The sequence below is a fragment of the Symphalangus syndactylus genome, chromosome 17, assembly GCF_028878055.3.
Source record: "Symphalangus syndactylus isolate Jambi chromosome 17, NHGRI_mSymSyn1-v2.1_pri, whole genome shotgun sequence".
NCBI classification, from domain to species: Eukaryota; Metazoa; Chordata; class Mammalia; order Primates; family Hylobatidae; genus Symphalangus; species Symphalangus syndactylus.
Window position 1 is genome coordinate 88861719 of NC_072439.2, and position 144179 is coordinate 89005897.

The 144179-nt window shown below is 44.0% G+C and overlaps 2 protein-coding genes and 1 long non-coding RNA gene across 5 annotated transcripts; 1 reads left to right on the top strand and 2 right to left on the bottom strand.

Moving 5' to 3' along the window:
• Positions 1-24264: 24264 nt before the first annotated feature.
• LOC134733338 (uncharacterized) lies at positions 24265-34759 on the bottom strand. Its single transcript, XR_010116799.1, has 5 exons — positions 34420-34759; positions 30652-30977; positions 26410-27295; positions 25703-25876; positions 24265-25206 (listed from the first exon to the last, which is right to left on the bottom strand). It is a non-coding gene; the product is annotated as an uncharacterized lncRNA (long non-coding RNA).
• RTP1 (receptor transporter protein 1) lies at positions 24662-29618 on the top strand. Its single transcript, XM_063622324.1, has 2 exons — positions 24662-24963; positions 26733-29618. The coding sequence occupies exons 1-2, from the start codon at positions 24692-24694 to the stop codon at positions 27250-27252; spliced, it is 792 nt and encodes a 263-aa protein (XP_063478394.1). The 5' UTR covers positions 24662-24691; the 3' UTR covers positions 27253-29618.
• Positions 34760-44428: 9669 nt separating the features above from the next.
• On the bottom strand, positions 44429-118705 carry MASP1 (MBL associated serine protease 1). 3 transcript variants are annotated; one of them, XM_063620501.1, is made up of 16 exons: positions 118390-118499; positions 112568-112799; positions 89338-89515; positions 87534-87665; positions 83470-83666; positions 79965-80112; positions 78450-78568; positions 77067-77145; positions 70290-70427; positions 68297-68371; positions 56596-56733; positions 53246-53359; positions 52162-52347; positions 50275-50342; positions 48179-48278; positions 44429-47418 (listed from the first exon to the last, which is right to left on the bottom strand). In XM_063620501.1, the coding sequence occupies exons 1-16, from the start codon at positions 118392-118394 to the stop codon at positions 47228-47230; spliced, it is 2100 nt and encodes a 699-aa protein (XP_063476571.1). In that variant the 5' UTR covers positions 118395-118499; the 3' UTR covers positions 44429-47227. The 3 variants fall into 3 exon arrangements, with proteins under 3 accessions (XP_063476571.1, XP_063476572.1, XP_063476570.1); XM_063620502.1 differs by lacking the exons at positions 44429-47418; positions 48179-48278; positions 50275-50342; ... (1 more) ...; positions 53246-53359; positions 56596-56733 and adding an exon at positions 60891-63374 and having other exon boundaries at positions 118390-118705; XM_063620500.1 differs by lacking the exons at positions 44429-47418; positions 48179-48278; positions 50275-50342; ... (2 more) ...; positions 56596-56733; positions 68297-68371 and adding an exon at positions 60891-63374 and having other exon boundaries at positions 118390-118472.
• Positions 118706-144179: the final 25474 nt, after the last annotated feature.

Consider the following 144179-nt stretch of genomic DNA (forward strand, 5'->3'; position numbering starts at 1 on the left):
TACCACATAGAGACTGATCTATATGGACTGTGACTTCCGCAGGGCATCAAGTCTTCATAATGAAAACACCTGAGAGTTTACAGATAATACAATACTGAGATTTAAGTTGGCTGTCGGTGTGAAATAAGTTATATATGAATTAATATAAATGCTGTAGCCTGTGTACTAACTGAAGCCCACCCATATCCCTACAATGTAGGTATGCCTCTTTCTAATTATAAGCAGACCTATAATGCAAGACTGAGTAACACCAGATGTCCACTTACATCTTAATGCTTGAGTCCAAGTCTTCTGGCATAAAATTATATAGATCACTGGCAAAATATCTAAAAAAGAAGAAAAAAACCCATAGCAACAGAAAGTAAAATCTGATTCTTAGCAAAGCCAATGCATTAGCTAAACAGAATAGTCCGGGGCATCAAAATGTTAGCAAGCATGGCTGCCCTCTAAGGAGAAACTGAGGTCAGGTTGCCCCAGATCAAAGCCTGAGGAGAAGCCAGATCCTGCCATGCACAGAATTCATTCACTGGAAAGGAGCCTTCTGGGCCGAGTCCCTGATGGCATTGAGGGCTGACTGGAAATGCATTCCCTCAGAGAAGGGTTTTGTAATCCTTGATTTAGTTTATTTCAGTCTATGGAAAACCTAGGAGCTGAATTCAGGATTCTTTCTTCCAGAGAAGATTTGGGCTTGTGTTTGCAACAGACTTGGACAGCTACAGACCTGCAATTCCTTGAGCCCCTTTCCTTGTGTCAGGCATAATCTGGGAACCTGAGTCGATTCTGCTCTCCCTCTGCTCAAAGTCCAGCTCTGGATTTTTGTGTTGATATTGGCATTTGCCCTGAGGGCAGCTCCCTCTTTTCCTGCTCACTGCTGTGGTTTCACCTCAAGGTTTTAAGAGTAAATGTAAAATTTCCATATATTTATCTCCTTTATCTTCATAAGAACCCTGTGAGATAGCAATAATTACCTGCCTGCTTCCATCAGCCAAAAGAGGGAATAAGGCGTTAGAGGGTACAAACTCTTTGAAAGTTACAGGCCCAGTTAAGTGGTGGACTCAGCTTTGTCTGCCTCACTCCAAAGTGAATTTTTTTTTTTTTTTTTTGACAGAGTCTTGCTCTGTTGCCTTGGCTGGAGTGCAGTGGCGCGATCTCGGCTCACTGCAACTTCCACCTCCCGGGTTCAAGCCATTCTCCTGCCTCAGCTATGACCTTCAAAAAGCCACTCTGCTCTTTCTCCTCATTTCAGTCCAGACTTCGGGTTTCCAACCAACCGTCTCTTTTTAAAACATGGGAATATACCATCATTCTAACCATCCTTGATATTCCATCTCTACTTGCAACCGAAATGCGTAAAAGCACATTTTTTTTTTTTTTTTTTTAAGAGATGGAGTCTCGCTCTGTCACCCAGGCTGGAGTGCAGTGGCCTGATCTCAACTAACTGCAACCTCCACCTCCCATGTTCTAGCAATTCTTCTGCCTCAGCCTCCTGAGTAGCTGGGATCACAGGTGCATGCCACCATGCCTGGCTAACTTTTTGTATTTTAGTAGAGACGGGGTTTCAGCATGTTGCCCAGGATGGTCTTGAACTCCTGAGCTTAGGCAATCCACCTGCCTCGGCCTCCCAGAGTGCTAGGATTACAGGCATGAGCCACCACACCAGGCCATAAAAACACATTTAGCCACAGCATTGAGAATTAAAGATGGCAACAGACCGCTTGCCAATGTCTGGAAAAATTCTCACTAGGTGAGACATGGAGGAGATTCGAATGACAAACTTTCGGTGGATAACACTCACTTTGACCTGTGAAACAAAATGGCAAGGCTGGTCATGAGGACATCAAATAGCAGATTTAACACTCCCCTCCCCCTATTCCTCTCTCTAGGCCATGCCATGCCCGGTTTCTAACTCGCCACATCCACTGAACACAGCAGTTGTCTGGGGTGGGAGGAAAACAGCAGTAGGGTCTGTGAGAGTTTCCTCCCAGCATGAGATGTAAAAACAGCCTAGGCATTGCTACGTGTGGTGGCTCATGCCTGTAATACCAGTACTTTGGGAGGCCAAGGTGGGTGGATCACCTGAGGTCAGGAGTTCAAAACCAGCCTGACCAACATGGCGAAACCCTGTCTCTACTAATACAAAAATCAGCCAAGCATGGTGGCGCATGCTACTCAGGAGGCTGAGGCAGGAGAATTGCTTGAACCCGGGAGGCGGAGGTTGCAGTGAGCTGAGATTGCGCCATTGCGCTCCATCCTGGGTGACAGAATGAGATTCCATCTCAAACAAAACAAAACAAAATGAAAACAGCCTAGGCAGAGAGTTAAAGCCTGGTGGCAGTGTGGTCAGGGAGCTGGTTTCTTGAGACAGCGCTGCTCTGCTCAATAATGCAGATAATGTAGTTAGGGCTATGATGGTTGGTCTACACTGAATATGTACAGACCTTTTGTCTTGTCATTCTCTAAACAATGCAGTATAACACAATGTACCTAGCATTTACACTGCGTTAGGTATTATGAGTAATCTAGAGATGAGTTAACGTGTGCAGGAGGATGTGTGTGGGTGATATGCAAGTACTATGCCATTTTATATCAGGGACTTGAGCATTCTGAATTTTGGTATCCATTGAGGATCCTGGAACCAACCCCTGCATGGATACTGAGTGATGACAGTACCCTAAGTCTGTGCAGGCCTCCAAGCTGCAAATCATAGTGAAGAAATAAGTCCTGATTCCTTAAAATAAATATTCCTTAAAGACCTGGAGTAAAGCCTAGAATGAGTAGGATAGAGTGGAAGGAAGCCCAAGAGGCCTTGCCCTGGAGGTGCTTCCATGTGTTCATACCTGGAAGGTGGCTGGAAGCTGCAGGTATGGAGGCATTCCCTGTGAGGACTAAACTCTGATTTGTTTATCTTGCCTGAATTCCTGTCTAAGAAGTCTGGGGAGTCATGCCCTACAAATCATAAATTCTCAACAGATGGGTTTTATTGAACCCTATATATCATGATTTGCTTTCCAACCTGACTCTGGCATAACATTATGAGACAAGAAAATCAAAATATTTTACCCCAAAACACTTTTCTTTGCCATATTTTGAAAGAGCCATGCAAAGCTGTTCTTTGTGGGGGGAAATTTGCATCTGTAAAGAATCTCTACTAACATAGCTAGATGTTTTTCTTCCAGACCCTCCCAATCCTAAACAGATTAACTAAGATCTGAATAGGAAACCTATGTCACCTGTTGTCTCTAAGGGCAGCCACTGTAAGACTTTAAAGGAACTTTGGTCTCCACAATCTTTATCTTAACCTGAACATTCTCTTTCTATGAATCCCAGGTCTTTAGACAAGCTCAACCAATTGTTGCCTCGAAAATGTTTAAATTCACCTATGGCCTGGAAGCAAGCACCTGCTTTGAGTTGTTCTGCCTTTCTGCACCAAACCAATGTATTTCTTAAATGTATTTGATTGACGTCTCATGCCTCTCTAAAATGTGTAAAACCAAGCTGCGCCCCCCTCCCACCAACCTTGGGCACATGTTCTCATGTTCTCAGGACCTCCTGAGGGCTGTGTCATGGGCCATGGTCATTCATATTTGGCTCAGAATAAATCTCCTCAAATATTTCACAGAGTTCCACTCTTTTCGTCGACACCTGGAAACCTCTCTTTCATGCCTGTCCGTGTGAAGAGACCACCAAACAGGCTTTGTGTGAGCAACATGGCTGTTTATTTCACCTGGGTGCAGGCGGGCTGGGTCCGAAAAGAGAGTCAGCAAAGGGTGGTGGATTATCATTAGTTCTTATAGGTTTTGGGATAGGCGGTGAAGTTAAGAGCAATGTTTTGCGGGCAGGGGTGGATCTCACAAAGTACATTCTCAAGGGTGGGGAGAATTACGAAGAAACTTCTTAAGGGTGGGGGAGATTACAAAGTACATTGATCAGTTAGAGTGGGGCAGGAACAAATCACAATGGTGAAATGTCATCGGTTAAGGCTATTTTTACTTCTTTTGTGGATCTTCAGTTACTTCAGGCCATCTGGATGTACACGTGCAAGTCACAGGGGATGTAATGGCTTGGCTTGGGCTCAGAGGCCTGACATTCCTGCCTTCTTATATTAATAAGAAAAATAAAACAAAATAGTATTGAAGTCTTGGGGCGGTGAAAATTTTTGGGGGGTGGTATGGAGAGAGAATGGGCGATGTTTCTCAGGGCTGCTTCAAGAATTGGGAGGACCTAGGACATCTGATTAGAGAGTGCTAAAGGAGATTCAGCATAGTCCTGCCAGTAAAGATTATTTGTTTACTTCAAGAGTTTAGAGTGGCAGTTTGGGGATAGCACCAGGAGATATCAGCTGTGATGGCTTGGAGAAACAGTGTAAACCAGCAGTGTAAACAAGAGCAAGGCATGTATGAGTAGTTGAGAACGGTGAATAGGAGTATGACTAGACAGAAGATAGTAGGGATGACAAGTTTTTTGGGGCACAGTCTAAGTTGGTCTGGTGTCTGGAATGAGACTGGGGCCTAATAAAAAGGAGCATCTATACAGGAGCTTAAATGGGCTGTACCTTGTAACATTCTGAGGACAGGTCTGACTTCTGAGAAGAGAAAGTGGTAAAAGTATTGTCCTGTCCTTTTTAAGTTGGTGGCTGAGCTTGGTGAAGTGTGTTTTTAAAAGACCTTTAGTCCGTTCTACTTTTCTTGAAGACAGAGGACTGTAAGGGATATGAAGGTTTCACTGAATACTAAGAGCCTGAAAAACTGTTTGGCTGATTTGACTAATAAAGGCTGATCTGTTATCAGACTGTATAGAGGTGGGAAGGCTAAACTGAGGAATTATGTCTGACAGAAGGGAAGAAATGACTGCAGTGGCCTTCTCAGACCCTGTAGGAAAGGCCTCTACCTATCCAGTGAAAGTGTCTACCTAGACTAAGAGGTGTTTTAGTTATCTGACTCGGGGCATGTTGAATAAAGCTAATTTGCCAGTCCTGGGTGGGGGCAAATCCTCGAGCTTGATGTGTAGGGAAGGGAGGGGGCCTGAATAATCCCTGAGGAGTAGTAGAATAGCAGATGGAACACTGAGAAGTTATTTCCTTGAGGATAGATTTCCACGATGGAAAGGAAATGAGAGGTTCTAAGAGGCGGGCTAGTGGCTTGTACTATAGCATAGTCTGCCTTTGCTGGTGTGTAGCGATTAGGCCTGGTGGAACTGCCATCAATAAATCAAGTGTGATCAGGGTGAGGAACAAGAAAGAAGGAAATGTGGGGAAATGGGATGAACGTCAGGTGGATCAGAGAGATGCAGTCATAAGGGTCAGGTGTGGTATCCGGAATAATGTGGGAGGCAGGATTGAAGTCCAGGCCAGGAACAATGGTAATTGTGGGAGACTTAACAAAGAGTGAGTACAGCTGAAGGAGCTGGGGAGCAGAAAGTATATGTGTCAGGTGTGAGGAAGAAAATAGATTTCGGAAATTATGAGAGCTGTAGAGAGTGAGTTGAGCATAGTTTGTGATTTTGAGGGCCTCTAAAAGTATTAGGGCGGAAGCAGCTGCTGCACGGAGACATGATGGCTAGGCTAAAACAGTAAGGTCAAGTTGTTTGGGCAGAAAGGCTACAGGGTGTGGTCCTGGCTCTTATGTAAGAATTCTGACCACACTAACCATGCCTAGGAAGGAAAGGAGTTGTTTTGTAAAAGGGGTTCATGTTTAGGAGATTAGCTGGACACGATCAGCAGGGAGAGCACGTGTGTTTTTATGAGAATTATGCTGAGATAGGTAACAGATGAGGAAGAAATTTGGGCTTGACTGAAGTAATGGCAGCTGTCTGTGAAGACTTGCAGCAGTACAGCCCAGGTAATTTGCTGAGCCTGATGGGTGTTAGGGTCAGTCCAAATGAAAGCGAAGAGAGGCTGGGGTGAAGAGTGCAAAGGAATAGTAAAGAAAGCATGTTTGAGATCTAGAACAGAATAATGGATTGTGGAGGGAGGTATTGAGGATAGGAGAGTATATGGATTTGGCACCACGGGATGGATAGGCAAAACAATTTGGTTGGTAAGGCGCAGATCTTGAACTAACCTGTAAGCCTTGTCTGGTTTTAGGACAGGTGAAATGGGGAAATTGTAAGGGGAGTTTATAGGTTTTAGAAGCCCATGCTGTAGCAGGCAAGTGATAACAGGCTTTAATCCTTTTAAAGCGTGCTGTGGGATGGGATATTGGGGTTGAGTGGGGTAAGGGTGATTAGGTTTTAATGAGATGGTAAGGGGTGCATGATCGGTCGCCAAGGAGGGAGTAGAGGTATTTTATACTTGTGGGTTAAGGTGGGGGAATACAAGAGAAGGACGCAAAGGAGGCTTTTGATTGGGAAGAAGGGCAGCAATGAGATGTAGCTGTAATCCAGGAATAGTCAGGGAAGCAGATAATTTAGTTAAAGTGTCTCAGCCTAATAAGGGAACTGGGCAGGTGGGGATAACTAAAAAGGAGTGCTTAAAAGAGTATTGTCTAAGTTGGCACCAGAGTTGGGGAGTTTTAAGCGATTTAGAAGCCTGGCCATCAATACCTACAACAGTTACAGAGGCAAGGGAAACAGGCCCTTGGAAAGAAGGTAATGTGGAGTGGGTAGCCTCCATATTGATTAAGAAGGGGACGGACTTACCTTCCACTGTGAGTTACCTGAAGCTCGGCGTCCGTGATGATCTAGGGGGCTTCCAAGGCAATCGGGCAGTGTCAGTCTTCAGCTGCTAAGCCGAGAAGATCTGGGAAGGAGTCAGTCAGAGAGCCTTGCGCCAGAGTTCCAGGGACTCTGGGAGTGGCTGCCCGGTGAGTTGAACAGTCTGATTTTCAGTGGGGTCCCACACAGATGGGACGCAGCTTAGGAGGAATCCCGGGCTGTGGGCATTCCTTGGCCCAGTGGCCAGATTTCCAGCATGTGTAGCAAGCTCCTGGGGGAGGAGGTTCTGGACGAACACCTGGCTGCTGCGGTTCAGGCGTTTGGAAGTTCTTGTGTGCTGGAGATGTGGCTGGGATTTGTCTCACAGTGGAGGTAAGGAATTGCAACTTTTTTCTATTATTGTACACCTTGAAGGTGAGGTTAATTAAGTCCTGTTGTGGGGTTTGAGGGCCAGATTCTAATTTTTGGAGTTTTATTTAATGTTGGGAGCAGATTGTGTAATAAAATGTATATTGAGAATAAGATGTCCTTTTGACCTTTTAGGGTCTACAGCTGTAAAGCATCTCAGGGTTGCTGCCAAACAAGCCATGAACTGGGCTGGATTTTTATATTTGATGAAAAAGAGCCTAAATGCTATCCAATTTGGGGTAAAGAAAAAGGAGCATTAACCTTGACCATGCCTTTAGCTCCACCCACCTTTTTAAGAATAAATTGCTGGGCAGGTGGGGGAGGGCTAGTCATGGAATGAAACTGTAAGCTGGACCGGATGTGAGAAGTGGAGGTGATAAAAGGATTATAGGGTGGAGGAGCAGAGGCTGAGGAAGAATTGGGACCTAGCTTGGCCTGGGGAGGAGGGGAGAGGTCAGATGGGTCTGTAGAAAAGGAAGATTAGAAAGACTCAGCGATGCTTGGGGTTGGGACTGAGGGGACAGGCGGGAGGGAAAGAAGGAAGATTTGGGATGAGTTGCATTGGGCACAGAGACTAGGAAGGGACTGATGTGTAAAAGAATGCCTGGACGTCAGGCACCTCAGACCATTTGCCCATTTTATGACAAGAATTATTTAGATCTTGTAGGATGGAAAAATTGAAAGTGCCATTTTCCAGCCATTTGGAAGAAAATAAGATGCTTAGATTTTAGGTCAGGTGAGAGTTGAAGAGGTTTTAAGTTCTTTTTTTTTTTATTGTTATACTTTAGGTTTTAGGGTACATGAGCACGATGTGCAGGTTTGTTACATATGTATCCATGTGCCATGTTGATTTCCTGCACCCACTAACTCGTCATTTAGCATTAGGTATATCTCCTAATGCTGTCCCTCCCCCCTCCCCCAACCCCACAACAGTCCCCGGAGTGTGATGTTCCCCTTCCTGTGTCCATGAGTTCTCATTGTTCAATTCCCACCTATGAGTGAGAACATACGGTGTTTGGTTTTTTGTCCTTGCGATAGTTTACTGAGAATGATGTTTTCCAGTTTCATCCATGTCCCTACAAAGGACATGAACTCATCATTTTTTATGGCTGCATAGTATTCTATGGTGTATATGTGCCACATTTTCTTAATCCAGTCTATCATTGTTGGACATTTGGGTTGGTTCCAACTCTTTGCTATTGTGAATAGTGCCGCAATAAACATACGTGTGCATGTGTCTTTATAGCAGCATGATTTATAGTCCTTTGGGTATATACCCAGTAATGGGATGGCTGGGTCAAATGGTATTTCTAGTTCTAGATCCCTGAGGAATCGCCACACTGACTTCCACAATGGTTGAACTAGTTTATAGTCCCACCAACAGTGTAAAAGTGTTCCTATTTCTCCACATCCTCTCCAGCACCTGTTGTTTCCTGATTTTTCAATGATGGCCATTCTAACTGGTGTGAGATGGTATCTCACTGTGGTTTTGATTTGCATTTCTCTGATGGCCAGTGATGAGGAGCATTTCTGCATGTGATTTTGGCTGCATAAATGTCTTCTTTTGAGAAGTGTCTGTTCATGTCCTTTGCCCACTTTTTGATGGGGTTGTTTGTTTTTTTCTTGTAAATTTGTTTGAGTTCATTGTAGATTCTGGATATTAGCCCTTTGTCAGATGAGTAGGTTGCAAAAATTTTCTCCCATTCTGTAGGTTGCCTGTTCACTCTGATGGTAGTTTCTTTTGCTGTGCAGAAGCTCTTTAGTTTAATTAGATCCCATTTGTCAATTTGGGCTTTTGTTGCCATTGCTTTTGGTGTTTTAGACATGAAGTCCTTGCCCACACCTATGTCCTGAATGGTATTGCCTAGGTTTTCTTGTAGGATTTTAATGGTTTTAGGTCTAACATTTAAGTCTTTAATCCATCTTGAATTAATTTTTGTATAAAGTGTAAGGAAGGGATTCAGTTTCAGCTTTCTACATATGGCTAGCCAGTTTTCCCAGCACCATTTATTACATAGGGAATCCTTTCCCCATTTCTTGCTTTTGTCAGGTTTGTCAAAGATCAGATAGTTGTAGATATGCGGCATCATTTCTGAGGGCTCTGTTCTGTTCCATTGATCTATGTCTCTGTTGTGGTACCAGTACCATGCTGTTTTGGTTACTGCAGCCTTGTAGTATAGTTTGAAGTCAGGTTGTGTGATGCCTCCAGCTTTGTTCTTTTGGCTTAGGATTGACTTGGCGATGCGGGCTCTTTTTTGGTTCCATATGAACTTTAAAGTAGTTTTTTCCAATTCTGTGAAGAAAGTCATTGGTAGCTTGATGGGAATGGCATTGAATCTATAAATTACCTTGGGCAGTATGGCCATTTTCACAATATTGATTCTTCCAACCGGTTTTAAGTTCTTAAGAACACAGGCTAAGGGGGAAGAAGGAGGAATGGAAGGTGAAAGCTTGCCCATAGTGAAGGAGGCAAGCCCAGAGAAAAGAGTAGAGACATGGAGACGGGGTGGGGGGTTCTTGCTCTCCAGAAGAGCAGAGAAGGGGTTGGGGCATGGAAATAAGGGATTGGGGCACAGAGATAAGAGGTTGGGGTGTGGAAATAAGCGATTGGGGGTTCTTGCCCCCTAGAAAAGTGAGACTTGCCACTAAGGGTGAAGGAGAAGGGGTTGAGGGGTACTTGCCCCTGCCCCAGGAAAGCGGGACTTGCTGCTGATGGTGAAGGAGAAGGGGTTGAGGGGTACTTGCCCCTGCCCCAGGAAAGCAGAGAAGGGGTAGAGACAGGGAGAGAAGGGGTTGGGGTACTTGCCCCTCCCCCAGAAAAGTGGGACTTGCCGCTAAGGGTGAAGGACCAAGGCAGGCATCCCTGCGTGGTCTGGCTCCTTTGAAACATGGGTGAATAATCAGAGAGGGGTCCCTGCAATGATTAAACACCAAGGGAAGACTGCCTTCCCAGTCCGTGACCAGCACCGGAGTTTTGGGTCCAAGGATAAGATGTGTCTTCTTTGTCTCTACCAGAAAATGAAAGGAACTGAAATTAAGAGAAGGGAGAGATTGAAGTGTGGCACCAAGATTGAAAGGAGAAAGTGGTTGAGGGATAGAGAGGGAAGTTGGAGAAGAGAGTAAAAAGAGGCCACTTACCGGATTTGAAATTGGTGAGATGTTTCTCCGACTGGTCGGTCTGAGGACCTGAGGTCGTAGGTGGATCTTTCTCAGGGAGCAAAGAGCAGGAGGACGGGGGATTGATCTCCCAAGGGAGGTCCCTTGATCTGAGTCACGGCACCAAATTTCATGCGCGTCCGTGTAAAGAGACCACCAAACAGGCTTTTTGTGAGCAACATGGCTGTTTATTTCACCTGGGTGCAGGTTGGCTGAGTCTGAAAAGAGAGTCAGCGAAGGGAGATGGATTATCATTAGTTCTTATAGGTTTTGGGATAGGTGGTGAAGTTAACAGCAATGTTTTGCAGGCAGGGGTGGATCTCACAAAGTACATTCTCAAGGATGGGGAGAATTACAAAGAACTTTCTTAAGGGTGGGGGAGATTACAAAGTACATTGATCAGTTAGAGTGGGGCAGGAACAAATCACAATGGTGAAATGTCATCAGTTAAGGCTATTTTTACTTCTTTTGTGGATCTTCAGTTACTTCAGGCCATCTGGATGTATACGTGCAAGTCACAGGGGATGTAATGGCTTGGCTTGGGCTCAGAGGCCTGACACTCTCTACTTTCCCCCCGACTTTAGTATCCTGTATGTAATGGAAGTTAGTCACGAGCCATTTTCTGAGGCTTGTGTTTTGAGATGAGGGCTGGGAAAGCTCTAAAGATCATAATAGCTGTGGCCTTTAAATATCTGAAGTGTGCCATGAAGTTGTGGGAAGGATAGCATGTAGTCAATGTGAGTCCAAAAAGCAAACCTAAGGTCACTATATGGATGGAACAGGAAAACAGGTGGCTGGCTCGTTTTTATTTTAAACTCTCAAAGAGTTTAACAAAAGGCAGTGCTCTGTCAAAATCCAGCAGGTTATGAAGTAGTGAGTAAGTGTAGTTGGAGGTATGCAAGCAGAGGTTTGAAATGCAGACAAGGTCTAAGAGGATTCTTTCATTGGGATGAGCAGTTGACCTAGATGATCGTCAAAGCTCATTCTAGCTCAGAAATAATACAATAATGACTAACATTTATTCAATATTTACTATATTAGTTAAATACAATTCTGAGACAGCCAAATGCCTAGGCAGATAAAAAGTGATACCCAGGGAATCTCTGACCCGTCCCACAAGTGTTTACAGCAGATGCTTTTGTGCAGATGAAGGAATCTGCCCAGGGCTTGTGTGGGCATGCCCACAGCTGACTGGAGCCCGACACGCACGCTGAGGAAGTGGGTGGATTATGGCGAATTTGCAACTTAAGCAAAGGAGGAGCCTGCTCTCTTCAGTTCCTGTGTGTGGCCTGGGATTAAATCTGTGAGGTCAGGGGCCTGTTAGCAGGACTCCATCTCACTTTGCTGAGTTTGCTTTCTTTTATTCCTTTTTCGCCCAATAAAACCCTGCTCTACTCACCCTTCAATGTGTCTGCGTGCCTAAATTTTTCTAGTCATGTGAGAAGAATCCAGGCTTTAGCTGAACTAAGGAGCAAAATTCTGCGACATTTCTATGAATAATAAATACTATTCTAAGAACTCTTAACATATGACACCATTTAACTCTCACAAATTTGTAAGATGGATACCATTATTTTGTTCATTTTAAAGATAGGATATTAAGACCCAGGGAAATCAAGTCACTTGGTCAATTGTCACACAGCCAGTAAGTGGTGAAGCCAGGATTTGAGCACAGACAGGCTGATGGTAGAATTTATAATCTTCATCTCTTGGAAGATCAGTGTCTGAACCTGAGGTATTATTGCACAACAGTGTGACACTAAGACACACGTTAGAAAGAGCCAAGGAACAACAGGGATGGACCCTTATGTGTTAGCAATTCTGCATCCTGTTAGTGAGTTACTTAGCTAGGTAATCTGACATTTGAAATGTCTACAAATACTATTACCCAAGAGACATATCACTGCCTGTTGCCTCAGAGAATAAGATAATCATGCCCTTGACAGATAGTCTCTAAGCAGTGGTGACTCAGCATGTGTAAATTTGCAGATGTGTTTCTTTGCTCCTTTTGTGAAGTTAGAGGGGCATTATGAATGCATGATCCAATCTGATCACAGGGTGCCTGAGGGCAGGAAGTGTAGCTGTGTTTCTTTAAGTGCAACAAATTCCTCCTCTTCCTCTACAAGTCACCTTGGGTTCACAAACAAGTACGCTAAGCCCATGTAGTTCTGGCAGACACAGCACCCAATCTTAAGGAGTTGTGAGTTATTAAGAACTGTTGTCACCTTACAACTGACTCATAATGAAAATACATGGGAAATGTAATAGAAGTACCAGAAAGAGTTTTTAGTGGTCAGAGAAGAAAGAGCATATTTCCCAGTGGGAGCAGTCGGGGGAATCTTTTCCCAGTGCAGGCAGGATTTAATTCATTCATTCAACTCCAACTTTCTTCGGTGCTCTACTTGATGCTGGGGTTCATCAGCGAGTAAGCCAGGTGTGGAGCCTCTGAGAGCTAACCTTTTTGTTGGAGAAGAAAAATAATTAATCCTGCCATCACAATGCCCAGTGATTAAGAGAGTGGGTGCTGCCACCAGGCTGCCCAGTTCAAATCTCTCCTTTAATCCCTTGCTGGCCAAACGACCCAGGGCAAGTTATTAAATTATTTCAAGGCTTATTTGAATCACCCATGAAAGGTGGAAAAACAAGCACCTATCATAGGGTTGATATCAGAAGAAAATGTAAATCTTTAGCAGGGTGCCTGCTTGGTGTATAGTAAGTGCTCATTAAGTACTAGCAATCCTTATAAATGCTGTGGTATGGAAAATGTGGGCTGCTAAAGAGAGTGTAGAAACTTGCCTCCTCCTTGGCCCAAGTATAGGAGAGAAGCACACCAGGCTGGATAAAAGAGTGCTCCATGAAAAAGGGAACGAGACATTTTAGGTAGAAGAAAGAGCAAGAACAAAGAAATGGAGGTGGGATTATGCATCCTTTTGTGGGAAAGGAAAAGCATCTGCTATGTCTGTTGAGAAACAGGTGGTAGGAGCTGTGCTTTGCAGGTTAAATGAGACCAGATCATGGGTTGGAACTTGAGTGCCTCGCTAAGCAGTTCACCCAGTGGGGCAGCCATATAGTGTGAGAGCAGGGCTTGATTTCCATGGTTACGTGCCTTTTTTTTTCTTTTTTTGTGTAGGTCCTGCTAAGTTTACTTGGAATCAGAAAATATTGGAGGACATATAGATTCGGGTAAAGGTATAGCCAAGAACTGTCTAGATCAGAGAGTGGTTATAACTTTGGACATTAAAAAATTGGGGGAGGCTTCTAGATAGCCATCATTTCATATTTATTCTGAAAATATTTAATAAGGAAAATTTATGAGCACAGCAATACTCCTTCATGGGGAAAATAGAAAGTACCTCCTTATATATGTTTCTGAGTATCTAAGAGGTTTGGGAGAGGATCATTTTGCCTTTACCAAAGCTATAGGTGTTTCATGTAATTGTGACCCACAAATTGCTAGAGCGGGAAGGAAACTTTGAGATCAGGTGATTTTAAGTACACAGAAATGTAGAAGCAGAGAGGCCACGTTCTTTGGTCACATGGCAAGTCTCTTAGCAGTGACAGAATGCGGACCTGTCATTTCTCCCTTTCATGTTCTTTCCACACAGGTCTTGCTAATACTATCTCTTTCCTGTAGTTTCTGAGAGTTATCAACGTAGAATGTATTAACCGAGTTTCATATTTATGCCTGAGACAGACCTGCATAGATATGCAGGGGTATAAGACACCATTTTATCACACCAGATGTCAGTTGCTTTCAGAAGCATGGGTCCAAGATGCCTGAAATACCAGTCAGTCAAACAACAGCAAGAAGTTAAAATAGTAAAGGTAGTGCTAAACCAAAAGGCTACGGATGCCAAAGCCCTTAGCCTAGCCAGCCTTGTTAGCTGCCATATAAGGCAACACCAGGGTCAGTATGACTCATGAGTTTATTCTGGTGCAGACTTGGCCAGTTCTGGGCTGGAGTGTTTATTTGATTGGGCCTTCTGAATCTGTTCCCCATGGGTTTACAGATAAGGAGCTTTAGGCCCCTTGGCCTCCTACTTGGTATGAAAGCCATCTCTCTTCCTGAGCAGGGCTTGGCTCCTGGAAGCTGAGAGAGGTTCACCTCCTGGAGCTGCTGCCTCAGACAGCCTGCAATAAGACTGACCTCACACCTGCCCTGCTGGCCAGCCTCTCAGTCCTGGGACATTGCCCATTCTAGTCTCAGGGCTCACCTTTCCTACTTCTCTTTCAGGCTGTGTCTGGCACTAACCATCCTGCCACCCCTAACCACAAGGTGAGGCGTGGCCTATACCCAGCTCAAGGGAAGGGCCTCCCTCCAGGATATGTAGATCAGGGCTCTTTCTCACTGGAACTTCTCTCTGCGATTCACACAGGAGTTAATCTAGGTCAAGAATTAGGTCCCAGGAAAGTAAATATCTGCTCTGGGACACCAAAGAGAGAATCTGCAGTTTGAGGATTCTTTGTTCCTTAGTGGCTAACAAGTGAGGACTCCCTTAGCCTTCTTCTCCTGAATGAGGTCTACAAAGGAATTAACTTAGATCCTTGAGAGACCAACATTGGCTTTCAAGAGAAAGTGAGAACAGTTTTTAATAAAGTAATGGACTTCACAACTGATGTGACTGGTAGTGAAGGATGCACCTGGTTGTTTCACTGTCTTTTGTCCTGTTTGCCTGACGTACATGACTTTCCAATTTCATTCACCTATGTCAAATTATTGCAACCCCCAAATTCCGTGTAAACTTATAAATTAACCTCCAAAGCAAAGCCAATCAAAAGTTGAGGCCTTAGAAAAATGACAATTTTTTTGCCCTGAGAAGCCAGGCTTCTGGATAATAGACCTACTTACTGTGCTAATTACCTACTCTTATGTGTGCCTTGAGTATTTCAAATATAGACATTCATTGGTAAGTATATGTGAGGATGTAAGAGGAACATTTTTGAACTGTTTTACATATGTAAGTTTATCATTACAATGATAGGAACAGTATGGAAAAATTCAGACCACAGAAGATTAAACTAGAAGTCCACAGCTACAAGGAACAAGAACACGAGTTGACTATTTTGAAAGCAAAAATTTAGGAGAGAACAATGATGGTTAATTTTATGTGTCACTTTGACAGGTCCATGGGGTGCAGATATTTGGTTAAACATTATTTCTGGTGTGTCTCTGTGAAGTGTTTCCAAATGAGATTAGCATTTGAATTTGTAGACTGAGGAAAGTAGATTGCCCTCCTCAGTGTAGGTGGGGCATCATCCAATCTGTTGAGGGACAGAATGGAACAAAATGGCAGAGGAAGGGAGAATTCACTCTTTTGCCTGACTACCTGAACTGGGACATCTCTTGAACTGTAACCTACACCATTGGTCCTCTGGGTTCTCAAGCTTTTGGACTTGAACTGTAGCTATACCACCAGCTTTCCTAGGTCTTCAGCTCACAGAGTGGAGATCATGGGCTTTTCAGTCCTTATAATTATGTGAGCCAATCCCTTATACTCTCTCTCTTTCTTTCTCTCTTTTTCCTATTGGTTCTGTTTCTCTGGAGAATTCTGACTAATGCAGTAAGCAAAATAAAAATGCTTACTTATTTATTTACTTTCTATTATGGAAAGTTTCAAGATACAAAAAATACATAGAATAGTATAATGAATGTCCATGTATCTACTACTCAGCCTCAACATTACCAACTCATGGTCAATCATATTTCATCTACACCCCTACCCGTATTATTTGAAGGAAATCTCAGATATTGGGTTAAAGAAAATGTTTTAGAAGACATATAACTGATGGTTACTGAAGCTGGGTGATGGGCACATGGAGTTTCATTGTCTGTTTCACTTGTCTATGTGCTTGAAAGTTTCCGTAATATTCAGATTAACAAATAGAGATTGTTTTGCCATTATGGAAAATCATGTCAAAGAGTAGAATAAATAGTGTTCCGTCTTTCTCCTAAAGTTGCATTTCAGCTCATTACAAGGTATTCTTTTAAAAAGCTTTCATGTTTAAAGACTAAAACAAGCCAGTGGTGTTCTGGCAATGCAGAATTTTACAACTTATAAACATAGGCTTTAATAGTGGTAACAATGAGACTACAACACCCCTTTCACTTCCCGAATGTAGTCAATATTAACTGCCTGCTTACTGTGGGCTGGCACGTTGTTAAGTGCTTTCTATTGCAAGGCACAGAGAGTCAAGGTTTTAGAAAGTGAGATGGTGGCACTCAGTAAAGAAGAGCTTCTTAATAGCCAGGGGTTAGAGAGTGCTGCTACCGCTGGATAATGAGCTCCACGTCACTGGAAGTGTTCACATTCAGGCTGGGTAACTGCTTGGCTCTCAATAGGCATTGGTTATTACTTCGATTTCAGAGGCAACCCTAGTCCCAGATCACTGGGTCTGTCTAAAGATAGACAGTGAAGTCTCCTCATTCTATATGAAGAACTACCTTCTCACTAAATTAAAATCTGATTATTTTATGTCTATTTATGTCTTCATATGAAATGTCTCAGAGTCACTGGCACATCTGATCAGGATTAGACTAGATAATTTCCAAGATCCCTTTTGCTCCATAATTCTGTTCTATACATCTTTGTATTTTCAGGTCATGTGGTAGAGACTCAGCCAAAGTGACTGAATGCAAATGTGATTCAGGTTTATTCTGTGGCCACTGTGAAATACACATCTGCTGTCCAGAGCAATTTCCTCTCAATTCCAAAAGAGAGGACCAAGTTTTCTTGTTTTATTGCTTTTCTTGGAAAGGTCATGCTCAGAGGGAGGGCAAGTGTGTATCGGAATGGATTTTTTTTCTCTTCCTTTCTCTACTTTCTTTCTTCCTTTTTACCCTAGTGGGTAGAGGTCTTTGATATAATAGAATGAAGCGGCATAAACTTTGTTAGCATAGTAAGAAATAACAGCTATGCAACGGAATGTGGTCAGTATTAGTGGGAGAAAGGTTATTAGCTTATAGATACTCTACACTGAAGGTTGAAGCAAGGTCCTGAAGAGAAAGTAGAAGAGCACAAGAGATTAAAGAGAAGACCTAGAAAGGACACCAGAAAAATAAGGGGAAGTTCTGGACATGCATTCTAGGTGGACTCTCAGTGGACCTATTGGAGACTTGATGGAAGAGTAAAGGACAGTTGTGTCCTGTCCTCTGAACTCCACGAGTATGCCATTCAACCACAGTAAGACGGTCTGATAACGTACGGTGACTTCATTTCCTACTAGACCTTCCATGAAATGTTATTAGGGTTGAACAGTTGCATATCTTTCCAAAACTGCTTCAGGAAGAATCTCTTGGGGGTACAATCTGAAGATACATTCCCATAGTAGTGGCTGCTTGGCAACAGGAACATGCTTAAAGCTCAGTCTTCATGTCCTAAGCCAAAGGCTCTGGGTTAGTGTGGGTCACCTGGCTATTGACGTTCACTGGACATGAAATGAGTGAGATTAATTTATCTCTATATCCCATGTGTCCAGTACAGAGCCTGGTACATAGTAGCTGATAATTCAGAGTGTTTTAAAAAACAAATAAATGAATAACGTTGCTGCTTCCCCGCATGTAATGTTGCCTTGCCCCTTCTTCAGAATAAGGGGAGGGAAGCTGTCTTTTATTCTAGATCAAATATCCTGAAAATAGGGAAATTAGCTTTTGAGGACTTGATAATTTCTCTCAAGTACGCCCTTCTTCACTTCCTGGACCATGGCACTCTTCCCTTGGTAATATCCATAGACAATTGTCTGATGAATGCTCTTCTCAAAGACAAGATCTTGCACTTGAAAAAAAAAAAAAAGCACAGAGACTGGGCAGTGATGCAAGCCTGTAGTCTTAGAACTTTGGGAGGCTGAGGTGGGAAGATCACGTGAGCCCAGGAGTTTGAGACCAGCTGAGGCAACATAGTGAGACCCTACCTCTACAAAAAAAAAAAAAATTAAAAAATCAGCTGATTATGATGGTGCATGCCTGTAGTTCCAGTTATTTGGGAGGCTGACGTGGGAGGATCACTTGAGCCCAGGAGATCAAGGCTGCAGTGAACCATGATTGAACCACTGCACTCCAGTCTGAGTGACAGAGTGAGACCCTGTCTCAAAAAACAAACATAGAAAAAACAAAACACATAGACTGGGCACAGTGGTGTGTGCCTGTAATTCCAGCCACTCAGGAGGCTGAAAAGGAGGATTTCTAGAGCCTAAGAGTTCAAGAGTAACCTGGGCAACATAGAGAGACCCCATCTCTGAAAAAAAAAGCACAGAGTTTTATGGGGATAAAACTTCAAGAGAATGAAGACTGGGGGACTTTGGATTTTGGGCTGTATATCTCTGTAGGGCCCTCGCTGATGGTAGGCACATATGCCTCACAAAATTGAGCAAGAGTTTGGAAAAGAAGTTCAATGGTTGCTGTCGGGATGGAGGGGAAGCAGAGGAAGAGATTCTTATAAATCATGACTGGGCATGCAGAGGCAGGTGGTACTGGCAGGCTGGGTACCTGTAATGCTTTCCTTTGCTTTGATCCAAAGGGAGCAGCCCTACTGTTCCTATCTGGCTATGTTTTGGGATTGGACTTGCTGGATTAGTTTACTCTTTGGCTACTTTGCCTTTTTGATCCTTAGTTTGCTTTTTTTTTTTTTTTTTTTTTTTTTTTGCAAAATAATGTCAACCTCTACCTACATCATAGAATTTGACATAGCATTCTCAAGGCACTAAGCTCTTTGAAGGATGAAGAAAAATAATCAGGTACTGTGGTAGAAAGTCTCCAAAGATGGCTGCCACCAATTCCTTCCCTTCGTATAGGCACAGGCAATTTCCCCATCAAGAGTTGAAGTTTATTTCCCATTCGCTTATATCAGGCTGGCCCTGTGATTGCTTTCATCAACAGAATATGACAGGAGTGATGTTCTGGGGCTTCTGACTCTAGCCTTAAGGAGGACTGGAAACTTCCATTTATTCTTCCTAGAATGAATCTTCTTGGAAACAAACTACCATGTAGTGAAGAAGCCTAAGCAGCTAAAAGGAAAGACCCAAGTGGAGAAATACCATAATAGTGAATAAGGCATTATGAAAGTTCACAAATGGCAGAGGTGTTGTGGAGAGGGAAGGGAAGTCCATATTCACGGTAATTGTTTCTTTCAGCGAAAACAAAGGTCTACCCCTTCCTCGATGGAAATGGTCCAGTGTAATCAACTTGCCACCAGGTCATTGGCTGGTTCCCCATGGAATCATGCCCCAGTCAATTGTTCAGTGTTCATCTCTCTCTGTTCTTGGAATTTGGGCATTGTATTAGTCCATTCTTGCACTGCTAAAAAGAAATACCTGAGACTGGGTAATTTATTAATATAAAGAAAAGAGGTTTAATTGGCTCAGGGTTCCATAGGCTGTACAGGTAGCATAGCTGAGGAGGCCTTAGGAAACTTACAATCATGATGAAAGGTGAAGCAAAGCAGGCTTGTCTTACGTGGCCGGAGCAGGAGGAAGAGAGAGTGAAGCGGGAGGTGCTACACTCATTTAAACAACCAGATTTCATGAGAACTCACTATCACCAGAACAGCAAAGGGGAAATCCGCCCCTATAATCCAATCACCTCCCACCAGGACCCTCTTCCAACATTGGGGATTACAATTCGACATGAGATTTGGGTGGGGACAGAAATCCAAACCATATCAGGCCCTCAGCAGTGGATTTAGAGAATTCCTTATATACCATTGTGATACTCCATATAGCATTGCTTCTGACTGGCAACTCATTTCAACGTAAAGGAAATCTGGCAATGAGCTCACACTCACGAAATTTATTAGTCTTAACTATATCACCCATAATCCTGAAGGAGTTGGCCTGATTGAACAATGTGGTGATCTTTGGAAGACTCAGTTATAGAATCAGCTGGGGGACAGGACCTTGCAGGGCTAGGATAATGTTCTCCGGGATGTGGTATATGCTCAGAATTAGCAACCATGATGATATAGTGCTTAGTTCCAAGAATTAAAGGGGAGAATGGAATGGCTCTCTCAAAATTACCCCCAATGGTAAACTAGTTTTTTTCCCTTTTCTTTCTGTACCCACAACTTTGAGCTCTGCTATTTTAGAAATCTTAGTTCCCAAGGAAAAAATTGTTTCCATTAGAGAAGAAAATTAAAAATTCCTTTAAAGTTGAGACCACTACATGGGCTCTTAATATCATTAAATCAACAGATGGAGGGGCTTACTGTTCTGGCCCAGCAATGTTGGGGCATTCTGAGAGGAAAGGGACTTTGTTTTGGGACTGTGAGGCACATTTAGATCTTTGGTACAGGGTACCAGTAGAAAATTCCAGTCATGGGTCCAGCCCTAAAACACACCCCTCCTTCTTCTCAAATGCCATTTAGGGATAGAAAATTGCACATAGTTGAGAATTTTTCATGAGTGCATCATTTCAAGAAAAAAAATTAGAGGCTTGTTTTTTCTTTTCATCGCTCTATTTTCTAGTTGGGAACTTAATTTAAACCATTTTATCCACTTAAAACATGATCACAAACTTTAAGAAATTGGCCAGGGTGAGGCCAACAGCTTTAGAGATGTCTGAATTGGCATTCTCTAAATTGTAGATTCCATGGTGTTAGAGGTCATTTGATAGAGAGCAAGTTGCAATACTACAGTGTTTTTTTCTGTCTCGATAGAAATTTTTATTAGAGAAAATACTCTGCTATCCAGAAGGATGCATTATATTGGCCTCTGCAGAGCAAGTTCAAGTTCTAAATAAAACTTAATTTATGCCAATGGGGATTGCATCAGCTGGTTACACACACACACACACACACACACACACACACACACCCCTCTGGTGATTCTTACTTTCTGTCTTCTGTCATCATAGTGTTTATTGTAGCAACACCTGCAAAATACTTCTAGAGGATTTGTTCTGGGTAGCACTGTTTGTTATAAGCTCCTCTCAGCTTCACGTATTTTCTGGGAAGGTCCACAGCCCCCATTCTCATTTTGGCCAGTAGCCCCCATCTGAGGCAGTTCGCATCATATCTGTGAGGTTAGTTAAATGAGTTTACTTATTTAGGTGTTGGTTGCCTTAATTCAGAGGTAAGAATACTGACTTGAAGGACTAAAAGTTTAATGAAGTGTCCTGAAGAACTTAAAAGTTTTTCCCAATGCCAGCCAGGTGAGGTGGCTCATGCCTGTGATCTTAGCACTTTGGGAGGCCGAGGCAGGAGGTTTGCTTGAGCCCAGGAGTTTGAGACCAGCCTGGGCAACATAGCAAGACCCCATCTCTACATAAAAAATGGGTTTTCCAGTGTTAATGTTCAGTGGCTCGATATATTTAATTTCTGTCCCTCTTGCTGTGTTCAGCACAAATCTAGTAGAGAGGAACCTCCCCAGAGATTGTCAACTATATAGCAGGCCCCAGGAGACAGAGCCTGGCTCCAGGCATTACCTGCCATGCCTCTTTAGAAGCTTCCTTCTTCCAACCAGTGGCCTCCATCCTACCTCCTGCCCTCCCAGGATTCAGTTTTCTAAATATAAAGCTGTTTGAAACCATATATGACTAAAGTCAGAGGGGACCTTACCTTTGTCATCTACTCTAACTCTTCATTGAACAGATGGACAAACTGAGGCCAAGGGAAATTAGTGACTTGCCTAAGGTCACAATGCCAGCCAGGAGCAGAGCTGGGCTATGTGTCTCCTGACTCCCAGTTCAGTGCTCTCTCCATTTAGCCAAGATGCCTGGTATCAAATGATTGAGGCTTTACAGGGTTGCTGTGCCTAGAGATGACTTTATGTACCATATTTTCTTTGGTAAGATTTCAAGCTAAATATCTCTCTCAGCTCTAAAATATTTACACTGAGTATCAGGGGTCTGTGGACACCATTGCTTCATTAAGTTTGGCGGCAGAGGCAGCATCCCCAGCAGTAGCAGGGAGCCTGGTGGGTCAAGTACAACTCACTCCTCTTCTGGGGAGATGTGGCCTCAGTGTGGGGGGGCCCAGCGAACCATTTGCTGAAACGATATAAACTTCATTTGCAATTCTTGGGGTCTGTAATGGCCACGTGAATGATGAAGAAACACACATTTAATTAGCAGATGTTATGTTCTAGATTCCATGCTGAGCATCACAATGGCTAAAGCTGGGGCTTTGTAGACAGTCGTATAGGTTCAAGTCTCAGTTCAACTAGTTATTAGCTGTTAAATCTTGTGCAAGTTATCTAACCTCTAGACTTTAGCTCACGTATCGGTAAAATGGAGCTGCTGCTGATATTGCCTACCTGTCAAGGTTGTTATTGAATGAAATAAGGTAATATTTATAAAGCACGAGAACAATGCTTCCTAAGCACTTACCAGGTAAGTGCTATATAGTGATTGCTATATAGTAAGTGCTATATGGTGATTGCTGTTACTATGCAAATTAAGAATATATTCACATAAAACATTAACATGTGTTTTTACTAGGATGAAAAGATACAGATTACATATATTAGAATTTCTACCTACAAGGCTATATGGAAATTTTTTTAAAAAAGCGGCCAGGTGCGGTGACTCACGCCTGTAATCCTAGCACTTTGGGATGCCAAGGCGGGCAGATCACCTGAGGTCAGGAATTCGAGACCAGCCTGGCCAACATGGTGAAATCCTATCTCTCCTGAAAATACAAAATCAGCCAGGTGTGGTGGCACATGCCTGTAATCCCAGTTACTTGGGAGGCTGAGGCAAGAGAATCACTTGAACGCGGGAGGTGGAGGTTGCAATGAGTCGAGATTGTGCCATTGCACTCCAGCCTGGGCAACAGAGTGAGACTCTGTCTCAAAAACAACAACAACAACAACAACAACAACAACAAACAACCAGGCAAGCCATTCTAGAGCCCCTGCTTTTAATCACAGCAGATACTGTTTTGTTATTATCCCACTGAGAAGATGAATAAACTGAGGTTAAAATAGTGTAAATCAAGGCATCAAACATTCATGAAGCGGCAGGAGAAGCACTTGGAAGATGGTTTCTGGTATCAGATGGGTGATTTTTAGGTCCTTCTTTTTCATCACTAAACTTCAAGATCTGCTGGCTGTCCAAAATTCATACTGTTTGAAGAGCCTGCTCAGATTCTGCTAGCCACACCAAGCTTTTGGACAGAGTGGAGTCAAGAGATGGGTTTTCCAATTGTAGGAAGTGTTGTCTCTAATGCTTGTGATGAGCTTTGTCAACAAGTTGTATACAAATAGATGGCAAGAGTGTAATGTGAGAAACTGAAATAAAACCAAAATGCCCTAAAAGACAGGATGGGCTAAATAAATTATGCCTATCCATATAACAGAATATAGGTAGCCTATAATATACTACTATGGAATATGACCTAGAAAAATATTCATGATATATTATTTTTTGAAAATGTCACAATGTGGTATGTAGAATGTATGTGGTGCGCAGAATGTGTGTATGTACACACACATATACACATGTACATGTACAGAAAAATGGTAAGCGGGATGTACATATCATAATGTTAACAGTAGTCTTCTCGGGTGGGGTATTATGGAAGAGTCTTACTTCTCTTTTCTTTCATCTATATTTTGTAATTTTTCTAGAATAAACCCATGTGATTTTTTAAAACAAAAAATAATTTATTAAAAATAGCAGGAGAGGCATCTATAGTAAAGGCTGTTTTGCCTGTGGGTGGTGCTCCTCTTCTGCACTTCTATAATCAGCTTGGAAATAATCTTGTCTGCTCCTGCCTGGCTGATGCAATGCTCCTACCTTTGTGCACAGGTGGCTGTTCTTGCACAAGGCCATTACAGCATGGATCCTATTGCACAGTAATTGGGTACACAGTCAGCTACAAGCACTGACATAGAGCCTGGCACATGTCTGCAAACCCTACCCAAATGCCTGGATATGTTTGAAATGAGTGAATTAATGAACTGGTCTGGGGTCAACAGCTTGAATTTGTATACAGGCTCTGCCATTTATAGGCTAGGTGAGTCCCAGGCTCCTGATCTGTACTGCAGCAATAGTAATCATAACTTAAGAGACCTTCAATTGTGTTTTGAAAATGGCAAAGTGCTGGTCACAAGATGGCAGGGGAAGCCGAGAAAGAGTTTATTATTATTGCTCCATCTACTAACAAATTTACATCTCCCCATCCCTCATTTCTCCTTGGCTCCCTAAGGCATCATGGTTACCATAGCAGCCAGATGCTGATGATGCCTCAAGGGAGCGGCAAGGTGAAACTGAGCCAGTTCCCAAGTCCTCACCTCCCCATACTCTTTCCGGGCCAGGGTGAGATGGTCTGAAGCTCAATCTCTGGTCAGGTCCCCCACTCTTTCTTGGATCATTTAGACCCACAAACTCTGCCTCTGCAATCTCAGTTCAGGGCCTTGAAACACCTCTTCAGAGACTCCCTCCTCCCCAAGCTCTGTCTTCTGGCGCCCTGCCTGGTTGCCTTGGAAACAGGTTCCACTGCGGACAAAGGAGGGAGCTGGGTCCTGCTTCCCCCTGGTCTTGTCGATGAGGATTTTTAGACCGTGGAGACTACGCTGCCCTGCCCTGCACCTACCCTCACTCTCCGTGTTCTCACTAAAGTGGAAATTGCCGTCCCTCACTACTGAAGAGACCATGTGTAAAAGCGTGACCACAGATGAGTGGAAGAAAGTCTTCTATGAGAAGATGGAGGAGGCAAAGCCGGCTGACAGCTGGGACCTCATCATAGACCCCAACCTCAAGCACAATGTGCTGAGCCCTGGTTGGAAGCAGTACCTGGAGTTGCATGCTTCAGGCAGGTGAGTAGCCCAGGAAGGTGGATCCCTGCAGGCTGCCTCTAGGTCCCTAGCTCTGGGGCACCTTCCAAGAAGAGGAGGATTACATAGAACCCAAGTGTTTAGCTTCAATCTCACTATTAGGCTGGCGTAGACTGGAAGTCAGAGAAAGAGTCCCTAACTGGGAACTAGGACACTTGAGTTGGATTTCAGCTCTTCTACTGATCACCTGTGTTACTCTTCCTCTCTGAGTCACAATTTTTCCATCTGGAAAATAAAGACATAGAATATACGTATGAGTCCTATACACTGACATTTTACATATTTTCTATTTTAACAATCTCTTAAAAAGTAGTTTAAAACCGGAGAAGAAGGGCTTGAGGCCCACTGGAGGTTGAGAGGTCTGTGCTCTGGTCCTGGGACCAGTTTAAATCTATTTAACTCAACTTAATTTCACTTAAAATATTGAATACATGAGATGAGCCATAAACTGGCTCTACCATCGGCTCCATGGCTCTTGAGGAACTCAGTTTTCTTCTTGGACCTGGCTTTCTCCTTTTGCACAGTGAGAAGTTAGCCTGTGATCCACAGAGCAGCAGGATCGGCATCACCAGGAACTTGTTAGGAAAGCAGAATCTTGGGCCCGTTTTAGACCTGAATCAGAATCTGATTTCAAGAAGAGTTCTAGGTGATTAGTATGTAAAAACTATCTGAGATGAATTTCTAGCACTCTTGTTCGTGGGTTCAGAGTGTAGGGGCTTACCTTTGACATAAGATGGGGAGGCTGAGTGGTGCAGCCTGGAAGTCAGAAGCAAGGCCTTCCTGCCTGCCTTGGTTCAGCCAATTCACTTCAATTCAGGAAACATTACTGGGCACCTGTTATGTGCTGGGCGCTGGCTCTGCCTCTAGCTGTGTGTACATGGATGCCTCTCTCACTCTCTTTGTCTCAGCATAAAACAAAAGATTAATTAGGTGATTTCCAGGTCCCTCTAGTTACGACATTTTTCAATCCAGGTTTTGTAGTCTGGTCTGAGAGGAGGAAACAGTCCCTAAAAGATGTGAGTGAACAAGAAGAGAATGAAAATGTGAAGCTCCTAAACCGGCTGACAGGAGGGGTGTCAAGGGCTGGACACTTACAGGCGGGACTCAGGAGCTTCTTGAAGACCTAGAAGGCTGTGGGGGCTGAGTGGGGAGGGCTTGTGGCTGCCCCAGACCTGGCTGGGGACCTGTAATCCCCAGCTGGCCCCAGTCAGGCCTGGGAGACTACAGGCCTTGGGGATCTGGGCACAGACTGCCTCCACCTCCAGGCCTTGTGATGCATTAACTCTGGCACTGGCCTGGACGCTGATAGCTAGTAATGGTGTCATTTTCTCCTGATTTGGATCTAGCCTGTTCACAGTCAGTGTTAACAGATAGAAATGTGCATATGGATTATGTATTTCTTATCTGGTGTGAGCAGGAAGGACTCACCTAGTGCACCGTGTGCATTTTGCAGATGAGGAATAAGAATGACGCCCAGCTCTGGGGTGGAGGGAGTTAGGCCTCTGGAAAGCACTGAGGAGGTAGAGCACTGCTGGATGCCAGGTGACATCCTGAGGAACCTGCTCTAGTCCTAGGGGCACTCGCAATGCTGAGTGGCTTCCTGGGGAAAGCTAATGAACCCAGGGCGCCGGCAACACACTTCCTCCACCTCCAGGCTCTGCTTAGCCCCCACGTCCTCTCACCCCATTCCTAGGGCTGTTTCCACCTCCTCTGCCCGTCTTCTATTCCCCCCTCTCCTCCCGTCTCCTCAGGTTCCACTGCTCCTGGTGCTGGCACACCTGGCAGTCGCCCTACGTGGTCATCCTCTTCCACATGTTCCTGGACCGCGCCCAGCGGGCCGGCTCGGTGCGCATGCGCGTCTTCAAGCAGCTGTGCTATGAGTGCGGCACCGCGCGGCTGGACGAGTCCAGCATGCTGGAGGAGAACATCGAGGGCCTGGTGGACAACCTCATCACCAGCCTGCGCGAGCAGTGCTACGGCGAGCGTGGTGGCCAGTACCGCATCCACGTAGCCGGCCGCCAGGACAAGCGGCGGCACCGTGGAGAGTTCTGCGAGGCCTGTCAGGAGGGCATCGTGCACTGGAAGCCCAGCGAGCAGCTGCTGGAGGAGGAGGCGACCACCTACACCTTCTCCCGGGCGCCCAGCCCCACCAAGTCGCAGGACGAGACGGGCTCAGGCTGGAACTTCTGCTCTATCCCCTGGTGCTTGTTTTGGGCCACGGTCCTGCTGCTGATCATCTACCTGCAGTTCTCCTTTCGTAGCTCCGTATAAGATTCCGTGGTTGGGCCCAGAGCCTGTCGAGGGTGCCAGTTAGCTGATGGAAGGGTAGAGGAGAGACGTGGGTTGAGAATAGTGTCAACTTCTAGCGCTGGTGATGCCACTGCCTCAGTGGGGCTCTTGGACAAATTATACAGTTTTTCCATCTATAAAACTTAGGGTTTGGGCGAGATCATTGGTTTATCACAGTGAAACCCAGGACCCCAAAGTTCTGCATAGGTGCCTCAGGGACTTTTGGATTTGGAAAGTAGGCTAAGCTAGTGGGTGTCTCCAACTCCTGGTCTAACCACGCATCCTCCAACTCCTACCTCCTCCTCTTGCTTTGATCAGAACAGCTTTACTTTAGATGGGGTTCCATTTAAGATTTTTGTACCAAAAAAAAAAAAAAGTTTAACTACTTTTCAAACGTTTGAAAATTAGAGGACTGGGTGATGTTAAAAGGGCTTTCCACAGTAATGAGCTCGACCTTGCTTTTATTAGTCCCTCACCCCTGCCCCGCATGATCTCCCACTTTCTCCAGCTGCAGCCTTAAATTAGCTTCTTTGCCCACTCTGAGAGCCTCATCTGTGATTCTGCCTTCACACACGCAGCAGAGGTTTCCCTTGAAGTGCAAGAGGTGGGAGATCAGGTTGTTCCTTTGCTGCCAGGTACACAGGGTCTCTTGCTTTTGTTTCTCAGATTCCAGCTTCTTTCCACTCAGGGCAGATTCTGGGGTCTGCCTGCCTGAAAGATGGTGGTTGGGGTGGGGTCTCATAGAGCTAGGCTTCTCACCCACTGCGTATGAACTGGCAGAGAATTTAGGGGAGGTTTGGGCAGACAGAGTTTTAGAAGCAAAGCACAAAATCTCTGGGAAGCATTATAATGGAGGGTCTTCAGAGTGCAGGGACCAAGTCCAGCAGATTCTCAGCAGTGCTGATGGCCAGAATTCAGGAGCAGGGGCCTGGCCTCCTGGGTTCTTTGCTTAAATTATAGTTGAATGGCTTTCCCACATTGGTCAAGCCTGAGGCCTCTTGCCAAAGATCAGTTGTCCCCCTAAAGCCACAGGGATGGGTATCTTCAGCAAGAGAGAGGGCGTTAAAGATGTAAAATGCTTTGTCCATGGGGAAGTGCACAGATATGTGGGAGAGCCTTACAAGGCTCTAAAATGAGATGTGATATGGCTTGAAATGGGAGGAGAGAAGACTTTCTGACAATGGGGGTCTGGAATGGAATTGATGCGGAAAGGCAGCAAGCTGCAATTTTGAGGGGCCTCATTTACCCCACCTGTGTTAACAGCTTGACTACTCTCCTCTTTAATAGAAAGTCATCATCTGTAGTGATGGAGGAAGGGGGATCACTTATATAAAGATAGGACACTTTAATAAAGACAGGATATCTTCAGTAAGGCTTAGTAGTCATTAATGTGTGTTTGAGATTCCCCCACTGTCCCTGATCTGTAATGAGCTATTGGTCCCCTCCATCCCACCACCCTGTCTACCCTTCTCTCCTTTCTGCGCCCCCCTCCCACCAACTGCCACATGAGGCTCTATCTAGCTCCAGTTCTGGGCCAGTCTTGTCCACAGTCAGGAAGGATGGAGGTCAGTCATTCAGGGGATCAGCATAAGATCAGTTTTACTCCTATCCTGGCTCAAATTCAAGTAAGCAGCGATGGCTTCCTTTACTTCATTCACAAGTCCTGATTTACTTGCTAGATAGTAGGTATTCAGAATATGCGGATTAGATGAAGAAATGAATACTGTGGGTGCAGCGGAATATAGGGGGTGCTCTCTGGTTTCTCAGACATTTCTGCTTGCTGCAGAAGTTTTCAACCCCGGCTGTACTTCGGAAATTCTGGGGAGATTTTAAAGAAATATAAGTACTTAGCCTCTACCCCAGACCAATGGGATCAAAATTTGGGGGAAGTGGGACCTGAGCATCTGAATTAGAATAAAACACCCAGGTGATCGACCTGTACTGCCTGGTGTAATGCCTTCTAACTGAGGGATAGACTTCCTTTTGCATCTAGTTTTATGAAAAATGAGCCCTGAGATCTTCCTTGATAATTTGCCCTAGATTCTTTAGGACTGGGGCTCAGCTTTGCTTTCTCTAGCTGCCCTACAGACTCCCCAACCTGTGCTCTGGGGATTTCACCCTCCCTCACACTCCCTTGCTCCTGCAGGTTTGCTGCTACAATGGCTGTGTTCTGCTCTGAGAGTCTTTGCCACTGAGCTCTGCCACCCTTACTGGGACACTCATAAAACTTGTTATAATTACTCATCCCTGCTAGGATGTAAGTTCCAAAAAGCATAGACTCCATGGATTTCATCCACCTCTATTGAATGCATAACAAATGTTCAATAAAAATGTATTGAATGAATAAATGAACCAATAAGCTGAGCCATCTCCAGCCAGATCCTCACCTCTCTAGCATATTATGCTTGTGACAATATTTGGAGTCTCCTTCTCACTTCACCACTCATTCTTTCTAGGTCTTGCACTTATATATCCCAAAGCAAATCAGTTTAAATTAAGGTACTTGAAGTAGGAACAGTGTTTTGTTTTTATTTTTGTTTTGTTTTAAGATGATAGCATGGGGTCATGTGAAGGGCCCTGAACCCTGCATTGGGAGCTGTGGGTCCTCGTTTGATTTTAATTGGGTTCTGCTGGGACTTTAGGGGGGTCATTATTCTCTCTGGGTCTCTGGGTCTTAGATGCTTTTATGATATGAAGCATTCTGAAGTCTGTCTTTGTGCCATCCTGTATTAGCCCATATAAAGCATTTTTACACACTTTCCAATGACAAGTTCTCCAGCCTGTGTTTCAGCACCCCCAGTGACAGGAGATCATTACCACCCAAGGCAGCTTATGCCATCTTTGGATAGTTCTGCCTTTTAAAGAAGACTTTTTCCTTTTAAGCCTCCCTCAAAAGTGATTTTTTTTTCACTTTCTGGTTCTGGTTCTCACAAGCGGGATCCCGCAGGGGAGGATGTTTCCTATTCCCCATACAGATCTTTTCTCAGCACTGCAGCCAGGGCAATCCTTTTAACCTGTCAGATCCTGCCATTCTTGTGTTCCCTTTTGTGTTCTGTAAAAGCTAAGTCCTGCAAGGCCAAACATGATGTGGCTTCAGCCATGTTACTGACATCTTCTAGTACTCTTTGCCCGCATTTCTGTAGCTACCCTGGTTTCTTTGCTGTTCCCCAAATACACAGGCATGTGCGTGCTTAGGGCCTTCTTCTACCTGTTCCCTCTGCCTGGAATGGTCTTTCCCAAGAAATTCACTTGTCTTACTTTCTGACCTTCCTCAAGTGTTGGCTCAAGTCTCAACTCAGATGCTCTTCTCAGGCCTTCTACTTCATGCTGTCACCTGTTCCCCCACCCCACCCTCTTTCTCCTGATTTGCCTTGTGCTTACCTTAGCCTGTGTTTTCAGAAAGCAGAAGTCAAGGCAGAGGTTTATGTGATAGTACTTGACTGGGGAGCATGACCTCAGAAAGCTGCAGTAAGACAGGGGGAGCACAGCAAAGCAGGAGGGAAATCCAATGGAAGGAGGCCTTGTCAAGTTGGCCATCTCCATTGATGAAGGGTTGTTCAGTCCCACAGAACCATCTGAGAAGCCGGTTGAAATGCATCTCCAGATCACTTGTGGGTAAAGGGCTATCTATCCCTGGCTCCTGTCTTCCAATAGCTGAAGGTTGCCCCATAGGATGTTAACTTCCCTCTACTCTGGGTTGTGGTACACTAACTGAGTGAAAACATGAATGAGTAAGTGCTGAAAGGGTATCAGAAGGCAAGGTTAGTGTCCTTGCTCTGACTTTCTCAAGGTACAAGTTCCAGTTTCTGACTTTTGCTGTCCTGTTCTGGTTGGGTTTCTTTCTGCGGGCCCACATCCACTCCACATTCTTTAAAAATAGCACTCTGACTTCCTTTTCTAGGAATTACCTGTCCCCCATGCAATATAACGTGGTGGGATATCAAGGAACTCTGCACCTCCCCTCAACTCCCAATCAAGGAGCACATGCCCTAAGAGAAGTTGATTGGAATTTCAATGATGAGCAAAGTGATAAAAACACTAAAAATGGATGGAGCCTATCAATTCCAGTGGTGGCCCCCGACATGATTATAAAATTGTTTCTATTGTTTTTGCTATTCATATCCCCTGCATGGCCAATTTGTTTTTTTTTTTTTTTTTTTTTTTTTGAGATGGAGTCTCGCACTGTCGCCCAGGCTGGAGTGCAGTGGCGCGATCCCGGCTCACTGCAAGCTCCGCCTCCCGGGTTCACGCCATTCTCCTGCCTCAGCCTCCCGAGTAGCTGGGACTGCAGGCACCCGCCAACATGTGCGGCTAATTTTTTTGTATTTTTAGTAGAGATGGGGTTTCACCGTGTTGGCCAGGATGGTCTCGACAGCATGGCCAAATTTTGTCGTTTGCTGAGACTTGTTCTCCACTCTTCTGATTCTGTGAACTTTCCCCATAGCTTTTCAATACTTTCCCTTTTATGCTTAAATCAGCTGCCATCTCTGTGTGTTTCAACCAAAGGACTCTGACTGATACACCAGGACTTCTCCATTGGGTCAACTCTGACGATGAAAGCTCAGACCAGAGCTCCATCTGCCCTCTCCCTGGACCTTCAACTTCTCTGTTCTCTGTGCTGAAGTGACTGCCTCAACCCCACACATTCCCCTCCAAATCTTGCCTTTTCTTTTCTTTTTCCTTTTTTTTTTTTTTTTTTTTTTAGATGGAGTTTCGCTCTTTCACCCAGGCTGGAATGAAGTGGCATGATCTTGGCTCACTGTAATCTCCGCCTCCCTGGTTCAAGCGATTCTCCTGCCTCAGCCTCCCGGGTAGCTGGGATTATAGGTGCCTGCCACCACGCCCAGCTAATTTTTGTGTTTTTAGTAGAGACGGGGTTTTCCCATGTTGGCCAGGCTGGTCTCAAACTCCTGACTTCAGGTGATTCACCTGCCTCAGCTGCTTGAAGTGCTAGGATTACAGGCATGAGCCACCAGGCCCAGCCAAATCCTGCCTTTTCTCCTTCCATTTACAATGAGATGTTTCAAGGACTGTTCATAGGCTGCCTCCACATTTACACTTCCAGTTAATTCTGCAGGCTAGCGTTCACCCCACAATGTTGCAGAAATTGTCCTCATCCAGCTCACAATCAGGCATCTTATGGCTACATACAATGAACACATTTAAACCTTATTTTTCTTGGCCTCTCACAGGAGTTCAACACTAATGACCAACTCCAAACACTCGCTTCACTTGGTTTCAGGGACACGCACCCTCCTGATTTACCTTCAGCTTTTCTGTCTCCTTCTTCTCTTCTTCACAGGTTTCTCTGCCTCTGCCTGCCTCCTGAATGTTGGTACTCTTTAGGCTCCAATTCCAAGTCTTAGTCTCTTTGATCCTCTCATATTTGTCCATGTCCTCTGGCTGATTGAATCTATTCTGTGTTCTTTAATATCTGTATGCTAATGACTCAAATATACATCTCAAGGCATGAATTTTCTTTTGGACTTCTTACATTTATGTTCTCTTTGACATCTCTCTGTTTGACTGTTTCACAGGCATTTCAAAGTCAACATGTCCTAACTCATTCTAAAATATGTTTTCCCTCTGGTGTTCCATAAAATTTTTTATTTTAACCGTTTTTAATTGCACAATTCAGTGACATTAAGTACATTCACATTGCTGTGTAACCATCACTGCTGTTTATCTCCAGAACCTTTTCATCACCCCAAACTGAAACTATCAAATCATTTCACAGCCCCACGACAACCATCATTCAACTTTCTGTCTATGAGTTTGACTATTTTACCTGGTTTACTTTAATACATAGAGTCATTTATTTTCTTCCCCTCATATTTATTTCAAGCGATGACTTCATGTTTCCAGTGGCGTCATAGCCACAATATTTGTCCTTCTGCATCTGGCTTATTTCACTTGGCATAATATTTTCAAGGTACGTAGTATTAAAGCATGCATCACAATTTCCTTCCTTTTTAAGGTTGAATTGTATTTCCTTGAATGTATATACCACATTTTGTTTATTTATTTTGTCTTAGTCCATTTTCTGTTCTTACAACAGAATACCCGAAACTGTGTAATTTATAAAGCAAAGAAATATATTTCTTACAGTTATGCAGGCTCAGGAGTCTAAGGATGAGGCACTGCATCTAGTGAGGGCCTTCTTGTTGGTGGGGACTGTTTATGGCATCACAAGGTGACATCACATGGCAAGGGGACTTAGCATGCTAATGTGCTCACTCAGGTCTTTCTTCTTTTTCTTATAAAGCCACCAGTTCTCCTCCGATGATAACTCATTAATCCATTAACCTATTAATCCATGAATGGATTACTCTATTTGTAAGGCAAAGCCTTCATGACCCGATCACCTTTTATAAGCCCCACCTTTCAATACTGCCACATTGGGGATGAAGTTTCAATATGAGTTTTTGAGAGGACACTCAAACCATAGCATTCTGTCCTAGCCCCCCAAAACTCATGTCCTTCCCACATACAAAGACATATATTCCATCTGCATAGCTCCAAAGTCTTAACTTGGTCCAGCAGCAACTTAAAGGTTCAAAGTCCTAAGTCTTATATATGAGCCTGTGAAATCAAAACAAAATATCTACTTCTAATATATGATGGTGGGACAAGCATACGGTATACACTCCTATTCCAAAAGGGAGAAATAGAAAAGAAAGAAGGGGTAACAGGCTCTAAGCAACTCAGAAACCCAGGAAAGTAGACATTGGGTCTTAAGACTCCAGAATGATCTCCTTTGACTCCATTTCTGGCATCCGCTACACACTGGTATGGGAGTTGGGCCCCACAAACCTTGGGAAGCTCTGCCTCCAAAGCTTGATTGGGGTCCGTCCACCCAGCTCTTCCAGGGTGGGGTCTTGGTGGAATTCCATTCCCAGAGCTCCATGAGGCATTGCCCTACTGAAGACCTTCTGCAGCAGCTCTGACCCTACATTTCTGCTTGGCATTGCTCTAGTAGAGGCTCTCTGTGGTGGCTCTACTGTCACAACAAGTCTTTGTCTGTGCTGTCAGGTTATCAATGACATTTTCTGAAACTTAGATGAAGGCTTAATAAGCCTCCATAGCTCTTGCTTCTTGCAAGTCAGCAGAATTAGCACCATGTGGATGCTGCCAAGGTTTATGAATTACCTTCCAGATCTGCTGCATGAGCCACACCTTGGCCTGCTTGAGTTCTGGCTGGGGTGGCCTCAGAGTACTGTGCCGGGGCACAGAGTCTGCAGGTGGTCTTGGGCAGAAAGCACATAGAAAGTGCCTGGGCTTGCTCCCTGAAACCATTCTGCCCTCCTAGGCCTCTGGGTCTGTGATAAGAGGGGCAGCCTTGAAGATCTCTGAAATGGCTTTGAGGTCTTTCTTCCATTGTCTTGAGGAATAGCACCTGGCTCCCTTCTAGCCATGCTAATCTCTTTAGCAAATGGCCTCTGGGTTATATCCTTGCTTTTTCACTTTTTACATGGCTGGGCTGATAAATCTCCAAATCTTTCCACTCTGCTTCCCTTTTAATTATAAATTCTTCCAATTATTTTTTTTTGTTCCTCAGCCTCAGTGTAAGCTGCCAAAAGTAACCATGCAGCTGCTTGTTTTGCTTAGAAATTTATTCTGCCAGATACCTTAGCTCATCACTCTCAAGTTTGGCCTTCCACAGAGTTCTTGAGTGTGGACACAGTTCAGCCAAGTTCTTTGCAAATTTATAACAAAGATGGCTTTTATTCCAGTTTCAAATACTTTGTTCCTCAGTTCTATTTGAAACCTCATCAGAATGGCCTTTACTGTTCATATTTCCATCAGCACTCTGGTCATGACCACTTAACCAATCTCTAAAGAGTTTCAAACTTTCCCTAGTCTTTTTGTCTTCTAAGCCTTCATCCGAATCTAGGCATTTCCTAGACTGCTCCTCCAAATTCTTTCAGCCTCTGCCCATTACCTGATTCTAAAGCCAATTCCAAATTTTCAGGTATTCATTACCAGCAGTACCCCACTCCTTGGTACCAATTTTCTCTCTTAGTCTGTTTTTTGTTGATTCTAACAGGATACCTAAAACTCCACTCATCCATTGAAAAACATTTGAATTGTTTCCACCTTTTGCCTATTGTGAATAATGCTTCCACAAACATTAGTGGACAATGATTCATCTGTTTGAATTCTTGCTTTCAATTCTTTAGATAATTTTGTTGTTGTTCAAAATGGGGCATTTGGAGTACAGCCACCTCTTCCAGTCTTTGCAGACTGGCTTTGTGCCAGAGAAGCCCTTCACTAATTAGCTGGGTGTGCCCTGTACCTAGGGATCAGCTAGAGGTGAAAGCTTAAAGTCTTTTCCGTTCTTTTATGAGCATGCATCTTGCCTGGGTCTATGGCTTTTTCAATTTCCCAGTATACAGGCCTGCTTTTGAATGTCTTCATTTCCCAGAGTCTCACTCCAGCTTCTCCTCTGGGTCTTAGATGATCTATTGTGTAGCTCCACCTGTAATGTCTCGCCACAGGTGTCTGTGGGTCTGTAGTTTCCTGGAAGCTTTCTAAAGCAGACTCCCATGCCTGCGACCCTAGGTTAAAGAGGGAGATTAGCCCTCCAGGCAGCCCCACAAAGATGTTAAAACATTGCAAATAAAGTCTGATCTGCTCCTTCTGTTCTGAGGGAGGATATTGGGCATGGGCTGCTGCATCTCCCTGTGCCACACCAGGGAAAGGGTGGGTCAAGGGTGAATAAAAACACCATGAATTTCCTGATGTTTTGAACGTGGCTTTTTCTTGACTGAGCATTCACTTCTTTGCTGTGGACCTTTTACCATTTTCCAACACTCCTATAAAGTTAATTTCATCGAGTTTCTGGTTGTTTTAATGGTCTGTGAGGGGAACATGGGTTTGGATCTGCCTCATCTGCCATTTCACTGCAACACACTCAAATGTTCTCCCTGTTCTTGTCTTCCTACAACCCAGCCTCCACACAGGGCCATAATGATACCTCACACATGCTGTTCCATCTGTTCCTCTTTTCTCTTTGCCAGGCTAATTCCAACTCATTCCGTTTCCAGCCTACACTCTTTCCTCTTCATTTTATCCATTCAAGAATAGAATAGATGCTCCTGCTAAGAACATGTATATTTCCCTCTGCTTTCCATTTCATAGGGTCCCCTTCCAACTGTAAGACTTTATGATTCTCAAAGTCTACTTAGGGAAGCAAGTATTTACAGAATCATGGGATGTTAGAGTTGGAAGAACCATTAGAGACTCAATCACTTCATTTCAAAAATGACAAAATGTGATGAGAGTGTGGGAGTAACTAACCCCAGGGCCTATTGTCAGGTGATGGTAGAGCAAAGCATCCAGGTCTCACCTAGTTTTAGTCCAGAACTGTTTCCCAAGACTCTTCCTGATCTGCTAGGAAGATGTTTCAATCTAAGGAGGCTTCACCTGCCTCTCTTATTACCTCTTATACTTGCTACAGATGGGGAATTCTGGGTTTGCACATGGGCTTTGCTCCTGTCTCGGCGAAGATTTCTCTGTGATGTTTCTTTCTTTGCACACATTGCCACATGCCACATAATGAACTTGTTAGATGTGTCTTATATGTTATAAATAAACTCCTCAGGGAAATTCCTGGATTCCGGGCCTCTCCCACTGGAGCTTTTGTTTGCTTGTCTTGATGTTCAAGCTAGGAAGAGAACTACAAGCACTGAATTATAGTTCCAGAGGCTGAAATTCTTGGTGTAGGGTTGGGAAAAATTGTTACCTTTATTGCTTTCCTCATGCCCATCTGGACAGAGGACCAGCTCAATGGGAGGATTCCTCTTGGGGATCAGGAGCCTTGAGAACTGAGAGGACGGCCAAGTAAGGAGTATGTCCGACATAGTAAGTCCACAGACTATCAGAGCTGTAAGACAAATTAGAGATGCTTTGAGCTAGGGCCCTTATTTTGCACATGAGAAACTGAAGCCCAGACAAATTAGGAAACTTGACCAGCATTGTGTATCATGGGGTAAGAGAAGATCGTGAATTTGGGGTCAGAAAACACTTGAGTGCTGGTTCTGCTACTTACCAGCTCTGTAACCTTAAGCAAGCCTCATTTTCCTCCTCATCAAAATGGAAATAATACTATCTGCCTTGGAGGGCTATTGCCAGGAATAAAGAATACCCTGTCTGTGATAATGCCTGCTATAGGGCACAAGCTCACGGAATGCTCATGCTCTTCTTTCATCCTCTTTCCCTTTTAATTTGCAGCTTCCTCTTTGAGTCCTGAAAGGCTCTTTCTTCTCTGTGATTTCAGTTAAGCTTGGTTGGTAAATACTTAAAAAAAAAAAAAAAAAGGCAAGGGTTAACTTTGCAGCTTTGAAATGGTTTATTTATTAACCGTAGAGTTATTTATTTTGTTCCCTAATTTTTATTTCAAAGCAATGATTTCATTTTTCCAGAAGCATGATGGCCACTCTTCATTCTTCAAAGATAGCTGTTTAAAAAAATCTCTTTAAACAGAAAACACCAGTAATTTTCTGGGCTCCCTTCCCATTGGCTGGAATACCCCAGAGGAATTTAGTTCTTTTCCAAGTCCTATTCTGGCTCTCTGTGGGACTCCCAGCTAAGGAATTTCCTTTGGAGTCATTTTTGGCATTGCTTGGGTACTGCCACATGCACCAGGGAGGTGAAATCTGCCTGTTATACGACTATGCCGTTACAGAGTCCTGTGGAGGTGGTTGCATTAGTGGTTGTGGTATAGGAGAGCTCATTGGCCTAGGAGTCAGAAAACCTTGGTTTCAGACCTGGTTTAACCATTATCTAGGCTGCTGGCCTTGGGCGACGTAGTCTTTCCTCTCCCCTAGATATCAGTTTCCTTATTTGTAAAGCAAACAGATAAAGTGCCCTGAAGGGTCTCTGCCAGCTTTGACCTTAATCACAAACTGCTACTTAGCCCTATTTTGGGGAAGGAGGGGAATTTGGAATGGTGTCCTAACCCTGACCCTTCCAACAGGTCATCTGGTTGTTATCCCAGGATTTCAGTCTGCCTAGGTTGGTTTGGTGTTTGACCCTCTTATCTGAAACCTTCATAACATCTTTCTTTCCTTTCTTATCTGGAAACAAACATATGTCTCACTCTCTGACTTTTCTCTAAAGGAATTCAAGTTTTTAAAGGCAGTTACCTTGAGGGGTGTTGTCTTATACAAGAACTTGGGTGGTAGTGATGAAATTTCAGTCTTTTTCTTATCCTTTCACTTCTTTTAAAACAAGCCCAATAATCCTACATCACCATCTTAGTAGGGTCATAGTGATATTTACAGAATGTAATAAAATATTCCCTATTTTCAAGATCCATTCATTTAATGGATGTTTATTGAGTGCATATTATGTGTCAGATATTTTTCTAGGCACTTGGGGATAGGGCAGAGAGAAGAGCTACTAAACTGCTGTTATTGTGGATAGAGGAGCTAGACAATACACAATATAAGTTGAGATGTGTGGTATATTAGATAGGGTTACATACTAAGAAGAAGAACAAAGTAGGCAAGGGAGATAGGAAGGGTAGGGAATGAAGTTACAATCTAAATTGGGTAGTGAGGGAAGGCCTTATTAAGAAGATGACACTGGGGGAAAAAAAAGATGAAGGAAACGAATAAGAGGAATGGCATGTGCCAAGGCCCTGAGGCAGGAGCATCCTGAAATGTTCGTACATGAGGAGGCAAATGTGTGCAGTAGGACCAGAGTGGTAACGGGGATCAGGTCATTGTCAGAACTTTGGTTTTTAATCTGAATTAGATAGGAAGCCACTGGAGAAGCTGAGTGGCAGGGTGATGTTACCCAACTTACTGTCACCAAGTTGATAATAGACCATAGAGATACAAGAATGAAAGAGGAAATATCAGCCAGGAGGCTCCAGCAGTACTCCTTGCAAGAGGCTGTAGTGACCTGTTCCAGGATGGTAGCAGCTGTGGTTGAGTCTGGATGTACTTTAAAGGTGGAGCCGAGAGGATTTGCTGGTGACTCAGATGTGCAGTATGAGAGAGAGAGGAGTCAAAGACGCCCCAGGATTTTTGGCCTGTGCAACTGGAAGAATGGAGTGTCTACTTTCCGAGATGAGGAAGGCTGTGAGGAACAAATTTTGGGGCAAAATGAGGAGCTCAGTTTTGGACACGGGCATTCTGTTAGACATTAAACATGAGAAATGCAAAGGTGGCAGTTGAAATATCACGCCTGTAGTTTAGAGGAGGTGCCCAAGCTAGAGATGAAATTGGAGAGCCATCAGCATTTAGGTGGTTTTAAATGTCGTCAGCCTAGATGAGATTATTTAGGGAGTGAGGGTAGAGAGGAAAGAAAAGAGGCCAAAGAGCTAAGCCCAGGGAATCCCCATGTAGAGAGGTTGGAAAAATAAGGAGAAACCAACAGGGAGACTGTGGGGACTGAGGCACAGACAGCAGGATTCCCTGGGGCTTTCAGAGCCTTGGGAGCAGAGTGAGGGCTGGAATCCAGACCTTCACAGCCAGGTTCAGAGCTCTGTCTACTGGCCCAAGGCTCCTTCTCTCTCATGGCACCAACTACTTCTCGTATTGGAATCCTGCTGATGTCCCTTGCATGGGACACATTGTTTCATCAAATCTGAGCAGGAGGTGGATTTTTGTCTCTATTTTTTTTTTTTTCAGTGCACTTGAAGTACTTCATAATTTTAAAATGCACTCAAATGAAAAGACTTGGTGGGAGGCCCAGACTGCTATCAGGGATTTGGGCGTCAGACATGCAAACTCCGACCAAAGGGAGATGTTGTCAGAGTTGTTAAAAGAAGGATTCCGTTGTCTTGGATCCCACTGGCAGGCCTGGGCCACACGTGAGCATTTAACTGGCATGGATTAAATAAACCAGATGGTCCCAGGCGATGGGCAAGATGGGATAACGTCACAGGACAAATAGCCCAAGGGGAGAAGAGAGTCCTCACTTTCAAACTAGGTCAGCATCTTCTGAGAACACGGGCCTGGTCTATATCTACACTGTGAACTTCGGATCCCCAGGCTTGCTCTGGTTGGTGCTGGCCTGTTGGTATCCATTGGGGCACCTCTTACTTTGTAGAGGTCTCCTTTGGGACTGAAAGATGCTGGCAGGGAAGACATGTTTTTGCCCATGCTGATCTGTTTGTCATTCAGACACTCACCCTGGCTACCGTCCAGGCCCGAAACACCTTCCCATTGTCATCACACTGCTTTATCCTAATACCCCATTCCTCAGAGAAGACTCCCTTGGAGGCTTTGTGATCTGCCTAGGTGTTGAAATGGTCCTGGTTCTTTTTCCTTATTATCAGAAGCTCATTGCTAGGAATTGAGCTTGTGTTTCTGCATCCAAATGACACTTTTCTTTTCTTCTTGAAAAAAAAAAAATGCCACCACAGGAAATTGTTGCAAAGGCACTGTTTGTCTCCTTCCCTCAAGTTCAGAGAACCCATGGCTTCCTTTCTATGGACAAGTGCTGGTACCAGTGGGTCACAGAAAGACCAGGGACCTGGGAAACAATTTCTGCTTTTGGGTTTTGGTTTCTGCTCTCTTTTCTCTCTACTTCTCTACTAATTCACCTTGAAGTGTTAACAGAGTTGAGAATCTGTTAAAAGTGACTCTCTAGACCCAGCCCTAGGTTCTCAGAGCCCTCAGAAGGAGATTCTTCTCCTCTCTGTAAGCTGGCCTGCCTCATTCAGGACCATTAGGTCTCTTGTCTAATGTACTGTGGCCATCTTGAGTCTCCCTCAGTTCACTGCATTTAATGCCTCATTTGAAAGGGAAAGCTGATCACATCTCTCTTTGGTTTAAAATCCTTAGATGGCTCCCTATTCCCAAAAGCAAGCTGTGTATTCAAGGCTTTTTATAATCCTGCACATAGAGATCTTCCCAAATGGTGTGATGTTCTTTCTCCCAAACTGTCTGTCTCTCTAGGGACTGTATCACTCAGTGTCCCCAAATGCCCGGTGTCCTTTCATATCTCTGCTTTCGCATATGCTACTCCCTGGTGCCTGGGTTGCTCCTCCTCCTCTTGATTTACTACTGCAAGGTAAAACAGCACCGTTCTTTCCAGAAAACACTAGTGCAGAAAGGTCTTAGCAATGGTGTTGCTACTGAGAGTCACAAAATAGTTCTGGATCGTGGGCTACAATATCAGGGAATCTATCTCATCTTTGTTTCTTGCCAGCTGAGTGACCTAAGTCAGAGGTTGCACACTGGCAGGAAAGCCTATAATAATGACTTTCAAATTGCATGTCCATTAGAATCACCTGTGGACCTTTAAAAAATCCCAGTGCTCAGGCCTTACTCTAGATTGATTATATTTGGATCTCTGTGGTTGAGACATAGACATCGGCATTTCTTTAAACTCCCCAGGTAATGCCTGTGTGTAGCCTTGATTGAGAGCCATTGGTGTGTGAGTTAAGGGATTAGGCTCCAGGGTCCATCAGAACTGGTTTCAAATCCTGGTTTCTCCATCTCCTAGCTGAGAGATCTTGGGTCACATTTTTTTAAATGACACTTTTGTTTTTAGAAGTATTGGAAGGTTGTGAAGATGGTACAGGAAGTTCTGATGCATACTGTACCAATTTCCTCTATTATTACCATCTTATATTTGTTTAGTACCTTTCTCTCAATTAATGAACCAAGATTGATACATTATTATTAACTAAAGTCCATATTTTATTCAGATCTCCTTAGTTTTCACCCGATGTTTTTGTCTTTTCCAGGATCCCATCCAGGATATCACATTGCATTTATTTGTCATGTCTCCTTAGGTTCTGTATTAGTGTCCTAGGGCTGCCCAAACTGGGTAGCTTAAAACAACAGACATTTATTATTACACAGTTTGGAGGCTAGAAGTCTGCAGTCAGGGTGTCCCCTCTGAAACTTGTAGAAGAGAATCCTTCCTCACCTGTTCCTAGCTTCTGCTGGTTTGCTGGCAATCCTTAGCGTTTCTTGGCTTGTAGCTACAAAACTTCAATCTCTGCCTTCATCAAGACATGATATTCTCCCTCATGTGTCTGTGTCTCTGTGTCTTTTCTTTCTTTTCTTTTTTTGGAGAAGGAGTCTCACTCTGTTGCTCAGGCTGGAGTGCAGTGGCGTGATCTCAGCTCACTGCAAACTCCACCTCCCAGGTTCAAGTGATTCTCCTGCCTCAGCCTCCCAAGTAGCTGGGATTACAGGCATCCACCACCAGGCCTGTCTAAGTTTTGTATTTTTAGTATGCATGGGGTTTCACAGGTTGGCCAGGCTGGTGTTGAACTCCTGACCTCAAGTGATCTGCCTGCCCTGGCCTCCCAAAGCGCTGGGATTACAGGCATGAGCCACCGTGCCTGGCCTGCTCTTCTTATAAGGATGCCTGTCCTATAGGATTAGTTAATGGCCCGCTCTACTCTAGTATGACCTTTTCTTAACTAATTACAGCTGCAATTATCCATTTCCAAGTAAGTTCACATTCGAAGGTACTGGGGGGTGGGACTTTAACATATCTTTCCCATTTTGGCTCCTCTTGGCTGTGATAGTTTCTTAGAATGTCCTCGTTTTTGATGACCTTAACAGTTTTGATGAGGGTTGGTCAGGTACTTGGTAGAATGTCCCTCAGTTGGGATTTACTTGATGTGTTCCTCATGATTAGCCTGGGGTTATGGGATTTGGAGAGGAAGAACACAGAGGTACAAAGCCATTTTCATCATGGCACACAAAGTCACATGGCATCCATGTGACTTAACACTTTTGTATTAACCTTGATTATCTGGCTGAGGTAGTGTTTATCAGGTTTCTGCATGGCAGAATTACCGAGTTCCTGCCCCGCCTTTTATACGATATTTTTTGGAAAGCAGTCACTATGTGCTGTCAACACTTAAGGGATGGGGACTCATGCTGCATCTCTGGAGGGACGCACGATTTTGCATTTTTTCAGTGGGAGATTGGTCTATTCTCCCAGTTGATTTATTTGTTCAATAATTTATTCACATAAATATGTGCTCATGAATATTTATTTTATACTTTGGGTAATTATCCAATGCTATGTTGCTTTATTGCTCAACATTCCAGCTTCGGCCAGTGGAAGCTCTTTCATTTGGCTCCTGTGTCCCTTTGACATATCCTCAGCACTGTGTGGCACTTTGAGCATTTCCTCAATTTCTGGGACTACAAGATGCTCCAGGCTCAACTTGTGTGTTTCTTGCTCCAATCCCAGAATCAGCCATTTCTTCAAAGAGCCTGTGTTCCTTGTATGGGTTGATGATATTTTGGAAATCAAGACCTCTGCGCTAAAAGTGCTCATTGTTGCTGGGGTATTTGTGCTCCTAAGTCGGCCCACATTTTACACTTCACTGCACTTCAAGTTGCTCACCTGTAAAAGGCGGATAAGCATAGTCCTTTCATGACATTTTCTTGTGAAAATTAAATTGGAGAATGTGTATAACAAGCAGATAGTAAATACTCAAAAATGTTAGTGATTATTATTTCCCATATAACTTTTTATGTTTGAGTAAACTTATAATTTTCTAAGTTCTTTCCTATCTGCTAATTCATCAGATTCAACAGCCTCAGGAGAGAGGTTATTCTAACCAGTGTATAGATGGGAACATTAAATAAATAAGGGAGTCAACCTATGCTGCACCAGAATTCAAGTCTTTTGATTTTGAGACTTATTCTAGACCAAGATTGGTTTCCACCTCTGTCATATGAGGGGTCTACATTCCCCTCCCTGACTCTTGCCCAACTCTAGCTTGAAGGGCTTCTTGGTGGTGGTGTTTCTTTGATTCTTGTTCTCCATTGAATAAGATTAACTAACGGCAGAAAGAAAGCATGTACTCCAATCCAGAACAGACCACTCACAGACATGGTGCCATATTTTCTAAACCAAACACTGAACATATGATTCAAATTTATTAAATGCCACCGGTAATAGTAAATTTAATAAATGAGTGGCATTTAATAATTGTAATGTGGATGCAGAAACATTGGCATTCTGGGATATTTTGATAATTTACAGGAATAATAGGACAGGTATTTAAACAGAACTGATGCAAAAACCTAAGACATGCTTTTGTATCTACAACAATCTTCCCATCATAGTCCCTCTCCCTTCATGGTACAGTGATCCTGCAGGAATAGAGCAAAATGCTGGTAAATGAAAACAACTCACTATAATCATCAGTGCATAAAAAACATACAAACAAACAGGGAGCTTTGACTCAATGCAGATGTTTATTGGAACTAATGTTTGTTTTTTCATAAGAGCAACAGCTTCTGTTGTTAATAAAATCCGGGCGTGATTATTATTGCTAACAGCAGCACTCATGGTATGAAATTATAGCTTCAGTCATACAAACTGTATTCTAGAGAGGTGGGTTTTGGTTGCACAAAGAGGAGACCTTTTTAAGAGGCAGCACATTTAAAACATTTTCTTACTTACACTTTTAAAATTAATATTCACAATCAGTGATTCAAAAAGCAGCAATTTTAAAGTTGAATGAGCTGCAATTGGGGATAGCGAGTTTCTCATCAGTAGAAATGCTCAAGAATGAGGTCGCAAAGTTAGACAAGGTTGTTGTCCTCACCGATACTCCAACCCTCTGCCTCTATGGCTCTGTGAGAGATTTGGGTTTCTTGGACTTTAGCAGCAGTGCAGGAGCTGGCACAGTTAATAAGTGCTTGTAGATCACGGGGAAGCCTGGGTTCCATGGCCTATTTAGACATTTTCTCAGGATAAGGATGAAATTGCAATTGGAGGAATAAACACAACACGCTGGGTCCAGCCAGAAGTCAGTATTTGTGCACAAACCTTGAGGCCATTTCAAGTCCTGTTTAGAATTCTAACTTTAAGGAGAAAAGCTCTTTTTGGTGTTGGTTCTGATCCCAGAAAAAGAGTGTACTGGACATGTGTTTTTGTGGGAGGGGCTGGTATAATAAAGGACATCTTCAGTGGACATTTACTATTGTTCTCCCTCCATCCGGAAGGCCTCCTCCGTCTTACCTGTGGACAAGGCTCCAGTCCAGTCACCTCTTCCGGGAAGCCTTCTTGATTGATATCTCCTCCCCCAAAACCTTCATACCAGAATGGTCTTTCTTTTACCTCCATGACTTTCCAAAACAGCACTTGGCAGGGTTTATTCTGTTACACAGTAGTCACTTACATATGTTTCAAGTCTTCCAATGGGAGCTCCTAGAAGGTATAAATGATACTGTCTTCATCTAGGTAGTTCCCACAGCAGCCAGCACAGCCTGGGATGTTGGGGTGTGCCCAGGCGTGCTTGAAATGGGAAGGTATGGTGTCTTGGAATGCCTTGGGAGGATTCCAAAACAGCATTCCAGTTCTTCTTTGGCATTGAAAATGGAGTTTCTGCTAGCTTGACAAGTGTCTGATGGAGCTGGGTCCCATTGCCACCTTCCCCTTATAGAATAAACAGCAGGGCACAGAGAGGTAGAATGACTTGTTTATAGAACCAGGAGCAGGCTGTGAATTGCTGTCCCTGAGTATTCAGCCTGGGGCTTAATATATATATAAGTTCTCATTCTCCATTATCTTCCTCTTTTTTTTCAAGAGACCTGGAATTACTCCAACAGCTGCATACAGGTCAAGAGTTAAAATCCCCCAGGGAAGATCAATTTCTATAAAGCAGAAGACAGGAACTTGGAGCTTCTGACCCCTTGGAGGGCTTATATCTTGGAGCTCTGGAGGGCATAAGGTCACTAGAAGCTTCCTGAGAGAGGATGGGAGAGGCATTTTGCTTGGAAAACACTTACGGCCTTGCAAGATTAGGGAGTTCAGGGCGAGGCTTAGGGGTGAGGAGTTGGGGAATGGCTGCTTGAGGTCAGCTGTGGACATAGGAAGGAAGAGTGTAGGGGCCTGGGGTACAAACTACCAGGGCCCACCTTGAGCAGCCCAGTTTCCCAAGAAGGGAAGGAGGCCAGGGCCCAGAGCGGATGCTCTGCTTAGGAATAAGGAAGGATCCCTTGGCTCACACTTTGCCTGGCCTGTGTCCTTGGGAACCCACCCGTAGTGGAAAGGGGTGGGTATTGCAGGAGCAGCAGCAGCATTTTGTCTGCATCAAAGTTCCTTTGAACCGACTGTAAGTTTTGCCTTTTAGTTACATTGGGTTTACTTCATCTTATCAGGGGGAAAATGGCTTCATTGTATCTTAGATCGTCAGAGCTTGGAGGACCCTTTGAAATGAGGGAAAAGGACTTGCATAGGGTCATACAGGGGGCTAAGGGCAAAGCTAGTTCTAGAACCAGGTGTCTGCCTTTCCAAACCTCAATCCCCAGGCTCCCTCCTGTCCGTGCTTCTCTCAGGCCCTTCTGCAATCTGGCATCTAGCGCATGTTCCTAGCTACATTGCTAGGGGACACACCATAGGACTCAGAACCTTGTCTGTTTTGCTTTTTTAGGGGTGAAGGTGAAGATGGATGTTGGGAAAGTTGCACGGTGGCAAAAAAGCATACAGCATTTAAAGGCAGATGGAGATGGTCAAGGCTGAGGGGAGAGGTGTGTCACTGATCAATGCTAAGACCCAGGCAGGGGTTTGTAATTGAGCTTCGTTTGCCTGGTAGACGCACCGACCTTCTGCTAAGGCGCATGTGTTGAAAGCAGTGTATGCTATGCACTGTGTTAAGTGCTATGCATCTATTAGTTAATCTTTTCCTCATCAGACTTTTATGAGGTAGGTAAGGTATAGCATTTCCATCTTATGAAGAAACTGAGGTTCGAAGAGATGCGGTCACCTGCCCAGCACTGCAAACTAGTAAGTGATAGAGCCTGGATTTGGCCTGTGTTCCGACCACTCCCCTGCTCCATCTCTTTAAAGAGAGTGAAAAGCGGGTGAAGATACCTGCTCTATTGCCCAGTAATGGATAGGCTGAAGGAGGGGGGATGGGAGGAAGGAAAGGAGAAATGGCTGCTTTCATCGGAGGATTGTCCTCTGCTACTGACTGCCCACAGCCCGTGGTGCTGGGGCTGAGGAGCCAAATTCAGTTCCTCACTCCGGTGACCCTCTGAATCCAGTCCTTGTTGTGGTGGATGTAAGAGTATACTCCGTAGCGGTCCTTCTTCCCGCAGTCCTCACCCCAGGACACAGTGCCCACTAGGTACCACTGGCCTCTTTCCCTATTCAAGGTCACCATGGGGCCTCCAGAGTCACCCGCACAGGCGTCCTTTCCCCCTAGATGAAAAAGAGGCACAGATGAAGATAAAATGCCCCTTCCCAGCCCGTCTCCTTCTCCCAAGTATGGGTTGTAGTTCAGAGAATTGGGCACTAGAGGGCACAGCAGACCGTTGGACCCAAACCTCGCTCTGGGCAGTTCTAGGTCAGGCCGCATCAAAGCTGAAATGATTCTAGAAAGCACTGATTCAGACCTCTTTCTTTCTTTTCTTTTTCTTTTATCTTTTTTTTTTTTTTTTGAGATGGAGTTTCGCTCTGTCACACACAGGCTAGAGTGCAGTGGCACGATCTCAGCTCACAGCAACCTCTACCTCCTGGGTTCAAGCGATTCTCCAGCCTCAGCCTCCCGAGTAGCTGGGACTACAGGCACCTGCCACCACGCCTGGCTAATTTTTGTATTTTTAGTAGAGATGGGGTTTCGCCATGTTAGCAAGACAGGTCTCGAACTCCCGACCTCAGGTGATCCACCCGCCTCGGCCTCCCAAAGTGCTGGGATTACAGGCATGAACCACCGCGCCCGGCCAAGGCCTCTTTCTTAAGGGAAACACTGGACTTGGGAAGGGAATGATGAGCATCCTGTAGATATCTTTTCTCCGATGCATCTTCTCCTGTGGAATCCCTCCTCCCACGGCCTTCCTCCAGTCCCCTGCGCCCCCACACTGGCAGCCCACCAGGCTGGGAGGCCTCTGTGCTCCCTTGCTGGCTCTGCACCACTCCCTGGCTGGCAGTGCCCCTGTTGTATGCCAGCCTCTTAACCCACCTTCCTTCTCCCCAGCACAGATCATGTCCCTGGTCACTTTCTTCTTCAGCGGGGCATAAGCCTTCTGGCAGGTGCTGTGGTCAACAATCGGGATTTCAATCTAGAACACAAAGCTGTTATTGGTCCTCACCCCTGGCTGAGAAGCCTCTGCTATTCTGACACCCCTGAAGATGGCTCCTGTCCACTCCATACCTGGACGGACCTGTGTCTACCTTAGACTTGATCTAAGAGACTGCCCCATGCTACAGGTGAAGGAACAGTTGAGTGGAGAATCAGGAGGCCCGTGTTCTAGGGTAGTCTTGGCTATGAAGACCTTGGCTGTGTGAACTTGGGCAAGTAACATGCCCTCTCTGGGCCTCAGATCTCTCATCAGTAAGATAGAGGTAATAATACTTGCCTAGGAGATGTATTAGTCAATAGGACAATGTATACAAAAATGAAGGTTGGTTTTCTTTTCTCTCACCCCTACTGTAGGACCTAGAACATGTGGCTTACTCATTGTTTTTCAGACTCTGAGACTCAGTTTCCTCATCTGAAAAATGGAAGTTGCAGTATTTGATATACTAATCACTGTACAAAGAGGAGAGGCATGAACAAGTGCTTTGTAAAGTACACACACTGTATAAGTATTAATTACTGTGGAGTTATCACTGCTGGCTTTGCAGCAAGCACTTTCTTATGTTGTCCTCCCTCACTACAGTATGAGCGTCTGTCTCGATGCTGGATCTGTATTTTATGCATTTCTATCTTACATTGCTTGGAGCTTAGTAGATACCCAGAAAAAATATATATATTTTTTGCAATGCAGCAAAATTGATACATAAAAATAAGGCATTGTGACTATTATTGCCCTTGATCCAGGGTGGGGGTAACTGTTGGAGTAGATGTCTGGAATAAAAAGAGGAAACATGTGATTCTCTTTCAGTCAAATCAAGAACTGAATGGGCCATATTCTCTAAATGGACAACTCCTGTTGCCTTTGCTGGGAGGAAACCAGAGGCCATTCAGATCCCTCTTGGGCCATGGCCTTCCCTGGATAAGGGGAGAGGAAGCCAGGGCAGGGTGGTCCTGAGGACAGGTCCTCAGCAACTGTTGAGCACCTGATTCGTCATTCAGGTATCATTTCAGCATCACTTCCTTTGGGAATGCCTCCTGAAGCCCTGAGACGAGATCAGATTCTCCTTCATATGTTCTGGAGCATCCTACATTTCTCTTTCTCCACCTTTATCACATCCATAACTACTTTCTGTCCATCCCACTTGACCATGAGCCCAAGGAGGCCAGGGACCAGATCTATCCTTTTACCCCAGCACAGCTAGTAGCTAGTACAGCGTGTGGTACTGAGGAAACACCAAATAGACCCCCGGGAGTTAGTGAATGAAGAGATGAACGGTTGTTGCAAATCCCAAATTTTAAAGTATGTCAAAATAATATATGTGGAAGAATTTAGAAACTAGCTGTGTCAGTCATAGGCCCCTGTGATATCAGAGCCAAGCAACTCTTTGAGGGCATCTCCTGTTGCCCCATAACTTTGCAGTTGGAAATAGTATCTTATGGTCTAGAGAGGCAAAATAAGTTGCTTCAGATGACCCAGCAAGTTAGTAGGAGCCAAGACTTGAAACTATGGCTCCTTACTTTTAGTTCAGTGTTTTTTGTTTTTTTTTCCCTGAAATGATAGGATTTGAACTTCTAAGTGTAATTGTCAAGTTCATTACTGCAAAGACTGTGGTTCTCAAGAGCCTGGCTCATTCTGGCCAATTTGGTGTGCAGTTCTCATGGTGTGCAGCTGGATTGTCACCCATGGGAGTGTCTAAACTTGCTGTTTTCTGGGAGAATTTTCATAAGCTAAGCCTTTAATAAGCTACCAGGAAAACTTAACAGTGTTTAGAGGCTAGAGTCCATGACATGTAGAACAAACAAATCAAGCTTTCTGGGGTTCAAAGTCTCATTGAACTTTGGAGGTGGGTCTGGGCTCCTAGTTTCCCTCTCACCAACCCCCACCCAAGCCTCAAAATCCCTAAGGGAACAATATGGAGCAGGAAGGCCCAGTGCAGAGCTGAGGTGTCACTGTCTGTAGGTTATAAAATGCACTTCACCTCCATCAGGGTCTCTGGGAACCTTTGTAAGAACTGCTTCCCCCAGCCGCTGACGATGACCATGGCTCCTGGAGGAGAGAAGATACTGTGAGAACACAGAGGCTATCTGTGGGGTGTTTGGAGGGGTGCAGCTTGCAGCTCCATCATCCTCTTCTGTGGAGGAAAGACTGGATTGTTCTTCTCAGAGAAAGGTGGCGTAGTGGGGAGGAAGACGTGAAAGGCAGCTGGGCCACAGATTACCTGCGGCAGAGCTAAGGGCACTGGTTTCTATGATGTGTTACTGGTTTACTTGTTTAGTTTTCTATTTGTCCCACCCTCAACTAGTCTGAAAACTAGGGTCCACGAGAGCATAATCTCATTCTTGGTCACTGCTATATCACAATGCCTATAACAATGCTGGCACATCGTAGGTGCTCAATCAAGAACAGCAAATAAATACAAAGCCCAGCCTAGTCCACTGTGTGCTATGGTGCCTTTAGCAAGCCCTCCTCTCTGCTCCCCTTCTAAGCCTCTGTTTTCCTATCCATAAAATGAGGAGGCTGGACTTGGTATTCTCTAAAACCCCTTTCAGAGTTGATATTCTAGAAGTCTATGAAGTTGGTAAATCTGTAGGGCAATGTGGAAGTGGGTTGAGCACTGACAGAGCAATTATTTTCTCATTTGAAAAACAGCCTGGATACTGAAAACAGTGGTGGGCTGAAAGTCAGAAAACTTGTACTATATCCCCAGATCTGCTTCATACAAGCTGCATCTTGGGTGAGTCACCTCACCTTGCTGACCCTTAGCTTTCTCATTTGTAAATGGGGCTACAATGCCACCTTGCAAGGCTTGCATGATTCGTAAATAAGTTAATAAACATAAAGCACCTGGAACATGGTGGGCACATGGCACCCAATGAGTCAAAGCCAGCTACACCTGTGCCTTTCCTGTTGGCTCAGTTCCCCTAAATACTCCTCAGATTACATCTCCGCCATTTTTCTTTTGAGCTAAAGGAAGTGAACTTGATGTGGCACCACTGAAATTAGAATGAAAAGGAAGCCAGCTGGCATGGGTCACCTATGTTTAAGTATTATCTCAAACATGGAAATATCACAGCCACCACATGGGATAGCATCTCCAGTTTAGAGGTAAGGGGGTTGAGGCTTAATGAGGTTAAATAACTTCCTCAAGGTCACCCAACTAGGAAATGGTCGCAGTGGGGTTTGAGCCTGTGCTGAGTATTAAGCCATTGTCCCCCAGCTCGAGACTTACCCTTCTATACTCTGCTTTGTGGCACTAGGGATGAGACTCTGAAGTGGGCAGTTCTACTTTGCTAGCTGGTTTCCTGAAAACAGGGGGCACTTTCAGAAAGGCAGGAAGACTTGCTTTGGCTGTTGGCATCAGCCCTGGCAGTGGTTTTTCACCCCAGTAGTGGCCATTGTTTCCAGCTGTTTTCCTTAGCACATTAGACTCTTCTGCAGAAGTTCAGGTTCTGGCTCCATAGGGCCCCTTTTTCAAGCTTCTAATTTCTAACTCCAGGTTCTTACCTTTGTTTCCTCAGCCCTAGGGCTGGTGGTTTCTTCCTGCAGGTACCATCTCTATGATCTCAGTTCTTCCCTTTTACTTCTCCATTGCTCCAGTGCCCTATATTAAATTCTCTCTGTTACGATAACTAGTCTAGGTTTTGGTTTTCCATCTGGACCCTCGGGTCTGACTGTTTACTATGTGCTTCCCACAACTTTTGCTGCCTTGGACCCAGTTCTGACTTGGCCGTTTGAAGGGAAGCAGCTGGTGAGTCATGCAGACACTGTCAGCTGACTTAATTGGCACCAGAGCTTCACTAACATGAAGACGGAATCCCTGTGGAGGCACCAGCTGCCCTGCAGAGGTGGAGGTGGGGGAAAGTACCTTCCTGCTGGGGTCCCTCTGGCAGACAGATGGGCATCACGAAGGCATTCAGCACTGGGATCTCCAACAGCTCCACCAGAGCCACGTCATTCTCGAATGTGTTGGGGTCATACTGGGGGTGGAGAGTGATGTGTTTGACACTGAGATGCTGTTCGTTTTCATCTGACTGGCGCCTCCAATGCTTGCCTGGGCAAGAAGAAGACATGTGAGGCATGGGGGCAACAGAGGATAAGGTCATACCTTGTTCCCTGTCAGCCCCCACCCCAGCCCCATCCAGCCCGTGCCTCCAGCCTTAGCCCTTTCACTGCCTTCATCCACCTTTCCCGGACATCCCACCCTATTGGTCATTTTCTACGTACTCTCATGGGTTCCCACCTCTGTCTTTCTTCAGGAACTGATGCTGTTGCCTTGTAATGCTTGTTCTGATGCCTGCTGCCACATGTTCAATCCATATCATCACCTTCAGTGCCTGCGTCAAACATTACCTCCTCCATGTAGCCTCTCAGACTCTTGGGTTAGAAGCCTTTCCCCTCTCAACTCCCAAGGCATTTTATCTGTTCTTCTTCTACAAAACTTACTGCTTGCTACTTTCCATTAGAGGTCTCTGTGCTCATATCTTATTCCTTTATTAGACTGTAAGCTCCCTGTGGGCAGAAACTAGGTCTTAATTATACTGTATCCTTAGATCCTGGCATAGTGTCAGTAGGTAAATATGTGTGGACCTGAATTGAATCAGCTGGTCATCTGATTTTATAAACAAGAGGGGAAATCTGGATCGTATATGTATGATCCATTTGAAGCCACCGGTTCATGGAAATCTAACAGGTCTTTGGAAATTATCTAGAAGCCTCCTCATTTTATCGTTGTGAAACTGAAGCATAGAATTCAATGCCTTGCTCATGGTCATGTGTCTGGAGAATCATATTTTGCACTTGGACTCAGGTTCCTGGACCTCCATCCCAGGTGTCCTGCCCTGACAAATGAGTGAGCAAGTGAGTGAGCAGACACGCCTTGGAAAGGGCCAGTAGGTCATTCCCAGAACCACAGTTGGCTTCGAGAATCAGCTTGCCCCTCACTCACTCACCCAGGATGATTTTGAAGTCAGAAGGGCTGAGCAAGTCTGAGTTATGTAGGGTCGGATCTTCTGGATCGAGTGATTGGTGGAGGCAGTGTGCGGCGGTCACAATCCAGCTGGAGCCTGGGGAACGGAACACATGTCTCATCATCCTGCATTGCCAGATCTTGCCTCCCTCTGTCTTGAGCTGAGGGTCTTCAGGCTACTCCAGAGGACCCCTCAAGACCTCGAAAATGGCCATACTTCTCTCCATTGTATTTTATGGCCCCTAACTCAAATGCTCATCTGATCCTAATCTGAAGATTAGGGTTTAAACCTGTGACTTTTACCTGCCTATTCCAACCGAGGCCAGGACTGAACACTGTAAACAGGATTTCAGGGATCCGTTAAGCCCATGGCATTGGTGAGAGCCAGAGAGCCCAAGGTGGGTGCACAGAAAGCCTGTGGTCAACTGGCTGCCTTCTCAGGCCTTGGTTCTCAAAGTGTGGTCCCTGGACCAGCAACATTAGCATCACCTGGAAGCTTCATAGAAATGAAGACTCTTAGGCCGGCCCCACCTCAGATCCACTGAATCAGAATTTTCATTTTAACAAGACTCCTCAGTAATTTGTATGCACATTAAAGTTTAACACTGACGAATCAGAGGCTAGCTACAACTGGCTGCACATTAGAATTACCTGGAGAATGAAAAAAGAGTAAATCAGTGTCTGGACATATATCTAGACCATTTATGTCATGGGGGTGGAACCCAGGCACAGATAATGTTTTAAACATTTCCTTAGTTAATTCTACTGCTGCCAGGGTGGAGAATCACTGCTCTGATCTAGATCCTTCATTATATAGACAGGAATCCTGAGGCCTGGAGAAAGCAGAGATGTCCAGGGTCACCCAGCAGGTTGGTTTCAGGGTCAGGGTCAGGGCCAGGGCCAGACCCCAGGGCTCTTGATAGTCAGCTTAGTGCATTTCCTGTGTCTCAGCTGGCATCTTTCTGGATGGACAGGCATCTGCCCTTCGTTTAATGCAGGGTCAGGCTTCCATTCACCTCTTATATGGAGCAGATGACAAGCCCATAAGTAGCTGAGCCCAGAGACATATCCAGGATGAGCCAAGCAGAAAGAAAAGCTCTAGAACATGGGGGTGGGGGAGGCTGAGTATCAGGTCAAATTTCAGGGTCGAGGGCAGAAGTGCTTAGTTCCAGAGCAGGTTCCAGGCTCCACTTGGCCCTCTCAGAAGCAGCTATGTGCTCCTGGTTCCTGGCCAGGGCTCCACTTAGGCCGCTCTTCTCTGCCCTGGGGCATTTTTTGATCCCTGCCCACTTCCAGGACCAGATCTTCCAGGTGGATCGGGTGTGCTGAGGTGCCCAGGGTAGGAGAGCCTGCCTTGGCGTGGGGCTCAGGGCCGTTTGGATGAACCCACGGGTGTACACTGGCCAGTTCAGAGACATAGCTTGGCCTCTCAGCTCTGCAGATCCCTCTACCCAGGCATCAGTGTGGGCATTAACGAGGTGCTTTCCCCTTCCTCTGTCCCTTGGCTGCTTTCCTATTTCTTCTGCCCTCTCCTATCCTTCCCTTGCTCTTTAAGACTGAAAGACGGGAGGGAGACAGAAATGATAGATCAGGGTTGCTGCAGGGAGTGCGAAGCATGAGGGCATTCCAGCTTGGCTGAGGGTAGAGAAGTGAACGTCAAACATTTTTCAAACATAAGTCATAGGGAATAAACACACAATGAATAACAATACATGGTGGACATTAGTGGACTCAAAAATTCAAGGTTTGTCCTAGCTAATCGGGAGGCTGAGGCAGGAGAATGGCTTGAAGCCGGGAGGCAGAGGTTGCAGTGAGCTGAGATTGCACCACTGTACTCCATCCTGGCGATAGAGCGAGACTCCTTCTCAAAAAAAAAAAAAAAAAAAAAAAATCAAAGTTTAAGAAAATGAATTCATTCTTAAAATTAGGTGCACACAACCCATCTCTCTTACTTGCCCTCTAACAAAATCGGAGCTGTCTGGTGAAGCAGAGTCTTCCCTCCCTCTGCCCTCGCTGGCAGCTCTTCCTCCACACCACCCTGCTTCTCTCCAACTTCCCTTCAGGTCCCTCCTTCCCTGGCTTCTTCTCTCCTGGGTATCTTGTGCCCTGCCGGTACCTCTTCCTCTTGTTATATTGTTCCCTTTCATTTTTCTCGTTACTCTCTTCAATCCTCTATCTTATTTTTCAGGTATCTCTCAGTGTTCTCTGCCTCTCTCTGTCCTTTCCATTGTTGTCTTTCCAATTCTGGTCCTCTGTCTCCCTTCCCTTCTCTCCCTTGGTCCTCTCCCCGACTCTGCTCCCACTGAACTGCCCTCAGCCCTGTCTGGCCCTATAATACCTTCCCTCACTCTCTTTACCTCTCTGGGGGACTCCTTTGAGTGAGATCATTCATCTTTGGGCCTGTGAGAATGTAAGGATAAATTCCTTGCAGAGTAGGGATTTATGTAGCCCTGGTGCTTTGGCTGCAGTTCTAGCCCAGACCTGATGCCTTGCCAAAGGGATCCCTGCCCCAGAGCTGTCCACCCCTTGTTGGATCTGGAGGAGGGTGAGGCTGAGTGAGAGGCATGCCCGTCAGCCTGGGAGCTGCCCATGCAGAGATGGGCCAAGCCTGGCCTTCTTCCTTGGGGGTGGGATCCGATTAGATAGCCTAGATTGCTATTCAGTTTTCTTTTGACATCAGAACTGGAATAGATCTTAGATTGCCTGGACCAAACCGTGTCAGGGAGAGCCACTGGCTATTCTTATTCTTGCTCCCACTCCCACCCACATTCCATTACAAAGGTGACAGTCCTATTTCCCAGTGTTATCGAATCTGCCTCCTTATTTCCATCCATCATACCCTGTTCTTACTCTGAGGCTATGCCTTCTCTCCCCACCGCTGCAATGGATGCCTTACTGATCTCCTGGCCTCCAGTTTCACCCTCCTTTTTATCAATGCTGCCTCTGGAGAGAACTTTCCAGAACATACTTATCAACCTAAAGCAGCGTTCAAGACAAGATAGAAATTCCTAAGCATAGCATTCAAGGTCTTTGTAAATCGACCTTCCGTGATCCCCAAGGGTGAGTTTCCTGGCTCTCCCTGAACTCACAGCCCTGGCATGCCCTGTCTTTGACCTCCATGTACTGTTATTCATGGTTGAGACACTCCCTGACTTTGTCCTTCCCAGTGCCAGAGACAGACCAGGATCCAGTCTAGTCGAGAACTCTTTCTACCACACTGTGCTTCTGCGCCCTGACGCTAGTGTGCACAATGATTCTCAATGAAGAAACCTTGGTCAGTCTCCAAGGAGGGGGTTCAGTTCCTTAGCTTCCACTCTTCCACCTTCTCCTTACCTAGAAGGGAGCCCCCGCAGAAGGGCTGCCCATTCAGGTGTGACAGCATGGCAATCCAGGGAGTGGTGCCTTTCTGGGCTGGGCGTCCGTTGAAGATCCTGGCCATCAGCTTCCGGGAGAATTTGGGGAGCCCACACACTGCATCCAAGAGAGGGAGGGAGAGACAGATCAGACTCTGGGCTCCATCTTGCCCACTGCCAGAGCTCCCAGCTCATCACCCTGTTAGGGACATCTATTATTTTTGCTCCTCCACCATTAATTGACCTTCCTGATAATAGCATCCCAATCTTTCTTTGGAGGCTGCACTTTCCCTATTCTTAGTCTATGCAGCTAGAGGTGGATTGACCTCACCTCTGGTTTCGGGATAGGAATGTGACTGATCAAAGCCATGCACTTTCTGGTCACAGCAATTGCTCAGAGATTGGAATGTGACCTTGGCTGGACCAATGAAAGCCTTACTTGAGAATTTTGCTAAACATATTACAGAAGAGAAAGTCATTCCCTACTGGAATTGCCAAGCCATAAGCCCAGATCTGCCAACAATCACTTCATTAAGAGTCTGCTGAGCATGATGAAGAAAAGTGGAGCTGAAAGTTGAGGGGCAAAGAGAGAGATTGCACCCTAATAGTTGAGCTCTTTGATCTAATGATACGTGAAGCCTTTTGGTACAGCCTTTTCAGTTATGTGTGCCTATAAATTACCTTTTTTCCCCTTAAGCTGCTTACGTTGGGTTTATGTCACTTACAAATGAAAGAGTCACAGCTAATAAAGCATCATTATGCTCCACCCACAGGAATCTTGTCTCCTCAGAGAAGCCCTTCCTCAGGGCCTTGTGGAGTTGAAGATCCCCTCCACCACAGTGTCTGCCTGCTCCATCCCGTTTTCCACTGGCTTGGATTGACAGACATGCTCCCACATATACACTTTACAACTGAATAGTCCTTGGAGATAATCTGGTCTATCCCTTTCGTCATTCAGCTAAAGAAACCAAGGCCCAGAGAAGGAAATTGACCTCCAAAAGGTATTCCAAGAGTTAGTGGCAAGACTATAATTCTAGGTCTCCTGACTCCCAACTCTGGGCTTTTCTTACTCAGGCCAGCCCCATAAACTTTTAACTATGTGGCTTCGCAGAATACTCAGAACCCAAGCCCCAGGATCCAGGCAGTCACCTGCTACCTTTGTAGCTGTCACCAGGCTGGAGATGCTCTGCATCCACAACCTTGATGCAGCCGCAGCATCTCCCAGCATCATTCTACATGCCCACAGCCAGCTTCCCCAAGCTAATGCCCTGCCTCCATTCCCAACAGATGCTCAGAGCCCAATGAGTGGGAAATCCCTGAGTGGGAACCCCACTGAGTGGGAACCATCCTCCTCACCATCTCTTCTTCCTATAAACTTTATTGTCTTCAGAACTAATTTTTCACCTGGATCTCTTAACTTTTGAACTCTTGGAGACCTGGCCTTGGAGATTGTCACCCCTCTCCTGTATTTTTCATCTCTCCTTATTCTATGCCTCCAAAACACAGTCAAGACTTTTCATCCTAAAAATCAGCTTCCATTTCCCCATTCGCCATTCATTCCACAGTCTCTCCTTCTCCTCCCTTCTATAGTAAAGCTTCTGAAAAGACGAGTTGACATTCCTTTCCCACATTCTTCCTCCCCCTTTGGAGCCAGATTCAGAAGAAGAAAGTGCCACGTACTGCACAAACTTGGAAATAGGCAGCCATTTGAATATTTAACAGGTCTACAAATAGTAGATGGAAATAAAATGTCTCTGAGACCATAAATGGAACTTCAACCATGATATCTACATACAGAGTAGGATACTATTTTTCGAATCTTATCAGATACATTTTTCATCCCTAGGAATCTGCTGTGCACTGTGGCTTCCAAGCCACTGAAGCTGGAGCATCCACGGTTTTAAGCAAAGGCTGGATAAGGCTTTGACTTGAAAGAGCAAAGCAGAAACCAGTCTGGAAAGACGGACTTTCATTTTGAAGAGTCAGGCTTTATAGTAAGAATAAAAAATTTGTAGGTTTCAAGGAACCAAAACATGGAGAACTGAACATGTAATTTTTACCGTAAGGCTTAGGGAAGATGCAAGGGCAGTTTCCTACCTCTGAGAAAAGAGCTAAAAGCCCATCCTGGGAGACTGAGAAGGCTGGAGAGAGAGGAAGGAGGGAGTACAGAGAGAGGACGGAGAAAGAGAGGACCAAGGAAGAGAGAAGTCCTGGAGACTTGAAATTCACACATGGAGCCTGCTGTCTGCATACCCCTCAGGGATGACGATGGAGACTTGATTCCTGTCCTGGGGAACTTCCATCCTGCAGTCCTTCACTGGACTCTTGGCAGCATTGGGTGCTGTTGACTACTTCATCCCTCTTTACAACTCGTCCTCTTGGCTTCTGAAGCACTTTTCTCCCTGCGTTTCTGATCCCTTCCTTTTTTTCTTTTTTTTCCCTTGTGGCCTGTCTTTTCTTCATGCCTTCTGTGATGCTGGTGTTTCACCCATTTGGCCCCAGGCCTTGGTCTCCTTTTCTTATCTGTAAATTTCCCGTAGATGATGCCCTCTACCTCTATGCCATCATACTACCCATGTGCTGATGAACTTCAAATCAGTGTCTTTAAATCTGCCCTGTCCTCTAAAACTCATCATTCTTTACTGCCTACTTACATTTCCAGCTGGATTGCTCATAAACTCTTCCAGCTCAGGGAAACCAAGCCCAAGTATCCACCCTTCACTAACCTTCTCTCCTTTGTTATTCCAGATGTCTGCTGATGTCTGAATCAATCACATCCTTGTCTCCCTTTTCTTCAACCCCATGTTCAATCAGTCACTAAGCTGCTGGTAAATCCCTAGGAGAAGGAGAGTGATGTGTCTCCCCAACTCCATGTCAGAAAGTGCTCTCTAGGTAACCTCATCACACCTCAGTACCTCAATATGTTACAACATAAAGTCCAAGTATCAAAAGAAAAACAAAAATTGGAAATGTAATAGAACATGAGACACGATAGTCCTTCAAACCATAAAGTGCAAAGCATAAATAAGCTCTTATTTTCATTCCCAATAGTGTAAAAAGGATGGCATTTTCATTATGGTACAAACCAGAAACAAAGGCGAACCATGAGTGTGTCCCATGGTGAGACTTCACTATCACGTGCCACTCATGCTTGAACCTATCAAGAGATGCCTATAGGCCAAGCCCTGCTGAATGTACCACTTAAATCGATTTAAACTGCTCCTCCTCCTGTCTGCACTGTCACAGCCCTATGGCTGGTGGGTCTGCACCATCCCTCATCAGGACAGTTGCAGAAGTTGCATAACTGCTTTCCTAGCTCAGCCCCTTCCTGTCCACTTTCCACACCATGCTGCCCACCCTCAGACATACTGAATTCAAATTTTCCAGTGGGTTAGACCCAGCAATCTGCATTTTTCACCAGCACCCCAAGTGATTCTCATATACCCCGAACTTAGAGAATCACTCGTTTCAGGACAGTTCAAATAGAGTATGCCTTTTAAAACTCTTCCCACTCAATGCCCACTGCTCTCACTTTAACCATGGCCAGCTTTCATGCTTTGAAAGCTTTCATGCTTTTTTCCACTCTGCCCCTTCCCTCCTATCTCCCACACATCCTTTGAAGCCTCTGCAAAGCTATTCCAAGCCCCTCCAGCTATATGAAATAGCCCCTTCTTTAAGTTCCTATAGTACTTAAACCTCTGTTCCTTTTACATTTAACTCCTTTTGCCTATGTAAGACCTATATGCGCATAAGCTTGTCTTGCATGCCAGTTTCAGCCCTTTGAAACTGGCACTAGAAACTAGCTGGCACAGAACATGTTCTCCGTGACACTGTAGTTGCCTGAGCGGGATTCATAGCTGGTTTTGCACTCAGCATCTGGCACCACGGGTAACTTGACATCCTGCAGGGCATCTGACAAGGTCCGTGTGTTGCTGCTGCTGATCTCATCCAATGTCACATTGGGAATGGAGATGCCCTAGTTGGTCACCAGGCCCAGCACGTGGGGGGGCCGGGCCTTCAGGCTCAAGTCCTTTGAAGGCAAGGACTTAAATGGCAGGCACTTAAATGAAGAAATGAGCAGCCTCCGAGAGGGAGACACATCAATAACCAAATCCTTTCCTCATTACCTCTTGGATAATGTCCAGGTACCAAAAGTTGTACTTTTTCTGCAACAAGCGAGATTTTGGTTTAATGAGGAGGCCAATTTCTTTTCAAAAAAGTCAAAACAAATGAACACACTTCCCCAACAATAACAAAACCCATAAGCCAAAGCTATTGGTTATCCACGAGGGTTTATTTCCACTTTAGACCCCTGACGGGAGCAACAATGCAGAGGCCCTTTACAGAGTGGTGAAGCATATGACATAAAAGATACAAAATATAACATCCTTTACATGTGCCATTCGTAGACATAGGAGTGTGCTTTGATGAGCCGGTTGGAGAAGTGGATACTTCCCAATCATTCCCTCTCAGGGGCTTCTCTGGCTGCCTTGCTTTGATGGAGATTTCCAGGAGAGAGAGCTCCAGGGAGAAGGAGAACAATCAGCCCTGTGAGGGCCAGAGAGGCTGCTAGCAGTCAGGGAAGCTCTGAGTGCTCCAGCTAGAAGGACCCTGCAGGGGACCTTATGCCCTCCTATTGCTGATGGAGAACCAGAGACTCAGAGAAGGAAAATGATTTTTCAAAGGTTATACAGCCAGCTGGGGACAGAGCAGGGACTAGAACCCAGGACTCTTGGCTCTTTTCACTGCCTGCCATGGGTGAGCCTCTGATTCCCTTGACTCTGGGAAATGAAGGAGTGGGTCCCTCTGAACATCCTGTGGGGTGGATTCTCCGCCCAGCTTATGCCCCAGGGATGCCAGGCAGCCTGGCAGGATTTGGGTGACTTCTAATGTGCCCATCCCACTCTTTCTTCCATTTCCCTGCCCAAAAGCACAGCAGGACATGGTGTGGGTCTTCTCTTTTTCCAGGTAATCGACTAAGTCCCCACATTTGGGTCTGGGGTTCAGGTAGCCTTTCAGATAATACATTTCAAGGCTGAAAGATTGCTTTGTGCTTGTCTGGAGCAGCAGGTGTGGACACCCATGGTGTTAGCTGGTGTTCTAGGGTGGCATATGGACCCAAATGTGTTCTGAGTTGACAATGGGAATTTAAGGGCTTGGTGGGCCTCCCACGGCTATTCTGTTCCCACCAGTCAGCACAAACCTTCCCAACTTTCTCCATGTCCTTTGAAATTCCTTTATTGGGGAACATAGGGATAAGGCTTACACTGCAAGAAGCTTTAGGGAGAGAAACCCCAGGCACGAAGGTGCTCCAAGGGATTACACTAAGAGAGAGGGGTGTGGCTATGAGCCATCTCCCAAAACCTGAATGCTCTTCTCCTAGAGGAAGGACTAGGCCAAGACTAGTCCCAGAAGGCAGAGCAGGAAAATATACAGATGCAGCATTCAGTTCAATGTTAGAAACCATTTTCTAATAGTCAGGTCCAAGCTCAGTTATACCAACAGTGGGACCGATGGGTTTGGTAAGTGATCAGGAGTGAATAAAGGCCACTTGGGTAAGAAGCATGGCCTGGAAAGAGTGCTGGGATTGGCACAGAGGCCTTGGTTGAGCTCCTGCATTGTATTACTGGGTAGAGTGAGGCCAAGACAGGGAAAGAGACTTGGACAAGCTCAGGAATGCAGGTCTCCTGCCTAGAGCCTTCTCCCTATACCACACTGCTGCCTCTCAGGGTCCTGGGGGCTGTCTCGGTAGGAGAAGCCACCGCTGGGTCAGTGTGTTCCATTCCATTTGGTCTGAGAAGTAATGTGGAGTGTGCTGTTGGAAGTGCGGTGTAGCTTCACTCAGGGGAGGCAGGCCCCGAGGACGTAAGTCAGCTCACCGTTCCACTTGGGGCTCTCCCGCGCTTTGTGGTGAGCCCATCTGCTCCCACACCCAGTCCACATAATTGGAGACCTTTGTGTAGACTCCATAGACCTGCTTGCTGCCACATTCTTCAGGTCCCCCCCAGGACACCAGGCCTTGCACCACCCAGCGCTGGCTCAAGTCATCAAAGATGACAAAGGCTCCACCGCTATCTCCAAGGCACGTGTCTTTGCCGCCCTCATAGTAGCCAGCACAGAACATGTTCTCCGTGACACTGTAATTGCCTGAGCGGGACTCATAGCTAGTTTTGCACTCAGCGTGAGGCACCACGGGTAACTTGACATACTGCAGTACATCTGATAAGGTCCGTGTGCCGCTGCTGATGATCTCATCCACTGTCACATTGGGATTGGAGATGCCCCAGCCAGCCACCAGGCCCAGCATGTGGGGGGCCGGGCCTTCAGGCTCAAGCCTTGGCAGGCAGACAGGCACAACGTGGGGTCCCAGGGGCACGGGCTCCTGCAGCTGCACCAGAGCTATATCGTGGTTGTAGTTTTGGATATTGAAGTCTGGGTGGAGCACCACTCGGGCAGCTGAGCTGTTGACCGCCCCCGATTTGTCCCGCACATCATGCAAGCCCAGGTAGACGGTGACATGCTCCTTGGAGACTGGTATCACCGTGCTGTCTCTACGCTGGGAGCGCAGCACATGAGCTGCTGTGAGGATCCAGGACTCAGAGAGCAGGGCCCCACTCCCAAACCACTTATCATTTGGCACTCTCGAAGTGTCCTCCACCACTATCAGAGCCTGCCACGGGAAAAGGCCGGGCTCAGCATTTCGGCCCCCAATGATCCTCTTGACCAGGCTTGGAAGGGAGCGGGAGGGCTGACCGCACTCTGTAAGGAGAAAGAGGGAGCAGGGACAAGAGACAGAGACTGGTCAGGTCAGCCATATGATAGCAGCCACAAAGAGAAATTCACATCTCACCCACTATAGATTATGCCACCGTAGGACCCTAACCTGCCTGGGTCATGCTAGCCTGGGAGAGCTCTACTCAGGGTCATTTTGGGTCTAAGTCTCTCTAGGCTGGCCCATCTCTAGTCTGGCTCTTCTGTAGCTGGGACTGTCTCTGGACTGGACCACTCTGTGTTTGGGCTTTCTCTGTCCTGAACCACCTCTGGCTAAGATCACTTGTGACCCAGACCATTTAGAGCCATCTATTTCCAGTAGTGGTCACTTCTCCCCTTCCTTCTCTAGAAAGGCAGGTCTTATTTCAGAAGTGGTCCATGCTATGGGAACCTAGAAAACTTCTGAAAGTTTTCTGTCCATGGGGACAGAGAGATGGAAGGAACCTAAAAAAGCATCTAGCAAGTCACAGCAAACGCTAGACTGGGAACAAAGACGCTGGAAGCCTTGACCTGGTTTTTCTCTTCCATTTCCCATGTTACTCTGAGTCAGCAAATTTCCCTCTCTGGATTTCAATTTTTGATCTGCCAAATGAGGCATTTGGTCACAATGATCTCCAGGGATCCTTCAAATTCCAGGGATCCTTTAATTTTCATTTTATTTGCTTTGGCCATCACCATTTTCTAGGTGAGTAAACCTCCTGAGTTTAAGTGACTAGCCCAAAAGGATATGACTCTTAATTCAGATAGCAGGAGCTTAACTAGATTCTAAGTCTTGTATCCCACACTGACTCAACAGGTATTAAGACTGTGGGCACAGGCCCTGAAACCTTTTCTTCTCTGTCCTAAAAGAATCTTGCTATAAATTGATGCCCATGGATTAAGGCCCAGGGCATCCATGGTTGGGGAAAGGTGGCATAATCTATAAGCAATGATGCATGGACCCTACTCTGGGCCACCCATCATTGCACCCAGGAGCTGTGTAGTACCTTTAGGGGAAGGAGAAAGATCTGAGCAAACTTCATTCCACTGAGTTGCACCCTGAGCGTGCACATGCACCACCAGCCTCCTGCAGCCAAATGCCTCTGGCCAATGAGCAGAAGGTCTTCAGCACCAGGCCCCCGCTGGCTAAGAACATGCTTGCACGGCCCTTCCCAGGCAGGGTGCTTGGGTCTTGGAGGTAGACCTACTATGAGTGTGGGCCTCCTCCTTGTTCCAAATGGCCAGGCTATACTCCTTGGCCTGGGCGCTTTCGACAATCCTTTAGACGCCATGGAACATTTGAGTTTTCTTGGCAACTTTGGGAGAGCAGGCTTTTAGCAACCTAATGCTTTTCAGATGCTCTTCTTCCTGAGGCCAAATGCTTCTTGCTTGATCCTGGGGCACCCTGCCATTCACCCCAGGCCAGATGTGAACTGGTCTTTGTAACTCTCTGTGGCCTGGCCTTTCAAAGTTGAGGGTCAGCCTTCCAATTACAAGTAGCAAGCTGCAAGGCAACATCTCAGTGCAGCTCTGCGACTGGTCCTACATATATTTAGTGCTTCAAGGCCCTAATCCGGTAAGGGACATGTCTGTGGCTTGGTCCGTGGTCACAACAAAGCCAACACTAAACGGTACCTTTCTCCAACCAAGGTGCCAGTGGCACACTGCAGGTCACAGATCAGATCTGGAGAGACCTTGGAGAACAGCTAATTTACAGATGGAAACATGGAAGTTCAGAGAAGGCAAGTGACTTACTCAAAGTTTTAATGGGAAAGCCAGAACTCGAACCTGTTTATCCTGAGTCTAGCTTCGTATCTCCACTGAAATCTGTTTTTCTCCTTGATGTGTTCTTGTCCTTTTAAGAGGCTGAATGATGCAACAAGCTCTTGGGAGAGCTCACTGAAATGGGGTCATTCTTATTGACTGCTGCCATTCTCCACACAGTCTTTCCTGGGAGAAAGGGATCTTCCTGAAATGTTACAGCTTTGGCTATGCTGAAGCCAGATTTGGGTTCTAGAGGACAGTGGTTACTGAGGGAGGGTCTTTAAAAAAAATGTGATACTCTAGGATTCGAGGTTCCTGAGGATGGCATAAAACATGATCATGGTAAAAGAATGGCTCGGCATTACTTATGTTGCCATCAAAAGTATTGAGTTTACCTTTCAGCTCTGCCCCTGACTTTCTACAAGTAGCCTTGTGCAAATCACTACACTATTCTGACAGTTTTCTCATTTATAAAATAAAAGGGCAAGTAATATTTGCTTAGCAGGCCCCCTGAAATGGTGGGCCTTTTGACAATAGATGAGATGGCCTTCTCCATCCTGGCCTGCATCCTGGTTCAATCACAGTGTTTTGCAAAGAGAGAATTTACAAATTTCTGGCCTAGTCCAATGATACACCATGGTTCTGCCCAACACTGGGTGTTAAAAGAATTTCATGACTCATTGTATCCAAGATGCTTTGTACAAACATAGAGGATGATGACATTAAAAGTCATAGAATAGCTGGGCGCATGGCTCATGCCTGTAATCCCAGCACTTTGGGAAGCTGAGGTGGGCGGATCACCTGAGGTGGGGAGTTTGACACCAGCCTGACCAACATGGAGAAACCCCATCTCTACTAAAAATTAAAAAAAAAAAAAAAAAGTCAGGCATGGGGGCGCATGCCTGTAATCCCAGCTACTTGAGAGGCTGAGGCAAGAGAATTGCTTGAACCCAGGAGGCAGAGATTGCAGTGAGCCGAGATTGCACCATTCCACGCAGCCTGGGCAACAAGAACGAAACTGTTTCTCAAAAAAAAAAAAAAAAAAACAAGGTCATAGAATATCACAGGTCTCTTGGTCCTGATGCTTTACTTCTGAGGTATGGGATCCCAGACCCAGAGACATGAAATTACTTACCAAAGATCACAGTTAGGAAATGGCAGCATCAGTATTAGTACCTATGGCCTTGACTCCTTGCCCGGGGCTTCTTCCTCTTCCAGAGGTGGCCACATGGCTTTCCAGCATGGAATCTATCCCTAGCTTTTTTTTGGCTCACATGGTCTTTTAGCAAAATGGGGATTAGATCCTCTGGTTTGCTACAGCTCCACCATTCCTCTCTTTTCTGAGGCTTCACTGCTTAGAGTCCTTGGGTGTACTTCTGGGCAAGCCTAATTGAGGTAAGTGGAATGAGCAGAATGGGTGGGATGAACATTCCCTTATTCCACATCCTCATAAGTTTTTCTTAGAAATAAAGACCTCTTATGTGAACCCTTCCTAGTCAGTTCTTACCCCTCCACTCATAGACAACCAGGCATTGTTACTTCCTGCTTCTCTGGGATCCCATAGCACACATGATGGTCAAAACCTGACTCCCAAATGCTAACATGTTCTTCACTTCTTAAGGATGAATGGTAGACAACTCTATAGCCTTTCCATTTTAGTGTCTAATCTGATATCTAGAAGCCTCCTGATATCGTTTGGCTATGCCCCAAACTGGCTATGTCTCATTTCTCTCTTGCCTGCCACCATGTAAGATGTGCCTTTCACCTTCCGCCATGATTGTGAGGCCTCTCCAGCCATGTGGAACTGTGAGTCCAATAACTTCTTTTTCTGTGTAAATTACCCAGTCGTGGGTATGTCTTTATCAGCAGTGTGAGAAAAGACTAATATATCTACCGTGCACTAGTATACCTACTTTATACTGTATACTGTAGGGTTACTGAAATGTACCATTAATATAATACACTATGTCAGTTTACCCAACACTCTTATTCAGCAAAGACAAATATCACCCAATGCTTAACCATATTGCAAATTTCCTGCTGTTTGTGCAAACATGCAGATGGAATTAGACAAGGCACTTAATTTCAGTATTCCTCAATGCTGTCTTGAGTGATTGTATCATTAAACTACTGCCATTCTTGCTTTTTTTTAAAAAAAAAACGTAAATTACTATGTTGTGAATATTAAATTTAATTTTTTGTGGATTATTTGTTTAACCCTAGAGTGTGCATTTTGGGGCTACACTTTTCTAAGTCGACTTGAACAGCTACAAAGTGTGATTGCAATGCAAATCACCCATACTATTTATTTATTTATTTATTTTTCAAGACAGAGTCTAGCTCTGGCACCCAGGCTGGAGTGCAATGGTGCAATCTCGGCTCACTGTAGCCTCTGCCTCCTGGGTTCAAGCAATTCTCCTGTCTCAGCTTCCCAAGTAGCTGGGATTACAGGTGCGCGCCACCACACCTGGCTAATTTTTGTTTTGTATTTTTAGTATAGATGGGGTTCCACCATGTTGGCCAGGCTGGTCTTGAACTCCTGACCTCAGATGATCCACCTGCCTTGGCCTCCCAAAGTGTTGGGATTACAGGCATGAGCCTGTACTCCCGGCCTATACTTTTAATGCTAAAGCAAATGTCCCCAAAATCTGTATGCACAGTAACACTTCCTGTTACCACAAAATTTTCTTTCCATTTTAAAGTGGAATCAGTAAGTAAACCATGGGAAAGGCAGCCATCGGAAAGGCTTGACCACGTTGCTGTTTGGAAGAAATAATTTCTCACTCTGTCTTATCATGATGTTGTTTGTCTTATCATCTCCTTGATAGCATGGTGAGTGCTTGAGGACAGGGTGCCCACTTTTTCAATTTCCCTGGCACAACAGCAGACACACACACAAACTGTGTTATATGAAAAAGCTTGTGGCAAGGGCGCAGAGAGGGGACAGGAGGGCTCTCGGAGTGACGGAGCAGGCAGAAAATACAGGCTGGTTTGAGAAAGTGTGAAGCAAGGCTTCTCTGACCTTTAACCTTTTGAAGACATCTCTTAAAAAGCAACCAAAGCATCACCTCCCCTGTCCCCCATCTCCCTATTAACAGCCAGAAAACCTGGGGTCCTAGGGCCTTGGATGGAAAACCATGAGGCGAAGGATTTGAAGGGTGAGGTACCTGGAAGGCAGGTGGGTAGGCTTCTCCCCAATATTTTATTCATCCAGACTCCTTGGGCAGAACAGGTATATATACCTGGATTAGTGAAAGAGGTTAGGAGAAGAGGGAGAAAATGGTTGATTTGTAACACATGAAAAATAGATCTGGGTACTTAATTTCTCTAAAGTGAGTTATTACAAAAGTCCTCCAAATGGTCATCTAGGCTCAGATACCATCGTCTCTGAGCCTAGATGTACTAAGAAGAATGAGGAAGAATGTGGCAGGTACTCTCTGGGATATAATCCTCCAAAGGGACCAATTAACCTCCAAATCTCTTCAAATACCCATAGGGCTACCATCCTAGTCCTTCTACCAACTCCCTTTGCAGCCTGAAGGATCTTTCTAAAATGGGAATCTGACCATGTCCTTTCTGAGCTCAGAATCACCAATGGCTTGCTGTCACCCTCAAAAATAAACACCACACTCTTCAGCATGGTGTCTGTCCAAAGCTCTGGGGAATCCCACTCCTGCCTGGCTGAGGGCTGCTCTCCTCCCCAGGTCCTGGAAGGCACCTCCCCCTCACTTGTCACAAAGACCTGGGCTCACATGGCTCTCCGTTGCACAGGTGCACTTTCCTTTCTTCTCCATTTGACAGACTCTTTAATAAGCATACATTTGTGGCCACCATCTCACTGGAGTTTCAAAATAGCTCTAAGAACTTCACTGCTGTTCCCTCTTTTAAAAATGAGGACTTGGGGCCAGGTGCTCACGCTTGTAATCCCAGCACTTTGGTTGAGGTCAGGAGTTCGAGACCAGCCTGACCAACACGGCAAAAGCCAGTCTCTACTAAAAATACAAAAATTAGCTGGGCATGGTGGCAAGCTTCTGTAATCACAGCTACTTGGGAGGCTGAGGCAAGAGAATTGCTTGAACCCAGAAGGTGGAGGTTGCAGTGAGCCGAGATCACGTCACTGCACTCCATCCTGGGTGACAGAGTGAGACCCTGTCTCAAAAACAAAAACAAAAACAAAAACAAAGAGGAGTTGGAGGCTCAGATGAGTCAGGAGAATATTCTCTGTGCTTGCATGCCAGAGAGGCAGAGCCGATGGGCCCTCCTTTCTCCCTGACAGTTCCTTTTCTGCTAGGGACTATGAGTGCATGTGAGGGGGTGTTGGGCTGCCACAAGGCAGGGAGAGGCGGGTTATGTCTCTAAGCACTTCTCCTCCCACGTCCTCCCAAACCCCCAGTGTGGCCAATGGACAGGTTATTGCTGGTGCTTCACCCTCTGGCCAGTGTGCTGCTGCCCAGCCCCTGGGGCAGCCAGGGGTCTCCGCCAGTTGGCATGGATGAGGCCTGGACAGGGACTGCTGTGGCTGTGCTTGAGCTGTGGTCAGGGGATATGCTGGGCTACCTGGGGAGGCAGAGGATCTGCTCCTCGCTCCCCAGCCCTGCCTGGACCCCTGTCCGTATCAGGGGAACAGGTCTTTGAAGGAAGGTCCCTTACCTGCTGAATTGGTCTGGCCTGGTGAGATGTTGCCCTCACCCAGAAGCCAAGGCAGAGGCTGGATGAAGCAGTAATAGTGGCGAATTTTTGGAAACTCCAACTCAGCCTCAGACCACATGAAGGAGTTTAACTTGGGGGATTCCAGGCTTCCTTTAGGGTCTTGTTTCTTCCCTTAGTTGTGTCACACTCCCACCTTCAACTCATTAGTAAATCAGTTCCTTCACGCTCCCACCAACAACTCATTAGTAAATCAGTGCTAGATTTAAAGTTAAAAACAAAAAAGCCTGCTTTTTGGTTTTGAGACTGTTTGTGCATCTCCACACGGACACAGTAACACAAGCTCATGGAAAGTGAGAACCTGAGGAGATGTGTGAGTGACACGTTTTGCATTATCAGGCTCTACACACTTATGAGCAGTTCATCCTTTCAGAGCTGTCTCAGCCCCCAGTCCAACCCTGAGGCCCCGAGAGTGTGAAATGGGGGTGCGGTGGCTTAGCATGGAGGGCTTACCTGTGATATTGTTGAGCATCTTGTAATAGGGCTCCTGACAGGAGTATTTGATCTCAGACTTGTATGTGGTGAGGTTGTTCCTTGTGGAGAAGGTGACCAGCCCATGTTCCAGCTCTCCTGGGGCTCTACAGTCTACAACTGAAAGAGAAGAAGTGAGACCCCTCAACTGCCTTTTGCTCATCCTCCTTTGGCTATCTGATGGATCTGTCTCATGCAGATGTACAGGTTGTGCACTGCACACAATTCCAGAAAGCAATGTTATAAAGCCTCTGAAGGGTGCCCCTGGGATGTGCAGTATACAGCCTGTGAAGCTACCAGTGGTCCTGCTTTTGAGGTCTCTCCTATTCATTATGGTACTACTGTGTGGTCGACTCACCTGCCCAGTGTCAATTTTGGGTAGGGGAAGGTCTACTGAGGTTTAAGCAGACTCCAGTTTCTTACCCACCAGGGCCTCTTTCTTTTACTTCTAGTTTTATTGTGCAATCCTCTCTGCCTCTTCTGCCCAAGGATGAAACCCTTGGCTTAGTGAGAAAATTCTAGCTGACATAAACCAAACAATCTTTTGTTCTTCTAGTCCCAATCCTAGGCTGAGTAAGAGCAGCTAATATGTTCGCATTGGAGTTTGGCACAAAAAATCAAAAAACCCAGCTTCTGTTTGAGTACACAGCCCCACCCTGCTGCCTCTCTACAGGCAGCTTGCTTGGCCATAGAAGCCAGGAGGCAGGGTTGGAGGCGGATCAGCTTTCAGTCTTCCTCTGTTCATCTTCTCTAATTGTTGATGGCCAGATGTTTGAGCCATAATTCCCAGTATAGGACATGACTAAAGATGCCTGCTCCTCAGCGGTGGTCTTTGGGGAGCTTTCCAGTCCAGCTCAGTCTTAGGGGAGCTGTCAGCACTGATGGAGCCCAGCGACAGTCAGCTGAGAGTCAGGGCATCTTTTCATGGCCATATCAGAGGCTGTGGACCCAAATTTGTCAATCTTTTCATTCTTAAGGAAATCCTAATCTTGGATATAACAGCCTACGACAGAGTTGAAGAATCATAGATGAATCATAGAATGTCGCAGCTGGAAAGAAACCTGAAGTAGGCAATCTAGAGTGTCCTCTTTATTTTATCTATGAGCCCAGAGAGGAGACTTGACTCGTCTAAGGACATACAGCAAGTTACTGTCAGAGTGAGAGCAAGATTTGACCTCAAACCCAGTGCTGTTTTAGTAAATGGAACTAGTGGTTCTTAAGGATCTGTTTTCCAGTTAAATGGCCTATTCTAGATACTAGCTGGCCAATAGTGGACATCAATTGTCAGAATTTCCAGAGCCCTGGTAAAACTTCCAAAGTTCCGTGTCCTCCTGAATTTTACCTGGTCATTTTGGGAAACAGTGAGATGTAATTTATCCCCGAGTGCCATTTAGATATTGTGATTTTAACTTTAGGACTCTAAATTCATCTTTTTGATTAGCTAGAGAGTCCACTCAAAATGTAAATAATTCCAAGTCCTTCCGGGTTGGAGGAAAAGATGAAGGAAGGGAGTAAATATAGGTACTTCTTATCCACTAAGAAGGCCAACCAAGACAACTGGTTTTTTCCTGGCCTCCAGTCCAATCACCCTGGACAAATCATCCCATTTGTTCTGATCATCCAAAAGTAGAGATGCTCTTCTACTTTGTGAGGTAAATGTGTGCAGCTCAACACTAGGATAATGAGGCAATAATATTTATTATTTAAATACTGTGAACAGTTTTAAATTTATTTTGTTAAAGCCGATTTTTCCTCCTTTTTCAGAAAATGCCATTGACTTGGTGCTTAGGTATTGGTATCACTCATCTCCCTTAACTTTGGTCCACCTGACCACCTAGTTCAGGAATTCCAGGGTTGGCTTTAGCGTGGCTAGGTGGACGGGCCCCTGGGAGCCTGTTATGTGGCTGATGCTGGCGGATAGATATTTTCTGGGTGGAGGACCTACTTTCACATCACTTCAGAGAAGTAACTTTGCCCACTGATACAGCTGGACCTACAACTAGGTAGAGGGGGTGATAAATAGTGGAAGGTAGAGGGTCTCGGCAGCATGGAGGGGTGCACTTTCTTCCCAAGTCCACAGTGGCAGGGAAAAAGCCATGTTTCTCTGGGACATGGAAGTGACTTAACCCCTCACAAGAGGCCTTGAGCAGCAGCTCTGTCTGGCACAATCAGCACACACTAGACCCTGCTTCCTCTGTTGGCCTATGCTCTTTGCTTTAGGAAGGGTTTTATCCTTTTCTCTAAAGTCCTGTCTGGCCAGTTCCACACTCTGGAATCAAAACACCCTTCTCTTTCCCCTTGCCTTGGCGGTACCGCCCAACACCCTATCTCCATGGTAATCTTATTGCCACTTATTTTCCTCCAGACACACCTTTTTGACCTGTAGTTCCAAGTGTGCTTTGCTGTATTGGGGGGCTTTCTAGAGAACGATGTGCAGTCAGCTAACCCTGGCACTCAGGCCTGGGGGTTTGGGCTCTAGCCCTCTCCCTGGCCTCATCTTCTTTCCTCCCCTTGGTGCGCCCACCCTCCAAACACCAGCTCCTTCAGTGTGCTCCCCTGTTGCTTCCTGCTCCCAGGCCTCGCTGGTGCCATCCCTGCTGCCCGGGGCACCTGCGTCCATGCTCTGGCCACCCTGGAGGCTTGATGAAACACTCCTTCTTGAAAGCCTTTCTAATTCTAACTGGGCAGGGCTGCTTCCTTGTTCTGGAACTCTTCACTCATGTTTCTTTGATGGGATGTATCTGATGTTGTCTGCATCAAAACTATTACAATTATTTGGGTACATATCAAATCTTCCTCTTAAATTCTGATTCCCTGTATGACACTGAGTATGATTGCTGTTAATACTTTGTAGGTTTAAAGACATTTATTCAACTGACATTTGTCTTTAGTAGCCAGCCCATCTCTTCTTTCAGTGGTGTCTCTAGCCGAGAATGGCACCTCAGTCTCCAGACTGCCTAGGGTTCTCCCCTCACCGCACAGCCATTTAATCACCAAATAGATCGGGCAGTCCATTTAATGCAAAGGTTCTCTAACATGTGTGCCAGATGTTCAGACAGAAGCAGAGATTCCAGCTGCTATTCCCCAGCCCTTTCTCTATCACTGTTTAGGACCTGTGATGTCCCACGGCACAGAGCTGGGGCCACTGCTTTCAGTTGTGATACCTATCTTTTTAAAATTTTTAATCAGCGAATTTTAAGAAACATAGAACTTGTAAGCCCCAGAAGACAGAACCTCTAATGATGACATTTCAGCCCTGTGCCAGGTAGGGTAGAAGGGATACTTTTGTGAATGAGAAAACATTCAGATTCTCAAAAATCCACACTCTGTGAGTTATTATTTGCTTTACCTACTCATGGTAGTTAAGAAAGCAGCAACAGGTAACACCTTCAGATTCATAAAGTCACAGGCAGTCTGGCTCATTTAAACTTGACATGTAGAATGGATTAGAAACCACTTTGATCTGGTCAGCCTGAGGCCACATGATTGTATATTAAATCTTATGCCTCTAGGACTAAGGGCATTTTTTTTTTTTCCTTTGAGAAAAGTACAGTCCACTCAGAGGTGCTAAAATAAATCCCACATTTTTTTTTTTCATTATTTTCTGGAATAGTGTTTGAATGATGGGCAAACCCTCAAGTGGAGAATTTGTTTTCACACACGTAGCAGCTTCAACTGCTGAGATCATGTTGTTCAGCACCCATTCTAATCCACATGGAAAGGGGCACGGGAGTGTTGTTGGGTGGGGAGGGGTGGTGCAGCTCTGGGCCCCGGGGGTCTTGGGAGTGATCCATTTCTGGATGTCTGCATTGTGTGGGGTCCCGTCATTCACTCTGTCACTTGCTCTGACTTGAGTTCGCTCTCCAGATCGATTTCGTTTTCTGCCACCATGGTGAAGATCAAAGAGGGATCAAGAGATACAGAGGAAGGAAGCAGAGAGAGGAAGAGAAAGAGAGAGAGAGAGATTAGCAAGCAAAGCAGAAACAGTTTATGCAGGAAATACAGAAATTACTCCACCAGAATTGATTAAGAAGGCATAGTTTAGGTACAGCCAGTGTGAAGAACAGTTTGGGATTGTGGAATTTCTATCGTTCTGAGAATTTGCAGAGTCATACATCCTGGCTCATGAGGATTATAAAATTCTGCCCCTGGAGGGAGCTTTGCCTGCATCTGGTGCAAACCCTCACTTGACAGCATTCAGAGTAGAACAGGGCTTGTCCGGGGGTCACCACAGCAAGGTGGAGGCAGGGCCAGAACAATGACCCGTAATTCCCAGCTTCTTTTCTAGGGCATGTTTCTCTACCACATAGTGCACTCCTCTTGTCTGGAAGCAGAGATTCCAGCTGCCACTCCCCAGCCCTTTCTGTATCACTGTTTAGGATCTGTGATGTCCCATGGCACAGAGCTGGGGCCACTGCTTCCGGGTGTGATACATATCTTTTTAAAATTTTTAATCAGCGAATTTTAAGAAACAGAACTTGTAAGCCCCAGAAGCCTGGGGATTCTCGACTCCTCAGTGCTGTCCTTGCCTCTCCCCTAGGACCTAGCACAGTGCCTCGTGCAGAGAGATGCTCAATAAATACCTACTGAGTGAGCAAAGAAGCCGGGTATGACTGAATGGGAATTCTAATAGTCTTATCCAGCCTGTTTTGGGAGAATAGGGTCATATCAGGGAAACAATTTCTCTTTACTACAAAATGACAGGGTGTTCTGTTGTATGCTAATGTAAGTCAGGGAAAAATATTAATCAGGGAAAAATTATTAATGTTTCCTACTTTCCAAACATGTGAATGAGAGAAATGAAACCACTTCCTAGTGAGGGGATTGGGTTGGGGCAGGAGGAGTCTGTTGATCTTTTGCATGCTTCTGGCCCTCCATGGGTATGGTATATATATTAACCCAGTTAATCCCCACAGTAATCTTGAGGGCAGGAAACTGAGGCCAAAGAGTCTGAATACACTGATTACAGCTGAGAAGGACTCTCAGCTGGTAGAGTCTGCATTTGAATCTAGAACTTCCTAATTCCAAAGCCTGATTCTATCCAGAACACCCCATATCCTCCTTTACCTTCTCCTTCAACATGGCTCTTGCTTTGTTCTGCAGAGTGCTTTGCTTAGAACCCAGTCACAGCACTGCGCCTTGAGCCTCGGATTGGAGGAGGTGGTGGCTGTGGCCACCAGCACTTGAGTTCCACCATAACTGGACCTTGTCTTTTCCATCTGACTTCCCTATGGAACTCTGCGCAGGCATCCAGTCAACATTTTTTGAAACATTTTGTTAAAGCCACAAAATGTCCCCTCCTTCCCCACGCTAGGCTCTGACTCCAGCTCATCACATGAAAAGGAAAAATTTCATCATATAAAAAGGAAAAGAACAAGTGTATTTTACTTCAAAGTTCTTCCTGGGATTTGCCTTAAGGGAATGTCCCCCTTGGGACAATGGGAGATTTGTCTGCCTACTGAATCAAGGCCAGTAGGAGAAAGGGAAGAGGATAGCGCTCCAGTTTGCATGGAAAGTCATGAAAGGAAGATGGGTGGGACCAACTCTAATTTGGTTTTTTTTGTTTGTTTGTGTTTTGTTTTTTGAGACAGAGTCTTGCTCTGTCACCCAGGCTGGAGTGCAGTGGCATGATCTCGGCTCACTGCAATCTCCGCCTCCTGGGTTCCAGCAATTCTCCCGCCTCAGCCTCCTGAGTAGCTGGGATTACAGGCATGCACCACCACGCCTGGCTAAATTTTGTATTTTTAGTAGAGACTGAGTTTCACCATGTTGGCCAGGCTGGTCTCGAACTCCGGAACTCAAGTGATCCACCTGTCTCTGTCTCCCAAAGTGCTGGGATTACAGGCGTGAGCCACCGTGCCAGGCTCTAATTCTTGACCTCACCAATCCATCATAAAGCAAATTCTCCCTTCTCTCTCCCTTCTTTCCCTGACTGTTTCTGTCACTGTGCCTCCTCTCATCAGTGTTGGCCATAGATAAGTTTCTAAAACTGTGGTCCTTATTAGTCTTTCACTGAAATCACCTGGGTGTTGAGGGGTGGTTGCAGGGGGTGGTGGTGAGGTGAAGTGGCTGGAAGCTTGTATTTTTACAAAGCTCAGTAGATGATTCATATAGACTGTATCATTTTAAAACCATTGGCACATATTCTAGAACATAAAGCTAGTCCAAACTCCTTATTTTATAGTTGAGGCGAAGGGTCTTATTCACAGTCACAGAGTTGGTTAGGGGCAAAGCCAAGGCAAGAACTCTGGGTCCCAGGAGCCAGTGAAGAGCTGTATCCTCTGCTTCATGCAGGCCCACTGTGCTGACCCCACAGCCCTTCCTGCACAGCCCTAAATCATGAGCTGTCTCAGAAGATGTAGGGGATATGGCTGATGGCCATGTGAAGACTAGCAAGGTCACTCAGCTCTGGGCACTAGCACCAAACTAGTTTCCTGAATTAGCAATTGCCAAAGCTGGTTTTGAACCTGGACACATGCTATTCCTTTAGTAAGTTTGGCAACCCATCTATGGGCTGAAGTAAAATTGGTATTTAACAAAGTACTGGGCCCACAAGAAGTTTCTTTTGGGATTCAAACGCCTTATTGCCAAAAGGGGCATTGATATTCTTTTTTTTCCCAACCCTGTGTGTCTGTTAAATTCCTGCTCCCATCCCCCGTAGCGTGCTCCTGCCACGCTTTCACCCTTGCACGCTCCGCTCGGATCCTGCCAGTGTTGGGGAGCTCAGTAGCTTTATAACAACCCATCAGGCTTTCTTACTTTTGCAGGTGGGAATCTTGTTACTCCACGTCCCATCCTTCAGACACTCAATCTGGAATGTGTCCATCTCCACATTGTCCTGGGAAGAGACAGGAAGAAGGGAGTGGGAAGAAGGAGGTGGGGGTGGTGTCAGGGGTTTTTCCCTAGCAAAACCAACTCAAGCTCCACACGTGTCTTGATCTCGACTGAGATTTTCCACCCATGGGCCTCCAAGGGTGAGCTTGAAGGTAGGGGAAAGATACGTGCTGAATTCATACTCCCTTTTCATACTCTGGAGAGGGGCAAGGGCTGTGTGCAAGAAGGGGTTTGGGCAACTATCTCTGAAGGGAAAATGGTAAGCATTGACTCCTTTTTCAGAGCACTGCTTCTCAAACCAGGGCAAGCAGTCAGCATCTCCTGGAGGGCTTGTTAAAACACAGGCTGCTGGGCTTCTCCCCCAGAGTTTCTGATTCAGTGGGGCTGGCCTACCCAAGCATTTGCATTTCTAACAAGTTCCCGGTGATGCTGAAACTGAACAACCCTCTTTGAGAACCATTCCTTGAAAGCGATGGTCCTCTAGCTTGGCTGCACCAATCACTGGTCCCAGGCCCAAAAAGTCTGCTTTAACTGATCTCAAGTGAGAGCTGGGAGGTGATTTTTTTTAAAGCTAACCATGTGATTCCTAGAACTACTGCTTCAGGGGGTGGGAGAGTGAGGGGAACCCATCTGTTCCTTTATTTTTTTGAGGTGGAGTTTTGCTCTGGTCACCCAGGCTGGAGTGCAAAGGCGTGATCTCAGCTCACTGCAACCTCTGCCTCCTGGATTCAAGCGATTCTCCTGCCTCAGCCTCCCGAGTAGCTGGGATTACAGGCACCCACCACCACACCTGGCTATTTTTTGTATTATTTAGTAGAGATAGGGTTTCGCCATATTGGCTAGGGCTGGTCTCAAACTCCTGAGATCAGGTGATCCACCCGCCTGGGCCTCCCAAAGTGCTGGGATTACAGGCATGAGCCACCATGCTCGGCCCCATTTGCTACTTTTAAACTGTTTACTTCCTTTCCTGGTATCCCACTCCACTCCCCTCTATAAGCCTGATGAACTTTGTTACAGTTCTCAGCCTTGATTATAGAGCTGTATGGATCCATATTTTTAAAATTCAAACCAGCTCATGCTCTGATTAAAACAAACAAACAAACAAACTTTTGTGCCTCTTTCAGAGTATGAGACCGCCTGGGATGCATGCTTTGGAATTTCTGGAGCATTTGAAAAGTTGATGGGCAGCTATGAAATTCTGTGCTGGAACTATGACAAGTTCTGGCGGCCCATCTGCCCTGGGGAGGGGGCAGTTTTGGAGAGTTTCTGTGGCCTGGTCACTCCCCTTTCCCAGGCAAGGCTCTGCACCTTCAGCACTTTGTAGCCTGTGTCACAGCTGACAAGCACTTGGTCTTTGAAGGAATACTTGGCTTGGGAGGGCTCGATTTTCCCATGGACAGGAGGCTGTAGCTCTGGGCACTCATTTCCTGGTGAGGAGCAAATGAAAGAACAGTAGGTGAGAAAATGAGAATTCTGACCTCAAAGGGCCAGTCCCTAGACAGCAAGGCCTGATGAAGGTGAATAAAACCTGGAACTGGGTATTGGAGGCATGGATCTTCCAAGCCCTGCAAGAGACTAATTCTGGAACCATGAATAGGGCAGTTTCCAACTTGGACCACCATGTCCTTACTTGTAGAATGAAATGGTTGACCAGATGATTTCATTAAAACGCAGGGTTGGGAGGAATGTTAAATGTCATTAAATCCAGTCCTCGTCTGATGCTTCTCTTACAATATCCTCCTCAGTAGACGCCAAACATACTGCTCAGCTAGGAGCCCCACGAGGTCCAAACCTGCATCCCTCCTCCCTCAGCCACCACCCCCGGGAGGGCTAAGCATGGCGGCTCAGGGACACAGTGACAGGGAGCTCAATGCCTCCCTAACTTGAAACTTTCAGGCACGGACTCTGCTGATTGCGTGAACACTGTTTTCCTACTTAACTGAAATTTGCATCCCTGTAATTTTTACTCATTTGTCCTCTTGGGCCACCAAGGATGACCCAAATTGCACTTTCTTCCCAAGGCCTTTCTTCAAAGCATTAGAAAGACTGTGATCACATGCCTCTGAGTCCTCTCCTCGAAAGGCTAAATCTGAGAGGCTCTTCAGGCCTGGGCCTATACCTGACACTTTTTCTGAGACAAACTCTCCTTTGTTAAGATCCTCTCTACTCTCCCCCATCTGAGCAGTGTATGTGATAATGTAGGCAGGGCCAGAGTTTTAGTCTATGAACTGGATTAGTCATGCCCAGCTGCGATCTTTTGTCACTGATGTTCACCCTTTCCTTCCTTGAGTTCCTACAGACCAGTTACTGCAGGTTGAATGGCTTGATCAAGGTTTGAGCCAGGACTGGCTGACTTGGGGGATGGGGGCATGAGACCCATGGTCTTTCCCGATGGGGGGCCCACAAGGAGGCAAAGCACCATAATGAAACATTCTGGGCTACAGGCCCATATCCAAATTCTAGCCCTAGACTTGGAGAAGGCTGGAGCTGAAAAGGCCCTCTCCAAGTCTACTGAGTCACTGTGTGAGGGGTAGACTTCAGGAAACAAGATGTCTTTTTCTTTCATCTCTGTATGTGATACTGAAGTACATGTTTTGAAAACCACCAGTCTAGTCCACCCAACAATTACTGCTGCCCTTGCCCCCATTTTATAGATGGAAAACTGAGTCAGGAGAGAGCACATGCCTTGGTCCCCAGCTGCTCAACTGGGAGTCCCATCAGGTCTCCAGAGGAGATCCAAGCCTGCACATCTCCTCCCTCAGCCACTGCCTCTGCAAGGGCTAAGCACAGCAGCTCAGTGTGACCTGGGAGGGAAGAGGTTACCTGCAGCCCTGTATGAGAGCCTCCAGCCCCGGTTCTCTCCCGAGTTGTCACTATGGAATAGGATCAGGACACTGTGGCTCTGCGTGCTGATGGGTTCTGGGGCTTTCTCTCCACAGAAAGGCCCAAAAACTTTTGGACCAACTTTGATCTGCAAAATATGAGAGAGAGAGAAAGAGAGGGTTATATCTGAGCAGCCAAAATGGCTACTGCAGGTAACACCTCTCCACTGCACTCTGGGTTTTCTGGAAGCTTCCATATGAACCCTTGGTATTCACTTAGGTTTTTAGTGAGCCTTACCATTCACCAGATGGTTTCGTCTTCATTCTCTCTTTTATAATTAACAATGGCTCTTGAAGTGGACAAGGCAGGTTAATAATCCTCTACTTAACTATTTACAATAGCAAAGGCATAGAACCAACTCAAATGCCCATCAATGATAGACTGGCATTGATATGGCACATATACACTGTGGAATACTATGCAGCCATACAAAAGGATGAGTTCATGTCCTTTGCAGGGACATGGATGAAGATGGAAGTCATCATTCTCAGCAAACTAACACAGGAACAGAAAACCAAACACCGCATGTTCTCACTCATAAGTGGGAGTTGAACAATGAGAACACATGGACACAGGGAGGGGAAGATCACACACCAGGGCCTGTCAGGGGGTGGCGGGGCAAGGGGAGGGAGTGCATTAGACAAGTACCTAATGCATGTGGGGCTTAAAACCTAGGTGATGGGGTGATGGGTGCAGCAAACCACTGTGGCACATGTATACCTATGTAACAAACCTGCATGTTCTGCACATATACCCCAGTACTTAAAGTAAAATTAAAAAAAAAAATCCTCTGCTTAAAGATGAATATATTGTGGCTCAGAGAAGGGCAGAGTGCTGTCTGGTGCATAAAGCAGAGATGATCTCTGCTGTCAAAGAAACTGCAGTCTAGTCAGGGGGAACTAAAAAGAAATAATAAACGAAATAATTATAGGCTGTCATAAGGGTTATAAAAATAATCAAGATGATATGCATATACAATAGAAATATATGCTATATGTTTATAATTGATGTAAAATCTATGTAACCTGTAGAAGTAATCATTCCTATAATGGTAATATAATAGATAATAACTTTAACTAGGTAATCAAGGAAGGCCTTTCTCTGAGGTAGCATTGGGGATCTGAGATACGTAGGATGAGTATGAGCCTATTTGAAGAGAAGGGAAGAACACTTCATAGGGAGAGAAAACTGCATATGTAAAGATCAAGGCCAAGGGTGGGAAAGAGCTTGCCTAGTGTTAGGAACAGGCGGGAAGCCAGGCTGGCTGGGCAGTGGGAGTGCTGTGGCATGAGGTTGGAAAACAGACAAACGCCACGTTGTGTTGAGAAATTTAGGTTTAATTTCAAGTGCAAACTCGATCGAATCTAGCTTTTATAAAGATCACCCTCAATGCTGTGGGAGAATAGATTGTGTAGGGCAAGAGCGGAAGCAAAAAAACAAAACAAAACAAAAAACAGTTGGGAAGTTTTGCAGCTGAGCAGGAGGGAGGTGATGAGTTTGCAGGAGGTTGGGGGCAGTCGGGGAGAGAAGGCAATAGGCTCTATTATCTGATCCGGATTCCCCACCTCTCAGTCCTGGTTCTTCTCCATGTCTTTAACCTGTTTTTTCCCCATCTTTGAGGGCCATGACTCCTTCCCTATCATTTGTTGACTTCTGCAATCCCAAGTGACATCTTTGTCCTGTCCTTATTGAGGAGAGGGGAAACAAATGAAGCCCTAAGAGGTTGCGTGCTTGGGTGGGGCTCCCATGTGTAGCTCCTGGGACACCATGGCAGGCAGAATTCTAGGGTGGTCCTCCTGACCTTCACCCCTGGGGCTACTTTGTGATGATGTTATGTTAAATGGCAAAAGGGATTTTGCAGATGTATTAAAGTTATTCATTAGTTGACCTAAAGTGAGGGAGATTATCTGGGTGGGCCTAACCCAATCACACGAGCCCATTCAACACAGTTTCCTCCTGCTGGTAGCAGCAGCAGAAGTCAGGGAGATTTGAAGTGTAGTAGGAATTTGATGGAAGGGACCGTCTCTGATGGCAGCGGCCAATGTAAAAGTATCTGAGCACAACTTCTAGAGCTGAGAGCCACCATTGGCTGACAGCCAGGAAGAAGAAGGGGATTTTAGTCTTACATCTGCAAGAAACTGAATTCTGCCAACAACTTAAATGATCCTGGAAGTTGATTCTTCTCCAGAGCCTCTAGATAAGAGCTCCATCAGCTGACACCTTGATTTCAGTCTCATGAGACCCTGAACAAAGAACCCCATTGTGCTCACTGGGACTTCTGACCGACACAATGCTGGGATAAGAAATTGGCATTGTTTTAAGCTGTTATGTTTGTGGTAGTTTGCTAACACAGCAAAACAGAAAACCCGTGGCCTATGCTTCCTGCTATCCCCCTGTAGCCAAGCTGCCTCTTAGCCTCTGTACACAAGTAGGGGACAGCCCAGGCTCTAAGTTCTAGAGTTTTCTTCAGTGTCCTCTCAGGCTTTTCTGCCTCTCTCACTGTTGACAGCTTTCTCCTGGGCAGTCTCATTTTCTGGCTCTTTCTGACCTCTTTTGTGGGTTCCTCTTCCTCCGTCTAGGTCTCATAATCTATTATGTTCTAGCTTCCATTTTTTTGTTTCCTAGGACATCACGCCATTTCCACAGTTTAAATCAGCACCTCTTTGAACATTTCATGGCACCCATCTTTATCCCCAGCTCAGGGTCTCTTCTGAGCTAGACCCTAATATTCAGCTCTACTTGGATGTCTTGTCTGATCACTCTGTAAGAATTGCTGGTTTTACTTTCCACATATCTCAGAAATATCTCCCCCATTATCCCAGCCATGGCTCAAATTCAGGTTGCCATTCCTTCTTAATTATAATATTGAAATAACCACAAATTGAGTAGTTATTTGCCTGTGGTGTTTGTTCCGTCTTTATTTGCCTTTGACATAGCCTCTTCCCGCAAGTGGGCCCAGCAGCATAATTTGTGAGGTCTGGGGCAAAATGAAAATACGGAGCCCCTTATTTAAAACAAATTAAAATTTTCATACATTTTTCTTTGCCCTGGTAGTAGGTTAAAAAAATAAACAGAAGAAAAATAGTTCCGTATGTGTATTAAACCAAGCATGAGGCCCTTCTGTGCACAGGGCCCTATGTGACGGCGTGGGATTCGTGTTCGTGAGGCTGGGCATGCCCGCAAGAGACTTTTCTAAAATGCAGATTCACCTTCCGACTCTCCCCCTCAAGCCACCCTAGTGGCCAGCGGGGTCATTTCAGATCAGAGATTCCTGGAATAGATCTAATTAAGATGGTAGATATTATTTTAAATAATGCCTTTTTGAGAAACTAGCTGCTAGGCTCTCTATCCTGGGAGAAGAAGGTGAAGGTTCCGCAATACCAATTTTCCCAACTCAGCCAAGATTTTCCAGCATCTCCAGGACAAGTGTTCATTGCAGGCTCACCTTGATGTAGTCATACGGGCAGGGCACCTCAGGATGGTCCTCGATGTCAAATATGTCTTCAAACTGCAGGTTGACCATGAAACCCTCCTCCAGCTCGATGGTATAGAGGCATTCAGAGCTCTTGGGGTAAGGGTTTGGGAAGTCAGGGCTGGTGATCACCCCAGTCCTTTGAGTGAAGAGGTTGTCACTGCACTCCACTGTTGGAAACATAATAGAGAAAATGGCGCATCGCAACCATGGCCATAGCAAGCCTTGCTTATCTGTTATTATATGATTTTCCCAATGGTCCCAAGCAGTAGACAGGGAAGGTATCGGCATCGCCATTTTACAGGTGGGAAAAATGAAGCTCAAGGTCGCATGTCTAGTAATTTACCAAGTTGAGATTCAAGCACAGATTTTCTAATTGTCTGTCCAGGGCTGTTTACCCTGTGTGAAGAGCCTTCTCATCAGATCCTCTGGTATGGGGGTCAGGGAGAGGGATCTGAGAGGGAAGGGTTTTGAGATGGAGTGGTCAGGGGGATGCCTGGACCTCTGTGATGGTGTCCTCCCTGCACCCAGAACTTCAGGAGATCCCTCATCTCCTACAGGCCCTTGACACACACCCTCACTGTCTAGCCCTTGTCTTTATTTTGTTTTTCTTTATAGTGCTATTCACTCTGTTCAACTAAATGTAGCCTTAAGCTTCCTTCTTACTTATTATTTTATTTTATTGAGACAGGACCTCACTATGTCACCTAGGTTGGAGTGCAGTGGTGCCATCTCGGCCCACTGCAACCTCCGCCTCCGCCTCCACCTTCACCTTCTCCCAGTGATCCTCCCACCTCAGGCTCCTGAATAGCTGGGACTACAGTCACATGCCACAACACCTGGCTGATTTTTGAAGTTTTTGTAGAGATGGGGTCTTGCTATGTTGCCTAGGCTGATCTCAAATTCCTAGACTCAAGCCATCTGCCTGCCTTGGCCTCCCAAAGTGCTGAGATTACAGGTGTGAGCCACCTTGCCCAGCCTCCTTACATATTTTAAATTCAGCCTGAAGGGTTCTGCATACACGGTGAACTGTAACCTAATTGGATTTTTAAGTAGACTGTGATCTACTCTTCTATTGTAAACTAAAAATAAAATCCTAAGCCCTCCACTGACCTAATGGGCCACCTGTGGAAAAAGGATCTCCAGAAAAACCTTAAAATGGAATTCCTGGCCGTGATGGAGTGGTAGGTTAGACACTCCTTCTATGTCCCCTTTTCTCTGCAGTTTGGACCCAACAACCGACCAACATTAATGTTAAATAGAGATCATGAGAGTGAGAAAACAGACTCCTTGTGGCAATAAAATACCAAATTATAAATGATGAAGGGACTAAGGCCATGCCAGGCAAGGGTTAAGTCACGCATCCCTACACTGAAAGCATAAACTGTGTTCTAACGATGCAACAAAGTTTTTCTTTTTCTCCAGCAGCTGAACAAGTACTGGCCTTGTGATAAGTGATATGAAAACAATTTTCAGCTCTACCAGATGCTGACTGGCTGATCCCCACCCTGTTCCACCAGCCATAACTACAGCTTTGAATGGACAAGACATCGATTTCAGTCACTTTCTCTTGATAAGAGACTTCTGACCATGGCCTGGCTCTCGCCAGTTTACAGAGGCTGCACACCTGAATGTCTCCTGTCCTGAAAAGACGTTTGGACCCTAACTGTAATACATTTAATGTGAAGTCTCCATCCCAAAGTGAACATGGGTCCTATGTTGCATTTATGTTTGTTCAATATGCATGTGTCAGGACCACTCTTAGGAATATTCATAGCTCCTCCTATAACCTGTTGAATATGTATGTTTAGCCAACCTGTTCAGCATAAAGCTCCTATCTCAACCCCTCCTCCTTTTAAGTGCCTGTCTCTGGTCTTGGCTGGAGGCGGTGCTTCCCAGACTATGAAGACGGCCACCTGCTGTAACCCTTCATAAGGAATAAAATCTCCTCTCTTTTTCTAAACTTACAGATTTGTAATCTTGATTTTTAAGTTAACAGTACCAATCACAGAGTTTTGGCCAGTCACGGGTGGCCATCTGCTCAAACTATGTTCAAACAAGGCAAATACCAAGCTGTAAGTAATTTGGCTGTTTCTGTACCTGACTTCCATTTGCTGTCCATCACTTTCCTTCTACTTCCTATAAATATTATCCAGCATGAGCAAACCCTGAAGTTGCTCTGAACATATTCTGGTGGTGGTAGGGTGGGTGGAGGGGAGGATTCTCAAATTGTTCTTTGCTCAGTTAAACTCTGTTAAATTTAATTTGTCTGAAGTTTTTCTTTTAACAGCTCCCTATGCTGATTTTCTTGCTCCCACTAGACTGTAGATTCTGTGAGTGCAGGAATTGTGCTTCGTTCCCCACTGCATTTACTGCACGCGAGAATCCACTGTCCTGGGAACCTAGACCTGACTTTAGCCCTGCTAAGGAACCTTTATTTGTCACTAAGTCTTTACCCTTGGGCCAGTTCATCCTAGATCTGGGATGTCAAAGTTTCTACGCCCTTATTCATTCTGCTTATTTGCAAATGAGAAAACTGTGGTTCTGAAAAAGGGGTCATGACTAACTTAAAGTTTCACAGCTATGAGCTGCAGCACAAGCTGAAGATAGAAGTCTCCTGAGTTCCTGATTGTTCTCATTTGTTACCCCAAGCATTCTCATGGGGGCGATCTTGCCCTCAAGAAAGCTAAAATTCTTTGTTGGTGGGGAAGGTCTTGCTTTTTAAATGCACAATACACAGATGGACCTACAGTACATAAACAGATATATATAGTCTATCTGTGGTATTAAAATTTCATGGGGGAGGGGGGCCTTAGGAAAATGATATTTAAAAAAGCTACTGGTGATGGGTGAAAATGAAGAAAATGAGTGAGACCTTGCTCTGCCCTAAGTGTTCGTGGCCCTGACTGTACTGAACACGTAGTAGATACTCAGTGAAAACTTAACCGAATAAAAATATAGAAACCATATACTCTTTAAGAAAAATCCTGCACGTGCCTGTTCTTTTGGTTTTAGATTGCTTTATACTGATGTGTTATATAGGGTTTTATTCAGAAGCAAATAACAGCTTTTGAAGGAGGAAGAAAAAAAACTTGTCTCCAGACTTGCCCTCCTCCAGTGATTCCTCACTCAGCTTCCAAGTGAGATTTCAAGCACAGATGCTTATCCTGGACCACACTAAGCTACTGGCTGTTCCCTGAAACATTTGAAGTTCTATCACACCTCTGACTGTTTGCAGAAGCTCTTCTCTCTGCCTGGAAGACCCTTCTTCTCCTTATTCTTTCATCTCTGTCAAGGGTCACAACTCTGGGAAGCGTTTGCCTGCACAGGTCTGATTGTGCTATGTCCATACTTCCATTACATAAATGTAACGGAAACATTAATGTTAAAATAGAGACCATAAGACACTTCACCATTTGCTTACATGCCCATTACCCCACTAGCCCAAGAGCTCCTCCTAGAAAGTGGCTAAACCCTTCCATTTCTCCATCCCTCCCTAAGCACGAGACTATAGCATAGTAGGTACATTGATAGATGAAAACAAAGATAGATAGAAGGAATGGGAAGTTTTCTGGCTGTTTCTGTTTGCCTGTTTCCTCTCTCTCTTCTTTCCTTTGGACTGAGGTCTCTCTATTGTAGAGGAACTTAGGGGCCATGGAAAAGAAGAGAAAGGGGTTTGCTGGGTAAAGCATAATTCATGGCTCAAAGAGAAAGAACTGGGAAACCCAAGTTTTCCCCTAACTTGACCAGACCAATTGCCTACAATAGGATAGGAGACAGCAACCTATATAGCAAAAATGCCGCCGAGAAAGAAAGATGGCCAAATAGTCTAGAGCTTCTCTCCTTTGGGAACCCAAGATCAGGTTTCCAGGCTGGGTGGGCATTTCTGCATCTTCATCCATGTGGTGTCTGAGGTGCATCATTGACTTCACTTTTACTTGTTCCTATTGCATATCTGTCTTTCTCTGAGCCTCACCTAATGTTATTGAGGATGTGGCCTAATAAGGGCAATGCACAGAATCATTGGTAGACTCTACCTCGGCAGGTCCTGTTGTCTGTGTGGAGGATGTAGCCGAAGCGGCAGGAGCAGTAGTAGCCGCCAATGTAGTTGTGGCAGTAGTGGTCACAGGACAGCTCCTCATCCTCCCTCTCCTTGCACTCGTCCACATCTGTAGGGCAGGTAAAGCCTCTCCGTCAATACATGCATGATGATGAAAACTACAGCCAACATTTATAGAGCACTTGATATGGGCCACTCACTATGTTAGGAGATTCATGCATTCTCTCATTTAATCCTCACATACAGCCCAGAGGTAGCTATTATCTTCACTTTACAGACTAGGAAACTGGAACTCAGAGAGGTTAGGCAACTTACCCAAGGTCACAAAGAGCCAAGTTCAAACCCAGGTAACTTGACTTCTGGTGGGACCACTATCCTCTAACAGTTATAATAATAACTGTGTGTGAGACAACCACCTCAGGAAGCATTACACATTTGTTACTATGCATTCTGTTACTATTCACATTCTGTGGAGGATGAAATGGAGACATAGAGGCATTAACGAACTTAGAATCACACAGATAGTAAGTGGCAGACCAGAGATTTAAATACAGACAAGCTGGGTACGGAGCTTGTGCTCTTAACTTCTACCTCATGCTACCTCTTTCTTTCTTTCTGCCCCTAATGTGGGTCAAGCCCTGTCCTAGGCATTTGAATGTACATTTCCCTAGAAGGGATAAACAAATGGCCAACAAGCACGTGAAAAGATGTTCAACATTGCTAGTCATTAAGGGAATGCAATTTAAACCACAATGAGGTACCACTACATACCCACTAGAGTGATTAAAATTTTTAAAATTTGGCAACATCTAATGTTAGTTTAGATGTGGAGCAGCCAGAACTCTCATACATTGGTGGACAGATAAAAAATGTTACATTTGCTTTGGAAAAGGTCTGGCAATGTCTCATAAAGCTAAACATATACCTATCCTATGACCCAGCAATTCTTCTCTTATATATTTACTCAGTAGAATTGAAAACATATGTTTGCAAGACTTGCACAAGAAGGTTCATAAAAACTTTATTAGTGAGAGCCAAAAAGTGGGTAGATCCCAAGTAGCCATCAACGAGAGAATGAGTAAACATACTTTAGTATATTCATACAATGGAAAATTACTCTGCTGGGAAAAGGAGCAAATTACTGATGCATGCGACACATGAATTAACTTCAAAAACATTATGCTGAGTAAAGGAATCCTCACCCCCAAAATATATACTCTATGTTTTCATTTAAATGAAGTTTTAGAAGAGGCAAGAACTAATCTATAGGAGAAAAAAAATCAAAACAGTTGTTTCCTCTAAGGGAAGTGGGAGCAGAGATTGACCCGGCAGGGACACAAAGGAACCCTCTGGGCTGGTGGTAAAGTTGAATGTCTTGTTAGAGGTTTGGGTTACACACAAATACAGATTTTTCAAAATTCAACAAATGTATACATGAGATATGTATATTTCATTTTATGTCAATTTTACACAAAAAGAAAAAATACTGTGAACAAATATGAAACTCTAGCAAAATATATGCATGCTGAATTATTTAGGAAGAAGTATACTGATGTCTGCAATTTATATTAAAACACTTTGTAAAAGATGAATTGCTGGATTGATAGAGGGAAGATAGATGGATAGATATGTGATAGAGCAAATGCAGTAAGACATTAATGGTAAAATCTATGTGGTGCACACACAGATTTCCATCGTAAAGGAGAGGAGGTCACAAGGCAGTTTTCATCTTCGGAGAGAGAGAGAGAGAGACCTGAGGATGAGTCAGTTCTCCAACTTACCCACAGCCATGTAGTGGGCATCAAAGCCTGTGAATCGCTCCTCATTTGAGAAATCTGACCGGAAAGTGATGGACATGAAGGAGCCAGGGGAGAGGACCACCTCCTGGCCGGGAGTCTGCTCTGTGTCTGTGGTCTCCCTGCCACAGAAGGTTGCCAGCACCTGGTCCTCAGTTTCTACCTTTGAGGTCAAAGAGAAAGGGAACAAGATGAGCAGTTTCCCAGCTAGGATTATTTCCTTATCTTTAGAAGGAAAAAGGAAGGGGCCACCCAAGAGTAGGCTAGTCAGCCTGAGAAACCCAAAGAAAGGAGGTTAAGGATTCTTGAGAAAAGACGCGTTACAGGTTAATTCAATGTGGACATCTGATCAGTTTCATTCATCTTATTTAGTTCCATTAGAAGTAGCTTGATATTTGTTGTTCCTGTCAATAACCAAGCGGCTTATTTATTAAAAATAACTCAATATGAAAGTTTTAAAAAGTTAGATAACCTCGCAGACAGATTCTCTGCGCAACAGGAACTTACCACATTTCCAAAGAATGGAAACTGTGTACACAATATAAGTCATTCATTGAGTACCCAGTGTGTGCCTACTGCCGAGCAAAGCATGAGGTGATGAGAGATAGTCAGACACAGTGCTGTGCACACAACAGCAGTGTTGAGATTGAGGAACACAGACACAGGCAGGTATTACACAGTGTGACAAATGCTTTCACACAAGCAGAAGCACTGCATATGCACTTAAAGCAGGCAAACAATCCATATTAGAATATAAGCTGCAGGAGAGAAGGACTTCATTTTCTTTATAGATGTGTCTTCAGTGCATGGAACAGGACCTGGCACATAGTAGTTATCCAATAAACATTTGTTTACAAGAACTGAAAGTACAAGCCCCATTCTGTGAACAGTGAGTAGCCAGGGAGTCTGTGGGGATTGTAGGAGGAGATGTACTTGGAAGGATACATGGAAAGTAAATTATGGTTGACCTTGAATGCCGTTAATTCTGTGAGTAAGTGGAAGACACTGAAAACTTTTAAGCAGGAAAGTCAGGTAATGAAAGCTAATGTTTAATAGGCAGTCTTAATACAGAAACTATTTATTGGAATCATCCAAAAATAGTTTGAGTGTGTATCTCTGTGTGTACATGTTTGTGTTAAGACTTAGATGCAAAAAACATGCCTGTTTGCTAAAAGAATTCCCTTCTTTGGAACAGCCAGAGGCCCTGTGAGAATTCAGAGATCCAAGCAGAGATCCTAAACTGGAGGCTTAAAGCTGATTTTATGTGAGACAGGAGTTTGGGAAGCTTCGTATGATAGCTAGTTGGTATACTTATTTGAGTATGAATTCTTGACATACCTATTCGATTATCTTATACCTAATCCAATTCTTTTAAGTTGTATTTGTGTTTGCAACCTCTGGACTAATATTTTAGCCAAGATGCGTGAAAAAAATCTCTTACCAAGAATGATTCCTGCTGCCTTTCAAAGTCATTACAGAAAAGTTCTCAAAGGCTGCCTATCTCTAGTAGCTTCTAATGAATTCATTGTTTTGTTCATTAGCTTAGCATGTCAGAAATATCTCGACATTTGACACTTCTGTTTTGAAACTAATGGTTTATTTATTTAAAATAAGTGGGAGTTTCAAAGAAAAACAATTTGCCCTGGCAACAAAACACAAGTACAATTAATCACTAACTTTGGGAATTGAAGTGTAAACAGAAGATGAGATCATGGCTTTGCTATTTATTCCTCTTCTCTGCAGATACCAGCCGAACTCACACCAGTCTTGTTACTGTAGAATGTGCCTATCTGCACACAGCTGAAATGTCACTTCCTTGAACCTCCCAGCTGCTGTGTTATTTTGTCTGACTCAGTTTTCCAGATAGCCAAAGCTTTACCTAACTATAACTAAAAATTTTCTTTTTGGTGTAACACTTTTTTAAAAAAAGTACTTTAAAGAAGTACCCACTTTCTCAAGTGAAACATGCTAACCCTTTCTTGGTGATCCAGGGACATTGTTATGAATGTCAACCATTGTGATACTACATTAAAGTGATAATCTTGAGGATATTGAGTTGCATAATGTCACTTGACCTGGCGTTAAACATTGCCAGACTACAAAGCCCTGAAATTCTGAAGTCTTCTTTATGTCATGTTTTATTTCCTGTCTTTTTATCAGCCTATTCACTGTAATATTGTCTGCTTATTTTTAATATGCTATGAATTAGATACCAGTTAAACTGCTTTTGCTAGAACTTAATAAAAAAAAGCTAAATAGATTTAGAATGAGGGCCTGGGAAAGAGATTCTTCTGTGAGTAACTGCATGAACTAGAGCACACCATCTTGGTGACCTCTGCTTTGGAGTAATACAATATATAGGAACCTGGCAGTTGGAGGTCCTGGGTCCTGTTCCTGACACTGCCGTATTCTGCATTTTGGGCCATCTCCTTTCTAGCTCTCAGTTATCCATTTGTAAAAACAGGGGTTTGGACTAGCTGAGCTCTAGATTCCTTTCCAATTCGGACATAGTAGCCATCATAGTCTAACACAGTTCTAAAAAATCATCATAGTCGTATATTATATAAACCAACCAGAAGATGGTAAGCAGGAGTTTTAACAAATGCAGGATTACTGCTTGTGGATGAACTTGAATTTGTTAATAATGAATAGTAATGCCTTGGACATTAATAGTTCCAGCTACACAGCCTTCTTTCTGGAACTTGGTATCCCCAATGCCTCTTGGGTTCTGCAGTGACTGGGACATGAACATTTTCAAGTGAACCCACTGGTCATTTGGATTAGGGAGATACTACTGAGGGTCTGTGATAAATGACCTCCCTCCTTGTAACGTCTGGGCTGAAGGACCTTTTCATAATGGCAGATAAATCAGATAAATGGTTATCACCTGCAAAGCCACAGTATTCCAGAGAACAGGAAGCATGACCCAGCTGAGGCCCATGGGAAAATTCGAGCCATACATCCTTTTAGAAGCAGAGAAGAGAAGACCAGTAGCCTGGGGCCCTGGGAATTCAGCCTGCAGCTCAGAATAGAGTCCTGGAATATCAGAGCTGGGCGGGACCTTTAAGAGCTATTTCTATCTGCCTCCTTCTATAGGAAACAGAGGTCAAGAGAGGGGAAGTGACTTGCTCAAGGCTGGAGAGATAACATGAACATTTTCTGATATCAGTTTTGCTTTGGGAACTATTCTGAGATGAGAGAAAAGAACCCACCAACCCAGAGAGTACATGACTAAAGACACAGACACTTGGCCAAACAATTTTCCTGGCTCAAAGGCCTCTTGAAACCTTATCTTGGGTGCATGGACTGTCTCTTAGAGAGGATGTGGCTCAGTGACAGCTCCAGTCATAACCTAAACAGAGGGGTCACTGGTCCTGGTTAATATTTGCATCCTCTGCTGTGGAATATGGAGTTCTATAAAGATCATTTACCTCTGAGTATAGGCAGATTAAGACCTAGCTTCTATTTGGACTGTCCCCTCTCAGAGATCATCATATCAACATGATGGAGGGACCTTATCAAGTGAAGACAAAACATTGATAATAATGGAGACCCATGTGGCTGCGAATAATAAACTCTTCATTTTTCTATTTCTTCTTGTGGGCAACTATGTCCTTACAGACTATTGTTATTTAGGACACCAACATGTGGCTGTATGTCCTCAATTTGTTTTGTTTCAACTCAATTCACCAAATATGTGTGTACTAAGTTCTGTCTACACTTTAATGTGAAGGGTGCCAAAAATTATTTATTTGTTATACGAGCTCAATAAGCAAGTTTCCTGCCTCTAGGAATGTGATACTTGGTAGAAGAATAAGATAAGTACTCAAAGGTATATGTGTTGGGGAATTTTCAGGGTATGGTAAGTGCAATCAAAGATGGGCTGCCCTGGGGGCTTAAGGAATGGACAAGATTGAATCCAGCTGAGGGGAATCAAAAAACATTTAGGAAGAAGAGAATAATCTTTGAGCCGGAGGCTGAAACATGAATAGAATTTAGGCAGGTAGAAATCATGGATGGAGGGTAGGGGGTGGGTAGAGTATGTAGGGAGAGGAAATAGTGAAGGCTTGGGGTATTCAAGTCTCAACTGCTCCTCTCCACTACCCATTACCTGGCATCAGAAAGGGGCTCTGTTAAGGACAGAGAACTGGGAAGGCAGATTTGAAAAGGAGAAGCCAAGAGGCTTTGGTTTCCATGAGTTTTCTACCTCGGCAGAAACAGCACAAACCTGCTAGGCAAAACTATGGCAGGGCAGCAGGGGTTGGCCAAATTTCTGTGGAAGGACAGCTACTCTATGGAAGAACAGCTACTCTATGGAAAGCTACTCTATGGAAGAACAGCTACTCTAGGGAAGGACAGCTACTCTATGGAAGGACAGCTACTCTCGCTATGTATGGCTGCTCTCTGCATGTCCATAAATTCATTACATCAGCTAAACAAATGCATTGACATCTACCAACTGGCTCCTCAAAGCAATGTATAGAGAAAGCAGCCCAGGGGGGATTGCTCTCCTTTTATAGATGAGTAAATTGAAGCCCAGATAATTTGAACAAATTGGGCAAGGCAACTGGTGAATCTAGTGAGTGGTGAATGAATCTCATGATAAATGAATCTAGTGAGTGGTGGATCCAGGTCCACAATTGCAGCATCCTGATTCCCTAGCCAGTGCTCCTCTAAGACATTAGGCAAATAAACAAAGGCTGTCTTATAACCCAAATGCCTCGTGAGTTTGTTTGTCAATGTTCCCAAGCTATCTCCTGGAGCCTTTCTGAAATCTGCTCAGGGAACTTGAGGAGCATTGCAGACTTAATTTAGGCAGACATTTAGGGAGTATGCTGGATTGCCCTGTTGCCAGTTTAGTTAATCTGGGAGCTATGTTCCCCAGACTTTCTTTCCCTGTATAGTTCTAGATTAGAGTTGGCCAAAAAAGGAATTTGTGCAAGTTTGAAAGGCAATAGTCATTACTCACTGAAGGTTGTTTTATAATCACATACAGAGAAAGAAATGTGTAGATGTGTCCAATACATCCTCACTTGCTCTCACGTTCCTCTACTCTGCACCCGGGTCTTCTTTATAACTACTGGCTCTGATGACCAACATGGCCCATGCCTATCACCAGATACTTTCAGGTGAAACCACAGAGGTGGTAGCTGCTTACAGCCAACAGCTTCTCAGAGACCCTTTTCCACGAGCCTCCCCTTCATAGTTGCACTTTGGCCCCTTAGGTAGAATTGACTTATCAGATTCCCTTGCAGATGCCAATATTTCCACCCATGCCAGGGCTTTAAGAGAACTGCTTGGCAACCTTTTCTGTAATCCTTTAACTCCCCATTCCTAACTTTTACTTGCCCAGCTCCTTCTATAATTACATGAGTTCTAATACCCATAAATATTCATTATCTCACATTACTCATAAAGACTTTGCTTTCCTGATTGAAGTCTGACTGAAATAGTTATTGATACCAGAAGTAGAATGCTGCAGTAACAAAAAACTAGAATATGTGGCTTCAGTTTTAGGATTGGCTAGCAAGTAAATACTAGAAAAACAGTGAAGAGACTGCTATAGGAGTCTAAAACAGACCACTTGAGTAATGTAGTGGTGAATCAATTGGCAAAACTTGTGTGCGGCAACTTAGAAGGTAGAAAAATGTACGTAATGGGCTAGGTGTGATGCCTCATATCTGTAATCCCAGAAATTTGGGAGGCCAAGGTGAGAGGATCACTTGAGCCCAGGAGTTCAAGACCAGCCTGGGCATCATAGCAAGACCCTGTCTCTACAAAAAATACAACAATTAGCCAGGTGTGGTGGTGTGGCATGTGCCTGTAGTCCCAGCTACCCTGGAGGCTGGGGTGGGAGGATCACTTGAGCTTGGGAGGCTGAAGCTGCAGTGAGCCATGATCGTGCCACTACACTCCAGCCTGGGCAACTGAGGACAGAGCGAGACTCTGTCTATGAAAAAGAAAGAAAGAAAGAAAAGAAAGAAAGAAAGAAAGAAAGAGAGAGAGAGAGAAAAGAAAAGAAAAAGAGAAAAGAAAAGAAAGGAAGGACTGTATGTAATGAACTTGCATATCTGGCTAAGGAGATCTCTAGACAGAATGTTGAAAGTGTCAGTGTATACTTCTGGTTGTGTATGGCAATGTACTTCAGGAAGAAGTAAGTCTTCAATATGTGAGCAGAACTTAGAAGAAATACAGAGGGCCCAGAACTAGCTGGGTTGGAAAACAGTCTATCTACTAGTAAAAGATTTTAAGGCCGGGTGTGGTGGCTCACACCTGTAATCTCAGTACTTTGGGAGGCTGAGGTGGGTCTATCACGAGGTCAGGAGTTTCAGACCAGCCTGGCCAACATAGTGAGGCCCCATCTCTACTAAAAATACAAAAATTAGTTGGGTGTGGTGGTGTGTGCCTGTAGTCCCAGCTACTCAGGAGGTTGAGGCAGAAGAATTGCTTGAACCTGGGAGGCAGAGGTTGCAGTGAGTTGAGATCATGCCATTGCACTCCAGCCTGGGCAACACGGCAAGACATTGTCTCAAAAAAAAAAAATTTTTTTTAAATCAAAAATGGCTTCAGGGTAAATGTCAAATCAATGGTGTGGCTGTAAGAATCATTTGTTAAGACCTAGAAGATTTAAGGCAGTACCTAGTACTCCCTATCAGCCAGACCACAAGGCACCTAAGAATCTTAAGAGCATTGTTCTGTAGCACCCTGACATGCCCTTCAAAGTAGGAAGGCCTATTTTGAAAAGAGTTGTGGATATGTTTTTCATCTAGTGGAGTGAACTATATTCTGCTACACTGGAGACCCAAAAAGATTTTAAGGGAGCTATATCTGCTTGGACTAGAAATGACTGTGGCAATTCAAAATGAAAAGAGGCTCCTGAGTCTCAGGTTTCTATGTACAGAAAGTGAGCTTAATAGACTACTCAGCTACAAACATGGGCCATTTCTTACAGAAGGGAAAGAATGTCTCAGAAGACAAAGCTAAGAAGCCAGAGGCAGAGTCAAGATCAGAGGCAAGAGCCACTCTCACCACTCCCAGAGAGCAATGGACTGGGGATCCACTCTCACCACTCCAAGGAAGCAGAACTGGGCTCTAATCAAGGAACATTCTTGGTATCTGGAGTTGGCAACATGTGCCTGGCTAAATTTCAGAATTACTGTGGAGCAGTAATGGCTATATGCCTCTCATTTTTTCCATTTTTCAATGGAAATTCTATTGTGGTTATCTTATTCTTCTCTCACCAAGACAAGGAGATAGTGAGCATGTGGAGAGCAAATAACTTTTCTTTTGGGTTCAGAGATCTCTAGATCAAGAAGAGATATACTTCAAGAGTTACACCTTTGTGTGTCATCTAACTCTAGACCTGATTTAGATCATGAGGTCCTGGAGTTCAAGCCTGAATGGCTAATGGGATAAAACTTTGAGAGAAGGGGCAAAAGCACATTTTACATATGCAAAGGACAAGAATTATTTTGTTCCTAGGATAATGCATTGTTTGCAAAAATTATTCACAATAATCTCTTCCATTTCTGCACGCAGATAATTCTGCAATGTAACTTCACTGCTCATTGACTAGCCTAACTTGCTTTCACAACAAGTATACAATACGTTAAAAACAGCATACTATTTCCAAATTTAGGCCTCAAGGGGCCTTGTAGCTATTAACAAAGATTCTTTGCTTAGCCAAACTTTAGTCAGGCTTCTGAAACGTCTCCTCAACTCATCTGTGTACTTCCATGTAAAACTCAGTTTTAGCAAAATCTTTACTGAATCAGTGTAGCAAGAACGCCCCATCCCTGAAATCTTTTCACCCTAGAGATTGAATTGGGATCCTCATCCTCCACCATCCCCACAGGTGCTGTCCGATCGTCTTGGCCTGTCATCAGCAAGAATCCTGTTAGGTCATTTTAGCTAGAACCCCCGTTACCCCTGATGTTTCGCCTTAGTAATTTAACATCCACTGACCACCACCACGCTTCCTGGCTATAAATCCCCACTTGCCCATGCTATACTCAAAATTGAGCCCAATCTCTCTCCCTCCCTGCGAAATCCCATTGCCGTGGTCCCTATACTTTTCGTCCCTGTCCTGAATAAAGTCTGCCTTACCACACTTTAACAAGTGTCATTGAATAATTTTTTCTTTAACACTTCCACATGTGGAATACTGCCCTGAGGCAACTGTTTGAAGAAGCCCTGTGAGGCCCCAGGGCTCAGTGGCCACATAGGGCAGACAAACCGTCTGATTAAAATGTCTAGACCAATTCACTGGCATTCACTATCAGCTACCAGAGGAGCAACTGAGGCCATCTTTGACCTTCCAGCTTCAGACATGCCTCTGAACAACTGTAGCTGCATGAAGGACCTCAGGCTAATCCAGCAAAAAGACCATCTCATTGGGCCCAGCTCAAATGCCTGGCCACAGAATCATAAGCAAACAAAATGGATGTTGTTTTAGCTACTAAGTGTTGGAGTGGTTTATCATATAGCAATAGATAACTTTTATAGCAAGTAAGAAAGTGATTTGGGACAAAGAATAGGCTGACGTTTGTAAACTGAAATTTGGAGAACCACAATCTCATGGGTTTCTGGTGCCTCAAAAGTCACCTAGTCTAACCTACTATCTTTTTACCACACCCTAGCAAATATCATACCACCTTTTCACTATCAGCTGCAGGGATGAGAAACTCAGTATCTTCCAAGATAGATCAGGCTGTTTTGGATTATCTTTGACTTTGAAAGTTATCTCTTGGTTCCATATCTGGGAATATAACCTAGGGAAAAATATTCCAAATGTGGAAAAAAACTTTTATAAACAAAGATATTTATAGCAGTCATATGATAATAGAATATTAGAAATACTGTAAATATCCTTTTCTAGAGAAATAGTTAAATTAGTACTAACTTCTAAATACAAGGCAGCCATTAATTATCACATTAATCGAGAGTTTATAGCAATATGGAAATATTCTTAGGAGGCAACATTAAGTGAAAAAGCAGAAAAAATAGTATATATGGTATAATTATACCTATGTTGAAAGTATGCATTGAAAATAAAAAGTAGAAGGAATTAGAGTAACTGTTAGCAATGGTTAGTGGAACTATAGGTAATTTTTCTTTTTCCTCTCTTCTTACATTTAAAAAGAAACTTGAGCTCCAAGCTGCTTCCCTCTAGCTTCCACCCCATGGTATAAAATCGGTTAATTCAACTCAACAAACAAGGGGAGCACACAGGAGGGGCAACTAAACTAGCCTGGAAGTGCAGGGTCATTCATCTGCTATCACTCTCCTCCCCCTGTGTCTTCCCTTCATCATAGAACATGGTGTGGGAACTCCTCGCACTCTGTCACCTCCTCTCATTTCTCTAGCCCTTGGGTCCCAACAGAGTTGAAAAAGAGATCTTTGCTTCATAAACAATAAGGTGAAAAGTAAAATTCTGAGAAAATATCAAGAAACTCAGAATACCTAAAACTCACATATGGCAGTGTATGGCAGGGAGGGTCTCATGTCAGGGGATAGTTTTTGTGACTGTGAAGTCCAAGAATTGAGTAAGTGGGTGTAAGTGGATGGCTAAGGGAAGAGAGAAGAGTTTCTTAGTCTAGAGTTGATGAAGACCTAAAGGATGGGAAAAGGAGAGAGACAGAAAAAGAGAAGAAAGATAGATCTTAGATGTTCAAGAAAGGTTGCAATAAGAACATCTGTGCCCTTTCTTGACTTCTCAAGAGTGAGTCAAATTGTGAATTGTTTTCACTTTGTTAGGTTTTCTGTTTCTTTAGGATGCAACCCCTTACTTATTCGGGCACCTCATTTTTATATGATCTTCTCCAACGATTAGATGTTGGAAAAATTACTTAAACTCTCTGTACCGTAGGGTGAATTGTGTCCCCCTAGAATACATGCTCAAGTCCTAACCCCTGTTTCTCTGCATGTGACCTTATATGGAAATAGGTCTTTGCAGATGTAATCAAATTAAGATGACACTACACAGGGTTAGAGTGGACCCTAACCCAATGACTGGTATCCTCATAAGAAGAGGGAAGTTTGGACACAGACACACACACAGAGGGAAGACAGCCATGTGAAGACAGAGGCAGAGATTAGAGTTATGCTGCCACTAGCCAAGGAGTGCCAAAGACTGCCCGCCTACGACTACCTATTCTAGAAAGCTAGAATAGGCAAGGAAGGATCCTCCCCTGGAGCCCTCAGAGGGAGCATGGTCCTGCAGACACCTTGATTTCAGACTTTTCACCTCCAGAACTGCGTGAGAACAAATTTCTGTTGCTAAGAAATTTAACAATTTAAACAGCCACCTAGTTTGTGGTCATTTATTACAGAAGTCCTAGGAAACTAATATTCTCTGTATATAGTTTTTCTCATATGTAAAATAGTGAAAATAATCATATTTATATCACAGAACTGTTGTAAATAGGATGGGAGGTGATATACATAAAACACTCAGAAAAGTGCCCAGGATATGTTGGGCACTCAGCACATCAACGAGAAAAACAGGACTGCTGAGATCCATCCACCAACTGAGATGACACGTTCTGGCTCCCGGCTAGTGGGGCAAGGGTCACTTCATGCATTTGGAGAACATTAAGAAACTGAGATTGTCCCTGGATACTATTTCTCCATTTCACTCCTTTCCTAATCTCGCTGAAGCCATCAGCAGTGGTTTCCCCTTTTGCGAGGACTCACAACCCAGGCTGATAGAGCTGGAAGGGCACCTAGAGAGACCTCCCAGCCCAGCCTCCTCCTCTGGCAGGTGGCTTATTAGCTGTTTGGCTCCTTGCACTTTACAAAGACTTCCAACAGTCCTGGGGCTGAGAGACATCAAAAGGGTACTCTTTAGTTATGAAAGATGATCAGAGCAAAGTGAGGGATCTCTAAAGGCTTCTGTCCACAAGAAGATAGCATTAAGTCTAGGAATTTCTCTCTTTGCTGTGCTTCAAAAGATTTTTCTAGATGCGTGAACGGTAGGCCAGTGATTCACTGACAGCCCCAGGCCGACTCCTGCTCATTGTACGGGCTTGGTACTCCTGAGCTCACCTTCACAGAAAGTCCATCACTCCCAGCTGCTGGGACAGTGGTTAATGGCCCAGTCCTGCTACTTCGCCAGGCAGCTTTAATTTCAGTCAGCGATCTGAGTAGAAGCAGGTTAAAGGCACCTGATACCAGATAGAAACCTGGGTCTAGAAACGAAGGAGGCATCTGGTATGTGTTTGCATGTGTGTGCTGCACTTCAGAAGCTCTTGAAAGCCACGTAAAGTAAGATCTAAGCTCAAGTTGACTTCAAATGAGAGGTTCTGGAGGTTGATGCTCCAGTCCTGGCTCAAGTCTTTTGGCCATAAAAAAAGAGTAATAATAATCAGCCAGGCACTGTGGCCCATGCCTATAATCCTTGCATTTTGGGAGGACAAGGTGAGTGAATCATGAGGTCAGGAGTTCAAGACCAGCCTGGCCAACATTGAGAAACCTTGTCTCCACTAAAAACACAAAAATTAGCTGGAAGTCCTGGTGGGCGCCTGTAATCCCAGCTACTCAGGAGGCTGAGGCTCAAGAATCACTTGAACCCGGGAGGCAGAGGTTCCAGTGAGCAGAGATTGCACCATTGCACTCCAGCCTGGGTGACAGAGCGAGAGTCCATCAAAAAAAAAAAAGTAATAAAAATGATGATGATAATAATTCCTTGTTCTATGTGGAGCTTTCCAGTTGACAGGGCACGTTTACCTTCTCTATTTTATTTGCTCCTAATGGCAGTCATGTAGTGAATACACTTCAGGGAGACAGTTCTGAGTCCAGGGAGGTGACATGACTCCCCCAAGTCCACATAGCCTACAAGTAGCAGACCTGAGACAACATCAGGATGTTCTGACAGCCAGGTTTGGCTCAATAATTGGAATCACACAGTTGATAAGCCACCTGCCAGAACAAAGGTCAGAGCTGAAAAGAACATGAAAAGACCTTGAGTTTATACCTGGTGGGGGAATAGACTTGTTCAAAGTCAGTCAACGGCAGAGCCAGTACTGGGGCCCAGGTGCACTGCTCTTCCCAGGATGGTGTTCTTATTTGTTAATCAGGGTGAAAACCTCCTAACAGAGCTGGGTGAGCCCCTAAGCAGGTATTGTGTACGTCCAAATGCTTGGCACCAGAAAGAATGTGGGGGCCTGAGAAACAGCTGGTGGGGGCCAGAGAAACAGCTGGCAGGTCCTAAAAGTATGAGAATCCCACTGCTGCCAGGAAGGATTGCCCATTCTTGAGAGGGCTCTGGACAGAAAAGGGCAGCATGAGCAGAGGGAGAAGAAAGAGCTGGCAGGGGAGGGGTCCTGCCAAGAGCCTGGGAAGCGGGCATCCCGCAGGTGGGAAACCAGCAGTGCCCACCATCTCAGAGGGAGCTGGGCTGGGGGGTGGGGTGGGAGGGAAGATTCTGGGAATTGTGTCTGGGAGGGAGAGCCAAGGAGGATTGACACTCTCTTTGGTCTGAGAATGGCTCAGACTCCCCCACCTCACCCTTTCTGGGACTCTAGAGCTGAGCTCATTCATATGCAAATCCCTTCAGCAACTTGGAGGCTGGGCCCCAAACAGTTCAGGACAGGAAAATAGCCCGAGGATGGGAAACACAAAGGGTTGTTGTGTTCTTCTGTGGCAGAAGCTGCCTGGCTCCAGGTGTGTCATAGCCAGGACGTGGGTGAAGGCAGTGATGAGGCTGGTGCTGAGTGGACAGAAGGGGCCGCCTTGGGCCAGTGTCTTCCAGCAGAGTTTCAAGGATTGTGAGCCGCTGTGTTCCTGTGACACTGCCCAGGACCTTGCCCCGACTCAGGCTAAACTTACATCCTCAAATCTTTGCACAGAAATCCTACAAGAGTGCTGGAATAAGGACCAACTGTCATAGCTCTGCCACTTATACCTCAGGGGTCACTTAAACCTCCCCAGGCAGTAGGTGTGCTGGAGCCAGCAGCTCACACCAGTTTATAAGAGCCAACTGTCAGCTTTTCAGAGATTTTGCTACCCTAGTTTCATAAACTTACAATTAAATGAATTCTATTAGAAACCAGTTCTATGAAAATCAGTTCTGTGAAAACTCATTACTTCCTAATTATGTGATTGTTCTCTGCGGGCTCTCTGTGTCCGTGCTATCTGAGTGTTGAATGATGAGCCACTGCACATCTCTTTGCCCCCATTCCCTGCCCCCACCCCCCAATCTGGTTTTTAGCACTCACGCCCCTGTCTCCAGGCCGCAGTTTTCACAAACATAAAAAGTGGACATTAATACTATCCTCTGAGCATCAGGTCAAATGAGATTCGGGGCATGAAAGCAGCTTGTAAAGCCTGCCATTGCCTGGCAGCATTTAACAGGAACCCTGTTTTCCAGTCTCCCATCCCGCCCCCCATCTGTACCTCTCAGTCTTCATTCATGTTCCTGCCCTCCGGCCACACTGCCATCCTTGCTATTCTTCAAACACACCAGGCACTTTCCACCTGAGGGCACTGAATATTCCCTCTGGTTAGAGTGCCCCCCAGGGCAGCCCCCCACCAAGAAAGCCACATGGCTAACCTTCTTACCTGCTTCAAGTGTTTGCTCAAATGTTACTCTGTCAATGAGCACCATATTTAAATCAGAGCCCCCGTCTCAACTCATGCAGAGCCCTGCTCTATTTTATTTCTTTGTCCATAAACTTATTACTTAGTACATCATTTAGTTATGTTTTATGTTTAGTGTTTATTGTCTGTTTATCCCAGTGCAATGTAAGCCTCACTTTAGAGATTTCTATCTGTTCTAATTACTGCTGTACCCTAAGCTCTAATAAATTGTAGGCACTAGATGAATATTTGTTGAATAAATGAATACCTCTTCTTCCCTTAACTTTTCCCTTTATAAGCACATCGAAGTAAATTCAGGCACTGTTCTTCACCAAGGTGTTTTCAAGAGCAACCTGTAATATACTCAAGCACAGAGATATGCACCCCATGTGCACCCACACCTGGAACCTTCCCAGCTCACACTCACCCACATGCTCTTCCTCAGCACTGGGAGCTTCCTTTTGTTTTCCATCACCCCGAAGCCTGTGCTGTTTGCACTTTTGGCATATAATGAGCTTTCATTACACTTTTCCTGAAGCAAGCTCATTTTCATTTTCTAACTCTTCTGAATCAGCTAGAATTGGTGTTTGGGACCCGGTGTCTCTGGAGTGGGAGAATTCCACTGGAGACTACAATTGAAATTCATGAGAAATGTTTACCCATTTCTCATTTCCTTCTGAGGCCAAGGCCTCCTGTCCACTCCCAGAGAATGAGCAGAGTTACGCAGTAGGTGAAGTGAGTTCAGCCGGAAGGTCGAGGGCATGTTCTAAGTAAACACAGAGCATTGTACAGAAATTAGGAGCTTAGGGGTCAGAAGAGTCCCACTTAGGAGCGACTTACCTCTCAATTACACAGCAGGATGCAGACTGACCCAATGTGGCCTGAGGGAAGGGGCATTGGACTGGGAGTCACAGACCATCAGAACTGGAAGGGTTTGGAGAGGCCAGCTGGTCCAGTTCCCTCATCAGGCAGATGGGGAAACTGAGGCCTTGAATGAAGATGTGACTTGCCCAAGCTCTCAGCAGGAGTCAGCAGCTGTTTTCTAGGCCAGAGCCCTTTCCACTGCCGGGAGACATGTGCCTTTTCCTGTTCTGCCCAGGACTGTGCTTTCTACTGGAGAAAACACAGACATAGGCCCTGAACTCATGGGGCTGGCAATCTAGTGGGAACGAGCTTGAGCTCATCAGAAATGATGCACTACAAGCAGATAATACAAGCACTTGCAGATTCACTGTAGTTCAGACTCCATTTTCTATTATTTTTTAAAAACATTTTTTTCTCAAAGGATAAAAGAGAACGTTATTTAAAATAATCTAGACAATATAGGGACCCTCACGGACCTTCTGTTTTACTAAATTTTATGAAATCATCTTGACAAGTAGAGTATTGTTTTAGGAATAATGCATGGCCAGGAAACACAACAGGGCCCCCTCCACAATAAAGCCTATTCTGAGGAAGGCTCCATAGAGACACAGAACCATGACTCGGGGAGTTAGAAGAGCAGGGATTCAAGCCTGGCTTTCCTGCAGAGACTTGAACAAATTCACTTGTACCTGTTTCCTTTTTTATAAATTAGGTGCAATAATTCCTGCGCTTCCTATTCCATGGGAATCAAATGAGTTAATAGATTAGAAACTGTCGTAAAATGTGTGCTTCTACAAGGTAAATACAAAGGAGAAATAAATAACCTCCTGCTTTTGAATAGTGCTTTGGAAGCACTTTTCCATAAATTGCTAGAAAAAACTGAGTAACATTAGCAAGGCCATACATAGCCAGTCAGTGGTAGGGTCAGAGCTGATAAGAAAACTGACATTCATTGAGCATCTGGTGATACCAGGCAGACACTTTATTACTCATACCATTGCCTTCATTACCACTACAACAGTAATTTTGAGCTAATTAGAGATGTGTTGGACACATGTCATTAAAGCATTTACTTCATTTGGCATTCACAGTAAGTCTATGAAATAAGTATCATTATTATCTCCATTTTACAGATGGAGAAGAAAATCTTAGCAAAGTTAAGCAACTGCTCCAGTAAGAAGTGAAGGCAAGACTTGACGCTGGGTCTGAATGACTCCAAAGTTTGAGCTCCCAACCACTAAGCACAACTGCGTTTTGCAGTACTGATTTCACTTAGACCCTCACCTCATTCAAATCCTCCCACGACCTGTGAGGAAGACATTGTATTCTTTAGGAACCCTTCCTTTCAACTGATGACAAAACCATTGCTGAGGGAGATCAAGGAGCTTCCCCAACGTTCCTCACTCAGATGGTGGCAGAGACGAAGTTAATCCTCAATGTGTTAATCCTCTCTCCATCACTGTCTCTGTGCTCTTTCCACACCCACTCTTATGACTCTTTAAGCTCTGTCTCAAAATTTAGACTAGCATTTCCAGCTGTATTCAAAACTCAGTGCACTTCAGTGCACTCTATATCTTTCTAAATCTATACATCTTCATGTTCCTGATCTCAATTTCTGGGTAAGTAGCCAATAAGTTGTCATAACTGGGGCTTAAAGCCTCTGATTCCTCCTTTTTCCTCTCCCATACGCAGCCAGTTCCTGTGGCGTTTACCTCTGCACATCCTACCTGCTCTTCCATAGCTGTCCAGGAGGCCTGTGGGCTTTCTTGAAGTATACTACGCTCCACATAGTCATATTCAATCTATTTAGCACAGCCACCTAAATGGCCTCATTCAGCGGCTCCAGTTTCTTTTGACTTTACTAGTCCTTGACGTCCCTCACGTAACTCCAGATTAACCTTCCTCAAGCATACCCCTGACTGTGTCACATCCCCGAACCCCACTGCCCCACCCCTCCGCCACATCACAGCTTCTAATTGGAGGTCCTAGACTTAAATGCTAAAAGATGCCAGGCAGAAAACATAAGTGAGTGAAACAAGCTGCTATGAATTCTTTAGACAGAAATACACACTTTGTGTGTGAAATACAGAGGGATATTCTTCACTCTGCAAAGAAATTTTTCCGGACATACGTGTCTTTCTCAAGAACTTTCAACTTTCCTACTTTTGATAGAGACACTGGGGAAAAATGACTCACTTTCTTTACTGTAAAATCAGCAATGGTGCCATTAACAGGCCAGAAAGCATTAGCATGGGGGAGCTATAGGGAATGGTGGGGACCCTACCCACAAGGCCACCTCTTCCTAGTGCTGGCTGATTGTTGAAGGCAGGAAGCTGTAAGAGTTGCCAGATTTTCTAATATTCTAAGAGAATTTGGAAATGTAGATTGTTGTGTGAGATCGGAAATTTTATGTTGTCATAATTCTTTCTTCTTTTTTTACCCCCCCCAAACCATAGTATAAGTTAATACTAGGCTGGCCAACAAAATCCATCTGTGAAATTAATTCAACCTTTGACCACTTGTATGTGATTTGGGGAGCATATGCTTAAACCCAGATTTACCAAACACTTCTCAGTTCACCCTCAGATAATCTTTCTGGGCTTTACATCTCCCCAAAACATGCCAACTCTGATTATTCTCAGTTTTGCATCATTCCCATCCTCTTCAACCTCCCTGCTTTGATGGTAGCTCTGCTAAGAAATCCTACTTAGAGAACTGCACTGCCAAATTATTATTTACCTCTAAAGACTAATCTCAAACATCAACTATTTCCAAAGCCCTCCCTGGCCATCTAAAAATGACCACTCCCAAACTTATATACTGACTGATACCCCTTGTGTTACTTTGTCTGGCTTTATTATGCACTTATTTCATTACATTCTATGGAACCCTGAATTCCTTGAGGATTTTACAGTTCATTTTACTGTGAAGAATTCTTTTTGCTGATCTTTGCAGACCCAGTCTTTGGCATAGTGTCCAGCTTATGGAAGCTTTTCAATAGGATTACTGTGCTTCGTTCCATAGACAATGGGGAGTCATTGAAAGATTTTTGGAGTAGCATAATCAAAGCTATGTTCGAAGAAGATCCTTCTGGATACTCATAGAAGGTAGGCTAGATGGGGAGAGGCTGACATCTGGTAGACATATAGAAGGCTATTACAATAGACTAGTTGAGAGGAGTAAGAATTGGAACTAAGGAACTAACAGTGGAAAGGATGGAAGAAATGTCGAATACATCAAGGATATAGGGTTAAAAGGAGAACAGTGGCATTGCATTACATCAACGTGTCACAGATGCTATTAAAATATTACACATGGTGACATAAAGAGAAAAAAAGAGAGTACAATCCAAATGCAGATGATTTATGCTTCCTTTTACAGTGAATAGATGCCATGAAATGAACTTGAAATTGGAACTTGTAATCTGCTATTCTCTTGGTGGTTCTGGTTTCTAACTATCTAAACTTTCTCCATAACTATAGCTTCATAGTCTCTTTGTAAGTATAAATGGACCACTTCATCTGGTGCTCAACCAAAGGAACTTTAGTTTCTTGCATTTTTGGAAAAAAATTCTTTTCTGGACATCTAAAATATAATGCTTTACAATATTTAAGGGATTTTTTAACAGTAAGTTTGACTAGAGACAATATTTGTCTTATATTACAACATAAAAACTAGTCATTCACAAGATGGGACTTTGCTGTTTTTTAATCTGTTAAATAATTCTGTTAAATAAATAGAAGAAAAGACTGAGAATCTTAAGATGTAAATTCTAATACAAGCATGATGTTGGCCAATCAACTGCCCTTCCCTGAGCTTTGGACATGATGATCATGGGGTTGGGTCATGATTTCTAAGGTCTTAGATGCACAGAATATCAAGGCAAAGTAGACCTTAGAGATCATCTGGTTTAACCGTTTGTATTTGAAAGAGGAGGGAACAGAGTCCCTTTTAGGTGTAGTCATCTGCCCAAGGTTAATGAGTGTAGAATGACACCCAGGACCCAGGCTGCCTGACTCCCTGACTAATAGCTGTGCTTTGCCTCTTGCCTGCAGCATTAACCAGCCTTGATTCGTATGCCTCATCCGTACACCACAGGAATCTAAACATTGCAGCCACATTCCAAGGAAGCAGATGCTGCTGTGCAGATGTGCATGAGTCTTGAAGACCAAGAACTGTGGGAAATCAGGCAGGAGAGGAATTTTCATAAATGTGAGCATCCGGACCACAGACTTGTGAGTCCTGCTCTTCTTCAGGCTACTGATGAGCAGTATAAGCAGTTCTATCATCATCGCCCCAATGGGCCTGGGTGGGAAGGGCAGTTTGTGCCCCGATGGGCTGGAAAATGTTCCTGTGAGTTGGAAGGTTTCTTAAACCCACTCCTATATAGGCCTTGGAGGAGAATTTAGTCATAGAGGAAAAATGCCTCAAAAGAGGGAAATTTATCCTGCCAAAGGCAAGTCAGTGATATTTTAAGTTGCTTGGTAAAGGACAGTGTTGGCATGATATGTTTACAAGTTCTGTGATGACATACCACCAAGGCATCCCCAGCAGGCTGCAGGCTCCTACCGGAGTGCTTGCAGCTATGCAACATTGAGAAGCAGCTGCTGTAAACATACGATTTCTGTTTTCTGGTGTTATCCTGACTATGATAAGGAGGGTTTGGTGGGGTCATCTTGGAAGTTCTGGTGAGGAGGATTGGGATCATAATTCCAGAATTGAAAGGACCATGGGGATTATCTCATTTCACCCTCTCACTGAACAGAGGAAAAAACAGAATTTTGGAGAGGGATGTGGATTTACCTGGGGGCCACATGGCATATTTGGGCTTTTATTCAGATGGACAGGGAAGAGCTTCTCTTCCATTTATAGCCAGAAAAAGCATATATGCTAGGGGCTAGCATTGGCCAGGCAATTAGAAAAAGTCAGTGGGTTTCAACTAAGTGTGGAAGACTTCTGGGTTTGGGATTTCAGAGGCAGACTGCTCACCCACTCTCTGAACCCTGACCTCCTCTTCTGTCCAATAGGAATGTGGCCAGAGCAGCAAGATTCAAGCCATAATCCCTCAAGGTGCTTCAGGGTAACCAAGGAGGATGAGCAAGCAGAACCACCTTCAGCTAGAGCAGCTCACTTCTGTCTCTTCTCTATGTTGGGCCTAACTGAAGATTTTCAAGAAGAAACTGTGGGCTGGGTGCAGTGGCTCACGTCTGCAATCCCACTTTGGGAGGCCGAGGTGGGAGGATCACCAGGTCAGGAGGTCGAGACCATCCTGGCAAACATGGTGAAACCCAATCTCTATTAAAATACAAAAAATTAATCAGGCATGGTGGCAGGTGCCTGTAGTCCCAGCTGCTCGGGAGGCTGAGGCAGGAGAATCACTTGAACCCAGGAGGTGGAGGTTGCACTGAGCCGAGATCGCGCCACTGCACTCCAGCCTGGCAACAGAGCAAGATTCTGTTTCAAAAAAAAAAAAAAGAAGAAGAAGAAGAAAATGTGTGCTGGGGAGAACATATCTGAAAACCACAACTTAAGATGAGATGTGTCCCCAGAGGGCCCCTGCAGCCTGACATTCTGTGAGTTCTCAGCTCTAGGAGGGCAACTCACTGGGTGTGTGTAGGCAGGGGCACAGGGTGGTCTCCACATGAGCACCAGTAGTCAGCCAACTAGCATGCAGCATCCTGCAGAGGGGAGGCCTGCTGGTGCCCCACAGCTGTTGAAACCTCTGCAGGAGGCTAATGCTGACCTTAGGGTAGCCTTCTGGAAGAGAGTCAGCTGTGCAAGCACAAGTGGAGAAATCTATCTCACCTCCTGCCACCACCACGTTAATCTCTTCTTTCAAAGGAACTGGAAAATTGTCCCAACTCACAGATGCAAGGACTGTAGGGCACTCCAGGTAGGCAGCTCAGTCCCTAAGTTGCCTCAAGTAAACTACTTCTCTGTTATGCCCAGAGGTCATCTGTCTAATTTTGGAGCAGAGAGGGTGCTGTAAAATAATATTCTTCTCCACTCCATGTCATTTGGACATGATCTGAGACCAGAAAAGGCATTTCCTGAATTCCATGTAAGGGCCCAGGACCGTGCTGCCCCTTCCAGCGGGCCCATGTCCATCTACTTGTGGTTTCAGGAAGGAGTCCCACCATTCTAGATAGAAACCATCAACCAATTTCCAAAATATTCTCTAGCCAAGAAAGCCAAGCTTTGGATAGAAGTCTATTCCGATGTCTTTAATTCAGTGTTAGGCAAGGTCTTCAGATTATATTATTGCTCTTGAAAAGTATCATCATTTTTTCCCATTAACAAATGCTGCTTTATGTCAGCTGCTTCATCTGCTTTCCTTGGATACTCCACTTATTTGGAGCAAAGAAATGAGCTAAATCCTCTCTTGTGTGTTTATCATCTTGATAAAGGAGACCTAACAGGGTTAAATTTGTCTTCTGTCTGAAAAAGAATCAAACTTAAGAGAAAGAGTTGCTCAATGAATATGAAGTTAAGAGTCAAATCTTAAGGAGGAGAGGTGGCAAATTATGAGAAGAAGTCATCGCTGTAACTGAACAAAAAAATTCTATAATTTCTGTGATCTTGAGCCTCAGGTACCAATAAAAGCTACTGGCACTGATAAAATTTCCAGATGGTTGACATGTTTGAAAGTGGAGAAAAATATGGTTAGAAAGTTCATATCTAGCCTTGTCTAAATCCATGGAACTTATTGTCATATTAAACCAATGTTTGGTAATTTTTCTTCCGGTTAAGACAACTCTCCAACCAAAATATTAAAGAATGCTATGATTCTGTGACCAACATTATTTGGGGGAATGGGCTGGGAGATTCCACTTAGCCTGAGGACCCATACCTACAATCCATCTTATCCTGGAGTTTAACTCTGGATAACTCTTTTATCCCGAAAAGCATAACTGGCCTTTTCGTCAGAAAGTTCAGTTTAGGATGATACATACTCATGGCCTCAGTGAAGACCCCCTGGATGATCCTTGTGACCCTGAGAAATTGGTTCTATTTTTAATGAATTTATAGAAATTGCATCTAGGTTACCAATCCACATTGTCTCTTACAGCAACCAGTTCCACGTTTTCTCATTCTTTATCAGTTAGTCTTTATTGCCGTCACTGTTTTCTATTTTGTGCAATGGCTATTTTCAAGACTCATCTTTCTTTTTAAGGGACCAGATATTTTGTGTCCTAATATTTCCACCGTCCCTAGCACAGGGCATTCTAAGAGGGCATCATCCCATACAGCAGTGGTTCTGGAACATTGAACAACATCTGGACACATTTATGATTGCCATAACTGGTGGGGCAGGGGCTGCTACTGGCACCTAGTTAGGGTAGAAGCTAGGGATGCTGCTAAAAATCCCACAATGCTCAAGACAGCTTTTCTCAGCAAATTATCTGACGCAAAATATCAGTAGTGCTGAGGTTAAAAATCCCTACCATGGAACACCAATTTTGGAAAATTTTTAGATGCAGAGACCCATTGTAAATGGGACATTGCAGGCAGACCCAACATATACAATGACAACAGTCTACATATAAAGTAAGTGGAAGCACAGTGCCTTTGTATGCCTCTGCTGTATCTTAGGCTCGGTGGAGAATAGCTTGGGAGTTGTTTGGTGTAGACAAAAGAGATGTGATTCAAAAACACAAGGCATGGGTTTGAGACCTTAATCCGTCACTTACCAGATGTACAACCTTGGGTGAGTTGCTTAACCTTCCTGGGTTACTTCTTTACCTATGAAATGGGGTCATAGCTCCTGTCTCAAAATTGTTTTAAAGTTTGATTGAGATTATAATTGTAAAAGCACCTTGTAAACTCACTTCTCTGCTGTTGACCAAATATTCTAATTAATACAAGGTTAATTCATGTTGGATTACTGGTCATGGAATAATGAGTCTACAATAATACTAAAAATATCTAAATGCTCTGGAGTTGTTTGATGAGAACCTCTTCCAGGAAGCTGGAGAGAGCTTAGAAGGTAGGTTCTTAGGTCTCCACATCTTTTTTAACTAGATATAACTGCAATAAACTTGATCCCTTAGAAATATTCTGACCTTTTTCAGCCTCACTTTAAAAGAAGAACAGCTTCCCACTCATGGAATTTTTTTTTGTGGGGGGTTCTCTAAATTCCAGGGTATATTGTTTTGATGCGGTCCTGCTCTTCCCCCATATTTACTTTTTACATCTACTTCTGATAGTGACCGTCCCCTCTCTACCTGCACTTTTTGCTGATAAAATGCAAACTCCTTGGCATGACATTCAAGGCCCTTAAGAATCTCCCCTCCACTCACCCTTCCTACTTCATCTCTGACTCTTTACTACTGTATACCCTGCACTTCCCATATACTTGATCTTTATTTGAGAAATTGGACAATGCTTTCTAATGCCTCAACTTTGGACATAATTATGGTTCTCTTTCCATGATTACTGCTTACTTTGAGGTCTCTGCCCTTTTCTGCTTGTTGAATTAAATGTGACCATGGAACAGAGGCTGGTAGAAACACTAAAGGCTTTGAGAACAGGAAGAAAGAAGGGATGTTGTGTTGGGCTGAGTCATACTCTATCAGCTTCAGTTTCTTTCATGGACCTTTCTAGTTCTACCCATCAGCTTGCACTTAGCTTTCCACCTTGACCTGAATTCATACCATTGTTATGTTGTGTGTCTCTCTTACTATATGCCACCCTGGAAGGGTCTAATTTCATACTGCCTTGTCTAAATCCCAGAAGAGAGCCTGGCCCAGTTAGGGGACATCAGGAGTCTCACCTTCACATAGTCATATTCACAAAGGTAGGAGGATTCCAAGTTGAAGTGCATGAAGTAAAGCTTGATCCGAAACCCATCTGGGACAGTGATATTCCAAGTCACCTCTGAATCACTGGGGTAGGAGTCTGGATAACCAGGCGACTGGATCTGGCCAAACATGTCGTTTAGCTCCACGGTGTGAGCTGAAGCCTTTGACAGGGAGAAGCACAGAGCATAATAGAGAAGCAGCCACCTGAAAGACATGAATGTAGGTCTACTTACATTTATAAACACAGGCCCCCGCCATTCATCTCCATCACAGCCAGGAGAACAAGATCTCAGCACGTCTCTGTCTCTGGCCTGCTGTAATTAGCTTTCCCCTTCTGACCTTGCCTCCTCAGTCTGTATTATGGGAATACGGTAACTAGATAATTTCTAAGATTTCTTCTGGTTTTGCTCATTAAAGCTCTGATAATAGTATTAAACTTAAACTCCTAGAAAGTATCATATTTGGGAGTCTGACACTTCCATTTTACTGTTGAAAATGTAACTTTTATAATTAAGTAAAAGTTGATATTTCTTCAGCTCAGCTTCATTTAACTCTTGATTCTCTTTTCTAAAAAGTAAATGATAATAACATGGTAATACTGGGATGAGGCTTAAATGCATTGATGGAATCTGTAGTACCTTAAACAGATTTAACATGTTGAAAATGGTATTTCACCAAAAACTCAGTCAAAGTATGCAAAATCTTTAATAAAGAAAGAATAAGCAAAGCAAGTTTTCTTCCTCTTGGTAAAAGGATCAAAAACCTACAACTTATTCCTGTAGGAATCAGAGATAATAGACTAATAAAGAGTTGCAAAAGAGGCAAGGAAAATTCAATAAAACTTACAGAGCACATCACCGTGGCTGACGCAATAACGAGGCAGAATGACCAAGGCTGATCAAAGACCTCCTGGTCAGTCAGTATTCACCACACCAGGCTTCTGTCTAACAGACTGATTCCCCTGTAAGGTCCAGTGACCTTGAACTTAATGGGCCCAAACTTGCTTCATCACTCCTCTCCTAATCTTTTCCTGCTCCCGTTTCTGATTTCTGTTCATGGTATTACCATCAACCAGTTCCCTGGCCTGAACTTTAACCATTCATCTTTTCATTTACCCCAGAGTCAACAGTCACCATGTCCTACTTATTCTACTTCCTATGTTTTAGAAATCCATCTCTCCTCCTCTCCAGTTAATTACATAGTTTACATTTTCCTATATGGCTTATTGCTGTAGCATCCTAACCAATATCCCCAACCCACCCACCAGCAGTCTTCTGCCAAAGCTGATTTTCTCAAACATAGATGTGACCACGCTGTTCTACTGTGTCTGCAGGGTAAAGCATCTGCTCCTGGGATGGCTGTTGAGGCCCTTTTGATCTGGCTGATCTGTCCTTCCCACCTCATCTTAGTAGCCAAACCTGTGAGCCCCCTGTTATTCTGGGAGCAAGCCATGCCCTTCCATTCCAGCCTCATTGCACGTGCCCCGCTCACTCCTCACCTACTTATCCTCCACCGTCTTGCTTATCCTCTACCATCCAGCTCAGAGCTTCCCAGCTATGGAGTATCCTTTCACTCTTCCACAAGCCACTGCTCCCTGCACGTTTCTCTATTATTGTGGGTATCACATTGCACTACGTTAGACACACCCGTTGGAGTGAAATGTACTTGGATTGAAGTCCCAATTCTTTCACTTACTGACTGTGAAAACTTGGGCAACTAGTTTCCCTGAGCCCCAGTTTCCTCAGATGTAAAATGGAGATTATAATATCTAATTCATAAGGCTCCTATGAGCATTAAAGATGATATATATAAAGGTCCCAGTACAGAGTCTGATATATAGCAGATTGTAAATGAATGAATCCATGAAAGTGGGGCCTGAGTCTTAGCCTAAAAAGTCAATGCTGGGAAACCATACCAGCATCTTCAGATTAACAATGATATATTTGCTAATCAGGAAGTTGTTTCTCTCCAATACACAGTCTGCCCATGTATTCAGATGCATATATCTGTATAATGCATACATTTGAGTTTTTGGGTATGTAAACAGAGCAAGATAACTACATACATACATTATGTAGCTATGTCATGTTAATATTTACATAAAGTATAAATAGGTAAGTACAAAAAGTCTGAAAGGATATACACCAAGGTATTGACTGTAGTTATCTCTGAAATGGGAATATAAGTATTTCAATTTTTGTGCATATAAAATGTTTACATTTGTCAAGAAGGACCATGTACTATTTTTTCAATAAAAAGAAAATAAATTTATTTAATTTTTTTCAAGGTCCCTACAATAGCAATATGTGAGATTCTATTAAGAAAACAAAATGTGTTAATCCCATAGCCAATGTCAATATTTTCTTAAACCAATCTGTGGAGGAGGGCCTCAGAAACAGAAGGAAGGGAAGGCATGTGTCCAAGTTAACCTGTGAATTAGTTGGAAAGCTGAGTCAAAAAACCAGTTGGCAGGGCCCAGGCATCCATTTTCAAGTGAGGAAACGAACCAGTGTTAACAGGGCTGGGAGTTCAGGTTCAGCCCTGCTGAGGAGGGAAGAGCATTGACCCTGGGTCAGAAGAGCTAAATTCAGCTCCAGCTTTGACTTTATTTATCCTTTCCATTTTAGGAGGTCATGGGAGGTCTTGTTTCCTCATTCATTAAGTAGTAATAATAACGACTTCCCACAGCACTGCTATCAGCGTAAAGGAGGATGGGGAAGTATTTTGTTAACTGTGCAGCCCTAGTCAAACATTAGTTATGATTATTCCATCCCGCTACTTCCCGAAAAGCAAGAGTCAGGAATGAGCTTTGGCTCCTGAACTAGACTTCCCTATAATAGCGACACCCAAATTATGCAAGGCCGAAAGGTCAACTTCCTCCATGACTGCTTTTTCCAGACCACATCGGGGAGACACTGAGCCTCCTGCGGCCGGTTCTGTCAAGGACTTGGCAGCAGACAGCCCTGTGTAGCCCAGAAGCCTGGTGCCATGTGTGGTAGGCAACTGGTCAGCGTGGGAGGAAGGCCCAGGAAGCTTTCCCTTCTACTTTGTTTGCATCTCAAAACGGTTTCAAACATATGAAACAAATATCTCCCTTCATGTAATGGGCTTGAGCATATGCTTGCCTGCTTGCGTTAGGGGCTGTAAATTGAAGAATGTAAGTGGCAGCTTTCATTCCTCGTCACACTCTCTGAATGTTTTTGGCTTCTTGTATACGAGGCACCGGCTGTATAGTTCCCAACACCTGCTATCTATCCTCCAGCTAATCAAAAAGTTTAGCTACATTGCAGAAATGTCAAAAGTAATATATAGAGCTGAGATTTTGGAGGCTCCACTGTAGGAACAGGCTAGGAGGACTCTAAAAATGCCCGCATATATCTGTGACTGTGGCATGAACGGCACTTGCTATCTTTTCCATACACTGTCCGTACACTCCCCTTGTTTCAACCCACAACACACCGAGACTCCATTTTTGAATTGAAGAGTTGGAAGGGACTGCATGGATCCCTTACAGAGCACCCTAATTTGACAGACGATGAAAAGGATACCCCAAGAGATGTCACATCATGCTCAATACCATATGGTAAATTAACTTCAACAGAAGAAGGGAATAACAAGAGCTCACAGAAGAAGCTGGGTCCATGCCCATATCATGCCCAGGCATCTGGCCAAAGCAATTAATCCTGTGAAAAATAATTAAAAAACCCATAGCTTTATGTGAAAAATTTAAAAATATTAATGCCAAAGTCCCTCCCCAGGAGATTCTGGTTTAATTGGTCTGGGGTGAGGCCTGAACACTGGCAAGTTTTAAGGCACCACAGATCATTCCGATGTACAGTCAGAATTATGAGCCATCAGTTTAGAATAACACACTTGGCTGAAAGTCTAGTGGAATATAGCAGAAAAAATCCTTAACTTGGAGCCTGAAGACCCAAATTTGCATCTGGACCTTTTCATGATCATCAGTGTGGTTTGGGCAAGTTGCTTAACTGCTTTTATACCCACCACTTTTCCATAAATCCTTACTTCATCCAGAATCTGAAAACCAGATGAGACAGTGCTCTTGAAAGTGCTCTGCAAACACTGAAATACTGTATCCCTGTGAGACAAGACCTGCTGGAGACTTTTCTAGTGGAGCACTTTTCTCGTAGTTTCTTGGCTATTCAAAAATTGAATTCAATTCAATTAATAGGTATTGAATGGCTAGTAGGAAATAGACATTATGTTAGGTGCTGGCCGTACAAAGATGAAGACATAGATCATGTAACTTAAGGAGCACTGAGATTTGTAAGGGGAGGTGGACATTTAAACAAGGAGATACTACAAGGCCAATAAGAGATGCAGCTTCAAGGGACAGAAACAGAACAAAGGACAAAGGAGGGGATGCTCACTCTGGAAGATGGTGGTCAGGAGAGAGAAAGAGATATTTGTGCCAGTTTGAACAATCAGGTCTTCTAGGTGGAAAATAAAGATGAAGGTTGCTCCAGGTCGAGGGATGAGCATATGGAAAGATACAGAATTGTTACTGAGCCAAGTAGTTTGGTATGGGCTGGGGCCCTGAATGGTAGCGTGGGGTTCAGACCAGATCATTGACAGATAAATGAGATTATCATTCAATGTAGATTGACATAAATCACATATTTTTTTTTGGAGAAAGAAAAATGATGTTTAATGGCAGGTTTAAAATTACGATGGATTTAAAAAGAACAGAATTATTGCACTAACTTTTTAAGGACCTGGTTATCTCTCTGAACCACAGGTAATCGGAGTTCAAAGAGTTAACATAATCTGAAGCCTCTCATTGGTCTCAGACCCAGAAAAGTTGCTAGGTTACTTTGCAGAAGAGAAACAAATAAAAACACTTTCCCAATTGAAAAGAAAATTAATAGTAAAAGATGTGTTTAGGGACTTTACACATCTGCAGAGCATTTGTTTTGTGTGTGTGTGTGTGTGTGTGTGTGTGTTTAACAGCATTAACACTCAAGTAATAAAAATAACTAGGGTGGTTGGGTTTTCAGACTTGCAGGAAAGAACTTGTATGAAAGGTCTGGTAAGGAGTGTCAAGTATAATGAGGAATAAGAAAGGTTAAAGAGTTTAAAACCAATTAGAGTTTGAAGTTCTTGATTTCAGAACTCTAAAATCCTTTTTTTTTTTTTTAAGTGTGATATCTCTTTAAGAGCCATTTGGTGTACTTCATAGCCTGATTCATGCCACCAGCTGCCTCTGATTTCAATGAGAAATGCAGAAAATTTATAGGGAACTGTAAAATGGGGACAGATTTTTAGTTTTCTAAATTGAGGTTTAACTGGCAAACTTGTAAAGGTTGAAGAAACCACAGAGCCAAGCTATGGGAAGCTGGTTTCTTTTCTAGTCAGAACGAATAAACACACAAACACGTATCTAACTCACAAAGTGCTGGAAGAGAGAAAGCAACGCTCTTTCCAGAGGAGGAACACGGAAAAATCAGCCTTGTGGGTGAACAGGAGGAGAGTCACATTCGCCGGCAGGCAGCGCCCTGTGCAGGCAGTGGGAGAAATCCGAGCTTCAGCAGCGTCCGGAGCAGGATTTGCACAAAGTCTCCCATTTCAAGTTTTATGTCTCCTGGAGTCCTGGGGAAGGCACCCAGTCCACCCACAGCTCCCTTCTCAGAGCCCTAAGAATTGATGAGAAAGCCCCTCACTACCACACGCAGGACACGCAGGTGAGTCTGTCCAGTGACAAGGTCAGACCCTCCCTGCTATTTGACACCGGTCCCCAAAAGGGAACCGTGCCCTCTCCTCCCCTGGCACGTACCTCATTTTCCTGCCTTGGGTGCTCCCGGCTGCCCAGCCTTGGTCCTCCCAGCTTGACTTGCCTGTGAGCTCGTACCCGGTGTGGTGTCCGTGATGCCTTATCTTTGTTCTGAGGTCCCTGTGTGTCTCTGGAATTGGCTGGCATTCTCCATTCAGGTCACGCCTTCCCCTGCCTGCAACAGATCCCCTCTCCCCCTCTCTCCCTCTGGCTTTTCCTCTCTCCTCTCTCTCTCCTTTGACTTGCTCTTGCACTCCCAGGAACCTGACAACAAAATCTGTCTTCTTCGCGAAAAGATCTGCTCCTTCCCTTCCCTCCTTTATCCTGTGTGGCTGACTTCAGCCCTTGAGAGAAAATAACTGAGGGGCTCAAGCAGGTATTTGTATCACTGTGTGTGTGTGTGTGTGTGTGTGTGTGTGTGTGTGTGTGTGTGTGTGTGTGTGTGTAGAGACAGAGAGGGAGAGAGAGTGAAAGGGGACAAAGTCTGATTTCTCTTTAGTCTTTTTTGCCAGATGACTATAATTTTCTGCTTTGCTTCAGGACACCTGTGAAAGAAAAGCAATTAAATAGAAACAACCAACTAAGAAGGCAATTCTAGCACCTACACTAGAAGGAAAAAAAGGGCTAAATCCCAGAGCGTCTGTCTGCAAATAACTACAGGTTTCCTTGTGAGCAGAGCCCCAAATAACTACAGGTTTTCTCGTGATCAGAGTCACAAACAACGGCAGGTTTTCCTGTGAACAGAGCCACAGGCCCGGAACTGGGGGAGCACCAAGTCCTGAAGCTGGCTGCTTGTTCCTCCCCATGAGCAACACCTGTGGCACTATTTACCTGCTCAGAGTGTGTGCGGCTCTACTCCAGCCCAGAAAGGCCCGTCACAGCAAGAAATCTCACCACCCCAGAAAGACCTGGGCCTGTATACATGTCTATACCCATGGCTTCTGGAGAAATCAACACTAGATCTAAGATGAGCTGAATAATAAGAAAATTACCCCCTCCACAACAACCACCAACACTGAATAGGGAGAGGCATATCTGAGTGTAAAAGTTAAGTTTGACTGTGCAACTTTTCTGTGTTAGACACAGTACTAGGCACTAACATCGTCTCAGTTACTTTCGCAAACTGGTGGGAGTGCTGCTGTTATACTCATTTTACAAGTGAGGACACTAAGGCTCAGAGAGAATATGTCACTTGCCAAGATCATCCAGTTATTTATGACTCCCCACTGCCATTACCACTAGAAGCTAACAGCTATTGAGTGACATGTGTCAGGCACTGCTCTAAGCACTTAATATATGAATTCTTTTCAGTCATCTTTATATCTTGTATACATGGCTGGTAATATTTTTCAGAGGAAATTGCCCAGAGAGGTTAAGTAACTTTCCCAAGTTCACACAGCTAGAAAGTAATAGAGGCAGAATTTGAAGTGTTAGCCACTGTATTGCACTGCTACTTATTAACATTTTATAATGCATAAGGAATTTCAAATGCACACACACAGATGGCATTCGTAGAGAAACTCAGTTTGAGTCATTTTGAAAAGAAGATTAGACTCAGAGTTTAGCTGTAATCTTTCCTTTCTACTCAAGACAGCTGTGCACTTGGGCACAATACCTAACGTATCTGATTCTGTGTCTTCGTTTGCAAAATGGGAATTACTCTGAGGCTTAAATAAGATTGTGCTCGTAGAAGTGTCCAGGGGAGTACCAGAGAGAGGGCTGCCAGCCACGCTAACCCAAGCGGCAGGCACATGCACTGCCTACCCTCAGATAATGTTCCTTTGGCATGTTCTGGGGAACACTGGCTTGATTCTCACTGTACTTCTCACTCCATTTTCGCTCCAGTTTCTCTAATTTTCACCCTTTCGAATGCCAGCCTTGAAAAGCTTGGCATCGTCAAGAGGCTGTGGTTGCTAATGCAGGTACAAGTATATGAGATGGGAGGATATGTTTGAATTCAGGCACTGTTTTAGCAAAATGTGTTCCGTCTCAGTCAGCGCAGGAAAAAAAGCTTTTAACGTTCCTGTTAAGAAGACTCACAGGCTCCGCACACGTTAAATAACTCTCACAAAACAACATTTTAATGATTTAAGTGTAAACGAATCAGAAACACATGGACGACATCTCTCTTGGAATACACAAGGGTTTTAAAACTGAAGGAGAAAGAGCTTTGAAAATGCACGCTGTGCTGGGAAGAAGGCCCCTGCCCAGTAAAGACATTCCTTCAATTCACGCTTCCACGGAGTTTGCCCTCTCCTAATTTGGGGCATATACTGGGAACTGCAGTCATTTGTTCTGAGTACAGAGGGAAGAGCTTGGGTGAGAAAGCCATCAGCTTCTCCTTGTAAAGTATCACAGAGCAATTAGGCCTCCTGGAATAATTTTCTAGTCATGTTTCTTCAAGGCTGCCAATGTTCAACGGAAAGCATTTGAGATGTGTTCTAAGCCAAAGTTCTGCCAATATATAGCAGATCTGATATGTGCGCTTCCCTGGGAGTTAGCCAAGGCTCAGAGGAAATCTGCATAAAAACAGGAACTACGTGGCTCAGCAATGATCTGCATGTGATTCAGGGCAGTTTTCTACTCGGTTACACTACATATTGTCTGATGCTTTTGATGAATCTCCCTGAAGTGTCACTAACAGATTGTGGGTCATGAGGGGTGGGAAGAATGGAAGGGACATTAGGCTGGAAATAGAACTGGGCTCAGTGACTACAGGCCAGCTTGTATGTGACCTTGGGTAAGTCACTTACTTTCTCAGGGGTGGGGGTTGAGGGGTGGAGGGGTGGGGCATCAGTTTGTTCAACTATGAAATCAGGGGGTTGGACTCAGTTGAGATCATAGATATCAACATGTGGATATGAAGACTATGAAATGTCGTTGGGAGGGGGGTTAGGTAGTTTGCTAGACCTGAAAGATTGTCAAGGAGTCCAAAATAGCTCTAATAATCTTGACATTTGCTTTTTCTGTGCCCATAATAAGGTTATCGTTACTCAGAATTTAATCACAGATATTCAGAAAAAGTAATATTTAAAAGGGTTCAACTAGTTTTTTAAGTTTGGCAAAAGCGATTAAAAAAATGCATACAAGGAACTGACATCATTTAGAATCATGAAAGTGTAGAACGACTGAGGTGGGCTCAGTACCTGCGCGTTGTAGGCCTATAGTCAGGGAAAGGGATCAGAGAGCTGCCTACTAAGGGTAAATGCGGCAACATTCCTAGCACCGGAACAGGTTTTGGTTTACATGTTCTACCAAAGTATTGATTTTATGCAACTTTTGAGCTAGAGTTTCTGGAATTCAATGAATGGGTTAGCAAATGTAAATAATTTGGGCAATGACTTTTTGTTGGCAAGGGCTGAAATCCAGGCTTCCTATAGAATATCTGAGAAACTGATAAATAGCTCCAAAGATTGCAGCTTAGAATTAAAATTTGGGTTCTTCAGCACATTGGCTGACAGCATGCTGAAAGTCCTGGCTTCTGAGTCTGTCAACAGAATAATGGGGAGAATATTTTTAAAAAATGACAATCCTTGAGCTTCATCCCAGGAGATTCAAACCCAATGAATCTGCGAATAGTCTCCTGAATCTGTAATTTGAAAATCTCCCCTGGCCTGATTTTGCCACTTTTGGTACAAATAACATAATGATACATTTTATAATTGATGGCTCCTTAGATTTGATAAGATGTAATCTGTATATGCCAGATACTTTTATATATATTATTGCATGTAGTATTCACATCTTTTTACAAGTAAAGACACTGAGGTTCAGAGAAACTAAGCCTGCCCGTGCCTGTAAGTGAATGGTATATGTCTAGAGCCCACGGCCCCCTGATGTCAAGTGCAAGGCTCTTCCCGTCGTCTGCAAATTTCTCGTACTTCTTGCGGACTCTGAACATTCATGTGCCATGCTGTCACGTGATTACAAGATTTTTAGAGAAGACAAAAAATAGCTTCTATTTAAAAAAATAAATGATTAGGCTCTGTTATGGGCTGAATTACATTCCCCTCAAATGCATATGTTGAATTTCTAACCCTCAGTACTTCAGAAGGTAACTGTGTTTGGAAAAAGGGCTTTTAATGAGGTGTTTAAGTTAAAATGGGATCCTCAGAATGGGCTCTAATCCGATACAATTGGTGTCTTTATAAAAGGACATTAAGACACAGACACACACAGAGGGAAGACCATGTGAACACGCAGGGTGAAGACCATCTGCAGGCCAAGGATAAAAGCCGAAAAAGAAACCAAATCTGCCAACACCTCCATCCTGGACAGGTTTTGTTTATAGTCCTGAAAGACACAATCCTGAAATCTATAATCCCAAATATTGAAATTCCAAAACATCAAAACCTCTAAAGTCTAAATCTCTAACATCTAAAATCCCCAAAATCAAAATCACAAGATAGCTGCATCATATTAAGTGGAACTATTTACTTTGTTACTGTCTTTATGCAGAGGAAAATGGATTTCAATTGAATCCTCAAACCATAAAGACAGATTTGGAATTAGGTGTGATTGAGGTTTCTAAAGGTGAACTTCAAGGTGTTACCAATAAAGTTTGTTTTTTTCCATTCTATCCAATGTGTTTGGCAGAAACTTCGGATGAGTGGACGGGTCACGTGATACAGCAATGACAAAAACTTCAGTATTGGCATTCATTCCAGCTGATGGCATTCCAGGAGCTTTTAATGAATTAAAGCCACATTTGCCTGAAGAAGCCAGAGAAGTTACTAACTGGTTCAAAAACGATTACGTGCACGATGGGCAGTATTGTTGCAGTTCAATCACCAGTATTGCTTCCACCAGATTTGTGGTCTATACATGTGTGCGTATGGAATAGATTTCCACAGACCCACAACACGGAAGCATGGCACAGAAGATGGGGAAACTTAATGGGGAATACTCATGTAGATGTATATTAAACCATAGAAGAATTTCGAAAAGAGCAGTGTCACATAGAAAATAAATGTGAACATATTCTCCAAGGACAGCCACGTCCTAAAAGAAAAAAAGCAGCCATTTTTTGTGATGTGAGACTTCAAAATATAGTTAATGACTGTGAAAGTTGGCCAGCTCTTACAGACTATCTCCATGCAATTGCCTATAATCGAGCTCCACAACTTTTTTATTTGTTGAATTTTCTTTTTAGTTTTTTGTTTTTGTTTTTTTTCTTTTAGATTTTTTCACTATTTGAAATTGTCAGCATTATTTTTTATAATTCGCTATGCTACCTATTTCATCTTTGCATCATTTCCAATACTGTATGCATTGTATAAAGGGTTTTAGAGAGTTCTAATTTGCTTTGTGCATTTTTGTAAATGTAACTCCATGAAAGTGCACTTTCAAAATGTTGAACTTGTGTGTAAGCAGTATGTGTGTGCATAAAGACATTAAAACTTCCTCAACAAATGAAAATGTATCTTCTTTGTACATCTGCTTTTATGAAAGATAACATTTCTCAATGCCTTGGCTCTTTGGGCAACTGATATGGTGGTGACTCATCATGGTTTTTGATCAATCTTATCAAAAGACTTAGAAAAATCTAAGAATCACGGTATTTCAGATGACTGCTGTATAAAGCTGGGGGCACACAATTACCAACCATAGTGTGATATACATTTTTATATTTTGCTTTTTGATCTATTTCTTTATGAATATAGTTCATCTGCTCATAACTGTTATACCCATGTGACTGTTGTTAGTATATCTGAGTGTTTCTGCTTGCAAAAATATGGTATTATTGTCCATTTTATTGTGTAAAGTAGCCTATGAAGAGTTCTGTCATGTTTTCATATGTTTCTTAAATAAATCCCCTTTAAAAATGTAAGTAAATATTTTACAACGTTTTGAAAGAGTTTTTTTTTTAGACAGAGTCTCCCTTTTTTGGTCGTTGCCCAGGCTGGAGTGCAGTGGCACAATCTCGGCTCACTGCAACATCCACCTCCTGGGTTCAAGCGATTTTCCTGCCTCAGCCTCCTGAGTAGCTGGGATTACAGGCATCTGCCACCGTGCCCAGCTAATTTTGTATTTTTAGCAGAGACGAGGTTTCACCATGTTGGCCAGGCTGGTTTTGAACTCCTGACCTCAGGTGATCCGCCCACCTCAGCCTCCCAACGTGCTGGGATTACAGGCGTGAGCCACCGCGCCTGGCTGAAAAAGCTTTTTTCTAAAATATTTTTGGGATTTTGGTTTTTCAGGATTTTAACATTAGGGATGATGGCATTTGGAATTATGATCAGCTCCCATCTTGGACTTCTGACCTCTAGAATTGTGAGAAAATAAATATCTGTGATTTAACCCCCCCCAATCTGTGGTGTTTTGTGATGGCATCTCTGGCAAATGAATACAGCTGGCTTACAGAAGGGCCTCCCAAAGCATGAAACCCACACCACCAGGGGTGTCACATGGATTTCACACATCACATTCATGGAATTAACAAACACTGGGTCAGTTAAGGCTCTGTTTGGCAGGAAGTAAGAGAAATCTTGACTAATGTTGAAGTACATGGGCCTTATTTTCCTCACATCGCAGGAAGGAAGGAAGTAGGCAGGGCTGGGGCAACTGCTCAAGATTCTTTCCACTCTGCTAGCCTTAGGATGGGGCTTTTCTCCTCATGCTTGTCACCTCTTGGTCACAGAAAGGCTGCTGTAACTCCAGATGTCATGTTCACATTCAAAGTGGGAGGGGGGAAAAGGCGGACAAGGATGAGGTAGCACTGGGAGATTTCTGCTTGTGTCTCACAGGCTAGAGAAGGATTGCGCAACCTGCACTAGCAGCAAGGGAGGCTGGGAAGTCAAATTCTTATTTTGCAGCTTATATGGCAAGGCAGGCAGCAAGGAAGACCGAGGTTGGAAATGGGTGTTGCATGAGTCAGCGCTCAACATCTGTTACCATATGTGCCAAGAAAGTCCTGCCTTTTTCATTTGTCTTTCATTCCTGATATTATTAAGAAGAAAGTTAAGAAGAAAGCTTCAAGGGGCCATTATGCCATTAACACTAATTTGCCTCTTAAAAAGGAATGATGGGTCTCAGATTCAGAGCTTGTAGAGCCATTAGTATTCTAGAATTTGACAATTTAAAAAAAAGTAGTATCGCTGGGTGCGGTGGCTCACACCTGTAATCCCAGCACTTTGGGAGGTAGAGACAGTCAGATCACTTCAGGCTAGAATTTCAAGACCAGACTGGCCAACATGGCGAAACCCTGTCTCTATTTTTTTTTTTTTTTCTTTTTTTTTGAGACGGAGTCTTGCTCTGTCACCCAGGCTGGAGTGCAGTGGCGCGATCTCGGCTCACTGCAAGCTCCGCCTCCCAGGTTCACGCCATTCTCCTGCCTCAGCCTCTCCGAGTAGCTGGGACTACAGGCGCCCACCACCACGCCCGGCTAATTTTTTTGTATTTTTAGTAGAGACGGGGTTTCACCGTGGTCTTGATCTCCTGACCTCGTGATCCGCCTGCCTCGGCCTCCCAAAGTGCTGGGATTACGAGCGTGAGCCACCGCGCCCGGACCCCTGTCTCTATTAAAAATACGGAAATTTGCTGGGTGTGGTGGCGGGCACCTGTAATCCCAGCTACTTGGGAGGCTGAGGCTCAAGACTTGCTTGAACCCGGGAGGTGGGGATTGCAGTGAGCCAAGATTGAACCACTGCACCCCAGCCTGGGCAACAGAATGAGACTCCATCTCAAAAAAAAAAAAAAAAAGTATTATCAGTGGTAGTGACATACTTTTTTTTTTTTCTTTTGAGACAGAGTCTCACTCTGTCACCCAGGCTGGAGTGCAGTGGCACAATTTTGGCTCACTGCAACCTCTGCCTCCCAGGTTCAAGGAAGTCTTGAGCCTCAGCCTCCTGAGTAGCTGGGTTTACAGGTGCCTGCCACCACGCCCAGCTAATTTTTTTATTTTTAATAGAGACAGGGTTTTGCCATGTTGGCCAGTCTGGTCTTGAACTCCTGGCCTCAAGTGATCTGCCCATCTCGGTCTCTCAAAGTGCTAGGATTACAGGTGTGAGCCATTGCGCCTGGCCGACAGACTTTTAAATATGTGGATTTCAGTTAAAAATTCCAGGATAGATTTAATCAAAAATATAGAAATAAGTAATAATATAGGTGGTATTGACATATGAAAAAATGTAAAGATAAATTACTAAGTGTTAAAATGGTGATGGTTAATTTTATATGTCAACCTGACTGGGTTAAAGGATGCCCGGATAGCTGGTAAAATATTATTTCTAGATGTGTCTGTGAGGATGTTTCTGGAAGAAATCATCATTTGAATCAGTGGGCTGAGTATGGATGATCTGCCGTCATCAATGTGGTGGGCATCATTCGATCCATTGAGGGCTTTGGCGGAACAAGAAAGCAGAGGCAGGGTGCGTTTGCTGTCTCTTCTGGAGCTGGGACATCTGTCCTTTCCTGTCGTCAGACATCAGAGCTCCTGGTTCTTGGACCTTTGGACTCTGGGTCTTACACCAGTGGTTACATGCCTATCCCACCCTCCCAAGCTCTCAGGCCTTCAGTCTTGGACTTAGACCTTTGGGTCTTAGGCCTTTGGACTTGAACTGAATTGCAGCTCTGGCTCTCTTGGTTTTACAGCTTGCAGATGACATATCCTGGAACTTCTTGTCTTCCATACTCATGTGAGCCAATTTCTATAATAAATCCCCTCTTATAAATGTATTTATTTCCTACTGGTTCTATTTCTCTGGAGATCCTTACTAATATAGAAACATTGCTCTGGAGAGTAGACTCAGTGAAAGCATCCCAGCAAGGTGGGAGAGGACTGGAGTGTGAGTTGTGACGCCTGAGACAGAGGCCAATTTCTGCCCTAACCCAATGTGAAACCTTGAACTTTTGGTCTTCCTTGGGCTTTGGATTTCTAATTCACAATGTTGAGGTGGATTTGGTGTTGTGTGTGTGTGTGTGTGTGTTGGTGTGTGTGTGTGTGTGTTTGTGTGTTTAAAGCACACTTCTACTCAGTTTATGACATCTCTGTTTCACTGTGTGGAACTATACCTATCACATTATTATTAAGACTGGATTATAGTTTTAGAGGCTCTCAAAGGAGTTTTAAAAAGGGGGTGCACTCTGGTATGAAACAAGACGTTATTCCCAAAAAGAATGTTTCTCCTTTAATACTCATTTCATCCTGAAAACAACAAAAAAGTCAAACATTATCATCTTTACTTTACTCATAAAATTAGCAATATTGAGAGGAGGTAACTGAGTCCAAGAGGAGAGAAATACCTTGCCCAGGGTCACATAGAAGGTAGGTGAGGCTGGGATCATGAACACGGATTTCCCTGTACTCATGCTCTTTTTTTTTCTTTTTAACATTTGTTTATTTAAATTGACAAATAAAAATTGTACATATTGATTGTGTACAACATGATGTTTTGAACTATATATATGTTGTAGAAAGGATAAATCAAGCTAATTAATATATGCATTACTTCACGTACTTTTTTTTGCACTGAGAACATTTAAAAAAAAAACGAATCCCCGCAATTTTCAAGAATACAATATATTATTATTTACTATAGTTGTACAATAAACCTCTTGAATGCATTCCTATCTAACTGAAATGTTGTATCCTTTGACCAATATCTCCCCACCACATTACCTCCCCCCACACCCTAGCAACCTCTTTACTTCTCTTTACTTCTATGAGTTCAACTTTTTTGGATGTTTGTCCCCTCCAAACCTGATGTTGAAGTTTGATCCTCAGTGTTGGAGGTGGAGCCTACTGGGAGGTGTTTGGGTCCTGGGGGTGGATCCCTCATGAATAGATCAATGCCCTCCCTCAGGAATGAGTGAGTTCTAACTCTGTTGGTTCTCATGAGAGTGGGTCTTAAAAAGAGTCTGGTGGCCGGGCATGGTGGCTCACGCCTGTAACCCCAGCACTTTGGGAGGCCGAGGAGGGTGGATCACCTGAGGTCAGGAGTTTGAGACCAGCATGGCCAACATGGTGAAACCCATCTTTACTAAAAATACAAAAATTAGCCGGTCATGATGGGCGCCTGTAATCTCAGCTACTCAGGAGTCTGAGGCAGGAGAATTGCTGGAACCCGGGAGGCAGAGGTTGCAGCCATTGCACTCTAGCTCGGGTGACAACAGTGAGACTCTGTCTCAAAAAGAAAAAAAAAAAAAGAGCCTGTCATGCCCTTCCACCCCCACTTCCTCTCTCTTCATGTGATTGATCTCAGCACATGCCAGCTCCTCTTCACTTTCTGCCATGAGTGGAAGCAGCCTGAGGACCTCACCAGGTGCCTAATCTTGAACTTTTCCAAATATCAGAATTGCAAGCCAAATAAACCCTTTGTACTTATAAATTACTCAGTCTCTAATATTTCTTTATAGCAACACTACATGGACTAAGACATGCATGTAAGTGATGTCATATGAGATTTGTCTTTCTGTGCCTAGCTTATTTCACTCAACATAATGTTTTCCATGTTTATTCATGCTGTCACAAATGAACAGGATTTCCTTCTTTTTGAAGGCTGAGTAGTATTCCACTGTGTATATATAGCACACCACACTTTCTTTATCCATTCATCCATTGATGGACCCTTAGATTCATTCCATATCTTAGCCATGCTCATATCCTTTTATATTAGGTTGTTGACTGTATTTGAGAGTATATTCTATTTGAGAGTAAGTACCCTAAAAAGAAACTTAATTGTTTTTTGAAGGTACAAAGTGACCTTTGCTTGGTCAACACAGCCTGGCTTTCTAGCACATGGTATTGTCAAATAAAGGTACACTGAAATGTTTTTTCTCCTGAAGAACAAAATCCTCACACTTTCTTAGCTGCCATTAGGATGATCACTTCTAGAACCTACTTTAGTCACGATGTAAGAAAGGACACCTCTCTCCATTTTCCAGCCTCTCAACCCAACCTGCTTCCCACCCTCTTCTTCATTTTTATCCAGACCAGAGTCTGTTTATTAGGGGGCAGTGAAAGTGTCATCAACAGGCCATATTACACATTAACTTCTCCTGCTTTCTGCCCTATTTCATACAGTGAAAAAACAGCTTGGGACCAGCCTCCTTTAAATCATTCTGGCTTTGTCTTTCTTTCTCCATGCACTTGGACAAAGGGTGATAGGAGACCAAGATTAGGATTTAAGCTCTGGCAGGAGCTAGGGATGCCCCATTTAAATCAAAGGAAGCCCTGTCATTTAACCCAGAATTCCTGAAGAGTCCAGTGCTATGAAATCAGGTAATAGCCTAGCTGGTAACACAGGATATCTGGTTTCCTCTTTGGTTATTTTCCCCATGGTAATCTTGCAGGAGCATGGGTGAGGTATTAGGAAGAATTCTGGAGGTTTTTTGTTTTGTGTTTTTGTTTTTTGTTTTTTTTTAATGAAGTCTCACGCTGTCACCCAGACTGGAGTGCAATGACGTGATCTCAGCTCACTGCAACTTCCACCTCCTGGGTTCAAGCGATTCTTCTGCCTCAACCTCCTGAGTAGTCGGGATTACAGGCACCCGCCATCATGCCTGGCCAATTTTTGTAGAGACGGGGTTTCACCATGTTCGCCAGGCTGGTCTTGAATTCCTGACCTCAGGTGATCCACCAGCCTCGGGCTCCCCGAGTTCTTAAGCACTTCATACATATACCATCTGTTATCGGTTGGATTGTCTCTTCCCCAAGTTCATATGTTGAAGTCCTCGCCCACCACTACCTCAGACTGTGACTGAATGTGAAGATAGAATCTTTAAAAAGGTGAATAAGTTAAAGTGGGATGGTTTGTGTGGGCTCTAATCCAATATGACAGGTGTCCTTATAAAAGGAGATCAGGGCACAGACACAGAGGGAAGACCATGTGAAGACACAGGGAGAAGACACATCTGCAGGCCACAGAGAGAAGCCTCAGAAGAAACCAAACTTGCCAACTCGTTGATCTTAGTCTTCTAGACTACAGAATTGTAAGAAAATAAACTTCATAGATTTCTGTTGTTTAAGCCATCTAGTCTGTGGTGTCTTGTTATGTCAATTTAGCAAATTAATATACTCATCCATACCTCCTTTACCTTTGCTCACCTAAGTTTATTTTATATTAATTATAGTTCTTTTCTTTCCTTCTTCCTCTCTTTCCCTCCCTCCCTCTTTTTCTCTTTCTTTTCTTTTCTCTCCTTTTCTTTTTCCTTCCTTCCTTCCTTCTTTCCTTCCTTCCTTCCTCTCTCCCTCCCTCCCTCCCTTCCCTCCCTCCTCTCCACCTCCTCTTTCTTTCTTTCTTTCTTTCTTTCTTTCTTTCTTTCTTTCTTTCTCTTTCTTTCTTTCTTTCCTCTTTCTCTTTCTTTCTTTCTTCCTTCCTTTCTTTCATTCTTTCTTTCTTCCTCCCTTCCTTCTTTCCCTTCTCCTTTCCTTTCTTCCTTCCTTCCTTCCTTCCTTCCTTCCTTCCTTCTTTCCTTCCTTCTTCCTTTTCTCTCTCTCTCTCCCCCTCCCTCCCTCTCTCTCTTTCCTTTCTTTCCTTCCTTTTTAGTAATGGGGTCTCATTATGTTGTCTAGGCTGGACTCCACCTCCTAGGAGTTCAGGCATATCCCAAGGCACCCAGCCCAATTATAGTTCTATCCATTCATGTTGTCTCCCCTTTCCTAGAGGTTTTTCCGATGCTACAGCCACATGGACCAAGCATACTCAACCACAGGATATGAGAAAGTAGGCCATATGAAGCAAACGGACCACATGGCATGGTCCCACCATCTGGGGAGCAGGACTCTGATCATGGGAGGATCAGGGTTCTCGCTTCCCTAACTCCTTACTGATGTTTCATGACCATTACTTTTCCACTCTTTTTCCAAATTCTTCTGCTCTGCTTCCACTCTGGCTATTCCATATTTACTCATCTCTGTTACTGTCACCTTTCAACCTCTTTATCCAATCCTTCATTCCTTTTGCTTGGGGATGTGTCACCATTGCTTACCTCTCCTTCACAATTGCTCCTGGTGCCCTGGGCATACTGGGCTCTCAGTTCCTTGACCTCTTCACCTTCAAAGATGACTTCTTCCACTTCACCTTAGCCATCTATTATACCCGTAGCCATGTCTACCTCTGAAATCTGAAATTCTTACAACCCACTCTCTAACCACAGTCTTCTATCTTTCTAGGTCTTGCATTCCTTCAATGAACTTCTGTCTAGATTTCCACCTCATCTAGTTTTTTTGCCACTACTTCATTTTATACCAGTCTATCAGAATCTCTTGGCCTTACATCTTCCTTGAATTCCACAACCAGTCACCAGCACTCCTTAGATGACTCTTTTTCTGCCTTTCTTGACTCTCTTCTTACTTCAAAGGAGCAGTACTTCATCTTCTGGTAAATTATTGAGGATCTAATGATAGTTAGATTCCCTCTGTCTGGGACACTCCCAAGTAAAATCTCATAGTTCACTCCTTCACCTCCTTCAGTTCTTTCTAAAAATGTCAACCTTTCAGCAAAGTCCTTTGTGACTACGTTGTTTAAGGATGCACTCTCTATTCCTATCCCCACTCATTATCTTCATAAGCTATTTTATTTTCCTTCATGGCACTGACAACTAGCTAAGAGGCTATTTATTTTGATTACTTATTGGTTTATTGCTTGCTTTTTACCCCAGTAGAATAATATAATCTCCAAGTGGAAAGCATTTTTACATTCCCTATTTACTGTTGTAGTCTTAGTACCAAGGATAGTGCCTTTGTTTTGTACATAGTAGGAACTTAATACTTATTTGTGGAAAGTAGCTTCTTCCAAGAAAAACTTAAATACAACATATATTCTCAAAACTTGGCATATAATTTCAGGAGGCTGATGGTCCTCCTGAGGCCTGAAGCTCTGAAGCTCAGCTTCAACCATCATTCCTGAATATGTTGCATACACTCTACCACTATAGACTTAAAAATTGTTAACTACTGATCACTGACAAACCTATTTCTTTAGTCTAAATGTCTCTGCTCAATTCCCCACCCACAAATCAAATGACTACTCACACTTCAATTTAAAGATTCAAACATTAACAGTTACTTATGTGGGGGGTACAACAGTAAGAGGCTTTATTCTTATTTATAATACAACAAAGCTTTTGATGCCTGGCCTTGTAAGCCATGGTCAGGGTTTTGGTTGTATTCTTAGTACAACAGGAAATCACTGATGCAGTATTAGCAGGAGTGTGGAACAATGGAATTCACCATTATAAAAGGTCTCTCTCTGTATTATGAGGAGAAGGGACTTGGAGGATGGGGAGACAGGGAAACCAGCTGGGAGGCTGTGGCAGTGGCCAGGACCCAGGGCCACTTATACTAACAGGCACAGTGAGCACAGAGCCTGGGGCCACAGCACCATTAGGGGCCCATGAAAATGTTTTAATTTTGATTTCTTTAAAAATGAGAATAAAAAATAATAAATCCAGCTTGGATTATATCTGCTTTTATACCAGCATAGAACTAAATATATACTTTTTAATGTTTTTTGATGGATGAAGAGGCCCATGGAGGTCATAAAGAGGCCCTGGGTATGACTTGGATAGAGCAGAGTGGGGACAGTGGACATGGAATCAAGTGAACAAAGGCAAAGACAAAAGATGTTTTGTAAGAAGAAAAGCCTGAACCTGGCCATAAAATGAGAGTGAGGAATTAGGGAGAGGTGGAAAGCAAAGATAAGTATCAGAATTTCTGCATAAGAATTGGCCCCATTTACCGAGATGGGGAAGACAAGGGGAGTGGGCGTCAAGCAGGGGTCAGAGTGTAAAGAGCCTCCCCTGCCAGACCAGTGTTGAAAATTAATGGCATGGGTCAGTGCTTCTCAACTCTGGTTGGACATTAGAGTCACATGGGCAACTTTAAGAACTCAAACTTCTGCCACATCCCCCAGACCAACCAATCCAGAATCTTGACAGTGGGCCAGGGCCGAGGACTGCAACATTTTTAGGCAATGGGGCTACACAAAAATTTTTTAAAACAGAAAATGATACGTCCAGAAGTGATTTTTAAAATTCACCTGTTTGGCTGAGTGCGGTGGCTCACACCTGTCATCCCAGCACTTTGGGAGGCCAAGGAGGGCAGATCACGAGGTCAGGACATCGAGACCATCCTGGCTAAATGGTGAAACCCCGTCTCTACTAAAAATACAAAAAATTAGTCGGGCGTGGGTGTTTGTAGTTCCAGCTACTCGCTAGGCTGAGGCAGGAGAATTGCCTGAACCTGGGAGGTGGAGGTTGCAGTGAGCGAGATCACACCATTGCACTCTAGCTTGGGCGACAGAGTGAGACTCTGTCTCAAAATAATAATAATAATAATAATAATAATAATTAATAATAATAACCCACCTGTTTGACAGTAGTATGGGAGATGGGAAGGAGTAGGTGAGAGACTGGAGGGTAAGCCGGGGAGCTAACAACACCCAAGTACCCAGGTCTTCTGATTCTCATGCCCTCCCTGGGCTCAGGAAAAATGTCAGATAAGGCCACTCGGAAAAGAGCTGGAAAGACCTTCTGGGTCCTCAGCCAGAGCCCGTCTTTCCTGACGGTCATGGGCATGGAGCACAGGGGCTGGGTGGTCCATTGGCTTCTCTGGCCAAACCACAGGGCAAGTTAAAACACTCCAGCTGTCACAACACAGCAAATCTGAATGACAATGGCTTTTTTAAAAGTAGGATTTTAAAAATAAAAATACTTATTCACAAAAGACCATCTCGGGGAAGCTGGCTAATCCTAAGGTATTTTTTTTTTATGTGTAAACATTTAATTTATTTTTTAAATTAATTACTTTGTAATTGATGAAAATTGTACATGTCTATGGTGTACAACATGATATTTTGAAATATGTATACATTGTAGAATGGCTAAATCAAGCTAATTAACATATGTATACTATTACCTCACATACTTTTTCTGTGGTAAAAACCCTTAAAATTTACTCTCGGCAATTTTCAAAAATCCAATACATTGTTATTAACTATTGTCACCATGTTGTACAATACAGCCCTTGAACTTACTCCTCTTATCTAACTAAAATTTTGTATCCTTTAACCAGTACCTCTACATCCCCACTCCCACCTACCAGCCCCTTACTTTTTAAGTAAGTTGAACTCATAGAATTTGAGAGTAGAATGTTAGTGCGATTACATGGTATTTGTCTTTCTGTGCCCAGCTTCTTTCACTTAACACAGTGCCCTTTGTGTTCATCTATGTTGTCACCAATGACAGAATTTTCTTCTTTGTAAAGGCTGAATAATATTCCATTTGTGTGTGTGTTTGTGTGTGTGTATCGTTCATCAACAGACACTTAGCTTGTTTCCATATCTTGCTATTGTGAATAATGCTGTAATGAACACGAGGGTGAAGATATTTGAGATACTAATTTTGTTTCCTTTGAATATGTACCCCAAAGTGGATTGCCTGGATGGTATAGTAGTTCTATTCCTAATTCTTTGAGGAATCTTCATACCATTTTCAATAATGGCTGTATAAATTTACATTCCCACCAACCGTGTACAAGAGTTCCCTTTTCTCCACATCCTCGTCAACACTTGTTATTTTTTAAGCCATTCTAACAGGTGTGAGATAATATTACAGTTTTGATTTGAGTTTTCTTGATGATTAATGATGTTGAGCACTTTTTAATATACATGTTGGCCATTTGTATGTGCTCTTTGGAAAATGTTTATTCGGGTTCTTTGCCCATTTTTCCATCACGTCATTTTGTTGTTGTTGTTTCTATTGAGTGTTATGAGTTTCTTATATATGTATCTTGCAATATTAACTCCTTATCAGATACATGATTTACAAATATCGTCTTCTCTGCCAGTTGCCTTTTTATTTTGTTGATTGTTTCCTTTTTTTGTACAGAAGCTTTTCAGTTTGATGTAGTCCCACCTTTTTATTTTTGTTTTTATCTTCTGTGCTTTTGGTATCGATCATACCCAAAACATTATTGCCAAGGCCAATGCCAACGAGCTTTCCCTCTGTGTTTTCTTTTGGGAGATTTACAGTTTCAGATCTTACATTTGTCTTTAATCCACTTCAAATTTCATATATGGTGTAAGGTAAGAGTCCAATTTTATTCTTTTGCATGAGGATGTGCAGTTTTCTCAACACCATTTATTGAAGAGCCTAACCTTTCCCTATTGTGAACTCTTACCATCCTTGCTAAAGATTGCCTGTATATGCATGGGTTTATTTCTGGGTTTTCTATTCAGTTTCATTGGTCTATGTGTCTGTGTTTCTGCCAGTACCATGCTGTTTTGACCACTATAGCTTTAATTATTTACTTTTATTATAGTTTGAAGTCGGGAAGTGTGATGCCTCTAGCTTTACTCTTTTTCCTCCAGATTGCTTTAGGTATTTGTGGTCTTTTATGGATCCTTACAAATTTTAGAATGGTTTGTTTTATTTCTGTGAATAATGCCATTGGAATTTTGATAGGAATTGGACTGAATCTGTAGATCAATTTGGTTAACATGGGCATTTTAACAATATTAATTATTCCAATCTATGAACATGAGACATCTATTTATGTCTTCAATTTCTTTCTCAATGTCTTGTAGTTTTTAGTATATAGAACTTTTGCTTCCTCGGTTAAATTTATTCTTAAGTAAAGTCATGTTCTGTATAACGATGTTTCAATTAATGATGGACCGCATATACAATTTCCTATCAGCTAGTGATGTCTTAGCCGTCTTAGCATTGCAGCGCAGCACATTAACTTTTCTATGATTAGAGATGCTTAGATACACATTGCGTTACAACTGCCTATAGTATTCAGTACAGTAACATGCTGTTTGGTTTTGTATCCTAGGGGCAATAGGCTATACCATATAGCCTAGGTGTGTATTAGGTTGTACTATTAAGGTTTGTCTAAGTACACTCCATGATGTTTGCACAATGACAAAATCACATAACACATTTCTCAGAACACAGCCTTGTCATTAAGCACCATATGACTGTATTTTAATATTTTTATGGGATTGTAAATGGAATTTTCTCAGTTTCTTTCTTTCATTTTTTTTGAGACGGAGTTTCACTCTGCCACCCAGGCTGGAGTGCAGTGGTGCGATCTCGGCTCACTGTAGCCTTTGCCTCCTGGCTTCAAGTGATTCTCCCGCCTCAGCCTCCCAAAGTAGCTGGGACTACAGTCACCCACCACCATGTCCGGCTAATTTTTTTGTGTTTTAAGTAGAGGCAGAGTTTCACCATGTTGACCAGGCTGGTCTCAAACTCCCGATCTTAGGTGATCTGCCTGCCTTGGCCTCCCAGAGTGCTGGGAGCATGAGCCACTGTGCCTGGCCTCTCAGTTTTGTTTCTTTGTTGTTGCTGTTGGCGGGGGCGGGGGTTGGCTAGTTTGTTGTCAATGTATAGGAATGCTACTGATCTTTGTATGTTGACTTTGTATTCTGAAACTTTACTGAATTTGTTTATCAGTTTTAACTGTTTTGATGGCATTTTTAGAGCTTTCTGTCTATAAAATCATATCTCTGTAAACAGAGACAATTTAACTTCTTTCTTTCTGAATGGGATGTCCTTTATTTTTATGTTTTTTTCTAATTGCGCTGGCTAGGATTTCCAGTGTTGTGCTGAACAGAAGTGGCCAGAGTGGGCACTCTTGTGTTACTCCTTATCTTAGAGAAAAAGCTTTCAGCTTTTCACAATTGAGTATAATGTTAGCTGTGGGCTTGTCGTATATGGTTTTCATTGTGTTGAATTACATTTCTTTTATAGTTAATTTCTTGAGAATTTTTTTAATCATGAAAGGATGCTGAATTTTGTCAAACGCTTTTGCTGCATCCGTTGAGATGATCATACAGTTTTTCTTCTAAATTTTGTTAATGTAGTATATCATATTTACTGATTTGCATATGTTAAACCATCATTGCATCCCAGGGGTAAATCCCATTTCATCATGATTAATGATTTTTTAAATATGCTGTTGAATTCAGTTTGCTATATTTATTTTATTACATTTTCCCATTTATGTTTATCTGGCATATTTTCCTTTTTTCTTGTAGTATCCTTGTCTGGCTTTTGCATGAGGGTGATGCTGACTTCATAAAATGAATTAGGAAGTTTTCTCTCCTCTTCATCTTTTTTTTTTTTTTGAAGAGTTTGAGTAGGATTGGTTTTAGTTCGTCTTCAAATGTTTGTTGGAATTTACCCATGAAACCATCTCATCTTGAGCTTGTCTTTATTGGGAAGTTTTTCGTTACTCACTCAGTCTCCTTACTCATTATTGGACTGTTCAGATTTTCTATTTCTTCGTGGTAGGTTGTATGTTTTTAGGGATTTATCCACTTATTCCAGATTATCCAATTTGTTGACATAAAATACATTCTTTGAATTTCTATGGTATCACTTGTAATGTCTTCTTTTTCATTTATAATTTTATTTATTTGAGTTTTCTCTTTATTTTTTCTTAGATAGTCCAGCTAAGAGTTTGTTAATTTTATCCTTTTTTAAAAAGACCTCTTAGTTTTGTTGATTTTTTATATTGTCTTTCTAGTCTCTGTTTTATGTATTCAGAAGTAATCTTTAGTTCCTTCTGTTAACATTGGGCTCAGTTCGTTCTTTTTTTCTACTTCCTTGAGGTATACAGTTAGGTTGTTAATTTGAGACTTTTCTTTTTTCTGTATTTTAATAATTTAATTTTTCTGTATTAAAATAAGTAATGTTGGCACTTATTACTATAAACTTCCCTCTTAGGACCACTTTTGTTGAAGTCCACACATTTAGTTACGTGTGTTTCCATTTTCACTACTCTCAAGATACTTTTGGATATCTTCTTTGATCCACTGGTTGTTCAGAAGTGTTTTGTTTAATTTCCAAGTTAGAATTAGGAACAGAAATTATTTATAAAACAGGCATTTGCTACTGAGCATGTTTTGGTCTTCAGTTAAATTCTTTTTAACTTCTGGCTCCATGGTGTAATGGTTCCGGAATTAGCAACAATAAAACATTAGTTACGTTGGTCAGTAATTGTGCTGAGAACTAAATGTCAACTCTCTAAGTGGCTGGCCCTGTGAATGTCAGAGGCCGTGACCACTACTAATAGCGATTAGGTTGGTGTTTGAGACTCATGAAGCAACCTGCATTTCAACTTGCTATTTTATCTGAACCTCAAAATCTTTTGGGGAATACCTAGCATAACTTCTTTTACTGGTAAAAAATCCTAAAGCTCAGAAAAGTTAATCTGCTGGAAGTCATAAAGCCTGTAGGCAGTGACAGAGCCCAGGAGGTTATAAAGCAACCTAGTGGATAGAGCAAGAGTCTGATTCCAGGCCTCAGGCAGTTTGGGTGTCCGTGTAACTCAGGTACTGGTATGACATACAGTCACCATGTATGAATGGGGAATAATGCCTACTTCATGAAGACACAGTGTGTAAGCTGCTTAGTGTAGAGTCAGCCATTGACTTGCATGCTTCATGAATGTTAACCATTCTTTTTCATCGTCCACGTAACTTTCCACTAGATCACCTGTGTGTTGACAAACACAACCACAGGCAACCTTCAACTTATCTAGTTGCCCAGATTACCCAGGAACATCCCCCCAACACCGGAATTGACTAAATTTGGTCAATTCTCCCCTCTCAGCTTCTTTGTTCTAGACTTTGGCGAAATTCCCTCACTCCTTCTTTCCCTTCCCTCTGCTTTGGCAGCCAGCACTTCAGCCTGAGCCCCACCCACCCTTCTCTGAACTTGAGTCCCAGCCTCCTGGCTCTGGAGCCTTTCTCCACAGTCCTGACTTATTACATTCCTGGGGAAGTTGAGGGAAATTTAATTCATATGTTCCCCAGTTATTTACACAATTCTGAGCAAGACACCACCATTGTGTAAGAGCCATTTGATGTCAGTGGCACTGCTTTCTTTTTTCCATTCTGAGAAGTCCTTGAAGAAAAGCCAGCTCCTTCATCTCTGAAGAAGGAAGGGGCAGGAGCCCAGGGAACTGTCATCTGGACCTGGCAGGGCTGTGCAGTGTCTGGGGAGACTGTTTTCGTGAGATTCAGAGAGGAGGCTGAGGAGAGGGGTTAAGAGAGGAGCACCAGTGGGCTGCTGCCCAGCCCTGTGCCCCCATGGGCTCTGCCAGCTGCTGCCAGCAGGAACTTGGTGGAGGGAGGTAGAAGCAGCTGGGAGGTGCAGTGGGAAGATGGGGTCTTCCAGGCAGGGGTCCTCCAGTCTTGCATTCTGTCATAACTTTGGAAAGGTTACTTTCTCTCCATAAGCCTCAGTTTCCCCTTCTGCAAAGCATGAGGGTGTACCTGGTTCTGCAATCTTTATGGGTTTCCAACAGCCTATTTATTCTAGGACTCTTTTTTGTGTCTTACTGTGGATATTATCTGGCACTCCCTAGACAAATGTCGTTTAAAAAATATTTTTACCATAATCCTTAGTAAGAAATACATTTTACACAGTAGCCTACTTTACATAACTGAAACAAAGTTTTCATAAATTAATACTTAACGCTTTCTATGGGGATAGACATAAAGATTGATGGACTAGAAGAGAGAATGCACAAATAAATCTGTACACTTATGGTCAATTGATTTCTAACAAGGGTGCCCAGGTAACTCAATGGGGAAAGATGGTCTTTTTAAATAGTATTGGGACAACGGTTATCCAGATGCAAAAATACATACATACATACATACATACATACATACATACATACATAAACTTAGAGTCTTACTTCACATGATACACAAAAAATTGATGAGTAAATGGATCACAGACAGAAATGCAAGAGCAAAAAATAAGGAGTGACTGATTATATTCCCATATGAGGACTAGCATCATCCTCACAGACGTTATGCTGAGTGAAAGAAGCCAATCACGAAAGCCTGAAGGTTTTATGATTCCATTTATAGGGAATTTCTAGAAAAGGCAAAAATAATAGAGACAGAAAGTAGATCAGAGATTCACTGAGGCTGTGGGACTGTACATAGGCCGGAGGGGACTTTGCTGTCAGAAAATGGAAGCGTTCTAGAACCGTGATGGTTCTTACGCAGTGGTACAGATTTACTAAAACTCATCAAACAATACACTTATAAAGGATGGACTTCATGGTATATCAATCATAACTCAAATACGACGACTAATAAAATTAAACCCAAAGAATACAGATGATAAATTATTTGTTCATTTTTTAAAATGTAGGTTCTCTGGGTTAGTTCCAAACCACCTCTTATTACTTTATTCATCTCTCTTCATAACATCCACAGCATCATTACACATAGCTATTGCTTATCAATGACGATTCATTTGAAAATATTAAAAAGAATAGATACATACTGATCAAATTTATTTTGAAAACTGAATTGTTTTAAGAAAATGAGTTTTATAAGTCTAAGCAGATCTTTCTACATTTTTATATCCAATACCAACAAATGCCACTAGTAAATCATAATTAGCCACAGATTCAAGCACATAAATTTGTCATACCCACTGCAGGCCCAATCTAATGGTTCTGAATGCTTGTGAAGCACAAGGAAAAAAGTTCTATCTCTCTGTAGGAGTTTTGGATGGGAACCAGTCACCTCCAAACCAACTGATGACTAGTTTCCTACGCAGTTCAGTGGTTTCAAATCTAGCTATCATCAAAATGATTCATTGACCTCTCATCCCCTGTCCAGACTTAATCAATTGGAATTTCTGTGGGGACACTTCTAAAAAGTTTTTCCAGGCCGGGCGTGGTGGCTCATGCCTATAATCCCAGAACTTTGGGAGGCCGAGGCAGGCAAATCATTTGAGGTCAGGAGTTCAAGACCAGCCTGGCCAACATGGTGAAACCCCATCTCTACCAAAAATACAAAAATTAGCCGGGCATGGTGGCACACACCTGTAATCCCAGCTACTCAGGACGTTGAGGCACGAGAATCGCTTGAACCTGGGAGACGGAGGTTGAAGTGAGCTGAGATGGCGCTACTGCACTCCAGCTTGGGTGACAGAGAGAGACTCCATTTAAAAAAAAAAAAAAAATTCCCAGGTGGTTGGGGAGGTTTATGAGCCTCATTTGTAGCCACATCCTTTCGTATAGTCAGTTTTGAGATAGATCACAGAGAACTGGTTTCCAATTATAGCTTAAATAGCAAGGTTTGCAAATAAAGGACATTAAAATATTATAAAGAACAGTATAGATTAAGTTGCCTCAACAATCACACCACCCACTATTCCTTGCCTTTGCATCTTTAGAAAGAATTGGTATAATAGTTGTTAGGCTAGAATTCTGCAACCCCCTGAGAACCCACATTGATAACCTCAAATTCTTGGCTTTTCAAAGCCTCCTAAGCCTTTTTAGTCAAATGGAGATACCATCAATTAATTTTTTATGTCATCATTTGCTATTAGATCAAGTCACCCTCCTGTATTTGCACAAGCTAATTTAAAAACCAACTGCAGAGTTTCCACTTACACTACTGAAGCCAGTTTGTAGCTCTTCACTCTAGATTGTAAATATCTTTTTGAATCTTCAGTTACTTAATGAACTCATCCATTCTCCCAGATTTATAGTATCTCGAATTTTACCAAATGAGCTTTTGTATTCAGGACATTTATTTTCATTGCCTCTACCTTTAATCAACCTGCGAATCTATTTTCCCTCACACTTTCCCCTTGCTTCTAGCCACCTGCCTCAGGAGGGAAGGGGCCCTCCTCCTTGTTCCTCAGGAGCCTCCCCTCTCCAGCAAGGCCCGCTCTGTCTTGTATCCACTGCTTGCGACTCTCAGCCTGCTCATCTTCCACAGCTTACACCGATACTCAAATCTTTCCCATCTGAAAAACAAAATCTTACTTTGGCACAAAATTTCCCTTCCCATTCAGCTTTCATCCTTTTTCTCATTTTCCTTCCCAGTCAAGCTTCTGTAGAGAGGAATATTTCCTGAGTTGTCTTTATTTCTCTTCTCCAATTAGCTCCTCTTCTCTATTTTCTCATTCTGCCTTCATTGTTCCAATAAAACCGCTGCCAGGTGGAGCCATTAGGGACCCTCTGAGTGGCCAAATCCAATCCATAAAGTAGGTACGAACCCATTTTTTGTTCATACCTACTTTAACTTTCCTGTTGAGTATGTTTTTGTGAACGATTGTCTCCCTCTTAAAACAACCTTCCTTTAGTTTTTCGCACATTGTCTGTTCTCCTTTCTCCTTCCTACACCCTGGACTGCCCCCCTTCAGCTGAAATCTCCAGGCACTCTTTCCCTTTCATCCCTTGCAAATTGCCCAAATTGCCTCTGTCTTTGACTGCCTCCTCCTCATTCTCCTCCAGTGACTCTTCAAGTGGGGCTCTGGAATCATTTGTGTCAGAAACACCCAAGGAGCTTTCTGCTTGCTAAAGGTATGACCGGAGTTCTAGCCCAGACCGACTGTATGGAGTCTCTGGAAGTGGGTAGGAACGTGCATTATAAACTGTCTCTCCTGGAGATTCTGACACTTTCCCTGGACCACACTTTCCCTACCCCCTCCACCCCCACCCTGACAGGGTCTTGCTCTGCCACCCAGGCAGGAGCGCAGTGGTGTGATCACGGTTCAGTGCAGCTTTCATCTTCTAGGCTCAAGTGATCCTCCCAACTCAGCCTCCTAAGTACCTGAGACTATAGGCATGCACCATCACACTTGGCTAATTTCTAAATTTTTTGTAGAGATGAGGCTTTGCTATTTAGCCCAGGCTGTGGGCCATACTTTTTCTGTGTTTGTGTGTGAGACAGGGTCTCACTCTGTTGTCCAGGTTGGAGTACAGTGCCGGGATCTTAGCTCACTGCAACTTCTGCCTCCCAGGTTCAAATGATTCTCGTATCTCAGCCTGCACCATTTTTGTATTTTTAGTAGAGACAGGGTTTCACAGTGTTGCCGAGGCTGGTCTCAAATTCATGGCCTCAAGTGATCCACCCTCCTTGGCCAAAGTGTTGGGATTACAGGCACGAGCCACAGTGTCCGGCCTGTGGGCCATACTTTTTAATGCTTCCCAGTTCATCCTCCCCACTACTGCCTTGACCCCATCCCATTGCTCTCCTCCTTAAAATCCTTCATGGGGCTCTCCTCCCTACAAACAGATGCTAAGCTCCATATCCTGGCATAAAGGACCTTTGGTGATTTGGCCCCTGTGCAGCTCTTGGGTCCCCCCCAACTCTCAAATCTGCTCTGTGCTCCGGAGATATCCTGAATACACCTGCTTGCTCCCACCCTGAGCCTGGCAGTTCCTGCTGTCCACCATGTTTCACTTGCACCCACCTTCAAATCTCAGAGTGGGAAACAGCTCCCGAATGAGAGGAAAGGCCTAAGCTCCAGGGTTGGCTCTGCCATTGATAAGTCACATGACACGTTGATTATACAATCCTTGAGCCCCAACTCATATGTAAGCAAAGAGAGGACTTTAAACTGATTTCAGTTTTGGAATAATTAAAAAAATCAGAAATACAAACTTCGTACAAATGTGTTGCGAAAGGTGCAGTAACAAGTCGTAGCCACCAGAGAGCACTAGAGGATCTCATTCAGCACAAGCGCGGGGCTTTGTCTCCATGACTTAAATTTCATTCTGAGGGTGGTCCACTCGAATTTGGGGCTGATGGGTGCCATCAGCTCCATGCCTAACCTTTATGTAAGAATATTATGAGACAGAGGAGCAGAACCTGTCACTTAAAAACCTCACTTTGGGGGAGGCAATGAAACTAGTCGTTGTCTTTAAATGCACGAATTTCAAAAGCATCCCTTTCCATGCTGGCTGGTGCATTTTGAAGGCTGTCCCGGTACTCCCACCCTACAGCTCGTTTTTGGACCTCATATGCCCGACACATGGAGGGAGTTGTTTTGTTCGGGTTCTAGTGGAACCATCT

Coding starts and splice junctions, on each gene's coding strand:
- MASP1 (XM_063620502.1), bottom strand. Junction 89,516..112,567: donor GTGAATATGACTATGTGAAG/GTGAGACTCCTG, acceptor TTGACCTCAAAG/GTAGAAACTGAGGACCAGGT. Junction 68,372..70,289: donor GATGCTCAACAATATCACAG/GTAAGCCCTCCA, acceptor TCACTAATCCAG/GTATATATACCTGTTCTGCC.
- RTP1 (XM_063622324.1), top strand. CDS start 24,692: ATGAGGATTTTTAGACCGTGGAGACTACGCTGCCCTGCCCTGCACCTA. Junction 24,964..26,732: donor GAGTTGCATGCTTCAGGCAG/GTGAGTAGCCCA, acceptor CCGTCTCCTCAG/GTTCCACTGCTCCTGGTGCT.